Consider the following 144,179-nt stretch of genomic DNA (forward strand, 5'->3'; position numbering starts at 1 on the left):
CTTCCGGTCTTCCAAGACCCGACAGGACAAAAAGACGTGTTGCAGGCACGAAACATATTACCAATATAAACACATTGCTTTTAAAATCGTTCTGTGTGACACGAAAAAAAGGGGGAAATCGTGTTGGTGAACACGAATCAATAGATTAAATGTCGTGACTAAAACACAAAACGCCGTGAGACTGGGTTGGCATATGTGTGTATTTTTTTTAAAAGACACAAATGATGAAAATAACTAGACAGCAATCAGTAATCTCTGCAGCACTTTTATTACAGATCATTTAGGGATATGATGACGGTCATATAATCTGCCGTTTGAACATTTGAAGAACAGTGAAATATTTGATGTTGATTCCATACGTCACAGTGTTTTTTGATTAATTACAGGAAAAACAAAGCAGAAAAAGTACGATTTTTTGGCATTTTTCATCAGCATTGTTATTAGCAACGGTAGAGCTTGTTGATCCTCACGATGTCCCCGCGGGACAGGCCCCTCCTCTGGCCGATCTGGACGTTGGGGTTTGGGATGGGGGTCATGGAGTCCTTTCCCCACTGGATGGAAAAGGCTGTTCTTCCATAGTGCATGATGGAGCTGTAGTCGTAGGGGGTGTTCAGGTTGTCGGTGTCGTGCCTTTCGAAGTTGTAGGCCATCTGCGGGTTGATGTTCTGCCAGTTGATCCTGACGTATGAGTCGCGGTCGCTCCTGGTCTGTTCGTGATGGAAGCCCAGAGCGTGGTTGATCTCGTGCTGGACGGTGCCGTGGTGGACACAGCCCTGCCTGTTCAGAGAGAGCACCTGTCTGCCTCCTGTTCTGCCCATAGAGGAGTAACATCCTCCCTTGTTCTCAATGCTGATGTAGTCGTACTGGTTCTGACGGGGGACGAAGCGGAGGCAGGTCTTGCTGTGGAAGGTATTCATAGCGTTGGTGATCGTCTGTCTCTCCGAGCTGGTGAATTGACTGCTCGTGGTGAAGGGGACCGTCACTAAGCCTCTGGAGCCTTTCTTCCACAGGCAGCTCTGGGACCAGCACTTCATGGCGTTTCTGGTTTTGGGAGCCAGCAGGTCTCCTTCCAGCAGGATCTCATCTGTGGCGTTGTTGGAGGTAAAATCCTGGTGGTGATGTCGACAGTGTCCTCTTCGTCTACTTCTTCTTCTTCATCTTCTTCGATTCCTTCCTCCTGGAGAGGAAGTGCCTGAGAGAGGCCGAGCAGGAGCAGCAGCAGCAGGCTGGGCAGAGGGAGTCATCTTCAGGGTCGGTCTGGAGGCTGTGGAGCTGCTGTGGAGAGACTCCTTGAAGCTTGATGTTTGACTCAGTTCAGTCCAGGGTCTTTATACTCTCCTCTACAGGTGTGTCTGCAGGAGGATTATGGGTTGGTGTCTACACTGCTAGGCCTGAACAAACCTCTGAAGGGAGGACTCCACAGACAAACCTGCTTTTTAAACATGTTTGTTGTTTCTGGTCATTAGATGGATCGCCTCAGCTTTATGTTGGATTTATTTAAGGAGACACTTTTCATGTTCCTCAGACAATAAGACCTCACATTATAACCTCTTTGCCAAACTAAGCTTAAGAAGGGTAATGTAAGTTAAAACTTGCAAGTGAGATTTTTTTTCTAAACATTTCTATTGATTGAATTATTTCAAATTCGCTTTTTATACTAATAGACATACACTATTTGGACAGGAACAGATCATTTATCCCAAACAAATACAAACAGCATCTGAATATTTGGAGACTGACCTGTCACTGGGTTGACACTTTATAAAATCAAGATAATTCCCTTTTTACATTTGTGGCAGAATTTGATGTCATGTGAGCAAAGGTTAAGAATTATAGTCAAAGGAAGCTCATAAGCTCAAAACGTCAGGTCTTGGCTTATGTTTGCCATCTCTGCAATCGTAGTTTAGCATGCAAGTATGCTAACGTTTTTAAATGAGTAATACACATACAGTACAGCTGAGCGAGGCCAATGGGAATGTCATTAGTTTTCGAGCTCTTTGGGAAAATATCAAAGTATAGGACCAATCAAAGTGTTGGCCTGATGAATGAGCTTTAGGAAAAGTCTGATATCAACGCAAGTGATTAAAATGTATTGTTAGGGGTCATGAATGTGTGCACCAAATTTCATGGCAATACATTCAACTAGCTGTGAAGAAACCATAGATGTCAACCTCATGTCGACCTTAAAGTAAATGTCTAGGTATCAAGTAAGTTGGTAGGAATACCTATCTTGGGCTCAGGAGAACTGTTGCAATATTATGGCAATTAATCCATGTTTAAAATAATTGTTCAGTCTGTCCGAAGCACATGATGAAACGTTATCACGTTTTTGACCCGTTACTAGTTGTTATCAGTTTCGTTGTGTTGCTACAGAAGAGGCAGATTGGGAAGACTGCAGCTACTGCAGGTTGTTAAAATAAAAGTGAAGCTTAACAATCACAGTTTTAAGCACCTGGTCAACATTGTGAATTCAAACAGAATAACGTGTTTAAGGTTTTTGCAGCAAAAAACGACTTGGTTAGGTTAAGGAAAGGATCCTGGCTTGGGTTACATTGGTATGTTTTTTTACGTATTACGTGACTTATAATAAGTCAATGTATTCAGTTATGTCTTCACACATGACACCGACAGCTGTCTCCTGGGTAAAATGTATGTCTTATTTGACCCGTCCATACATCCACCCATTAACCACCCATATACCCCACAGACCCTTTGTCTGCATGGACTTGTGGCTCCTTTCACCACATTATCTTACATAATTTCCTCCTTCGCTACGTCATTATTAGACCACTATAGATCCACATTGTATTTGTATCGGTGGGCAAACATGTGAATAAATGACAAAGGCTTTCTGAACCTACTAGAAGGTAAAGCAGACCCTTTCTAACCCATATCCATGAGGCAGCTGACGTCAGCATACCTACAGGCAGGCTGCTTGCATATTTAACAACACCAGAAGTCCTATAAAAAAACGTAACTGCTGTTCTGGAAGTCGTTCAAGATACCTGAAATTCTCTTTTAACCATCTGGATGAAAAGTTCAAGATTGCAAGTCAAAAGATCACTGGGTTCTTTAATTTTGTTGAAATTGTTTTATGCTGAGCTCTGTGGCCTAAATAATATGGTTATAAATGGGTTGTAAAAATATAATGGTTATACATGAGAGGCAGGACTTGGGGCCGACTAACAGTCAGTGATGTTCATCCTCAATTCATTTGTGTTCAGTTTTGATCAGAAAATGTTTTCAGTGCAAGATAAAGCTTGACATTAATTGCAGAACTGTAACTTTCACCTCACGATCCAATACTGATACAAAAATACAGAAATACACAATTCCTGTATGACTTTACAGTGAACTGAAACTGATAACATGATGTCATGCACCATGTCGGCATTGCATTCATGTGCATGTGCAACCCAGTCTCACGGCATTTCGTGTTATAGTCACGACATTTAATCCATTGATTCGTGTTCACCAACACGATCTTCCCCTTTTTTTCGTGTCACACAGAACGATTTTAAAAGTAATGTATTTATATTGGTAGTGTGTTTCGTGCCTGCAACACGTATTATTGTCCGTTCGGGTCTTGGAAGACCGGAAGCTGTGGGGTTCATAAAAACATCTCCTTACTCAATATCAAGCCACGATTATTGTTTTTATTTTAAATTGTATAATGTCGGACTTTTTTTGTCGTCTGTGAGGAAAATAAATGGGGCTTAGAGCCTCAAAATACTTAAATCTGTATTTTTTTAAATCTTTTTTTCCTTCTAATTTGTTATTCTTTTCTAAATAACACACTGTTATTTACTCAACAATAACACACATTATCCTTGTTTTTATTTATTTGTTTGATTCCATAATCTCGGGCTTTTTTGGCGTCCGTCAGGAACTGAATTTCAAAATAAAAATAACCGGAAACAGACGTAGGCCTATAAGGGACATTTCGAGCATCATCGAGTTTAGGATGGCCGAAGACACTACACTACCCATAATCCCCAGCTATCGTTTAGGACTACAGTCCCCGTGATGAATCTTCAAGCTCTGGGATTGGATGTTGGAGTGGCAGTGCGCCAAGGTTACGCAGAGCGTAAACAGCTCTTTGAATGGAAAGAAACCACGGCAGACTATCCAAAACTGGAATCAAAACGCCCGCCGTCTCTATTGGGAACGTTTTCGTTTTTCCAACAATTACAAGTTGCCAGTATTAAACACATTGGTGTTATCAAATGTAAAACATATAATTAATAAATGGGTGAATGGGTGCGCAGTACAGATCGGGCATGTGGGCAGATCGGGTAGTGACACTGACAATCGCAATTATGCTCGAAATGTCCCTTCTAGGCCTACGTCTGTTTCCGGTTATTTTTATTTTGAAATTAAGTTCCTGACGGACGCCAAAAAAGCCAGAGATTATGGAATTAAACAAAAACATAAAAATAAGGATCATTGTGTGTTATTGTTGAGTAAATAACAGTGTGTTATTAAGAAAAGAATAACAAATTATAAGGAAAACAAGATTAAAAGAAATTCAGATTTCAGTATCCTGAGGCTCAGAGCCCCATTTATTTTCCTCACAGACGACAAAAAAGTCCGACATTATACGATTTAAAATAAAACAATAATCGTGGCTTGATATTGAGTAAGGAGATGTTTTTATGAACCCCACAGCTTCCGGTCTTCCAAGACCCGACAGGACAAAAAGACGTGTTGCAGGCACGAAACATATTACCAATATAAACACATTGCTTTTAAAATCGTTCTGTGTGACACGAAAAAAAAAAGGGGGAAATCGTGTTGGTGAACACGAATCAATAGATTAAATGTCGTGACTAAAACACAAAACGCCGTGAGACTGGGTTGGCATATGTGTGTATTTTTTTTAAAAGACACAAATGATGAAAATAACTAGACAGCAATCAGTAATCTCTGCAGCACTTTTATTACAGATCATTTAGGGATATGATGACGGTCATATAATCTGCCGTTTGAACATTTGAAGAACAGTGAAATATTTGATGTTGATTCCATACGTCACAGTGTTTTTTGATTAATTACAGGAAAAACAAAGCAGAAAAAGTACGATTTTTGGGCATTTTTCATCAGCATTGTTATTAGCAACGGTAGAGCTTGTTGATCCTCACGATGTCCCCGCGGGACAGGCCCCTCCTCTGGCCGATCTGGACGTTGGGGTTTGGGATGGGGGTCATGGAGTCCTTTCCCCACTGGATGGAGAAGGCTGTTCTTCCATAGTGCATGATGGAGCTGTAGTCGTAGGGGGTGTTCAGGTTGTCGGTGTCATGCCTTTCGAAGTTGTAGGCCATCTGCGGGTTGATGTTCTGCCAGTTGATCCTGACGTATGAGTCGCGGTCGCTCCTGGTCTGTTCGTGATGGAAGCCCAGAGCGTGGTTGATCTCGTGCTGGACGGTGCCGTGGTGGACAGCAGCCCTGCCTGTTCAGAGAGAGCACCTGTCTGCCTCCTGTTCTGCCCATAGAGGAGTAACATCCTCCCTTGTTCTCAATGCTGATATAGTCGTACTGGTTCTGACGGGGGACGAAGCGGAGGCAGGTCTTGCTGTGGGAAGGTATTCATAGCGTTGGTGATCGTCTGTCTCTCCGAGCTGGTGAATTGACTGCTCGTGGTGAAGGGGACCGTCACTAAGCCTCTGGAGGCCTTTCTTCCACAGGCAGCTCTGGGACCAGCACTTCATGGCGGTTTCTGGTTTTGGGAGCCAGCAGGTCTCCTTCCAGCAGGATCTCATCTGTGGCGTTGTTGGAGGTAAAAATCCTGGTGGGTGATGTCGACAGTGTCCTCTTCGTCTACTTCTTCTTCTTCATCTTCTTCGATTCCTTCCTCCTGGAGAGGAAGTGCCTGAGAGAGGCCGAGCAGGAGCAGCAGCAGCAGGCTGGCAGAGGGAGTCATCTCAGGGTCGGTCCTGGAGGCTGTGGAGCTGCTGTGGAGAGACTCCTTGAAGCTTGATGTTTGACTCAGTTCAGTCCAGGGTCTTTATACTCTCCTCTACAGGTTGTCTGCAGGAGGATTAATGGGTTGGTGTCTACACTGCTAGGCCTGAACAAACCTCTGAAGGGAGGACTCCACAGACAAACCTGTCTTTTTAAACATGTTTGTTGTTTTCTGGTCATTAGATGGATCGCCCCTCAGTTGGATGTTGGGATTTATTTAAGGAGACACTTTTCATGTTCCTCAGACAATAAGACCTCACATATAACCTCTTTGCCAAACTAAGCTTAAGAAGGGTAATGTAAGTTTAAAACTTGCAAGTGAGATTTTTTTTCTAAACATTTCTATTGATTGAATTATTTCAAATTCGCTTTTATACTAATAGACATACACTATTGGACAGGAAACAGATCATTTATCCCAAACAAATACAAACAGCATCTGAATATTTGGAGACTGACCTGTCACTGGGTTGACACTTTATAAAATCAAGATAATTCCCTTTTTACATTTGTGGCAGAATTGATGTCATGTGAGCAAAGGTTAAGAATTATAGTCAAAGGAAGCTCATAAGCTCAAAAACGTCAGGTCTTGGCTTATGTTTGCCATGTCTGCAATCGTAGTTTAGCATGCAAGTATGCTAACGTTTTTAAATGAGTAATACACATACAGTACAGCTGAGCGAGGCCAATGGGAATGTCATTAGTTTTCGAGCTCTTTGGGAAAATATCAAAGTATAGGACCAATCAAAGTGTTGGCCTGATGAATGAGCTTTAGAAAAGTCTGATTCAACGCAAGTGATTAAAATGTATTGTTAGGGGTCATGAATGGTGCACCAAATTTCATGGCAATACATTCAACTAGCTGTGAAGAAAACCATAGATGTCAACCTCATGTCGACCTTAAAGTAAATGTCTAGGTATCAAGTAAGTTTGGTAGGAATACCTATCTTGGGCTCAGGCAGAACTGTTGCAAATAGTTAGGCAATTAATCCATGTTTAAAATAATTGTTCAGTCTGTCCGAAGCACATGATGAAACGTTATCACGTTTTTGACCCGTACTAGTTGTTATCAGTTTCGTTGTGTTGCTACAGAAGAGGCAGATTGAGGAAGCTGCAGCTACTGCAGGGTTGTTAAAATAAAAGTGAAGCTTAACAATCACAGTTTTAAGCACCTGGTCAACATTGTGAATTCAAACAGAATAACGTGTTTAAGGTTTTTGCAGCAAAAAACGACTTGGTTAGGTTAAGGAAAGGATCCTGGCTTGGGTTACATTGGTATGTTTTTTTTACGTATTACGTGACTTATAATAAGTCAATGTATTCAGTTATGTCTTCACACATGACACCGACAGCTGTCTCCTGGGTAAAATGTATGTCTTATTTGACCCGTCCATACATCCACCCATTAACCACCCATATACCCCACAGACCCTTTGTCTGCATGGACTTGTGGCTCCTTTCACCACATTATTTACATAATTTCCTCCTTCGCCTACGTCATTATTAGACCACTATAGATCCACATTGTATTTGTATCGGTGGGCAAACATGTGAATAAATGACAAAGGCTTTCTGAACCTACTAGAAGGTAAAGCAGACCCTTTCTAACCCATATCCATGAGGCAGCTGACGTTCAGCATACCTACAGGCAGGCTGCTTGCATATTTAACAACACACAGAAGTCCTATAAAAAAACGTAACTGCTGTTCTGGAAGTCGTTCAAGATACCTGAAATTCTCTTTTAACCATTGGATGAAAAGTTCAAGATTGCAAGTCAAAAGAATCACTGGGGTTCTTTAATTTGTTGAAATTGTTTTATGCGAGCTCTGTGGCCTAAATAATATGGTTATAAATGGGTTTGTAAAAATATAAATGGTTATACATGAGAGGCAGGACTTGGGGCCGACTAACAGTCAGTGATGTTCATCCTCAATTCATTTGTGTGTCAGTTTTGATCAGAAAAATGTTTTCAGGCAAGATAAAGCTTGCATTAATTGCAGAACTGTAACTTTCACCTCACGATCCAATACTGATACAAAAATACAGAAATACACAATCTCTGTATGACTTTACAGTGAACTGAAACTGATAACATGATGTCATGCACCATGTCGGCATTGCATTCATGTGCATGTGCAACCCAGTCTCACGGCATTTCGTGTTATAGTCACGACATTTAATCCATTGATTCGTGTTCACCAACACGATCTTCCCCTTTTTTTCGTGTCACACAGAACGATTTTAAAGTAATGTATTTATATTGGTAGTGTGTTTCGTGCCTGCAACACGTATTATTGTCCGTTTCGGGTCTTGGAAGAACGGAAGCTGTGGGGTTCATAAAACATCTCCTTACTCAATATCAAGCCACGATTATTGTTTTTATTTAAATTGTAATAATGTCGGACTTTTTTTGTCGTCTGTGAGGAACATAAATGGGGCTTAGAGCCTCAAAATACTTAAATCTGTATTTTTTTTAAATCTTTTTTCCTTCTAATTTGTTATTGTCTTTTCTAAATAACACACTGTTATTTACTCAACAATAACACACAATTATCCTTGTTTTTATTTATTTGTTTGATTCCATAATCTCGGGCTTTTTTGGCGTCCGTCAGGAACTGAATTTCAAATAAAAATACAGCCGAAACAGACGTAGGCCTATAAGGGAATTTCGAGCATCATCGAGTTTAGGATGGCCGAAGACACTACACTACCCATAATCCCCAAGCTATCGTTTAGGACTACAGTCCCCGTGATGAATCTTCAAGCTCTGGGATTGGATGTTGGAGTGGCAGTGCGCCAAGGTTACGCAGAGCGTCAACAGCTCTTTGAAATGGAAAGAAACCACTGGCAGACTATCCAAAACTGGAATCAAACGCCCGCCGTCTCTATTGGGAACGTTTTTCGTTTTTCCAACAATTACAAGTTGCCAGTATTAAACACATTGGTGTTATCAAATGTAAAACATATAATTAATAAATGGGTGAATGGGTGCGCAGTACAGATCGGGCATGTGGGCAGATCGGGTAGTGACACTGGACAATCGCAATTATGCTCGAAATGTCCCTTCTAGGCCTACGTCTGTTTCCGGTTATTTTTATTTTGAAATTAAGTTCCTGACGGACTGCCAAAAAAGCCAGAGATTATGGAATTAAACAAAAACATAAAATAAGGATCATTGTGTGTTATTGTTGAGTAAATAACAGTGTGTTATTAAGAAAAGAATAACAAATTATAAGGAAAACAAGATTAAAAGAAATTCAGATTTCCAGTATCCTGAGGCTCAGAGCCCCATTTATTTTCCTCACAGACGACAAAAAAAGTCCGGACATTATACGATTTAAAATAAAAACAATAATCGTGGCTTGATATTGAGTAAGGAAGATGTTTTTATGAACCCCACAGCTTCCGGTCTTCCAAGACCCGACAGGACAAAAAGACGTGTTGCAGGCACGGAAACATATTACCAATATAAACACATTGCTTTTTAAAATCGTTCTGTGTGACACGAAAAAAAAAGGGGGAAATCGTGTTGGTGAACACGAATCAATAGATTAAATGTCGTGACTAAAAACACAAAACGCCGTGAGACTGGGTTGGCATATGTGTGTATTTTTTTTAAAAGACACAAATGATGAAAATAACTAGACAGCAATCAGTTAATCTCTGCAGCACTTTTATTACAGATCATTTAGGATATGATGACGGTCATATAATCTGCCGTTGAACATTTGAAGAACAGTGAAATATTTGATGTTGATTCCATACGTCACAGTGTTTTTGATTAATTACAGGAAAAACAAAGCAGAAAAAGTACGATTTTTGGCATTTTTCATCAGCATTGTTATTAGCAACGGTAGAGCTTGTTGACCTCACGATGTCCCCGCGGACAGGCCCCTCCTATGGCCGATCTGGACGTTGGGGTTTGGGATGGGGGTCATGGAGTCCTTTCCCCACTGGATGGAAAAGGCTGTTCTTCCATAGTGCATGATGGAGCTGTAGTCGTAGGGGGTGTTGGTTGTCGGTGTCGGTCGTGCCTTTCGAAGTTGTAGGCCATCTGCGGGTTGATGTTCTGCCAGTTGATCCTGACGTATGAGTCGCGGTCGCTCCTGGTCTGTTCGTGATGGAAGCCAGAGCGTGGTTGATCTCGTGCTGGACGGTGCCGTGGTGGACGACAAGCCCTGCCTGTTCAGAGAGAGCACCTGTCTGCCTCCTGTTCTGCCCATAGAGGAGTAACATCCTCCCTTGTTCTCAATGCTGATGTAGTTGTACTGGTTCTGACGGGGGACGAAGCGGAGGCAGGTCTTGCTGTGGAAGGTATTCATAGCGTTGGTGATCGTCTGTCTCTCCGAGCTGGTGAATTGACTGCTCGTGGTGAAGGGGACCGTCACTAAGCCTCTGGAGCCTTTCTTCCACAGGCAGCTCTGGGACCAGCACTTCATGGCGTTTCTGGTTTTGGGAGCCAGCAGGTCTCCTTCCAGCAGGATCTCATCTGTGGCGTTGTTGGAGGTAAAAATCCTGGTGATGTGGTGATGTCGACAGTGTCCTCTTCGTTACTTCTTCTTCTTCATCTTCTTCGATTCCTTCCTCCTGGAGAGGAAGTGCCTGAGAGAGGCCGAGCAGGAGCAGCAGCAGCAGGCTGGCAGAGGGAGTCATCTTCAGGGTCGGTCTGGAGGCTGTGGAGCTGCTGTGGAGAGACTCCTTGAAGCTTGATGTTTGACTCAGTTCAGTCCAGGGTCTTTATACTCTCCTCTACAGGTGGTCTGCAGGAGGATTATGGGTTGGTGTCTACACTGCTAGGCCTGAAAAACCTCTGAAGGGAGGACTCCACAGAAAACCTGCTTTTTAAACATGTTTGTTGTTTCTGGTCATTAGATGGATCGCCTCAGCTTTATGTTGGATTTATTTAAGGAGACACTTTCATGTTCCTCAGACAATAAGACCTCACATTATAACCTCTTTGCCAAACTAAGCTTAAGAAAGGGTAATGTAAGTTTAAAACTTGCAAGTGAGATTTTTTTCTAAACATTTCTATTGATTGAATTATTTCAAATTCGCTTTTTATACTAATAGACATACACTATTTGGACAGGAACAGATCATTTATGCCAAACAAATACAAACAGCATCTGAATATTTGGAGACTGACCTGTCACTGGGGGTGAGTTGACAATCTTTTACTAAAATCAAGATAATTCCCTTTTTACATTTGTGGCAGAATTTGATGTCATGTGAGCAAAGGTTAAGAATTATAGTCAAAGGAAGCTCATAAGCTCAAAACGTCAGGTCTTGGCTTATGTTTGCCATGTCTGCAATCGTAGTTTAAGCAAGTATGCTACTTTTAAATGAGTAATACACATACAGTACAGCTGAGCGAGGCCAATGGGAATGTCATTAGTTTTCGAGCTCTTTGGGAAAATATCAAAGTATAGGACCAATCAAAGTGTTGGCCTGATGAATGAGCTTTAGGAAAAGTCTGATATCAACGCAAGTGATTAAAATGTATTGTTAGGGGTCATGAATGTGTGCACCAAATTTCATGGCAATACATTCAACTAGCTGTGAAGAAACCATAGATGTCAACCTCATGTCGACCTTAAAGTAAATGTCTAGGTATCAAGTAAGTTGGTAGGAATACCTATCTTGGGCTCAGGAGAACTGTTGCAAATATTATGGCAATTAATCCATGTTTAAAATAATTGTTCAGTCTGTCCGAAGCACATGATGAAACGTTATCACGTTTTTGACCCGTTACTAGTTGTTATCAGTTTCGTTGTGTTGCTACAGAAGAGGCAGATTGGGAAGACTGCAGCTACTGCAGGTTGTTAAAATAAAAGTGAAGAAGCTTAACAATCACAGTTTTAAGCACCTGGTCAACATTGTGAATTCAAACAGAATAACGTGTTTAAGGTTTTTGCAGCAAAAACGACTTGGTTTAGGTTAAGGAAAGGATCCTGGCTTGGGTTACATTGGTATGTTTTTTTACGTATTACGTGACTTATAATAGTCAATGTATTCAGTTATGTCTTCACACATGACACCGACAGCTGTCTCCTGGGTAAAATGTTATGTCTTATTTGACCCGTCCATACATCCACCCATTAACCCACCCATATACCCCACAGACCCTTTGTCTGCATGGACTTGTGGCTCCTTTCACCACATTATCTTACATAATTTCCTCCTTCGCTACGTCATTATTAGACCACTATAGATCCACATTGTATTTGTATCGGTGGGCAAACATGTGAATAAATGACAAAGGCTTTCTGAACCTACTAGAAGGTAAAGCAGACCCTTTCTAACCCATATCCATGAGGCAGCTGACGTCAGCATACCTACAGGCAGGCTGCTTGCATATTTAACAACACCAGAATTCCTATAAAAAAACGTAACTGCTGTTCTGGAAGTCGTTCAAGATACCCTGAAATTCTCTTTTAACCATCTGGATGAAAAGTTCAAGATTGCAAGTCAAAAGATCACTGGGTTCTTTAATTTTGTTGAAATTGTTTTATGCTGAGCTCTGTGGCCTAAATAATATGGTTATAAATGGGTTGTAAAAATATAATGGTTATACATTAGAGGCAGGACTTGGGGCGACTAACAGTCAGTGATGTTCATCCTCAATTCATTTGTGTTCAGTTTTGATCAGAAAATGTTTTCAGTGCAAGATAAAGCTTGACATTAATTGCAGAACTGTAACTTTCACCTCACGATCCAATACCTGATACAAAAATACAGAAATACACAAGTCCTGTATGACTTTACAGTGAACTGAAACTGATAACATGATGTCATGCACCATGTCGGCATTGCATTCATGTGCATGTGCAACCCAGTCTCACGGCATTTCGTGTTATAGTCACGACATTTAATCCATTGATTCGTGTTCACCAACACGATCTTCCCCTTTTTTTCGTGTCACACAGAACGATTTTAAAGTAATGTATTTATATTGGTAGTGTGTTTCGTGCCTGCAACACGTATTATTGTCGTTCGGGTCTTGGAAGACCGGAAGCTGTGGGGTTCATAAAAACATCTCCTTACTCAATATCAAGCCACGATTATTGTTTTTATTTTAAATTGTATAATGTCGGACTTTTTTTGTCGTCTGTGAGGAAAATAAATGGGGCTTAGAGCCTCAAAATACTTAAATCTGTATTTTTTTAAATCTTTTTTTCCTTCTAATTTGTTATTTCTTTCTAAATAACACACTGTTATTTACTCAACAATAACACACAATTATCCTTGTTTTTATTTATTTGTTTGATTCCATAATCTCGGACTTTTTGGCGTCCGTCAGGAACTGAATTTCAAAATAAAAATAACCGGAAACAGACGTAGGCCTATAAGGGACATTTCGAGCATCATCGAGTTTAGGATGGCCGAAGACACTACACTACCCATAATCCCCAGCTATCGTTTAGGACTACAGTCCCCGTGATGAATCTTCAAGCTCTGGGATTGGATGTTGGAGTGGCAGTGCGCCAAGGTTACGCAGAGCGTAAACAGCTCTTTGAAATGGAAAGAAACCACTGGCAGACTATCCAAAACTGGAATCAAACGCCCGCCGTCTCTATTGGGAACGTTTTCGTTTTTCCAACAATTACAAGTTGCCAGTATTAAACACATTGGTGTTATCAAATGTAAAAACATATAATTAATAAATGGGTGAATGGGTGCGCAGTACAGATCGGGCATGTGGGCAGATCGTGGTAGTGACACTGACATACGCAATTATGCTCGAAATGCTCCCTTCTAGGCCTACGTCTGTTTCCGGTTATTTTTATTTTGAAATTAAGTTCCTGACGGACGCCAAAAAAGCAGAGATTATGGAATTAAAACAAAAACATAAAATAAGGATCATTGTGTGTTATTGTTGAGTAAATAACAGTGTGTTATTAAGAAAAGAATAACAAATTATAAGGAAAACCAAGATTAAAAGAAATTCAGATTTCAGTATCCTGAGGCTCAGAGCCCCATTTATTTTCCTCACAGACGACAAAAAAAGTCCGACATTATACGATTTAAAATAAAAACAATAATCGTGGCTTGATATTGAGTAAGGAGATGTTTTATGAACCCCCACAGCTTCCGGTCCTTCCAAGACCCGACAGGACAAAAAAGACGTGTTGCAGGCACGAAACATATTACCAATATAAACACATTGCTTTTAAAATCGGTTCTGTGTGACACGAAAAAAAAAGGGGGAAATCGTTGTGGTGAACACGAATCAATAGATTAAATGTCGTGACTAAAAACACAAAACGCCGTGAGACTGGGTTGGCATATGTGTGTATTTTTTTAAAAGACACAAATGACTGAAAATAACTAGACAGCAATCAGTAATCTCTGCAGCACTTTTATTACAGATCATTTAGGGATATGATGACGGTCATATAATCTGCCGTTTGAACATTTGAAGAACAGTGAAATTATTGCCTGCTTGATTCCATACGTCACAGTGTTTTTTGATTTAATTACAGGAAAAACAAAGCAGAAAAAGTACGATTTTTTGGCATTTTTCATCAGCATTGTTTATAGCAACGGTTAGAGCTTGTTGATCCTCACGATTTTCCCCGCGGGACAGGCCCCTCCTCTTGGCCGATCTGGACGTTGGGTTTGGGATGGGGGTCATGGAGTCCTTTCCCCACTGGATGGAGAAGGCTGTTCTTCCATAGTGCATGATGGAGCTGTAGTCGTAGGGGGTGTTCAGGTTGTCGGTGTCGTGCCTTTTCGAAGTTGTAGGCCATCTGCGGGTTTTGATGTTCTGCCAGTTGATCCTGACGTATTGAGTCGCGGGTCGCTCCTGGTCTGTTCGTGATGGAAGCCCAGAGCGTGGTTGATCTCGTGCTGGACGGTGCCGTGGTGGACGCAGCCCTGCCCTGTTCAGAGAGAGCACCTGTCTGCCTCCTGTTCTGCCCATAGAGGAGTAACATCCTCCCTTGTTCTCAATGCTGATGTAGTCGTACTGGTTCTGACGGGGGACGAAGCGGATGCAGGTCTTGCTGTGGAAGGTATTCATAGCGTTGGTGATCGTCTGTCTCTCCGAGCTGGTGAATTGACTGCTCGTGGTGAAGGGGACCGTCACTAAGCCTCTGGAGCCTTTCTTCCACAGGCAGCTCTGGGACCAGCACTTCATGGCGTTTCTGGTTTTGGGAGCCAGCAGGTCTCCTTCCAGCAGGATCTCATCTGTGGCGTTGTGGAGGTAAAAATCCTGGTGGTGATGTCGACAGTGTCCTCTTCGTCTACTTCTTCTTCTTCATCTTCTTCGATTCCTTCCTCCTGGAGAGGAAGTGCCTGAGAGAGGCCGAGCAGGAGCAGCAGCAGCAGGCTGGCAGAGGGAGTCATCTTCAGGGTCGGTCTGGAGGCTGTGGAGCTGCTGTGGAGAGACTCCTTGAAGCTTGATGTTTGACTCAGTTCAGTCCAGGGTCTTTATACTCTCCTCTACAGGTGTGTCTGCAGGAGGATTATGGGTTGGTGTCTACACTGCTAGGCCTGAACAAACCTCTGAAGGGAGGACTCCACAGACAAACCTGCTTTTTAAACATGTTTGTTGTTTCTGGTCATTAGATGGATCGCCTCAGCTTTATGTTGGATTTATTTAAGGAGACACTTTTCATGTTCCTCAGACAATAAGACCTCACATTATAACCTCTTTGCCAAACTAAGCTTAAGAAGGGTAATGTAAGTTTAAAACTTGCAAGTGAGATTTTTTTTCTAAACATTTCTATTGATTGAATTATTTCAAATTCGCTTTTTATACTAATAGACATACACTATTTGGACAGGAACAGATCATTTATCCCAAACAAATACAAACAGCATCTGAATATTTGGAGACTGATCTGTCACTGGGTTGACACTTTATATACAGTACGGGTCATTACCAAGTGAAATACAAAAACACACAGACATCTTTAACTACTAAAATCAAGATAATTCCCTTTTTACATTTGTGGCAGAATTTGATGTCATGTGAGCAAAGGTTAAGAATTATAGTCAAAGGAAGCTCATAAGCTCAAAACGTCAGGTCTTGGCTTATGTTTGCCATGTCTGCAATCGTAGTTTAGCATGCAAGTATGCTAACGTTTTTAAATGAGTAATACACATACAGTACAGCTGAGCGAGGCCAATGGGAATGTCATTAGTTTTCGAGCTCTTTGGGAAAATATCAAAGTATAGGACCAATCAAAGTGTTGGCCTGATGAATGAGCTTTAGGAAAAGTCTGATATCAACGCAAGTGATTAAAATGTATTGTTAGGGGTCATGAATGTGTGCACCAAATTTCATGGCAATACATTCAACTAGCTGTGAAGAAACCATAGATGTCAACCTCATGTCGACCTTAAAGTAAATGTCTAGGTATCAAGTAAGTTGGTAGGAATACCTATCTTGGGCTCAGGAGAACTGTTGCAAATATTATGGCAATTAATCCATGTTTAAAATAATTGTTCAGTCTGTCCGAAGCACATGATGAAACGTTATCACGTTTTTGACCCGTTACTAGTTGTTATCAGTTTCGTTGTGTTGCTACAGAAGAGGCAGATTGGGAAGACTGCAGCTACTGCAGGTTGTTAAAATAAAAGTGAAGCTTAACAATCACAGTTTTAAGCACCTGGTCAACATTGTGAATTCAAACAGAATAACGTGTTTAAGGTTTTTGCAGCAAAAAACGACTTGGTTAGGTTAAGGAAAGGATCCTGGCTTGGGTTACATTGGTATGTTTTTTTACGTATTACGTGACTTATAATAAGTCAATGTATTCAGTTTATGTCTTCACACATGACACCGACAGCTGTCTCCTGGGTAAAATGTATGTCTTATTTGACCCGTCCATACATCCACCCATTAACCACCCATATACCCCACAGACCCTTTGTCTGCATGGACTTGTGGCTCCTTTCACCACATTATCTTACATAATTTCCTCCTTCGCTACGTCATTATTAGACCACTATAGATCCACATTGTATTTGTATCGGTGGGCAAACATGTGAATAAATGACAAAGGCTTTCTGAACCTACTAGAAGGTAAAGCAGACCCTTTCTAACCCATATCCATGAGGCAGCTGACGTCAGCATACCTACAGGCAGGCTGCTTGCATATTTAACAACACCAGAAGTCCTATAAAAAAACGTAACTGCTGTTCTGGAAGTCGTTCAAGATACCTGAAATTCTCTTTTAACCATCTGGATGAAAAGTTCAAGATTGCAAGTCAAAAGATCACTGGGTTCTTTAATTTTGTTGAAATTGTTTTATGCTGAGCTCTGTGGCCTAAATAATATGGTTATAAATGGGTTGTAAAAATATAATGGTTATACATGAGAGGCAGGACTTGGGGCCGACTAACAGTCAGTGATGTTCATCCTCAATTCATTGTGTTCAGTTTTGATCAGAAAATGTTTTCAGTGCAAGATAAAGCTTGACATTAATTGCAGAACTGTAACTTTCACCTCACGATCCAATACCGATACAAAAATACAGGAAATACACAATTCCTGTATGACTTTACAGTGAACTGAAACTGATAACATGATGTCATGCACCATGTCGGCATTGCATTCATGTGCATGTGCAACCCAGTCTCACGGCATTTCGTGTTATAGTCACGACATTTAATCCATTGATTCGTGTTCACCAACACGATCTTCCCCTTTTTTTCGTGTCACACAGAACGATTTTAAAAGTAATGTATTTATATTGGTAGTGTGTTTCGTGCCTGCAACACGTATTATTGTCCGTTCGGGTCTTGGAAGACCGGAAGCTGTGGGGTTCATAAAAACATCTCCTTACTCAATATCAAGCCACGATTATTGTTTTTATTTTAAATTGTATAATGTCGGACTTTTTTTGTCGTCTGTGAGGAAAATAAATGGGGCTTAGAGCCTCAAAATACTTAAATCTGTATTTTTTTAAATCTTTTTTTCCTTCTAATTTGTTATTCTTTTCTAAATAACACACTGTTATTTACTCAACAATAACACACAATTATCCTTGTTTTTATTTATTTGTTTGATTCCATAATCTCGGGCTTTTTTGGCGTCCGTCAGGAACTGAATTTCAAAATAAAAATAACCGGAAACAGACGTAGGCCTATAAGGGACATTTCGAGCATCATCGAGTTTAGGATGGCCGAAGACACTACACTACCCATAATCCCCAGCTATCGTTTAGGACTACAGTCCCCGTGATGAATCTTCAAGCTCTGGGATTGGATGTTGGAGTGGCAGTGCGCCAAGGTTACGCAGAGCGTAAACAGCTCTTTGAAATGGAAAGAAACCACTGCAGACTATCCAAAACTGGAATCAAACGCCCGCCGTCTCTATTGGGAACGTTTTCGTTTTTCCAACAATTACAAGTTGCCAGTATTAAACACATTGGTGTTATCAAATGTAAAACATATAATTAATAAATGGGTGAATGGGTGCGCAGTACAGATCGGGCATGTGGGCAGATCGGGTAGTGACACTGACAATCGCAATTATGCTCGAAATGTCCCTTCTAGGCCTACGTCTGTTTCCGGTTATTTTTATTTTGAAATTAAGTTCCTGACGAACGCCAAAAAAGTCAGAGATTATGGAATTAAACAAAAACATAAAAATAAGGATCATTGTGTGTTATTGTTGAGTAAATAACAGTGTGTTATTAAGAAAAGAATAACAAATTATAAGGAAAACAAGATTAAAAGAAATTCAGATTTCAGTATCCTGAGGCTCAGAGCCCCATTTATTTTCCTCACAGACGACAAAAAAGTCCGACATTATACGATTTAAAATAAAAACAATAATCGTGGCTTGATATTGAGTAAGGAGATGTTTTTATGAACCCCACAGCTTCCGGTCTTCCAAGACCCGACAGGACAAAAAGACGTGTTGCAGGCACGAAACATATTACCAATATAAACACATTGCTTTTAAAATCGTTCTGTGTGACACGAAAAAAAGGGGGAAATCGTGTTGGTGAACACGAATCAATAGATTAAATGTCGTGACTAAAACACAAAACGCCGTGAGACTGGGTTGGCATATGTGTGTATTTTTTTTAAAAGACACAAATGATGAAAATAACTAGACAGCAATCAGTAATCTCTGCAGCACTTTTATTACAGATCATTTAGGGATATGATGACGGTCATATAATCTGCCGTTTGAACATTTGAAGAACAGTGAAATATTTGATGTTGATTCCATACGTCACAGTGTTTTTTGATTAATTACAGGAAAAACAAAGCAGAAAAAGTACGATTTTTTAGCATTTTTCATCAGCATTGTTATTAGCAATGGTAGAGCTTGTTGATCCTCACGATGTCCCCGCGGGACAGGCCCCTCCTCTGGCCGATCTGGACGTTGGGGTTTGGGATGGGGGTCATGGAGTCCTTTCCCCACTGGATGGAGAAGGCTGTTCTTCCATAGTGCATGATGGAGCTGTAGTCGTAGGGGGTGTTCAGGTTGTCGGTGTCGTGCCTTTCGAAGTTGTAGGCCATCTGCGGGTTGATGTTCTGCCAGTTGATCCTGACGTATGAGTCGCGGTCGCTCCTGGTCTGTTCGTGATGGAAGCCCAGAGCGTGGTTGATCTCGTGCTGGACGGTGCCGTGGTGGACGCAGCCCTGCCTGTTCAGAGAGAGCACCTGTCTGCCTCCTGTTCTGCCCATAGAGGAGTAACATCCTCCCTTGTTCTCAATGCTGATGTAGTCGTACTGGTTCTGACGGGGGACGAAGCGGAGGCAGGTCTTGCTGTGGAAGGTATTCATAGCGTTGGTGATCGTCTGTCTCTCCGAGCTGGTGAATTGACTGCTCGTGGTGAAGGGGACCGTCACTAAGCCTCTGGAGCCTTTCTTCCACAGGCAGCTCTGGGACCAGCACTTCATGGCGTTTCTGGTTTTGGGAGCCAGCAGGTCTCCTTCCAGCAGGATCTCATCTGTGGCGTTGTTGGAGGTAAAAATCCTGGTGGTGATGTCGACAGTGTCCTCTTCGTCTACTTCTTCTTCTTCATCTTCTTCGATTCCTTCCTCCTGGAGAGGAAGTGCCTGAGAGAGGCCGAGCAGGAGCAGCAGCAGCAGGCTGGCAGAGGGAGTCATCTTCAGGGTCGGTCTGGAGGCTGTGGAGCTGCTGTGGAGAGACTCCTTGAAGCTTGATGTTTGACTCAGTTCAGTCCAGGGTCTTTATACTCTCCTCTACAGGTGTGTCTGCAGGAGGATTATGGGTTGGTGTCTACACTGCTAGGCCTGAACAAACCTCTGAAGGGAGGACTCCACAGACAAACCTGCTTTTTAAACATGTTTGTTGTTTCTGGTCATTAGATGGATCGCCTCAGCTTTATGTTGGATTTATTTAAGGAGACACTTTTCATGTTCCTCAGACAATAAGACCTCACATTATAACCTCTTTGCCAAACTAAGCTTAAGAAGGGTAATGTAAGTTTAAAACTTGCAAGTGAGATTTTTTTTCTAAACATTTCTATTGATTGAATTATTTCAAATTCGCTTTTTATACTAATAGACATACACTATTTGGACAGGAACAGATCATTTATCCCAAACAAATACAAACAGCATCTGAATATTTGGAGACTGATCTGTCACTGGGTTGACACTTTATATACAGTAAGGGTCATTACCAAGTGAAATACAAAAACACACAGACATCTTTAACTACTAAAATCAAGATAATTCCCTTTTTACATTTGTGGCAGAATTTGATGTCATGTGAGCAAAGGTTAAGAATTATAGTCAAAGGAAGCTCATAAGCTCAAAACGTCAGGTCTTGGCTTATGTTTGCCATGTCTGCAATCGTAGTTTAGCATGCAAGTATGCTAACGTTTTTAAATGAGTAATACACATACAGTACAGCTGAGCGAGGCCAATGGGAATGTCATTAGTTTTCGAGCTCTTTGGGAAAATATCAAAGTATAGGACCAATCAAAGTGTTGGCCTGATGAATGAGCTTTAGGAAAAGTCTGATATCAACGCAAGTGATTAAAATGTATTGTTAGGGGTCATGAATGTGTGCACCAAATTTCATGGCAATACATTCAACTAGCTGTGAAGAAACCATAGATGTCAACCTCATGTCGACCTTAAAGTAAATGTCTAGGTATCAAGTAAGTTGGTAGGAATACCTATCTTGGGCTCAGGAGAACTGTTGCAAATATTATGGCAATTAATCCATGTTTAAAATAATTGTTCAGTCTGTCCGAAGCACATGATGAAACGTTATCACGTTTTTGACCCGTTACTAGTTGTTATCAGTTTCGTTGTGTTGCTACAGAAGAGGCAGATTGGGAAGACTGCAGCTACTGCAGGTTGTTAAAATAAAAGTGAAGCTTAACAATCACAGTTTTTAAGCACCTGGTCAACATTGTGAATTCAAACAGAATAACGTGTTTAAGGTTTTTGCAGCAAAAAACGACTTGGTTAGGTTAAGGAAAGGATCCTGGCTTGGGTTACATTGGTATGTTTTTTTACGTATTACGTGACTTATAATAAGTCAATGTATTCAGTTATGTCTTCACACATGACACCGACAGCTGTCTCCTGGGTAAAATGTATGTCTTATTTGACCCGTCCATACATCCACCCATTAACCACCCATATACCCCACAGACCCTTTGTCTGCATGGACTTGTGGCTCCTTTCACCACATTATCTTACATAATTTCCTCCTTCGCTACGTCATTATTAGACCACTATAGATCCACATTGTATTTGTATCGGTGGGCAAACATGTGAATAAATGACAAAGGCTTTCTGAACCTACTAGAAGGTAAGCAGACCCTTTCTAACCCATATCCATGAGGCAGCTGACGTCAGCATACCTACAGGCAGGCTGCTTGCATATTTAACAACACCAGAAGTCCTATAAAAAAACGTAACTGCTGTTCTGGAAGTCGTTCAAGATACCTGAAATTCTCTTTTAACCATCTGGATGAAAAGTTCAAGATTGCAAGTCAAAAGATCACTGGGTTCTTTAATTTTGTTGAAATTGTTTTATGCTGAGCTCTGTGGCCTAAATAATATGGTTATAAATGGGTTGTAAAAATATAATGGTTATACATTAGAGGCAGGACTTGGGGCCGACTAACAGTCAGTGATGTTCATCCTCAATTCATTTGTGTTCAGTTTTGATCAGAAAATGTTTTCAGTGCAAGATAAAGCTTGACATTAATTGCAGAACTGTAACTTTCACCTCACGATCCAATACCGATACAAAAATACAGAAATACACAATTCCTGTATGACTTTACAGTGAACTGAAACTGATAACATGATGTCATGCACCATGTCGGCATTGCATTCATGTGCAACCCAGTCTCACGGCATTTCGTGTTATAGTCACGACATTTAATCCATTGATTCGTGTTCACCAACACGATCTTCCCCTTTTTTTCGTGTCACACAGAACGATTTTAAAGGTAATGTATTTATATTGGTAGTGTGTTTCGTGCCTGCAACACGTATTATTGTCCGTTCGGGTCTTGGAAGACCGGAAGCTGTGGGGTTCATAAAAACATCTCCTTACTCAATATCAAGCCACGATTATTGTTTTTATTTTAAATTGTATAATGTCGGAATTTTTTTCTCGTCTGTGAGGAAAATAAATGGGGCTTAGAGCCTCAAAATACTTAAATCTGTATTTTTTTAAATCTTTTTTTCCTTCTAATTTGTTATTCTTTTCTAAATAACACACTGTTATTTACTCAACAATAACACACAATTATCCTTGTTTTTATTTATTTGTTTGATTCCATAATCTCGGGCTTTTTTGGCGTCCATCAGGAACTGAATTTCAAAATAAAAATAACCGGAAACAGACGTAGGCCTATAAGGGACATTTCGAGCATCATCGAGTTTAGGATGGCCGAAGACACTACACTACCCATAATCCCCAGCTATCGTTTAGGACTACAGTCCCCGTGATGAATCTTCAAGCTCTGGGATTGGATGTTGGAGTGGCAGTGCGCCAAGGTTACGCAGAGCGTAAACAGCTCTTTGAAATGGAAAGAAACCACGGCAGACTATCCAAAACTGGAATCAAACGCCCGCCGTCTCTATTGGGAACGTTTTCGTTTTTCCAACAATTACAAGTTGCCAGTACTAAACACATTGGTGTTATCAAATGTAAAACATATAATTAATAAATGGGTGAATGGGTGCGCAGTACAGATCGGGCATGTGGGCAGATCGGGTAGTGACACTGACAATCGCAATTATGCTCGAAATGTCCCTTCTAGGCCTACGTCTGTTTCCGGTTATTTTTATTTTGAAATGAAGTTCCTGACGGACGCCAAAAAAGCCAGAGATTATGGAATTAAACAAAAACATAAAAATAAGGATCATTGTGTGTTATTGTTGAGTAAATAACAGTGTGTTATTAAGAAAAGAATAACAAATTATAAGGAAAACAAAATTAAAAGAAATTCAGATTTCAGTATCCTGAGGCTCAGAGCCCCATTTATTTTCCTCACAGACGACAAAAAAAGTCCGACATTATACGATTTAAAATAAAAACAATAATCGTGGCTTGATATTGAGTAAGGAGATGTTTTTATGAACCCCACAGCTTCCGGTCTTCCAAGACCCGACAGGACAAAAAGACGTGTTGCAGGCACGAAACATATTACCAATATAAACACATTGCTTTTAAAATCGTTCTGTGTGACACGAAAAAAAGGGGGAAATCGTGTTGGTGAACACGAATCAATAGATTAAATGTCGTGACTAAAACACAAAACGCCGTGAGACTGGGTTGGCATATGTGTGTATTTTTTTTAAAAGACACAAATGATGAAAATAACTAGACAGCAATCAGTAATCTCTGCAGCACTTTTATTACAGATCATTTAGGGATATGATGACGGTCATATAATCTGCCGTTTGAACATTTGAAGAACAGTGAAATATTTGATGTTGATTCCATACGTCACAGTGTTTTTTGATTAATTACAGGAAAAACAAAGCAGAAAAAGTACGATTTTTTAGCATTTTTCATCAGCATTGTTATTAGCAATGGTAGAGCTTGTTGATCCTCACGATGTCCCCGCGGGACAGGCCCCTCCTCTTGGCCGATCTGGACGTTGGGGTTTGGGATGGGGGTCATGGAGTCCTTTCCCCACTGGATGGAGAAGGCTGTTCTTCCATAGTGCATGATGGAGCTGTAGTCGTAGGGGGTGTTCAGGTTGTCGGTGTCGTGCCTTTCGAAGTTGTAGGCCATCTGCGGGTTGATGTTCTGCCAGTTGATCCTGACGTATGAGTCGCGGTCGCTCCTGGTCTGTTCGTGATGGAAGCCCAGAGCGTGGTTGATCTCGTGCTGGACGGTGCCGTGGTGGACGCAGCCCTGCCTGTTCAGAGAGAGCACCTGTCTGCCTCCTGTTCTGCCCATAGAGGAGTAACATCCTCCCTTGTTCTCAATGCTGATGTAGTCGTACTGGTTCTGACGGGGGACGAAGCGGAGGCAGGTCTTGCTGTGGAAGGTATTCATAGCGTTGGTGATCGTCTGTCTCTCCGAGCTGGTGAATTGACTGCTCGTGGTGAAGGGGACCGTCACTAAGCCTCTGGAGCCTTTCTTCCACAGGCAGCTCTGGGACCAGCACTTCATGGCGTTTCTGGTTTTGGGAGCCAGCAGGTCTCCTTCCAGCAGGATCTCATCTGTGGCGTTGTTGGAGGTAAAAATCCTGGTGGTGATGTCGACAGTGTCCTCTTCGTCTACTTCTTCTTCTTCATCTTCTTCGATTCCTTCCTCCTGGAGAGGAAGTGCCTGAGAGAGGCCGAGCAGGAGCAGCAGCAGCAGGCTGGCAGAGGGAGTCATCTTCAGGGTCGGTCTGGAGGCTGTGGAGCTGCTGTGGAGAGACTCCTTGAAGCTTGATGTTTGACTCAGTTCAGTCCAGGGTCTTTATACTCTCCTCTACAGGTGTGTCTGCAGGAGGATTATGGGTTGGTGTCTACACTGCTAGGCCTGAACAAACCTCTGAAGGGAGGACTCCACAGACAAACCTGCTTTTTAAACATGTTTGTTGTTTCTGGTCATTAGATGGATCGCCTCAGCTTTATGTTGGATTTATTTAAGGAGACACTTTTCATGTTCCTCAGACAATAAGACCTCACATTATAACCTCTTTGCCAAACTAAGCTTAAGAAGGGTAATGTAAGTTTAAAACTTGCAAGTGAGATTTTTTTTCTAAACATTTCTATTGATTGAATTATTTCAAATTCGCTTTTTATACTAATAGACATACACTATTTGGACAGGAACAGATCATTTATCCCAAACAAATACAAACAGCATCTGAATATTTGGAGACTGATCTGTCACTGGGTTGACACTTTATATACAGTAAGGGTCATTACCAAGTGAAATACAAAAACACACAGACATCTTTAACTACTAAAATCAAGATAATTCCCTTTTTACATTTGTGGCAGAATTTGATGTCATGTGAGCAAAGGTTAAGAATTATAGTCAAAGGAAGCTCATAAGCTCAAAACGTCAGGTCTTGGCTTATGTTTGCCATGTCTGCAATCGTAGTTTAGCATGCAAGTATGCTAACGTTTTTAAATGAGTAATACACATACAGTACAGCTGAGCGAGGCCAATGGGAATGTCATTAGTTTTCGAGCTCTTTGGGAAAATATCAAAGTATAGGACCAATCAAAGTGTTGGCCTGATGAATGAGCTTTAGGAAAAGTCTGATATCAACGCAAGTGATTAAAATGTATTGTTAGGGGTCATGAATGTGTGCACCAAATTTCATGGCAATACATTCAACTAGCTGTGAAGAAACCATAGATGTCAACCTCATGTCGACCTTAAAGTAAATGTCTAGGTATCAAGTAAGTTGGTAGGAATACCTATCTTGGGCTCAGGAGAACTGTTGCAAATATTATGGCAATTAATCCATGTTTAAAATAATTGTTCAGTCTGTCCGAAGCACATGATGAAACGTTATCACGTTTTTGACCCGTTACTAGTTGTTATCAGTTTCGTTGTGTTGCTACAGAAGAGGCAGATTGGGAAGACTGCAGCTACTGCAGGTTGTTAAAATAAAAGTGAAGCTTAACAATCACAGTTTTAAGCACCTGGTCAACATTGTGAATTCAAACAGAATAACGTGTTTAAGGTTTTTGCAGCAAAAAACGACTTGGTTAGGTTAAGGAAAGGATCCTGGCTTGGGTTACATTGGTATGTTTTTTTACGTATTACGTGACTTATAATAAGTCAATGTATTCAGTTATGTCTTCACACATGACACCGACAGCTGTCTCCTGGGTAAAATGTATGTCTTATTTGACCCGTCCATACATCCACCCATTAACCACCCATATACCCCACAGACCCTTTGTCTGCATGGACTTGTGGCTCCTTTCACCACATTATCTTACATAATTTCCTCCTTCGCTACGTCATTATTAGACCACTATAGATCCACATTGTATTTGTATCGGTGGGCAAACATGTGAATAAATGACAAAGGCTTTCTGAACCTACTAGAAGGTAAAGCAGACCCTTTCTAACCCATATCCATGAGGCAGCTGACGTCAGCATACCTACAGGCAGGCTGCTTGCATATTTAACAACACCAGAAGTCCTATAAAAAAACGTAACTGCTGTTCTGGAAGTCGTTCAAGATACCTGAAATTCTCTTTTAACCATCTGGATGAAAAGTTCAAGATTGCAAGTCAAAAGATCACTGGGTTCTTTAATTTTGTTGAAATTGTTTTATGCTGAGCTCTGTGGCCTAAATAATATGGTTATAAATGGGTTGTAAAAATATAATGGTTATACATTAGAGGCAGGACTTGGGGCCGACTAACAGTCAGTGATGTTCATCCTCAATTCATTTGTGTTCAGTTTTGATCAGAAAATGTTTTCAGTGCAAGATAAAGCTTGACATTAATTGCAGAACTGTAACTTTCACCTCACGATCCAATACCGATACAAAAATACAGAAATACACAATTCCTGTATGACTTTACAGTGAACTGAAACTGATAACATGATGTCATGCACCATGTCGGCATTGCATTCATGTGCATGTGCAACCCAGTCTCACGGCATTTCGTGTTATAGTCACGACATTTAATCCATTGATTCGTGTTCACCAACACGATCTTCCCCTTTTTTTCGTGTCACACAGAACGATTTTAAAAGTAATGTATTTATATTGGTAGTGTGTTTCGTGCCTGCAACACGTATTATTGTCCGTTCGGGTCTTGGAAGACCGGAAGCTGTGGGGTTCATAAAAACATCTCCTTACTCAATATCAAGCCACGATTATTGTTTTTATTTTAAATTGTATAATGTCGGACTTTTTTTGTCGTCTGTGAGGAAAATAAATGGGGCTTAGAGCCTCAAAATACTTAAATCTGTATTTTTTTAAATCTTTTTTTCCTTCTAATTTGTTATTCTTTTCCAAATAACACACTTTTATTTACTCAACAATAACACACAATTATCCTTGTTTTTATTTATTTGTTTGATTCCATAATCTCGGGCTTTTTTGGCGTCCGTCAGGAACTGAATTTCAAAATAAAAATAACCGGAAACAGACGTAGGCCTATAAGGGACATTTCGAGCATCATCGAGTTTAGGATGGCCGAAGACACTACACTACCCATAATCCCCAGCTATCGTTTAGGACTACAGTCCCCGTGATGAATCTTCAAGCTCTGGGATTGGATGTTGGAGTGGCAGTGCGCCAAGGTTACGCAGAGCGTAAACAGCTCTTTGAAATGGAAAGAAACCACTGCAGACTATCCAAAACTGGAATCAAACGCCCGCCGTCTCTATTGGGAACGTTTTCGTTTTTCCAACAATTACAAGTTGCCAGTATTAAACACATTGGTGTTATCAAATGTAAAACATATAATTAATAAATGGGTGAATGGGTGCGCAGTACAGATCGGGCATGTGGGCAGATCGGGTAGTGACACTGACAATCGCAATTATGCTCGAAATGTCCCTTCTAGGCCTACGTCTGTTTCCGGTTATTTTTATTTTGAAATTAAGTTCCTGACGAACGCCAAAAAAGTCAGAGATTATGGAATTAAACAAAAACATAAAAATAAGGATCATTGTGTGTTATTGTTGAGTAAATAACAGTGTGTTATTAAGAAAAGAATAACAAATTATAAGGAAAACAAGATTAAAAGAAATTCAGATTTCAGTATCCTGAGGCTCAGAGCCCCATTTATTTTCCTCACAGACGACAAAAAAAGTCCGACATTATACGATTTAAAATAAAAACAATAATCGTGGCTTGATATTGAGTAAGGAGATGTTTTTATGAACCCCACAGCTTCCGGTCTTCCAAGACCCGACAGGACAAAAAGACGTGTTGCAGGCACGAAACATATTACCAATATAAACACATTGCTTTTAAAATCGTTCTGTGTGACACGAAAAAAAGGGGGAAATCGTGTTGGTGAACACGAATCAATAGATTAAATGTCGTGACTAAAACACAAAACGCCGTGAGACTGGGTTGGCATATGTGTGTATTTTTTTTAAAAGACACAAATGATGAAAATAACTAGACAGCAATCAGTAATCTCTGCAGCACTTTTATTACAGATCATTTAGGGATATGATGACGGTCATATAATCTGCCGTTTGAACATTTGAAGAACAGTGAAATATTTGATGTTGATTCCATACGTCACAAGTGTTTTTTGATTAATTACAGGAAAAACAAAGCAGAAAAAGTACGATTTTTTAGCATTTTTCATCAGCATTGTTATTAGCAATGGTAGAGCTTGTTGATCCTCACGATGTCCCCGCGGGACAGGCCCCTCCTCTGGCCGATCTGGACGTTGGGGTTTGGGATGGGGGTCATGGAGTCCTTTCCCCACTGGATGGAGAAGGCTGTTCTTCCATAGTGCATGATGGAGCTGTAGTCGTAGGGGGTGTTCAGGTTGTCGGTGTCGTGCCTTTCGAAGTTGTAGGCCATCTGCGGGTTGATGTTCTGCCAGTTGATCCTGACGTATGAGTCGCGGTCGCTCCTGGTCTGTTCGTGATGGAAGCCCAGAGCGTGGTTGATCTCGTGCTGGACGGTGCCGTGGTGGACGCAGCCCTGCCTGTTCAGAGAGAGCACCTGTCTGCCTCCTGTTCTGCCCATAGAGGAGTAACATCCTCCCTTGTTCTCAATGCTGATGTAGTCGTACTGGTTCTGACGGGGGACGAAGCGGAGGCAGGTCTTGCTGTGGAAGGTATTCATAGCGTTGGTGATCGTCTGTCTCTCCGAGCTGGTGAATTGACTGCTCGTGGTGAAGGGGACCGTCACTAAGCCTCTGGAGCCTTTCTTCCACAGGCAGCTCTGGGACCAGCACTTCATGGCGTTTCTGGTTTTGGGAGCCAGCAGGTCTCCTTCCAGCAGGATCTCATCTGTGGCGTTGTTGGAGGTAAAAATCCTGGTGGTGATGTCGACAGTGTCCTCTTCGTCTACTTCTTCTTCTTCATCTTCTTCGATTCCTTCCTCCTGGAGAGGAAGTGCCTGAGAGAGGCCGAGCAGGAGCAGCAGCAGCAGGCTGGCAGAGGGAGTCATCTTCAGGGTCGGTCTGGAGGCTGTGGAGCTGCTGTGGAGAGACTACTTGAAGCTTGATGTTTGACTCAGTTCAGTCCAGGGTCTTTATACTCTCCTCTACAGGTGTGTCTGCAGGAGGATTATGGGTTGGTGTCTACACTGCTAGGCCTGAACAAACCTCTGAAGGGAGGACTCCACAGACAAACCTGCTTTTTAAACATGTTTGTTGTTTCTGGTCATTAGATGGATCGCCTCAGCTTTATGTTGGATTTATTTAAGGAGACACTTTTCATGTTCCTCAGACAATAAGACCTCACATTATAACCTCTTTGCCAAACTAAGCTTAAGAAGGGTAATGTAAGTTTAAAACTTGCAAGTGAGATTTTTTTTCTAAACATTTCTATTGATTGAATTATTTCAAATTCGCTTTTTATACTAATAGACATACACTATTTGGACAGGAACAGATCATTTATCCCAAACAAATACAAACAGCATCTGAATATTTGGAGACTGATCTGTCACTGGGTTGACACTTTATATACAGTAAGGGTCATTACCAAGTGAAATACAAAAACACACAGACATCTTTAACTACTAAAATCAAGATAATTCCCTTTTTACATTTGTGGCAGAATTTGATGTCATGTGAGCAAAGGTTAAGAATTATAGTCAAAGGAAGCTCATAAGCTCAAAACGTCAGGTCTTGGCTTATGTTTGCCATGTCTGCAATCGTAGTTTAGCATGCAAGTATGCTAACGTTTTTAAATGAGTAATACACATACAGTACAGCTGAGCGAGGCCAATGGGAATGTCATTAGTTTTCGAGCTCTTTGGGAAAATATCAAAGTATAGGACCAATCAAAGTGTTGGCCTGATGAATGAGCTTTAGGAAAAGTCTGATATCAATGTAAGTGATTAAAATGTATTGTTAGGGGTCATGAATGTGTGCACCAAATTTCATGGCAATACATTCAACTAGCTGTGAAGAAACCATAGATGTCAACCTCATGTCGACCTTAAAGTAAATGTCTAGGTATCAAGTAAGTTGGTAGGAATACCTATCTTGGGCTCAGGAGAACTGTTGCAAATATTATGGCAATTAATCCATGTTTAAAATAATTGTTCAGTCTGTCCGAAGCACATGATGAAACGTTATCACGTTTTTGACCCGTTACTAGTTGTTATCAGTTTCGTTGTGTTGCTACAGAAGAGGCAGATTGGGAAGACTGCAGCTACTGCAGGTTGTTAAAATAAAAGTGAAGCTTAACAATCACAGTTTTAAGCACCTGGTCAACATTGTGAATTCAAACAGAATAACGTGTTTAAGGTTTTTGCAGCAAAAAACGACTTGGTTAGGTTAAGGAAAGGATCCTGGCTTGGGTTACATTGGTATGTTTTTTTACGTATTACGTGACTTATAATAAGTCAATGTATTCAGTTATGTCTTCACACATGACACCAACAGCTGTCTCCTGGGTAAAATGTATGTCTTATTTGACCCGTCCATACATCCACCCATTAACCACCCATATACCCCACAGACCCTTTGTCTGCATGGACTTGTGGCTCCTTTCACCACATTATCTTACATAATTTCCTCCTTCGCTACGTCATTATTAGACCACTATAGATCCACATTGTATTTGTATCGGTGGGCAAACATGTGAATAAATGACAAAGGCTTTCTGAACCTACTAGAAGGTAAAGCAGACCCTTTCTAACCCATATCCATGAGGCAGCTGACGTCAGCATACCTACAAGCAGGCTGCTTGCATATTTAACAACACCAGAAGTCCTATAAAAAAACTTAACTGCTGTTCTGGAAGTCGTTCAAAATACCTGAAATTCTCTTTTAACCATCTGGATGAAAAGTTCAAGATTGCAAGTAAAAAGATCACTGGGTTCTTTAATTTTGTTGAAATTGTTTTATGCTGAGCTCTGTGGCCTAAATAATATGGTTATAAATGGGTTGTAAAAATATAATGGTTATACATGAGAGGCAGGACTTGGGGCCGACTAACAGTCAGTGATGTTCATCCTCAATTCATTTGTGTTCAGTTTTGATCAGAAAATGTTTTCAGTGCAAGATAAAGCTTGACATTAATTGCAGAACTGTAACTTTCACCTCACGATCCAATACTGATACAAAAATACAGAAATACGCAATTCCTGTATGACTTTACAGTGAACTGAAACTGATAACATGATGACATTGTGGAAATTGATGTAAGGTATTATGCAGAAGAAGTGATGCAGCATATTTTTGGTATATTCATTTTAATGTCACCCATATATAGGAGGTGTATTGCATCATGTTATCCCTAATATATGTGTGGGTTTATACATTCCTGTGTGTTAATAGTTGAAGGAACAAAAAGTACATTTTTCCTCTTAAATATAGAGAGGTTTTTTATAGATTCCTGAAACAATGTTCCCTTTTCCTTAAAAGTAGATTAGCGCAATAGTCTTTTTCTTTCACTTTTACCCTTTTATCAAAAGGGTGTTTTTAGGCTATTTCTGAGGAGGGAAGATGCAGAAGTACTTGTGAGTTCTGTTTTGAGTGAAAAGATTACCCCTTTGAGTGTTTTTCTTGGTTAAACCATTGATAGGCTTTGCAAATTGCGAGGGACATTTTCCCCAGATATAATGGTTAAATTCTTCTTAAATTAATGATGCGCATCCTGCAGGCTTTGAGAATTGAGTCACACAGTTAAGAGAGACAATGGTCCTTCTGATTCTGAGTAAGCTGACTTCGGGTGGATGGAAGTTCAGAGAGGGCCGGGGGGGGTATGAGGACACTTAAGCTCTGTTGGTTAGCTGGTCCTGAGGAGGTCATGAGATGATGACTGATAAATTCCCAACAAGTATGGCTTTCATAAAGAAAAAACATATGGACTATTGTGTGATAAGCTACATAATAAGAATGTGTTTTTCTTCAAACTGAAACTGTTTGTTTCTCTGCTGGCACGCGCTGATTCACTGTGAGACAGCATCTTTGGTATCTCCCAATGAGATGACCGGAAAAGACGACCAGTTAACCCCACCCCTTCCTGTTTGTGTTGGTATGAAAGCCTGTTAATCCTTTTGTTCGCTCTCTCTTCTCGCGCTGCCCAGACAGAAGGATCACAGCGCGTGAATCAGGGCAGGAGTACTCCTTACGTTACGTATATGATATTATATTGTATGGTAATGTATTATTGTATTGCATTATTACCTTGTATAATTAAAACAGATTATTGTTTAACTGGTATCCTGGTGTCTTCTGATTTCCTCCCTGTTATGATTTTAAGCAGGACTCGCCAAAACGACACGCGGAGACGAGTTGGGTTGTAAAAACCCCGAACTCACAACAAGTGGTGATCCCGACGTGAGCGAGTGGGAGTTCAGAGGGAGTCACATCAGCAGCCAGCGGACGAAGCTGTCCAGGGTGACACCTCGAAATACTTTCTGATAACTAAAAACAGAGCTCTATACAAAATACCAGGTAAGCACGGATACCCGTTACACTCAAAATCTGTGATTTGGATATATTCAAATCTTTAGAGTTGTCAGGAATATTTCTCAGTGTCATAGTCTTCACGCTAAAATAATGCAATGCATATTTTAGCATAGATAGGTAACTAACTAATACAATTAATAAAGCACCGGTTAGGAACCTCGTGGATTTTTCAGAATCCTACGACTGACTCGTTAGCTACACGTGAAGCGATGAGGAGTGTAAGACGAAGGTGAAAGGCCCCGTGGGTTTTCTCAGAAATCAAGACGGCTAGCCCATCGGGGAAGTTCAGTGGTTTCATAAAAGATTCCATCCAGAACAAAACAGGATGGTCAACAGATTCTGTTGACCTGGGTTTCGGCTCCATGAGAATGCCACATCGCTGAAAAGCCGTGTCGAAGCGCGTTCTAAGGTCGCATTATCTGTTGAAATAAACATCGCACCATAAAAAGCTGGATAGACTGTACGGGGAATAGTTTTCTGTGAATAATTACTAATAGATAAGGGAGAAAAGTCAGATAAATATGCAAAGTTTAAGCTGGTTGCTCTCAGAAGCATCTTTCCCCTCAAGTGAGGTGGAACTCATTCCTGGTGAGGTGCCGCCATCAGCTGGACGTATTTTGTAGTATTTCTTACATTATTACATTACATTTGACTGGCGCCTTTATCCGAAGCGACTCACAATAAGTGCGTTACACTAGGAAAATACAATAAAAAAAAAAAACAGGATCATATATAATATATAGGATCATTAAAATATATGGGTTTATAGAGCCAAAACATTTCAAGTGCTACTCAACTGCCTTTCGATAAGCCAGTCCGTTGTTAGTATCATAAGTGCTTCTGTTAGTACTTCTTGGTTAATATAATATATATATATATTAATATATATCATTCGAAGTGGAGGTGTAATACTTCAGTTTTTACACTCAAAATAGTTACACATTTGGATTAAGGGCAGTTAAATAAATACATTAACTACGTTAGGAGTAACGACAAGTATTGTCCATTATATTAATAAATACCACTGAACACATAGCAACCTAGTCAGATAAATAAGATACAATCACCATGGAGGGACAGTTTAAAAAAAAATGATTTACACGTCCCAATTCCCGGAAGTTTTCGAGAGCAATGGGGACAGACTGAGAGATTGATTCTCAGTGGACTCAAACAGGGAGACAAGAAGAAGGCTTGTGCCGACCTTGGGTTCCTCCATAAAAAAATGATAGAAGAAGACAGAGTGGGAGAAGATGACGCTCTAGGAAATTTAAGCTCAGCTCTAAATGTTTATGAACGACAGCTTGTAAAAAAACTTGGTGACCTAAACCAACAAAAGCACGGATTATTAAGCCGGGTGAAACTAAACAAAGAGAAGGAGGAGGTAGATATATATAGATATATACGGAGGCTTTGTCATAATGCAGCACTCGCCATGAATGGAGTAGCTGTTACCCCCTTCACAGCCAAAACTCCCCCAGTCCTGGTCGCGGTCCAAACCCCGACCCAGGGAGAGGAGTTTCAACGCTCTAGTAACCTTAGACCTCTCCTGTTCCCTCATGACAGTATAGGGACGCACGTGCCAGCACAACCACCTACACAGGAAGACATACTTTACTTTATTGCAGAAGGTGTCAGGGTTTATGGGAGTATGAATAAAGAGGAAACCTCTGCCTCAAACAGGGAAGACATGGGGAGGCAAACTCTCAGCAGTGCTGTAAATGACATGTGCACTGTACAAAAGGCTGGCTCAGAAGAGAGGTCTCAGACAGGACCTATAGAGGATCCAGTTCTCCCCTTCAGTTCCCCCCTCATTTACCCGGATTTATTTAATCCACTTAAACAACCTCCCCCTTACTCTCCCCCTGTCCCAGACACACCCCCCATGTCTAATCTACAGATGCCACTAACAAAAGGGTGCTATGGATCAGACCAAGAACAAGCAAGTGATAAGGGGGGCAACTTTACAATCATGGGAAATGTTTCACTGACTCCTTTAAGGAGTAGCTCTATTAAAAGAAGCGAAGGCAGCCCCACAGAGGCAGAATTACTCGCCATTGTAGAACGCCAAGAGGAGAGGGAGAGAGAGGATAGAGTACGATTAGACTATGACAGAAGGCAGTATGAGAAGAGAAGAAAGGAAGAGGGGAGAAGAAGTGATAAGAGAGACGAGGGGAGTGGGGGCAGTCAGGAGAGAGAGAGGGGCTATCACCAGGGGGCGGAAGAATTACTGGAACTTGAAAAGGAACGACAGAGTCAGAAGGGAAATGGAGGTAGAAGACAAGAAGAGGGAGACAGTCAAGACAGAGCAGAGGACAGCTCCTCGGAGGGAGAAAAATCAGGTGACGATCCTTTTAGAAGTAGAGAAGCCCAGACCCGCTATAAACCAAAAAGCAGGGGAGGAGCATCTGGAGATGATAGTGATAAGTTTTACTCTGAAGCAGAACACACAGGGTATAGAGATAGCTATCAGGACACTGCTCAGCAAGGGTGAGCAAAACAGAAACAGGACAACTGCAGAAAAAAAAAAAAGAGGACAAATATTAAGAGCATATCTCTGGAAGGAACAATCACTGAATTGACAGATGTACAGGTTATTGGACTCCCCCGGGGGAGGTTAAGATCCCTTCACACCTCGGACAACCCCACATCTCATGCCTTTTTGGCCCCAGTATTACAGGCTCCTTTAGTGGTTCTCCCCAGCGGGAATATCACTTATCACCCATTCACACTAGGAGACATACATGCACTAGGTTTTTTTTTGGTTTTTTTTGGCTTTTGTTATATTTAATAAAGAAAGTCAATATACAAGTAAAATCTATCCCACATGTAGGAACAGAGTAACTTCATCCTCAGAGGATAGAGAAACACAGCTTACAGTCACACTATGTAGGAGAGAAAAGCCAACTGGTCCCACCCTTACATTCCCTTAGGCATCATCTAAACATCCCCATCATTTAAACACAAAACCCCCTCGTCCGTAACCATTTGCATATCCCCCTTTTACACTTTTTTTTTAACAAATATTTGTATTGGTATTTCGTTTTTTCAGCATAAGACATTGTACAAGTATATATCCCATAAAGGAAAATCAAAAACAAAATAATACAAGAAAGAAAATAAATAAATAATAATAATAAAAAGAAAGACATACACATACATACACAAGTGGACATGTGGTAAACATTGTAATTTAAACATTGCAAGTTACAGGGCCGGTAGACAAGCAGCCATATCACATCCAACCAATATAGAGGACAAGGTCAATTAGGAGGCACATTTATTTCCAGAAACTCCAAGAATTCCCCCCATATTTGATGGAACACTTCAGGCTTTCCCTTTATGGCAAATGTCAATTTTTCTAAGGCTAGACAATGAGAGAGATTTTTTAACCAGTGATTGATCGAGGGGTTTTCTGGGTTTTTCCAAAAGACAGCTATTGTGTGTTTAGCTTGGAGAAGAGAAAAGACTACCAGTCTTTTCTTAGTGATATTAAGTCTGGGAGATAGAGGGAAAACCCCAAGAATACAGAGTTTTGGGCATTCTGGTAATGTGGCGGAAATTATTTTTGATAATGTGCCCAGAACATCTTTCCAAAATGATTTAATATTTGGGCAGTCCCATAAGCAGTGGAACAATGTGCCCTTATCATTATCACACTTTATACATTGATCTGGAATATTTGCATCAAAATGGTGTAGTAGGGATGGAGTTATATAGGTACGCATAATCCATTTGTACTGTAGGAGTCTAAACCTTGTGTTAATAGTTTGAACCTGGGCTTTGTGGCATATCTGCCCCCATTCCTCAATTGTCACCTCTGCATTCAAATCAGTAGACCAAGCAAGTCTTTTATTCTCTGAGGACTCTCCTGATTCAGCTTTGCAAAGGTCATAGATCAAAGACACCTGTCCATGACCAGAGGAGTGATGTACTATAATTGTTTCCAGCTTTGACAGAGGTGGACATAATAGTGAGTGATCTTGTGCCTTAGATATATAACTCCTTAGCTGCAGATACTTAAAGAAATGTGTTGAGGGAATATGATGTTTATTTCTTAGCATCTCAAAGGTCATCAATTTGTTGTCATCATATAGATCACTGATCTTATTGATGCCTCTGTTGGCCCACATTTTAAACCCTGAGTCATATGTTCCTGGTATAAATCTTCTATTACCCCATACAGGAATAAAAGAGGATATCTGTGACTTTAAACCTAAGTGGCTTTGTACTTTGAACCAGACATCAATTGTGTTCCTGACAAAAGGGTTTTTTGTATTCTTTTTAAGCTGTTTTGGAGAGTCAGAGAACAAATACAAATTCAGTGGTAGTGGAGTTGTTGTGTAACGTTCAATTTCAACCCATGGTATTCCGTCCAAGAACCAACACATTGCTGCTCTTATTTGGGCTGCCCAGTAATACCAGGACAGATTGGGTACCTGGAGTCCTCCTCTCTCATAAGGTAGATATAAAAGGGTTAGCCGTAACCTTGGTCTCTGATTGTTCCAGATAACATTTGTAAAGATTGTCTTCATTTTGGGAAAAAATGAAGATGGTGGGTGCAATGGCAGGGATTGAAATAGATACAGAAATTTAGGTAGGACATTCATCTTGATAATATTGATGCGTCCGATTAGGGATAGAGGGAGTGATGTCCACCTGTTAATAGAATCTGTCACAGACGCTATTATGGGGTCATAGTTTGTTGGAACAAGGTATTCTATTTCAGGTGTAATCTGTATTCCTTAATATTTAAAGCCTTCCAGGGAATTTTGGAAATCTGTTTGGAGAGGTGGATTAAGTCTTTCCGATTTTTTAAGTAGAAGAATGTTAGATTTCGAACTATTCACTTTATACCCTGAGAACGTACCAAAATCCTTTATCAGTTTATTGAGCGCTGGCAATGACACTGACACATTTTTTATAAATAGAACGATATCATCAGCGTAAAGGGCCAGGCGATTTTCAATGCCCCCAACTGTTATTCCTGTGATATGAGAATGAGTTCTAACCGCGATAGCCAGGGGCTCAATTGCCAGTACAAATAGTAATGGAGATAGAGGGCCCCCCTGACGTGTACCTCTCGATAGTGCAAATGGTGCAGACACTATGCTATTGGTTAATACTTCTGCATTTGGGGTGCTATACAAAATGTGTATCCACCTACAAAAACCCTCCCCGAACCCAAATCGGGATAATATTTCGAATAGATACGGCCATTCCACCCAGTCAAAAGCCTTTTCAGCATCCAGGGACAGAATGGCCGTATCTGGAGCCCCCCTTTCTGTATGTAAAATATTGATCAACCTCCTAATATTGTGGAAGGCCTGTCTGCCCTTGACAAAGCCATTCTGATCCAGGCCCACCAGTGTAGGCAGGTGATTTTCAAGTCTTAAAGCCAGTGCTTTAGCGATCAATTTTGTATCTGAATTAAGCAATGATATAGGCCTATAAGAGCCACATCTGGAGGGGTCTTTTCCTGGTTTTAGGATAACTGTTATTAATGCACCCTGTAAGGTTGGGGGAAGACAACCCTTTTCGAATATCTCCTCGACCATATTCAGGAGCGGTGGCAGCAGTTTGTTTTTAAAGGCTTTATAGATGTCTATGGGGATCCCATCAGGACCAGCTGCCTTTCCACCCTTCATGTTAGTCATGGCCTCAGACAATTCTAATAGTTGTATTGGTTTATCTAAATTAGCTTTTCGTTCCTCAGACAAACATGGAAAGTGTATCCCGTCCAAAAAAACTGACTGAGTCTTTGGGTCGCCAGGGGGCTCAGACTTGTATAGGTGATTATAAAATGTTTTAAATGATTCATTAATTTCTTTAGGATCTGATGTAATATTTCCAGCATTGTTTTGAATTTTGTTTATCGCTCTTTCACCATGTAATGCCTTAATTCGCCAGGCTAGTAATTTGCCTGCTTTCTCCCCTTGGTCGTAAAATGACTGTTTGAGTCTGTTGATACTTGCCAAGGCTTTATTGGACGATAGTTCATTGTAGTGGGCTCTTTGTAATGTCAATTTGCATTGTAGATCAGGTGTGTCGTTAAGGGCTATGTCCCTTTCTAGTTGTTTTATTTCTTTTTCTAAATCAGACATTTGACGACGGAATTTGTTCGATTTAGAGCTTGTGTAGCTAATTATCTGACCTCTAATGTACGCCTTAAATGCCTCCCACCTGACAGAGGCAGAGGTCTGCGTAGTGTTTACTTGAAAGTACATATCTATGTGAGAATCCAGGAAGCTTACAAAACTTGGGTCATGCAGCCACTTTGTATCAAAACGCCATCTCGGTGGACCCTTAAATGGCTTTACTGCAATGTAGTCCAAGGTTAATGGGGCATGATCCGAGATTACTATGCTGCCGTAGGTAAAATTCTTAATATTTGGCATTAGGCTTTTGGAGATTAAGAAATAATCAATGCGTGAGTAAGTATGGTACGTGGAAGAGTGGCATGAAAATTCCTTCTTGTCAGGGTTTAGGACTCTCCATATGTCACATAGACTCATATCCGTCATGAACTGTGAGATCACCCTCCTTGTCTGTATGTGGGAGGCATCTATGCCTGAAGATCGGTCTACAAGAGGGTTGAGGGTGCAATTAAAATCGCCACCCATTATAATGTTACCTCTAAGTGAAGAGATATTTAGAAAAAGATTATTGTAAAAAAGTTGGTCATCAATATTTGGCCCATAAACATTTATTAAATTAAGTTGTTCACCCAATAAGGTACCTTGTATTATTATATATCTACCCCCCCTGTCCGCATTGATGTCCGTCACTTGAAAAGGGACCGATTTATGAATGAGTATTGCCACTCCCCTTGAGTGTGACGAAAATGACGCAGTTATGACCTGTCCCTGCCATCGTCTTCTCAAACGCAAAATCTCAGTGGATGTTAGGTGGGTCTCTTGCAGGTATACTACCTTGGATTGCAAAATTTTAATTCTAGTCATTACTTGTTTTATTTTAGATAATCCCCCTAGCCCTCTAACATTCCATGATGATATCTTAAAAAGGTTATCAAGTGTCATTAACCCTCCAAATCTCTCCAAAATGATCAAAAGGGACCTCATTGTAAATATTGAAACAGCAACTACTCGTCTACCAAACCACATTGTCACATCAAGGATCACATATAAACAAACATAAAAATACAAAAACACACCATAAGAAAACATGAACCCTCCGTCTCCCCAAACGAGACGTGAAACACTCTCACCAACGGCCTTAACGAAACGCGCCGTCCTCCTCACCTCTTCCATGTAAGAGCTCCTAGGCTATTTAACCGATCCTTTAAGAGGAGCAGCTAAACCAATAACTAACCACTGCAAGAACCCCTCATCTTCGACCAATATATATTCGAGGGATGAAAGAGACCAAGAGCAACAACAAATCCGAAATATTGCAAAAACATTAAGACAAATTAAACATCCATTCAGTATTTTTAACACACCCTAAACATGAAATGTGGTGCATTCAACACTGTTTTAAATCACGACCACAGATCGAGATAACGGAGATAAGCTCAAAAGTTAGTTGGGCGTTACAATGCATGAATGAGCTGTAATAAGCCTGAACAGAGATATGAATGCAGATGAACCTTCAAACGACGTAATGTGGATCGTATCATTTCCAAGTGAAAACTAGTGACCGCTTTTTATCTTAATTCCAGCAGAGCATCATTATTCCGTCCGGAACAAACTAGGGGCATAGCGGAGTGTCAAACCTAGTGAAATTGCAGTGCGTTCTTCATCAGTAACGCCAGGATATATCCATAGGCTTGAAGCGTTGAAGTCGGTACAAAACATAGTTCAAGTTGTACAGTTAGTATCGGAACAACCACAAAAAAAAAAAATGCTCCGCTGGATGATCCAAATTATGTAAACTCACCACATCTAGCCGTTGTCTGTATCCTTTCCATCTCGAAGAAATGACTCAACCTCTTCAGGAGTATTGAACACACGTCTTTTCCCGTTGTGCAGCGTGTACATCCTGGCAGGGAAAATAAGGCCGAATTGTATTCCCCGGGTACGGAGCTGTTGCTTCACTTCGCCATACTTCATACGCCGCTTCGTCACCTCCGCTGAGAAGTCGGGGAAAAACATGATATGGCGAGTCCCGTATATCACCTTTCCTTTGGCTCGTGCCGCCTGCATCACCCTGACTTTATCCCTAAAGTTTAAAAACTTTACGATGAGAGGTCTCGGGGGAGGAGGGGAGTTGGGCTTCGGTCTGCCACCCGGGATTCTGTGAGCTCGCTCGATTACCATCGGTGTTGGGAAGTTTTCGGGACCGAGTACTTCTGGTATCCATTTCTCCAAAAACGATTCCACGTCTCTACCTTTGGCGTTTTCTGGGAGACCAATAACACGTAGATTTGACCTCCTATCGCGATTCTCAAGATCATCTACTTTCTCTGTGAGTGCTGTAATCACTTTCTCCATCCCGTTCACTGTGTTATGAAGCACCGTCACGTTATCCTCTGTCTCACCAATGCGATCCTCGGCCTGTGTTAATCTTCCCGAGTAGGAGCTGAGATCCGTTTTAATTTCCGAGATTGCAGCCAGAATCTCATCATTACGGGTGGTAACGTCTGCTCTTAGGGAGTGGATTGCTTCTAATATTTTTCCGTTAGATTCAGCTTGGGCTGAGCTAGCTATGAGGTTCGCGCTGGCTCCACCGGCATTGGCATTAGCCGTGTCCATCTTTAGCTTTAGCTTAGCTTGCCTGGTTGTTGGTGGAGTCCTTCGTGTTCTGGAACAATTCGGCTTCAGCTTTGGTATTTTTTGGGGCATATCAGATTGCCATTGCTTTATGTCTCAAACTGTGGGTTTTTATGATTATTTAACTGGTCAGTATTAGGTAAAAGGATGGAATTGATCGGAGAGTCGGGGCTCGTCACCTGTTCAGCAGTCCGCCATTACAGGAACCTACATGCACTAGTTGACAAAATGCCGCTACCTACTGAGGGAGGGAGACAGTGGATGAGAAAGTTTGCGGATATGTCAGTAGGACAAACAATCTGCCTTGGAGATTTCAGGAGGATATTAGCACAACAGACTTCCAGCTATGAGGTCGAGAGAGTTGAGGGAAGATCAGGTACAGGAAGAATGAGCGATGACAAGCCTATCTCTTCCAACGACATACACAGCTTGCTTAGCAAGGCAATGAGAGAACATTTCCCACAGACAGGAGGAGGTTAGGGTTCACTGTATTTCACATTCATACCTGGAGAGGCCGCAGCAACCATGTTGCTCAGGTCACGCCAACAATACACAGTAGCTACTGACTATAGTCGAGAAAATAATGACCAACATGTGCAGATGTTCCGTAAAGCGATACTGGCAGCTGTACTGGCCGAGATTAAAGCTCTCATGGAGGACAACCCAGAGGCAGATCACCTAAACACGCAGACATGGGAGCGTCACTTGGCCCATCATTTAGGCAAATTTAACAAAGAACTCACGAAGAATAAAACCGAGGGGGAAGAGTTGAGAGTGCACCTACTCCGTACTCAGCTAGAAATAGCCCGTAAAACAGTTCAAAATGAGAAAAAGAGTGCCAAACAGCTGATTGTTCATCCCGTGGCGCCAGCAGAGCAGGCACCGGGCCGCAAAACCCAAAAGGGGGTTTTCCCAATCAAGGTCCGGCCTATAACCAGCCCCAATATGGCTACAATAACGGTTTTCAGCAACAGAGGGGCGGGTTCAGAGGCAGAGCTAGAGGTAGAGGAGGGTTTGGAACAGCTCCAGGAGAGAACCAATATCAACAGTAGGTGTGCTTCACCTGTGGACAGGCCGACCACTGGTACAGGCGATGCCCACAGGGGCCCCCACCACAGAGAGGGCGGGGACAAGGGGGACAGAGAGGGAATGGACAAGGGTACACAGCAGACATGCAGTATTTCCAGAAACCCCATGAGGCAGCCCCACAAGCCCAACACCAAGACCAGGGTCACGTTGCACCCAATGCGATGGCCGCCCCCTATGGCCAGTTTGTGCAGTACGAACAAGACTATTACCCACCACAATGAGGTCGCCCAGGGAACCCAGAATGTACGGGTCTGGCGGATCCTTACATGGACATGACTGTAAAAAACTCGAAGCTACCATTCCTTGTTGATTCAGGAGCTAGATATTCAACTATCAACTCCCCCGTGTTCAACACGTCCATTTCAAGTAATAAAGTCTCAGTCATAGGGTTTTCGGGAGAAATAGAGCAATTACCGCTCTCTACGCCATTAACCACCAAAATAGCAGGCCAGATATTTTTCCATCAGTACATTCTGGCACCTCAAAGTCCGGCTAACCTCATGGGAAGGGATGTTCTTATCAAAGCTAATGCCTCCATCCTCTGTTCCCCCGATGGACTGATAATATCGTTTCCAGACGGCACTCGCCTCAATTGTTCAATATCCACCATAAAGTCAGGTTCTCAGATGTTGTTGGGCCAATCCACTGAAGCAGATGCAACTCAGTATGCCACTATATACTGGGGGTTGCTCGACCGGCCCCAAGACAACACACCAGGACTATTTTCCATTTTTCAACAATGGAAGCCGTGGATTAACCTCCTCAGGCCTTATGGTTCCCCTCCAGACCCTCCCCATCTGACGCTAAATTATGATAGAAAAGACGACCAAAGTTATGCATATGCATATGACAAAGAGGTGGCTCTGTCCATTTGGGACGTAACCACAACCAATTTATTTGTGGGACAAGCGGGGGTGGCTGCATCTGTTGAACTCACTGATGAACAACTCTATTGGTACCGTATGTCAGCTGAAGCTACACCACACATTTCATTAGCTATCAGGAAGGGCTATGAAGCTAAGGAACTTGGTCCTATGGTCAAAACACTGCTAGAAGTAGAGGATTGGGAACCAACACAGATAGCAGCACTCACATACTCTCCCTCACACAAAGCTTATGCTCTAAAAATGTGCACTCAAGAATGCATCTTCATGGAGAGACACGAAGTGGATAGACATCATGGTAGAGAGAAGACTGACCATTCATTCACTGATGACATGTTGCGTGACCTCCCGCCTGACCTGTGGTCATCTGACTCTCATGACGTAGGTTTCTGCTCAAAGGCTGCACCAATAACATTTGAGGTGAGCAGCTCTATACCTATAAATCTATCACAGTATCCTGTTAAACCACAGGCCAAAGGGGGTATCAGCAAGGCAGTTGAGGGACTAAAGAGAGCGGGGGGGGGTTGGAACCCCCACAAAGCGAGTGGAACACTCCAATACTCCCGGTAGCAAAACCTAGCGGGGAGTACAGAATGGCTCATGATTTGAGGACCATTAATGCTATCACCACTACAGCGCTGGTACCAGTGCCTAACCCATACACAGCTATCTGTAATATCTCACCTGAACATACATGGTTCACTTGTATTGACCTGGCCAAACGCTTTCTTCTGCATACCTCTAGCAGAGAGTATGAGACCTATTTTTTCATTTACAATGGGGGGGAAAAACTACAGTACACAAGACTACCCCAAGGCTTCAGTTTGTCTCCAGGAATATTTAACAAAATACTCAGGGAACAGCTAGATGGCGTTCCATTGCCAGAGGGGGTGGTGTTGATCCAGTATGTAGATGACCTTCTCATTGCTGCACCCTCCGCAGTCTCTTGTCTGGAGGCTACCAGGAAACTACTGGTTCGCCTCCACGCAACAGGGTTCAAGGTCTCCAAGAAAAAGCTACAATGCACCCGTAAAGAGGTGACATTTTTGGGCAGAGTTATCTCTCCAGCAGGTACAGGCATGTCAGCAGCACATCAAGAAAGCATATTACATCACCCCAAACCCAAGACAGTCAAAAACATGCTATCTTTTCTGGGTCTCACAGGCTACAGCAGACACTACATCCCAGAGTATAACCCAAGAACAGCTGAACTCAGAATACTGATCAATGAGAAAGGCATGCGCAATCTCACTGCCACACTGAACTGAACACAAGCTGCAGAAGCTGCGTTCATTTCTCTCAAACAATCCATGTCCCAGGTCACCTCTCTCGCCTCTGCATCCTATGCATTACCATTTTTCCTTGATGTTTCTGAAAGTGAAAACACAGTAAATGGTATTTTGTTTCAGAAAAAGGGGGGATGTAGGTCAATACTGATGTACATTAGTATCACCCTGGACAGAGTGGAGAACAGAGAACCTCCATGCACGAGACATGCAGCAGGTACAGCACGTATCTTAAACAAGATTTCACACATTGTGATGAGACACCCATTGACAGTACTGACAACACATAGCATTGTCTCTTTTGTGAACTCAAGTGCATTCACAATGACTTCCACAAGACAGACCAGGTTAGAAAAAACTCTGACACAAGCACACATCACCTACACACATGAAGGAGTTAACAGCGCAGACACCATTGGCAGCGGAGAACCCCATAGGTGTGAGGAAAGAATCATCCAGGATGTGAAGATAAGAAGTCTCAGCACAGTTGGCAGAAGTGGTGGGAGTCATTGCAGCATTAGAGCTATCAAAAGGAAAAGATGTAAACATCTATACTGACTCAGTATATGTTCATGGTGTCATACATGTGGAAATGCGCCAGTGGATGAGAGCAGGATTCGTAACATCCACTAATACCCCCATCAAACATGAGAAAGAGATCAAAAGGCTTGCAGAAGCAGTAATGTTGCCAAACAAGCTAGCTTTACTCAAGTGTAAAGGTCACAGCACGGCAGACAACTATTTGTCTTGGGGTAACAATGCAGCAGACAAAGCAGCTAAAGCCAAAGCAGGGTATACACCCCAGTTTCAAATGCTGGTCTCAAAATCTGCTGACTTACTGCCTGCAGTAACAGATGATACTCTCAAAGAAGCTCAAGCAGCAGGGTCTCCTCAGGATAAAACAGTATGGTTAGACAGAGGAGATACCAACAAAGATGGGACATGGTACTCCCCAGATGGGAGACCAGTGATACCCCCAGGATGGATAAGATCAATGCTTAAAGAAGCACACGGCCCAACACATTGCGGTAAAACTCAGATGAGCAGACACCTGACTCACTGGTGGCACCCTTACCTACCTGACATGATAGCAAATCACCTAGAAGAATGTGTAATTTGCCTAACCCATAACATCAGAGCCACAGTGAAACCACACCAGGGAAAGTTCCCTTTACCTAAGATGGCAGGAGAAGAAATCATCATTGACTACACTGACATGATTGACAAAGTAAGAGGGTTCAGAACTTCAGGTACTTACTAGTTGTGGTAGATGCATACACAGGTTGGCCAGAAGCTGTGCCATGCAGGAGAGAGGATGCAGACTCAGTGATCAAATTCCTAGTCACACATTACATTCCACTACATGGGTTTCCTAGGAAAGTGAGGTCAGACAATGGCAGCCATTTCAAGAACCATGACCTACGCACAGTAGAACAGTCCTTAGGACTAAGACACAGTTTTGGAGCAGTCTACCATCCACAGTGACAGGGAAAGGTAGAAAGAATGAACCAGAACATCAAACAGAAACTCAGCAAAGCATGTGAGGAGACAGGCATGAACTGGCTGGAGGCCTTGCCTCTAGCCCTCATGTCAATCAGAAGCTCCATTAACAGAGGGACAGGTTTCTCCCCATTCTTGCATACTGTAAAGCAGGGGTATTCAACTAAAATTCAACGTGATCCAGTTAGAGGAAATCTCCCCATGCAAAGGTCCGGAACATCAAAATGTCTAAGTTGCCTTATGAATTAGTGTGATATATATTGAAGTAGCCTGCAGCTTTATCAACGTCTGCATGTAATCAACAACTGACTGCCAATCAAATAAAGAAAGTACAATTCATAAACAACAATATTTATTGTCAATTAACATTGAACTATACAGATATACAGTAAAATACTGTGGATATGTGTAATGTTCCTCTCGGGCTGCATTTAAAAAATAAAATAGAGAAAATAAACAAAATAGGTTTTGAAAATATGTGCTTCTTAAAAGTGCTTAATTTTAGATAAATAAAATAAAGTGTAGCAGCAGCTTGAGTTTTCCTTTTTCTTTGTTAACCATTTCACATCATGACTTAACAGTTTCAGACGATTATAGAACAATATCAGTCTTTACACATCATAACAACTGAACAGTTTTAAAGTTTCTCTTTCTTTCCCTCTTATATTGCAGTCCCTCACTCACTTTTTTTAATTCAGTGCGAGAATTGAGCTCGAGCTTGTCCTGCCAGGAGTTTGTAAATCTGGGCTGAAATGGTGTCAGGGCCATTCTCATACACACATGCAGGTGCTCATTGGTTAGCCTCGGTTAGCTTGCCCTGGAACAATATTTAGTTTTAATTTTGATCCTGGTGGACTGATCATATTGGGCTCTGAGACTGCTTATTTTTTGTGACCTCAGTTCTGACTTGAGAGGGAATGTTTGGTCAAACACTTTGTGTTTTGTCTCATAGTGGCGCTTTGGCACTTTTAATGAGCGCCAAGGTCTCTGAACAAATGAGACACACTGGTTCTGTGCTCCCAGTGGGCAGGATGAACATTAATGAGTCCGTCCACTCAGGGTTAAAAGCTCTGTTCTTCTCGCTGTCCACTTTCCTCTTCTTGGAGAGCGCCATGTGTAATTATTTGTCTCTCCCTGTCTGCCGCTAACACGCCTGTTCACTCTCCTCTCCGTCTTCACTCCCTGTATCGCTAATTATTCTCTTCTCTCACTTTCCTCTCCGCTTCTCTCTGCCGCTCTCTCATCTCTTCTGTGTTTCTCTCCCTGTATCGCTCACTTGTCTCTTTCGCCCCCTGTCGGCAGCGGTTAAAATAGAATCGCCCCATCAAAATTGAAATCCCCTATTAATGTATTGATTATAGGTCCGGGTCCGTATAGGTCGGCGTCTGGGTCCGGATCCGGACCGCGGTCCGCCTGTTGCCGACCCCTGCTGTAAAGGAACAATTTTAAAATCTTAAACAATTGTTTTACCAGACCCTTGCATATGATAATTAAACACGTTTTTAAGAATGTTTTACACGTGCAGTAACGTAGAATTTCTAAAGGCCCTTTTCACTGTGAACATTTTCAGTGTCACAGCAAGAAGAACACAGGAGTAGATAATAAGCTGCTTCAGTTTCAACGCTCCTGGTATTGTGTGTGATGTCTTCCTGCCACAACTTCCTAGGACTCTTGAATAGAACGTTATTAGTAATGTGCTTTGCCTACCATGACTTGAAGGACATGTTCTTTGTTTTTCCAAAGGGAATGGACTGGATAATGCATGTCTAAAGCTTCAAGTCTTGTTTTGTTTTGCAAAGCAGCAAAAGCGCTTAACCTAAAAAAACAAGTAATTTGAGTCTTCCAAATAAACATGTGTGAAACAACACACACAGCACTGACAGTGCTGTTGTGTAACCTGACAATCACTATCTTTTTTATTTTGTCCTCAAGCTTTTTTGAGACATCGTGAAAGTATATTCCATATGGCAGGCTTGTCTTAAAATAGGACCCACTTAGACAACACATAAAGCATCAAATAGCTCCAAACACGTTTACTCTGTTCATAAAGATGTTACATAAGCTTTAAGTAATATGGACAGCCTTAAGCATCACACTCACAAAGACATATGAAGGTGATGGAAACGTTTTACTCTACACATGCACATAGGTTGTGATTCTGAAAAAACATGTCCAGTATACAGATAACTCTGACGGAAAGGTGAAATTGTTCCAGGTCAATTAGCAGTGTAGGTTCCTGGTTCTATCAAAGACTGTATAAGGACATTTCTTTGGGGTCTGAAAAGTGTAGACATTGGGGAATTGCGTTAAACGTGCGTTGTTCTAATATCCAGCAGGGGGCGACTCCACTGTTCTCATTGTCTAGAAGTCTATGAGAAAATTACTCTACTTCTCACTTGATTTATCTCCTCAGTAGAACTTTTTCTAATGAGTTTACAGCCCTAATCACTAGTTTCAAGTCTCCTTTATTACAGCATGATTATGAGTTAAATAGGCGATGAAGCAGGATATGCTTTAGAGCTTGACTAAGTTGCTCCCTCTGCGACCTGTTAATCACGTAGAGGCCCATTAACACCCTATTGCACCAGCTGGGCGTAAGACTGGCCGTAATTCTAAGTCTGACGTAGAACCGAAGGTTATGACTAGTACACCACTAGACTTAAGCCGTGTATGCATTGCACCTGGGTGTAACTTTTATGTCTAGTATGGAGCAGACTTGAATCGGAAAGACAGAGTAGTATCCATTGTAACGTAAAACAGGCAAGAAGGAAAATAACGATGGCAGTGCATCTTGTTTACACTTTTAACAACGAAAGGGCATTAAGACAAGAGAGAGTCGTCCGTGATCGAACAAACCCACTGGACATCTATTCGGACAATGAGCTGATAGAGAGGTTTCGTTTCGGCACACAAGCCCTTTTAGAATGAATCGAGGAGATCTCCCCTCAACTACACCATGGATTAGACAGAAACGCTGTGCTCTCCCCAACCTTGCAGGTGCTGATTGCGCTCAGATGTTACGCTAACGGGCTGCTTTGAATGGAGAAGTTTGAGTGTTAAATTATGTAGACGTGTGTTGCTTGGCAACAATGACTGTTTAGCGTGTATTGACGTGGACGCGTATCTTAAGACTAGGCGCAGCTATGACCGTGACTAGTCAGGCTTGGTGCACTCGGTGTAAATTTGAATCACGAAGTCGGAAGTAGCTAAGCCCGACGTTAGAGTTACTGTAAGACCTACATTTTTACGCCCAGCTGGTGCACTCCACTGGTTCTCAAAACCAATATGGCGATGGCTCTAGAACTCGTGGCTTAAAAACGATAGTCAACAAACCAAAGGGTAAAGTCACGTTGACTCAGTCTGTTCACAGTTGCTGTCACTGTCAACAGGGGCCATTCCTCTATTAGAGGGCTAAACAGGCTCAGTACATTTCAATATCACCCTGCTATTTTCCCGATCTGACGTCACTGTTGTTTTGCGGTAGCAGCTCCTCAGCCCCTTGCGGAAGCGTATAGTGAAAAGGCCATATATGATGGGGTCCAGGCAGGTGTTGAAAAGCCCAAATATGAACAGGATGTGGGTGAGGGAGTGGGAGACTTTTCCCTCCAGGTCGTCGGGGGAAAACCAGTACCACAAACCCAACAGGTAGTACGGAGTCCAGCAGACTATGAAGCTGATCACTATGACAATGCTCATTTTCAGAGTTCTCATTCTAGCTCTGGGGATGTTGTTCTTTGAGCAACGGAGATTTGGCTCATTTGGCGAAACTGGAAGAAATAAAGAGAGTTGAATATTAATTAACATATTTACTAAAATATCTATCAAATATACTATGTTCTGACCAATCAGGATTAGCTTTGAACTTACAGTTCTTTTTTGACATCCGTCTAGAGATCTGGATGAAGATCCTGGTGTAGCAGATAATCATTAGGACCAGCGGCAGCAGGAAGAGGCAGGAGAAGGTGAACATGTTGTAGGCTGTTTCCTGCCAGTGAGTGACAAAGCTCCCCCTAGTGGTGCACTGAGTAAAGTTGGCTGGATACGTGATGGTCACATTATGGAAAATAAAAATCTGAGGAGTTGAAAATGAAAAAGTTATGCATTGCATTCTGCTGGATGCCATGGTCTTGCAGTACTTTCTTTCCCCCCTGTCTGTTTGGCAGAGGTGAGTTAGAAGGATTAAAGCATTATATAATAATGGTGTTCTGGTGGTCTGACAGTATGTTCAAGTAGGTCGTATCAATGACCTCCAAAGACAAGTGTTCCATGTAAATTAGTAATGTGTTTATGTATCATGGAGAAGAAAACAAATGTTTTTCTCTTGTAACATTACAATTTAAAATACACTTAGAAAATCAGAAAAACATATCATAGATCTAACCATCTGAACAGTATTTTGTGTCAAATGGTGAAGATGTTGTTTGGTTTGGACATTCAGCTTACAGCTATACAGAACATCTTGTTGTAGGTAGCAATTCAATGCATATTTAAGACCCTTTTTACAGGATTCTAAAGCAAGTCAGCTTGCCTTGCACACAAATAAAGTACTAGACTTTTGTTGACTAAGGAGATGACTGCCTTATTGGTGTGCTCTACTTTTCTGAAAACTACAAGCAAGCTGCTCTACAGATTTTTCCATACCTGTGGACACGATTGATTGAACCTTAACTACTGGAAGACAAAGAAGTAAGAAAGGTGTAACATCAGTTCCTTTTCTGATAAGTGGTTTTTGTTACAAGAAAAGAGATTCAGAAAGTATATATAAGAAACACCCGACTATCTTTCAGCTAACCGTTGTTTGTATGCAGAATTCATTTATTTGTCAGGTAACAGTCACGTCACTTCCGTAATTTGAACCCATGCCACAAGCTTTTCCTAACCAAGACATTTTGTTACTTACATTGTGACATTGTAATGTTTTTCCTGGGCATCGCACAAAAGATAAGGATTACATTTCGGTTAGATATCAAACAAACCATTGTACACAGATACATTGGTGCTAATCGAAAATCTGTTTTTCAGACATTTTCATCTCCATATAATCCAGTCTTTAGCAGAATTGTACACCAATTAGTTTCTGTTTGAAGATTCGATTGAACTTGGATTACATCGCCACACATCAAATATTGTCACAACACCAGCAACAGTATAATGACAGGCTGCCATATGTCTCACTGTTTATAGTGAAGCAGCTATACTTCCAGGATTAGGGATTCCCATCCTTATGTTACTAAACTATAGAGCCTTTAATCCCTAACACCGAGACCCTTTGGGTGCTTCTAATCAAAGAGTAGGTTTTCTTGAAGCAAAGCCCCTACGAATAGCCACATTTTATGTAAATGCTGAGATAAAAAGGGAATGATGAACCATGTTTAACAATGTATGTCAAATACATGTAAAGCCTCATTCAAAATGCTTCTAGGATGTGTGGTTTGCCCACAGTTTAATATATTTATAAGACTGAGAAAATGCATGCAGATCCAATAATCTGTTGCATATACCCTGCTCTGTATATGGAGAAACACGAGAGCGATAGACCTTTCCTTTAACCCAGCACTTTCTCTATGAGACACTTAATAGTCTCAGTGTTTTACTAGCGGTAAACAGCTGTCTTGTCAAACCAGTGTTACCATGCCTTACCTGGGGGATCGAGAACAAGGCGCTCATAGCCCAAGCCACGGTCAGCATGACCCTGTTCCTTCTCCGGGCCATGCTGATGGCCAGAGGGTTGAGTATAGCCAACTGTCTGTCAAGACTTATCACCACTGTGACAAAGGCGCAGGAGTACATGGCCTGCAGCTTGAGGAACATCAGTAATCTGCACGCCAGGTCGCCGGCCAGCCACTGGACTGTGATGTTCCAAACCGCGTCAACGGGCATCACGATGAAGGTAACCAGAAGATCGGCCGCAGTCAGGTTGATTATCAGCACTCGGACATGGGATTTCCGCTTGTGGCTGTGGGCTGCCCAAAGCACAGCCAAATTGCAGAAAGTGGAAATGGCACACAAGATGAAGGTAACGATCACTCTGACTTTGGCTGCCGTAGAAAATGTGGGCAGCTGCAGCGCGCTGTCCACCGACGTCCGGTTACAGTGAGGAGTCAGCAAGTCACAGCTGGCATTGAGGTCAAACCCTGAGCTGTGCTGATACATGCTGAGTGCAGGTTCACAGCAGGAAGAGGCGTTCATTTTCTGACCCTCACCAAGGAGTCGGCATTTCTTCTCAGCTTACGGCTGTTGGTGGCAAAGGGAGATAAGGCAAAAATATATTCATGAGTTGACGCAAAATATTTATCTCCATTGATTTGCATAAAAAGACTTTAAAACAGTTATGAGACTTATACAGTGGCTGACATAGAGGGAGCATTCTGCGGTGTAGGGCGCTATCTCTCTGCTCACTGGTGTGGAATAATGTGCTATTGAATTTGCAGCAACACAACACCTGACAACCATGTCAATTATCCCATTTCCAACAAAGAATAATCCATCCAACTGTTAGAGTCTTTGAGTTTTGAAAATTACAATACAATAAAATCTTAGTTATGACTTAAAATGTGCATAATGGTGCTTCTTTTTCACCGATGTAAATGTATAATCAACAGTTAGGACTCACAACACATAAATCATAATTAGCCTGTTCGCTTTCTTTTCACCCTGCATGAAATAAGCTGCAAATGTAACTAACAATAAAACAGCATGTCAATATAATACGGATATTACCATCTTGGAATAGATATTCATCATAGGAAATAAGTGATAAGTGTGCATTTATATATGTGTGAATATTCAATGAAAGCACCAATAATCAACCATATAATATAAAATAATAATATATTATTTTAATTTACTCCACATCGCTCGGTTCTAGGAAGTAATCCCTTCTTAGCTTGAAAGGTCTTTCACAAACTTGTGTGAAACAAATAGCTGTTTCACATAACCTTTGAAATATATTATGGATTCTACTGGTATTTCCTTTATGTGCCTCCTCTTTTATGATTTATGTTGTGTTTTTTAATATTTAAATAATTAATACAAAATAATTATTAGACACTGGTAATGGAGATATGACGACCAGAACACCCTTGAGAAAAGATTTTGATTCTTATATCTTCCTGGCTAAATAAAGGAAACATAAATATAGATGAATTATATTATCTTTAAACTAAATGTATCTATTCAATTCAAGAAAAAACACAGTGAAACCTTAAAAAACAGTGACAATAAAGGTTTAATTCACAAAATACAACATTATTTACACTATTGATCTGTGCATCTTGTATCTTATTTTGGAATAACAGAGAAAATGAATTTTTCCTAATACAAATACAATGAATAGCTAGAAAAAACTCACATTTTTGTTGTAGAGTGATGTATTCCCATCAGATGTCAAGTGGCTTCCTCTTTAGAAGTCCCAGATCCTGCTGCAGCTCCCTCTCTGTGCTTTCATTCAGCACTGTATGCACTATACTGAGTACTCTCCAGTGTTGTTCTCAGCTTTATCCCAGCATCCCCTCAGGAGTTTTTTCATCGCCGATTGTATGTATCCCCCTCCCCTGTGCGCGCACATGGCTCCATCACGAGCCGCTCCCCCTCAGCAGGGTCAGTTCAGTGAAGCTGCCGCCAAAGTTACTCATCATAACTATATCCCAGCCGGAGCACAATTAATGAGACACCGCCGCATCAAACCTGCTCATTAACCGCATTAACTATGTGTCGCAAAGCCCCGAATGTTTTTTCTGTAGCCCCGGACAATTCTCCCTCAATAATATAATACATTGACCGTGCTTTACGTGAACTTCATCATAACACAAGAGAGGACGGTAGGACTGTAAATTCCTATGTTCAGTGAATGCAACAGAGGCATGACACCAGACCAATCAGAGAGTTGCATGGAAATAAACGTGTGCTTGTGTCATTCAAGCTCGTCTCTGTGTGTGTGTGTGTGTGTGTGTGTGTGTGTGTGTGTGTGTGTGTGTGTGTGTGTGTGTGTGTGTGTGTGTGTGTGTGTGTGTGTGTGTGCGTGCGTGCGTGCGTGCGTGCGTGCGTGCGTGTGTGTGTGTGTGTGTGTGTGTGTGTGTGTGTGTGTGTGTGTGTGTGTGTGTGTGTGTGTGTGTGTGTGTGTGTGTGTGTGTGTGTGTGTGTGTGTGTGTGTGCGTGCGCAACACGTTCTCACTCCCATCCCGTCACATATTGACGGACGGTCAGGGCCCCTCCCCGTCGCTATATTACGTACAGGGTACCCCTTGCCCGTCAGGCTTCTACGGGCAGGGCGTCCCATAGACCTTCATTGCGGACAGCGGACCCCTTGACCGTCAGGCTTCTACGGGCAGGGCGTCCCATAGATCTTCATAATGCCTATTTTAAGGTTCATTTGGCCATTAAAATGCGTTTTGATCTCATTTTATGCGAGTAATGAGTTTTTATTTCTGATTATTTGTGCAGTACATGTACATGATGTTTAGTTTGCTAGTTATGACGAAGATTACTTCATGAATGTGTACACATTCATGGTTGCTAAGGTGGTTGCTATGGACGCTGCAACAGCTCCCAGACCACGTGATCAACAACAATGGCCGACCTTCGTGTTATTCTCGGTGGAAAATGCCTATTTTAAGGTTCATTTGGCCATTAAAATGCGTTTTGATGTCATTTTATGCGAGTAATGAGTTTTTATTTCTGATTATTTGTGCAGTACATGTACATGATGTTTAGTTTGCTAGTTATGACGAAGATTACTTCATGAATGCTAACGTTTTTTTGGTGGAAATGTGTTTTTTCACAGCAAAGTCACCCTCTGTACTTGGACTTATTGGGAGAATCTAAAGCAGGGGTGGGGAACCTTTTTCCTCTCAAGGGCCATTTCAATTTTTACAATATCCTCAGAGGGCCGTACAAGTTATTGACCTCTGCTTAAAAAAACTAAAATCACAGCCCATTCATTTCATTCTGTGCAAAGAAAAAGCAACCTCTTAATCCAGATATCTCACCATGACTCGCGTATGCATGCACGTGTAGGGTGTGGCGTGCTCCCCTGGGAAGATTTTTTTTTAAATGTTGAAGTTAAAAGCATCAATCTGGTGCACTTTGAGAGCAACATTAGGAGATCTATGGATACATCTCTCAAAACACCCAAACACAACTGTAAGCAGATTTTCTTTTAATTTATGGATATTTGACAAATCACTCCCCTTTCAAACTGTATTCTTCTTTATTAATAACTGTCATATAGTATTGTATACCTGTTTACTTTATTCTCTTATTTTTATAATGATCATTATATAAAGATGTGCCTTTACCTCACTGGTTGTAGAAAAAGCTTCTTGTATTCGTTAGCATAGCTAGCTAACCAGATGCTAATGATAACAACACAGTTATTGACTGTCTGATCAGTATGACAGATGAGCAGATCGCCACTGGGCTTTCAACTAAAGACACAGACACGCAGAAACTGCGGCATGTGTATGGACTTATCGGTACTGCCATTTCTGAAGTGCTGGAGTGGCGTTCTGGTGCTCTCCGTCAGAACTGCACCCCTGTCAGTCGAGACATATACCACGTGATGACACGTTAGGCTCGTGTTGTGTTCAAGGACCCTGACCTTGGCCAGGAAAAACAGGCACTCCTTTAATTTTTTTGCGGTCTAGATTTCTTTCAATTATTTATTTTTTGCGTGTGTTTATAAATTACCTCGAGGGCCGTACCAAATTGTCTCGCGGGCCGTATACGGCCCGGAGGCCGGAGGTTCCCCACCCCTGATCTAAAGGCAAGAACATCCCAAATATTCATTTAGGTCTTTATTTTAGACCTTTAGTGTTCCTCTGTGAGGAAAATGCATGGGGCTCAGAGCCTCGTATTTTTTAAATCTTTTTTTCCTTCTAATTTGTTATTCTTTTCAAAATAACACACTGTTATTTACTCACCAATAACACACAATTATCCTTGCTCTTATTTATTGGTTTAATTCCATAATCTCGGTCTTTTTTGGCGTTCGTCAGGAACTGAATTTCAAAATAAAAATAACCGGAAACAGACGTAGCATTTCGAGCGATTACCCAAGATTCTCAGCTACGCTGATTGGATGTTTTAGCCGCAATGTATGCTGGGATTTGGTGTTTATATTATATGAAATCCGGAAAACATTTTAAAAGAATAAAATAATACTTAATTCCGAGTGCTCTTGCTTTTCTCTTTGAAAGTCATCACATAACGGCATTGTAATACACGGTTCGGCTGCATTAAATATTACAGATCTGCCGTAGTTCTTTATTTATAGCGCCCTGATGAGAAGACCTTTGGAAAAACTGAAGAAATGCCGCCGAAACTGAATACTTGACGTGGATCATAAATATATCAACAATTAAAAAATATATTCAATTTCTCTTCACACAATACGTCTCCTTGCAGTATCAACACTAATTCGGCTGACTTTTACATTTGATATAATTCATAGATAGGTTATATTTACACCATAACGGTGCACAGCTGATATAAAAGGACTTGTAGTTTTTAAAGATATTACTGATTTGAATTGGATTGAATTTTGAATGTAAGAATGTAAATACTGAGTCTGAAATAGTATAGCAATGCTGTAAAATTATGTGAAAGCATGAATAAAACTACAAATCTTCAGATGTTGTACATACAAGTGTCTGTGTGTACCTTGTGTGCACCGCCTAGTGGTTAAAGCACGTTATTGAATTATTGTTTTTATGTGTTATATTTGATTAAAAAAATATTAAGAGTACATATACTTTCATAGGGGGAAAGTAGAAGGTCTGTGATAGAAATATAGAATATAAAAAATCAAGAAGATACTATAAGTGATCTCTTCAATAAAACAGTTTAGTGCAGGATGTACAAAGATATTAATAGGAGGAGGTGCAAAACAGAAAAACGAATTAACCTTTATTTAAACATTAAATAACAGATTAAGGTCTTCTTTTAAATAAGAAAAAAACTTTGGGGTATCTATCTACAGATAAATATTAAGCCTGACAAAGTAATTAACATCTAATATATTGCTTTCCTGCAATGTTAACTATGTTGAAGCACTTATTTTAACTGATATTATACATATGGATTATACTCTTATGTATGTAGATAGAATAGGAAATGTGCAGGATATGACAGTTTAATGGTGGAGGTACACACATATTGATAGATGTCTTGTAATGCACTGTCGACCTGTGACCCAAGTTTTTCATTCATTGCATAACTACACCGTAGTTGTGTATATGATATGTCAATAAACCTTTAAAATCTTGAAATCTTGAAAGGGATGTGCAAAATAGCCATAATATATAGTCTTTAATTAACTATTAGTAGAGAATAACGAGTAATTAATATACTTTATTACTCATTTCCATTAATGTCAATTGCAGATACATGTTTAGTCTTCTCAAGCACCAACTATCAAATATCTCTCCTGATTGTTGGCACTTGACAATCACCTTCCCTGAATTTTACTCAGGTGTAACTAAAGTCTGATTTAAGGGTTGTTTATATTTCACATCATTAATCAGAATCTGCAAAGTAACTCAAATAAATGTAGTGGAGTAAAAATACCAGGTTAACCTCTTAATTGTAGTGGAGTAGAATTACAAAGTATCAATGAGCTGTCACGTGGGTATATATTAATGCTATATATTGATGCTGCGCATTATGGACAGCGATTTTCACCCATTTATTAATTATATGTTTTACATTTGATAACACCAATGTGTTTAATACTGGCAACTTCTAATTGTGGGAAAAACGAAAACGTTCAGTAGAGACGTCCCATAGAACATTTTGCGAAACACAATAGTGTAGTGTGTAGTTCTGGGGGGGCGTTCGATTCCAGTTTTGGATAGTCTGGCGTGGTTTCGTTCCATTTCAAACAGCTGTTTGACGCTCTGCAACCTTGGCGCACTGCCACTCCAACATCCAATCCCAGACCTTGAAGAGTAATCATGGGGACTGTAGTCCTAAACAATAGCTGGGGATTATGGGTAGTGTAGTGTCTTCAGCCATCCTAAACTCAAAAATGTTGACACTCGCAATGATGCTCGAAATGTCCCTTATAGGCCTACGTCTGTTTCCGGTTATTTTTATTTTGAAATTCAGTTCCTGACGAACGCCAAATAAGCCAGAGATTATGGAATTAAACCAATAAATAAAAGCAAGGATAATTGTGTGTTATTGATGAGTAAATTACAGTGTGTTATTTTGAAAAGAATAACAAATTAGAAGGAAAAAAAGATTTTAAAAATACGAGGCTCTGAGCCCCATGTATTTTCCTCACAGACGGCAACACTAAAGGTCTAAAATAAAGACCTAAATGAATATTTGAGATGTTCTTGCCTTTAGATTCTCCCAATAAGTCCAAGTACAGAGGGTGACTTTGCTGTGAAAAAACACATTTCCACCAAAAAAACGTTAGCATTCATGAAGTAATCTTCGTCATAACTAGCAAACTAAACATCATGTACATGTACTGCACAAATAATCAGAAATAAAAACTCATTACTCGCATAAAATGACATCAAAACGCATTTTAATGGCCAAATGAACCTTAAAATAGGCATTTTCCACCGAGAATAACACGAAGGTCGGCCATTGTTGTTGATCACGTGGTCTGGGAGCTGTTGCAGCGTCCATAGCAACCATGAATGTGTACACATTCATGAAGTAATCTTCGTCATAACTAGCAAACTAAACATCATGTACATGTACTGCACAAATAATCAGAAATAAAAACTCATTACTGGCATAAAATGACATCAAAACGCATTTTAGTGGACAAATTAACCTTAAAATAGGCATTGTGAAGGCCCATGGGACGCCCTGCCAGTAGAAGCCTGACGGTCAAGGGGTCCGCTGTCCACAATGAAGGTCTATGGGACGCCCTGCCCGTAGAAGCCTGACGGGCAAGGGGTACCCTGTACGTAATATAGCGACGGGGAGGGGCCCTGACCGTCCGTCAATATGTGACGGGATGGGAGTGAGAGTGTGTGTGTGTGTGTGTGTGTGTGTGTGTGTGTGTGTGTGTGTGTGTGTGTGTGTGTGTGTGTGTGTGTGTGTGTGTGTGTGTGTGTGTGTGTGTGTGTGTGTGTGTGTGTGTGTGTGTGTGTGTGTGTGTGTGTGTGTGTGTGTGGGGCAATAGCGCATTTAGTGTGATCGAGAGAGAGAGATCGGAGGCTAATTTTATGTAACAGCCTGAACAAATACGCATCCAAAACATGTTAACAAAGTTTAAAAAAGAACCGGTGTCTTTTTTTGGTTTTTCGGAAAAACGGAAAACCAAAAAACCGACGTTATTCAGTTTTTAAACCAAAACGGGAAAACAGATCAATCAACGTTTTGGTTTTGTTTGTATGATTTATGGATAATCCAGTGAATGCTGGGAAACCGAGGAGAAGGCGCATTATGGTGGGTGTGTGTGTGTGTGTGTGTGTGTGTGTGTGTGTGTGTGTGTGTGTGTGTGTGTGTGTGTGTGTGTGTGTGTGTGTGTGTGTGTGTGTGTGTGTGTGTGTGTGTGTGTGTGTGTGTGTGTGTGTGTGTGTGTGTGGAGAAGACATTATGATAGTGACGTTCGTTCCGATGCACGTCCGACAGCATTTAGCACTACATCGAGATTAAGATTAAACGAATTTATATTGGGAACACCCGCATATAGGCTACCTATGGAGTTAGCCAGATGTGTGTAAATTACTGTTCATGGTCATTTGAAAACAAATGCCGGTGTCGGACAGCCACAAACACGCAGAGCAGAGCAGAGCAGAGCAGGTCTCTCTCTCTCTCTCTCACACACTCACTCACACACACTCACACACACATCATGCACCTTGGTGACTGGACATCTCCTTCATAAAACTAATAAAAGGGGGAGTAATTGGGCAGTTCGATGTGTGTAGAGGTGTGCGTGGTTAACAGTGCATGCAGTCACTCTTAAGCTGTTCTGATGAAGGTAAACACAGCGAAGGCGGTGCGTAAAAAGGCACAGCTCTCGGCGCGCTGGTGCTGCACTTCTCAGAGGTGGAGTATACGTCCCGCTGCCTCCTGATGCTGCAGCCATTTCATGAAGGAGGTTTTCCTTCTATAAAACAGCTGTGGCAGCAGATACCGTGAGAGTCCCGGACATGAATTCATAGATCAAGGCAGACTAGTTTACTCTCCTGTTTTGCCAATCCGGTACTTAAACAAATAGCTCTACACCCCTGGCCGACATGTTCTTAAAATGAAGTCCGAGTTTGAAATATATCTCAAATAATGTATGCACTGCCATTTCCCCACATAAACATTAACAGTCTGTAATTAAACGGTTGTCTCCTGTGTGCTCTTCTTCCTACTTGGCGCACCGGTAACTTTCTCGTGCATGCGCACAAGAGGCTGAGCCGCCGAATCCCTCGGAACATTATAAAAGCCATTTTCAACGGTTTTCTGGTGAAAGATTAACTAGGCTGGATGAAATAATATGACTGATATAGGTGCAAAAATTAAACACTTTTTGAAAAATTATTATGATAAAAATATTTTTATATATTTATAATTCAGCAAATATTACAATAAACTCACAGCTATTTCGCAGCCCGGCAGTAACACCGGGACCGGGGGTTGGGAACCCTTGAGCTAAAGGACTCTTGAGTGTTTAGATAGTTCACTTTAGTCTTGCATTCACACCTAATAGTCCGCTTCTCTGGTGCGCACCAGCAGTGGCGGAGCTGGGGGGTGGCTGGGAGTGGCCACAGCCACCCCCAGCTGAATCCTGGCCACCCTATTGGCCACCCCAAACACCCTCACCACGGGGGCCCAAACTATTTTAGAACATTAAGAACGTTTTTCAAAGAAAAGGTGGGTGTGGTCTATGAGTGGTGGAAATGTGTCCGTTAGCTGAGCGTAGTCCATTGTAAATAATAATTGTTGTGTTTTTTTTTTACTAAGCTGACATACTGTTAATATCTATACAGGTTTTTAATTGCACTCCTCTTTTAGCTGACATTTAGTCAATGCAGGTACATTTTTAGCAGCTATTCATACTAAATCAGTTGTCCCTCCCCCTGGTGCCAGGACCAACAGATCCACCTCTAGGCTCCGCAGCCCTGTCCCCCCATAAGTGTTATATGTTCACCGCTCAGTGTCAGTAAATATTGTGCAGTTAGTATTGGACTACAAGATAGATGCAAGCCTGTACAGGTAGAGTTATTTAAAGCATCAATGAGTCGGTTGGGTTCTGGAAGTGTGGTTACATCAATTGTGCTTGGTTGGCGTAGCCTGGGCCTGGTGGTGGGGCCCAATGTGATATCTTTTCATGGGGCCCAAAATCCCTGGTGTGTATGGCCAGAGGGCAGGACCTATACATGCATTTACTACCCAATAGCATTGTGAGGCTGAACAAAAGGACGGTTTGACTATGTAAATGTAGTCTTTTAAAAAAAAAAACATTTACTGACTTTTTTTGGATAGCTTCAAGTAATGTTGTAAAATTACAACCGGGGGCCTAACAGGGTTAAGGGCTATTGTTTATTGTTATTTACTTTAAGATGTTTATTCTTAACCTATCATTTAATTAAAAAACTCTTATTTAAATGATGTGTGTGTGTCTCTGTATTCCTGATGATACACTGAGAGAATGAGCTCATAGTGCTGCTGATCACCATAACCTAAACAGTCTGTATATTACATTATACATTTGTATAATTTAAGCTTCGTTGATAATTGGCCTGCAGGAATACGAAAAAAATAGTTAGATATGCTGAACATTATTTGATCTATTCCACCACTTAATCCCAAATAATGTAGAGGTGTGTTGTAGGTGCCTTAAATAACCCATTATTTTATAGTGAGATGTGTTTTTATGGTCATATAATAGTGATTTCAATGCCACCCCAAAATGATCACTGGTTCCATCCTGGCCACCCAACTCAAAATGTCCTGGCTCCGCCACTGTGCACTAGATGACAGTTTGTTACATTGTTTCATTTTTCAGAAGGTTCGGTTTGCGTTCAGACGGGCAAAACTCAAACGTACTATAAACTTTAAACACAAGTCATGTGCACGGAAATGCTGTTCAACAATTGGTGAGAAAAGTGTAAATGGCCTAATTACATACTGTATAACATTGCTTTAATTAAGCCTATTATTTGTCATGTGTCAATTTCATGTTGCAGCTGGAAAAAGTATGGTCAAGTATGTTATGCTTCCAACTGGCTTTCTTGAACTACAATAAAGATATCATGAATTATCAGTAAAGTTATATTTTGTATTAATAATCTTAGTTCGAATGAATTTATCAAACAAAGAAATATTTGATTCAAAAATGTATAAAAACATAACGTTGAAATGCTCAAGTAAAGTTCATGCAATTGTTAATATAATATTTTAGTAAATTGTATTAGTTACTTTACACCGTTACTTGCAAAGTTATGTGGTAATAATTAAAATAATATATAAAATAAACAAATGCCATACAATATGAAGGTTTTAATGTGAATTTTATTTGACTTGGTTTGAGAGCATTGTGTTTTGAAGCCATATTTTGTGTTGTCGCATGAGAAGGCATGCATTATATTGCTGCGTGTTTTTATTTTGTCCACACTTGCATAAATCATTTAATGGGATCAATTCCATAAGAAGCGCATTGTCATTTGATGGACAATTGTCTTGTCCAGAGGTGGCGTGTGAGGCTCAGGTTTGGGAAGGTTAAATCGCTTTTTTTTACCTGACGCTGCCAGCCTCCGGTGTCTATAGAAAAGAGATCAACTCAGTGAAAGCACCGCCTGCTGACCAATCAGAGCTCAGTGTGCGGAGTTTAAATCTATCAAGTCACATTACAGGATAAAGGAAATACAGTTTAAACTGCCATACGCAGAGAAGATGCCGACGTGTCACACTTATCATTCATATCACATCATCAATCACATCATCGATCATATAATATAATATATCATATATGTCCTTATCTGAGTCAGCTTCTCGAGCTGTATCTGGCCGTGCAACACTTACAGTGTCACATACTGTATGCAGAAGTATTATTTTAAGCAACACATTGGGTTGACGAAACACTCAACTCAAATGTAATTAAAGTCAGATCCACTCGTGTCTTAGATGGGGGAGTGATATCATAAACCCGTTGTACGCTTTTAAACACTATAGTTTATTTATTTTTTAACCAGTTGTTCTAGGTGCAACTAGCCTATGTGGCTTGTATCCTGGATTATATGTTTAAGTCATGGATGTTTAAAGTTCATATTTGTCTAATATTAGTTTACTTTTCATTAATGAAGTATGACGCTGCGTTGTCGGTACACTTGTCCCTGTTTGTGATTGGTCAAATGTTTCTAACCCCACCCCTTTCACGTGAACGCGCTCTCAGCTGGTGAGAGAAACCCTGGCTTGATTTACCAGTTGATATTAACCAGCGTCGTCAACCCATTCACTCCATAATCGTCCAGGAGCGACGTTTGGTCAGTGTCCGTGGCGTGCAGTTGTGACGCTCCTAGGCTCCTTCAGCTTCATAAAAGGGACGCAAATAGCTTTCAACTGATTGCAATGTATTCCCATCTGCAGCGGGATTTGACGCTCATGGAAGCACGGCATTCGTTTGTGTCGGCTGCCCTTAAAGGCAATGTGAGCGTCCATTCTCATTGGATAACGGAGAATTGTACACCCAGAAGTAAGTATTCCCCTTACTGTCGATTGATTTTACAGTGATATCTGCACTACTCATCGACTAAAAAACACCAGATTATCCTTGTTAATTACACAACATTGGTTTAAATTGTGTGCAATGCTTTTGTATTTTTCCCCTTCGATTCGGAAAAACAAATATTTTTTCAGAGTAAAGGATGGCAGAAGACACTACACTACCCAGAATCCCCAGCTATCGTTTAGGATTACACCATGTGCTCTGTTTGACAAACCCCGTGATAGTCCTCAAGCTCTGTGATTGGAGAGTGTGCTCCGAGGGTTACGCCGAGCCTCGAACAGCACTTGAAATGGGATGGAACCACGGCAGACTGTCCAAAACTGGATTTGAACGGGTTCACCGCGTCCCCCCCCTCCCCGTCCCCAGAACTACACATGCTGGCTATTGTGTTTCGCAACATGTTCTCCATCTATGGCACGTCTCTACTGGGAGTTGTAGTTTTAAAAGACGTTTTCGTATATCAGGACCCCCGGCAGGAGAGTAGTCGGCGGGGCCTCCAACGGGACAGGACACAGGGTTGGCAGGACCCCTGGCAGGAGAGTAGTCGGCGGGGCCTCCAACGGCACAGGACACAGGGTTGGCAGGACCCCCGGCAGGAGAGTAGTCGGCGGGGCCTCCAACGGCACAGGACATAGGATTGGCAGGACCCCCGGCAGGAGAGTTGTCGGTGGGGCCTCCAACAGCACAGGACATAGGATTGGCAGGATCCCCAGTAGAAGCTCCAACGAGACAGGACAAAGGGTTGGCAGGACCCCCGGCAGGAGAGTAGTCGGCGGGACCCCCAACGGGACAGGACATAGGGTTAGCAGGACCCCCGGCAGGAGAGTAGTCGGCGGGGCCTCCAACGAGACAGGACAAAGGGTTGGCAGGACCCCCAGCGGAACCTCCAACGGTACTTGAGTAGGGACTTGAGTGGGAACTCGAGAGGAAACTTGAGAGATGACTTGAACGGAGACTTGAGAGGGGACTTGAGAGGGGACTTGAAAGGGGACTCGAGAGGGAACTGGAGAGGAGACTTGAGAAGGAACTGGAGAGGAGACTTGAGAGAGTTGGTTCGCCAACAGAACACGGGGGGCCGGAGTCAGCCGGTATGCTGACAGGACTCGGGGAGCTGGCGTCGGCTGGAGAGGCAGCAGGAGACGAGGTGCTGGGGTCGGCCAGTACGCCGACAGGACACGGGGAGCTGGCGTCGGCCGGAGACGAGGAGCTGGAGTCGAAACTATGGCTGCTGGGGCCAGGACTGAGGCTGGAACCATGGCTGCTGAGGCCAGAACTGGGGCCGGAACCATGGCTGCTGGGACCAGAACTGTGGCCGGAACCATGGCTGCTGGGGCCAGAACTGGGGCCGGAACCATGGCTGCTGGGGCCAGAACTGGGGCCGGAACCATGGCTGCTAGGGCCTGTACTGGGGCTGGAACCATGGCTGCTGGGGCCTGTACTGGAGCCGGAACCATGGCTGCTGGGGCTGGAACCATGGCTGCTGGGGCCAGAACTGGGGCCGGAACAATGGCTGTGTGGGCCGGTTCTGTAGCTGGAACCATGGCTTCTGGGGCTCGGGCTGCTAGCCTGGCCTTGCGACGACTCCTCCTCTTAGCAGCCGCCTGAATACTCCGTGGACCTCCATAAGCCAGACGAGTTCCGGAATATGACTCCTGGACAGGAGCAGGAACTGGGGCAGAAGCGCGGGTTGACTTCAGGCGGAACCCACCAAGGTGTATGGTGCCAGGTTGGGAATTGGGAGACAGGGAGCTAGCATGCCTGGAGCTAGCAGGCCGGGAATCACATGTTTCAAGGAAGTCCAAAATCCAGTCAGGTAAGAACTCAACAAAACATAGTTTCTCTGCTGCCAACCTGTGCACCTCTACCAGAGCGGCCCTCTTCTGCCGAACACTGGACGCTCCCTTCCACCAATCGAAGCAGCAAGCCAGATAGAAGGTAAAATGCTGTAATTCTACCTCCCATGGATTATCTGCTGGGTCCATTTGTTGGTCGGTTCGTAATGTTACGGTGTGTGAAGCAGGCAGGACCCAAATGCAGATATAAACTGAAAAACTCCTTTATTTCAAGGCGCAGATAAACAAAGACAAAACAGAACACTCACCGAAGAACTCGTCATGACACAAGACGAACCGACAAAGACAGACAGAAAAACCAGAACTTAAATACACACAAGACTAATCACACAAACAAGACACAGGTGAGGAGGGAGGAGAAAACACAGGGACACCAGGTGAACACAATTGGGTAAATTAGACACACCAGGGAAACTTACGACAGGGAACCACAGACAGATTTAAACAAGACACGACGCAGACAGAAACAGGCAAGACAGGAGGTGAAGACCTTTCAAAATAAAACATGAAACAAAAGACAGAAAAAGACAAGACAGACAGATCGTGACAACAATAAGCATGTTAATGTTAATCTAATACAGCTCCAGCGATCCACTAGCACCCCCGCCCCCGGCGGTGGTTTTGAAATGCTCCCAATTTCTGAGGTCTCAAGGTTGGCAAGTATGGTCCAAGTGCCATGTTAGGGGTACATTACGGAGCTCAGGAGTCAGCCCTTTGAGGCTTTGTTAACATTAATTCTTTTTGCTTTTGTTACTAAGATACTTTTTAGATACACTTTGAAGTGAGCAACACTTTACAACTGGTAGAATATTAAGTAGTTTGTAAGGAATTCGGTTTCTTGGTAGAATATAAAGTACTTTGTATGGAATTGGGTTTCTTTAGGGCTGTTTCAGTGAGACAATGCAGTTTTGATAATTTTAAGTTTCAAGTTTCAAGGCTTTATGTCATATGCCCATTGTCACATTGCCACAATGTAGATATGTCAATGAAAAACATAGGTCACAGGCTCCTCCAACAGTGCAACATATATATATATATATATATAGAGCACATAAAAACAGATAAAATACTGCAATAGAATGTTTTGATATGACAGATTTGTGCGTAATTCTCTCACAAAGGAACTGTAAGATACACTTTATGTATGCAAAAAAGTTAAAACTAGAAAAATCAAATACTTTGTCTGAATAGATGTTATTTAAGAATGTGACTCTTAATGACAGTTTTTAATTAAGTAAGACAATCCAGTTAAACAAGTGTTGTTTTGATGACTTTACTGATCTTTGCTTGCTTCTGCTACCAGGATACTTTTATACACAGTTTGATGTCTGAAAACTTTACAACTGGTAGAATGTCAATCACTTTGTAACAATGTATTTTCTTAAAGAATGTGACTCTAAAAGGCAAGTTTGTGATTTTAACACTTATTTACTGACACTAGGCAGATTTTAGCTTTTCTTCTCTTGCCAAGATACTTTTAGACACACTTTGATGTATGCAAAACCATATAAAACTAGAAAATGAAGTACATTGTCTGAAAAGATTTTCTGAAAGACTGTTCTCTAAAAAGGCAAGTTTGTGATTTTAACACTTTTTTTTTTTTACTGACACTCGGCAGATTTCTGATTTTAACAACTTATTTACTAACACTAGGCACATTTTGGCTTTTTTCTCTTGCCAAGATACTTTTAGACACACCTTTGAGGTATGCAAAAAGTTAAAACTAGAAAAATCAAAATACTTTGTCCGAATGGGGGAAAATACAAAAGCATTCTACACAATTAAAACCAATCAATGTTGTGTAATTAACAAGGATAATCTGGTGTTTTTGAGTTGATGAGTAGTGCAGATATCACTGTAAAATCAATCGACAGTAAAGAGAATACTTACTTCCGGGTGTAAAATCCTCCGTTATCCAATGGGAATGGACGCTCACATTGCCTTTAAATGCCACCGACATGGACGGATGCGGTGATTCCCTGAGCGTCAAATACCGCCGCCGATGGGAATACATTGCAATCAGTTGAAAGCTCTTTGCGTCCGTTTATGAAGCTGAAGGAGACTCGGTGTGTCATAACTGCACGCCATAGGACCCTGACCAAGTGTCGCTCCTGGACGTTGAGGGAGTGAGACTGTGTTGTAAAGAACGGTCCAGTGGTCCCTTTGATAAAGGAGATAATAAAGGAGGCATCGAAGCACTTTTCCTTTGCTATTAGGGAATTTGAACAGCTCTTATCATGGCTGACACCTCCGGGCCTGCTTTACAATAAGGAACACTGGAGATTGGACCATCCTTTATGAAAGGTAAAAAGATAATGGCCTGCAACATTGAAAGGACCACACCATTTGGCTGTCAATAACATCCTCCATTACTGTTAAATGGAAACTATGGATAAATGGACAATAATCTACTTGAACTGATCAGCATTGAACTTTGTCATAGAACACATTCTGTGTCATAAGAAAAGCTCTTTAATTAAAGGCAACATCCGTAGCCTTGTGGGAATGGGGTCAGATTAGCACTGTGGTTGTCTTTTCCTAATTCCTATGTATCAAGGACAAGTGGTCAGGAAGACTTAAGATGCTTTTTTAAGCCTTATTACAGTCACAGATAAAAAATACCTATCATGCTATATTTAAATGATATAGTGTATGACCATACCTATATAAGGTATATTTATACATTTTATTTTTCAAAATACCAAACAGATCATTTTTTAGCCATGCCTCGTTTCGCTCTATTCCAAGCCTGTCTTTGAAAATTCTGAGCAGCAGCTGACCACGCCCCCCTGCAGAAGAGCGGGGCATTAAGGAGTCGTGGTGGAGTCACGCATTCCTGGGAGAGATCAGTTTTGGACTGCGGTCACCTCGAGATGGGTCTCGCTGACAGACCGCAGCAAGGAGGTGTATCGTAGGGGCAGATTCGTATAGGGCGGATCGTATAGGGGCGTTTCCTAACTTTTTTTATCTAATAGCAACTTAAGGGATTCCAGCTGCTTTTAGAAATCCTCGTATAGAAGAAGTCATTCGTTCTAGTGTGATGGGAATTCCGGCTCTTCTTGTGAGGCGGGCTCATTTGGCTCGGCTCACCAAGAGGAGCCGGCTCTTTCGGCTCCCAAAGGGCTCTTCAGTTTACCACATATTATACCTTTTAATTAAATCAAATGTAGCCCTGTTTTGATTAATGAATGATGTATATGTGTACACATATATCACTTAAAAAAAGTAAAAATTACATGTTTAATATAAATTATTTGCTGTGGCCAATTGTTTTCATTGCATTTACAGACCCGTGTAACTCTCTCATCTGTAATCAAAAAGCTCCTCAAAAACACTATAGAAGCAGTTCCTGCCGTTGTTACGTTAGTTCAAACAGTAACAACGGACTACTTTTCTTAGCGGATGCATGTCAATTTAAATCAATACATACAACTATTTTTTAAATCAATAAAATCTTTTTCTAAATCCATAAAATCATTTAAATTATTATTGGGAGTCATGTCGTTACTTTGTTGAGAATGTGGCCATGTGTAATAAGCGGGATAATGTCCACATTGCATATTGCATAATGTGCCTTCATGCCGATCTAGATCCCTCCGCAAAAACAAAACAAAAAAACGGCTCGTTCGCGGGCGAGAGCCGGCTCCCGTCGTTCACTTAAAAGAGCCGGCTCGTTCGGGACCGACACATCACTAATTTAGGAATACATTTACAATCCATCCATCTTCTCCCGCTTATCCGTGGTCGGGTCGCGGGGGTAGCAGTTCCAGCAGAGAGCCCCAAACTTTCTTTTCCCTGGCGACATCAACCAGCTCTGACTGGGGGATCCCAAGGCGCTCCCAGGCCAGCGAAGAGATATAATCCCTCCACCTGGTCCTAGGTCTACCCCTTGGTCTCTTCCCAGCTGGACGTGCCTGGAACACCTCCCTAGGGAGGCGCCCAGGTGGCATCCTAACTAGGTGCCCGAACCACCTCAACTGGCTTCTTTCGACGCGAAGGAGGAGCGGCTCAACTCCGAGTCCCTCCCTGATGACCGAACTTCTCACCTTATCTCTAAGGGAGACACCAGCCACCCGGCGGAGGAAACCCATCTCGGCCGCTTGTATCCGCGATCTCGTTATTTCGGTCATGACCCATCCTTCATGACCATAGGTGAGGGTAGGAACGAAAATGGCCCGGTAGACAGAGAGCTTTGCCTTCCGGCTCAGCTCCCTTTTCGTCGCAACGGTGCGGTAAAGCGACTGCAATACCGCTCCCGCTGCTCCGATTCTCCGGCCCATCTCACGCTCCATTGATCCCTCACTCGAGAACAAGACCCCGAGATACTTGAACTCCTTCACTTGGGGTAAGGACTCATTCCCTACTTGGAGTGGACAGTCCATCGGTTTCCTGCTGAGAACCATGGCCTCAGATTTGGAGGTGCTGATCCTCATCCCAGCCGCTTCACACTCGGTTGCGAACCGATCCAGTGAGTGCTGAAGGTCGCAGACCGATGAAGCCATCAGAACCACATCATCTGCAAAAAGCAGTGGTGCAATCCTTAGTCCACCGAACTGCAGACCCCCCCCCCCCCCCACGACTACGCCTCGAAATCCGATCCATGTATATTACAAACAGGATTGGTGACAAAGCGCAGCCCTGGCGGAGGCCAACCCTCACCGGAAATGGGTCCGACTTACTGCCGAGGACCGGACACAGCTCTCGCTTTGGGAGTACAGAGATTGGATGGCCCTGAGTAGAGACCCCCTCACCCCATACTCCCGCAGCACCTCCCACAGTAACTCCCTGGGAACCCGGTCATACGCCTTCTCCAAGTCTACAAAACACATGTAGACCGGATAAGCGTACTCCCAGGCCCCCTCCAGGATCCTTGCGAGAGTAAAAAGCTGATCCGTCGTTCCACGACCAGGACGGAATCCGCATTGTTCCTCCTCAATCTGAGGTTCGACAATCGGCCTGACCCTCCTTTCGAGTACCTTGGAGTAAACTTTCCCGGGGAGGCTGAGTAGTGTGATGCCTCTGTAATTGGCACACACCCTCTGATCCCCCTTTTTGAAAAGGGGGACCACCACCCCGGTCTGCCACTCCTTCGGTACCGTTTCCGACTTCCACGCAACGTTGATGAGACGTGTCAACCATGACAGTCCCTCAACACCCAGAGCCTTCAGCATTTCCGGGCGGATCTCATCCACCCCCGGGGCTTTGCCACTGTGGAGTTGTTTGACGACCTCAGTGACCTCCCCCCGGGAGATTGGCGTTGATCCCCCGTCATACTCCAGCTCTGCCTCTAACATAGAGGGCGGAGTTGTCGGGTTCAGGAGTTCCTCAAAGTGTTCCTTCCAACGTCCCAACACTCCATCAGTTGAGGTCAACAACGTCCCATCCTTACTGTACACAGCTTGGATGGTTCCCTGCTTCCCCCTCCTGAGGTGTCGGACAGTTTTCCAGAACAACTTTGGTGCCGCCCGAAAGTCCTTCTCCATGTCTTCTCCGAACTTCTCCCACACCCGCTGCTTTGCCTCGGCCACGGATGAGGCTGCTGCCCTTCGGGCCTGTCGGTACCTTGCAACTGCTTCGGGAGTCCCCCGGGATAACAAATCCCTGAAGGCCTCCTTCTTCAGTCGGACGGCTTCCCTGACCACCGGTGTCCACCAGGAGGTTCGAGGGTTACCGCCCCTTGAGGCACCTAAGACCTTGAGACCACAGCTCCCCACCGCGGCTTCGGCAATAGAGGCTTTGAACACCGACCACTCTGGTTCAATGTCCCCAACCTCCACAGGAATGCCCGAAAAGCTCCGCCGGAGGTGTGAGTTGAAGGCCTCCTGAACTTGGGCCTCCTCCAGACGTTCCCAGTTCACCCGAACTACACGTTTGGGCTTACCAGGTCTATCCAGAGGCTTCCCCCGCCACTCGACCCAACTCACCACCAGATGGTGATCAGTTGACAACTCCGCCCCTCTCTTTACCCGAGTGTCCAAAACATACGGCCTCAGGTCCGATGATACGATAACGAAATCGATCATGGACCTTCTGCCTAGGGTGCTCTGGTACCACGTACACTTATGAGCATCCTTATGTTCGAACATGGTGTTTGTTATGGCCAATCCATGACTAGCACAGAAGTCCAGTAACAAACCACCACTCCGGTTCAGATCAGGGGGGCCGTTCCTCCCAATCACGCCCCTCCAAGTGTCTCCATCATTGCCCACATGTGCGTTGAAGTCTCCCAGCAAGACTAAGGAGTCCCCTTCAGGAGCCCCATACAGGACTCTTTCCAGGGTCTCCAAGAAGGCTGAATACTCTGAACTGCTGTTGGGTGCATAAGCACACACAACAGTCAGAGTTTTCCCCCCCATAACCCGCAGGCGTAGGGAGGCGACCCTCTCGTCCACTGGGGTAAACTCCAACAACGAAGCACCTAACCGGGGACTTGTGAGTATCCCCACACCCGCCCGGCGCCTCACACCTTGAGCAACTCCGGAGAAGAATAGAGTCCAACCCCTATCCAGAAGTAAGGTTCCAGAGCCGACGCTGTGCGTAGAGGTGAGCCCAACCAGATCCAACTGGTACCGCTCCACCTCCCGCACAAGCTCCGGCTCCTTCCCCCCCAGAGAGGTGACGTTCCACGTCCCCAAAGCCAGCTTCTGCCGCCCGGGTCTGGTCCGTCGAGACCCTCCGCTTTCACTGCCACCCGTCTGGCAGCGCACCCGACCCCATCGATGTTTCCCGTAGGTGGTGGGCCCCGCGGGACAGAGAAGCGGAGGTGTTGCCCACGTTGCCTTTTCGGGCTGGGCCCGGCCGGGCTCCGTGGCAAGCCCGGCCACCAGACGCTCGCCGACGAGTCCTCCTTCTGGGCCTGGCTCCAGAAGGGGACCCCGGGCTTCCTCCGGGCCGGGTATCCTCACTTCTTGTTTTTCCTTTCATGAGGTCTTTTGAACCAATCTTAGTCTGGCCCCTTGCCTGAGACCAATTTGCCATGGGAGACCCTACCAGGAACACAAGGTTCCAGACAACACAGCCCCCAGGTTCATCAGGGCACACAAACCTCTCTACCACGGTAAGGTGCTGGTTCTTCAGAGAGGAATAATACAATAAAATCCCTTTAGGAAACGCCCCTATAGGATCCGCCCCTATAGGATCCGCCCCTATACGATCCGCCCCTATACGATCCGCCCCTATACGATCCGCCTCCTTGCTTGTCTGCAGCCAGACTCTATTGGTCAACTCAGCCGTCTCTCAAATGTGCTTGGTCAAATGAGAAGTTCTTCATTTTTGAGTGCGCGATTTATAGCGCCTTTACGGTAATCGCTGAGAAGCGGCACTGACGCAAGAGTAAAAGAATGCATGTTTTTTCTGCTTCATGCGATACAAATTATTTTTACCATGGGTTCTTAAAAAAACTAACACTGTTTGACTCAGTACAATAAAATGAAGTACTTTTACTGTCTTTTTTCTGGGTAATACTCTCAAATTCCCCTCCTGAGAACAAAATCATGCAACTTCTGCTATATTTGATGAGATAAAAGGATTTTTAGTGATACATCCTTAATAAAAGTGATACTGTTGGACTCAGTACTTGTTAGACTACTACCACAAGTACAATCAAGTACTTTTACTGTGTACTTTTGAGTAATCCCCTGTCAAACTCCCCTCCAGAGTACAATAATGCATGTTTTCTGCCCTCTTTGATGAGAGATAAAATGATTTTGTGCAATAAGTTCTTAATGTAATTGGTACTGTTGGACTCAGTACTTGTTAGAATACTACCACAAGTACAATCAAGTACTTTTACTGTGTACTTTTGAGTAATCCCCTGTCAAACTCCCCTCCAGAGTACAATAATGCATGTTTTCTGCCCTCTTTGATGAGAGATAAAATGATTTTGTGCAATAAGTTCTTAATGTAATTGGTACTGTTGGATTCAGTACTACTTGGACTACTACCAACAGTACAATCAAGTACTTTTACTGTGTACTTTTTGAGTAATCCTTTGTCAAACTCCACCCCTGAGTACAATAATGCATGTTTTCTGCCATCTTTGATGAGAGATAAAATGATTTTGTGCAATAAGTTCCTAATGTAATTGGTACTGTTGGATTCAGTACTACTTGGACTACTACCAACAGTACAATCAAGTACTTTTACTGTGTACTTTTTGAGTAATCCTTTGTCAAACTCCACCCCTGAGTACAATAATGCATGTTTTCTGCCATCTTTGATGAGAGATAAAATGATTTTGTGCAATAAGTTCTTAATGTAATTGGTACTGTTGGATTCAGTACTACTTGGACTACTACTAAAAGTACAATCAAGTACTTTTACTGTGTACCTTTTGAGTAATCCCCTGCAACCCTGTATCCTAAAAAATTCGTTCCCACAGAACTAAACTGCATTCTCAATTACGTTTAGCTAGAAACGTATTTACTCCCACGTTACGTTCGTTATGAACGTATCTCAAATACGTTTATTTTCTACATATCTTCTAGAAACATGTTTTCTCCCAGGTTACGTTCCTTATGAACGTATCTTAAATACGTTTATTTTCTACATATCTTTGCCATTTATTGTCTTGCTTATAATAATGATAATAGTCATTTATAAATATCATTTTAGAGCACACCTTTGAAATCGACAATCGGGCTCGATATATGGTTAAATTAAAATCAGTAGGCGAGGCTGTAATTTCGCCAGCTGTTACTCTCATGAGCGAGGCAGAACATAATAATTTTAACATGACAAAAAGCTGCTGTGTCGTTTATTGCACCTCAAACATTAAAACAAATCCAGAGTTACGTGTTTCTGTACTTCCTCTAAGAAGAAAGGACAGTAACAGAAGAGCTCTGTGGCTTCAGGCTTGATCGCCGTTCAAATGACAGCGTTGGTTTCCCCAAAAGTGGGCGGGGCTGTAAAGTGAAGTAGATTTACTCTCATCTATTATTCAAAACCATTCTATTTATTCTAACGTATTACATGCCAGTGTTTTATCTTTTTATTTATTTGTTTTTATTTTAAATCGTATAATGTCGGACTTTTTTTGTCGTCTTTGAGGAAAAGAAATGGGGTTTAGAGATTCAAAATACTGAAATCTGTATTTTTTTAAATCTCTTCCTTCTAATTTGTTATTCTTTTCTAAATAACACACTGTTATTTACTCAACAATAACACACAATTATCCTTGTTTTTATTTATTCGTTTAATTCTATAATCTTGGGCATTTTAGCATGCTTTTTAGCCGGGAAACTAAAACCCTTGAAGGAGAGCGCTATGGTTCCCACCGCCAAACCCCCCCCCCCCCCCCCGGATGATTGATGGAGGTCCGGTTTACACCGTCAAGAAGATATTGGCTAGTCGGAAAAGGGGTAGAGGGCGACAGCAACTGGTTGACTGGAAGGGTTATGGTCCTGAGGAGCGGATATGGATTCCTTCCCGCTTCGTCATAGATAAAAGCCTCATTGAGGATTTTGACCGCCTCAACTCAGAGGAGCCTGGGCCGTCAGGAGCCGTCCCTAGAAGGGGGGGTACTGTCATGTCTAGGAAACTAATAGTGAAAGTTTATTCTTTATGTTAGTTTTGTCATGTCCCTTTGCCCTGTGCTTTATGGTTATTCCCTTAATTAATCATCCCTCTCATTTCAGGCCTCCACGCTCCCCGCCCCCTTCTGTCTCCTGCGTCCTTGATTGTTTTCCCCGCCCTGATTGTTTCCACCTGTGTCCCCTTTACCTGTGTATATATTGTGGTAGCGTCCTCCTGTTCATTGTCAGTTCGTTGTCTTACTATGACCCACGTTCCTGATTACCTCACGGACTTCCCACGGATCTACCTCATTGATCACTTGCTAGTTTTCCTCGAAAGAGTATATTTGTTTTCCTTGTTTTGATTACTGTGCTAAATTCCAGTAAAGTCTTTATTTTTGAAAACACTATCTGAGTCGTGCAATTGAGTTCATGCCTCAGAGTCTCTCCTTGACAGTACGAACTGACCATTAAAATGAACTCAGCCGACTCAGACCAGCTAAAGAACGCCATCCGCTCTCAGGGCCAACGTCTTGGGCAACAAGAAGAGCAGATGGCCGCCATACAGCACGGAGTGCAGCACCTATCCAACAGCCACGGGGAACTACAATCATTGGTGACAACCCAGGTGAATCTGCTGGCAGCTGAGGTCCAGCGTGTGCTCACTCACCTGCAGGCTGCTTCTCCTCCCACGACTCCCCCGGTTCCGGCGGCGACCGGTTCCGATCCCAACCGGTCTACTGAGCCGCACAGTACTTCCATGCGTCTGGCTCCACCCGAAAAATACTCCGGAGACTCGGAGGGCTGCCGGACGTTCATTGTGCAGTGTGAGTTACACTATCACCACCAACCGGCTGCTTTTCCCACGGACAATTCCAAAGTGGCTTTCATGATCTCCCATCTCTCCGGCCGAGCAGCAGCGTGGGCTACGGCAGAGTGGTCCCGAGGCTCCCCCATCTGCGGGTCTCTGGAAAACTTCATAGACACTATGAGAAAGATCTTCAATCAAAACACGCCGGGCAGGGAAGCAGCTCGGGCTCTGATTAAGCTGAAACAACATCAGCGGAGTGTGGCTGACTACGCCATCGAGTTCCGGACTATGGCAGCCGATAGCGGCTGGAACTCCGCTGCATTGTTTGACGCTTTTGTCAGCGGTCTCTCGGATTCCCTACAAGACCAGCTGGCGCCTCTCGATCTGCCCGCTGACTTGGACTCTGTCATATCCATGGCAATACGGATAGACAATCGTTTGACGGAGAGGAGAAGGAATAAATCCAAGGATGCGGTTGATCCGCCTCCCCAGAGGAGATGCTCGCCGCTGGATACTACTTGGAGGCCCCGTCACCCCTCACCTGCGTTCCGGACAACAGCGCCCCCTGGCTCCGTGGAGGAGCCAATGCAGTTGGGCCGCGCCAATCTTTCGATGGCAGAACGTCAGCGTCGATTAAAGGAGGGTCTGTGCTTCTACTGCGGGCAGCGCGGACATCCACAAGCGGCTTGTCCGGTAAAAGAGGAGGCTCACCAATAAAGAGGAGTACGTTGGTGAGCCGGATCTCTTCCTCTGACTTTCCTCCTCGCACCCTGACCCGCATCCAGGTAAAAATCAGAGACAATGTGGTTACTCATGGTGCACTCATTGACTCAGGGGCAGACGAAAGTCTGATGGATTGGGGTTTAGTTAAAAGATTGGACATAAAAACTAAACCTCTACCCCAGCCTCTTGAAGCGAGTGCTCTCGATGGGCGGCTGTTGTTTAAAGTGACTCGCCAAACATAGCCTTTAGAAATAAGATGTGATGATAACCATCACGAGACAATGTCATTTCACTTGTTTAATTTAGCCCAACATCCACTCATTTTGGGGTTTCCCTGGTTGAAACTTCATAACCCTCACATTGATTGGCAATCTGGGAGGGTGGAGGGGTGGGGAAAGAATTGCAGAGATCACTGTGTTAAGCAGATAGCGGAGATTGACAGAAGAGGTAACACTGGGAGGGTTAGGCAGGGAACTATCCCAGAAATATATTTTCCTGATGTTCTTTCAGTCCCTTCCTGCTACCACGATTTAAGTGAAGTATTCAGTAAATCCAAGGCTCTGACTCTTCCGCCTCACCGCCCTTATGACTGTGCTATCGACCTGATTGCTGGGTCTACAATTCCTAAGGGTCGACTATATGCTATTTCAGGACCTGAGAAAGAGGCCATGAAGGACTATATTGATGCCTCCCTCAAAACAGGCCTTATTCGCCCTTCCTCATCACCAGCAGGAGCGGGGGGTTTTTTTGTTGGGAAAAAGGATGGGTCTCTTAGGCCCTGTATTGACTACTCACCTCTCAATGACATTACGGTTAAAAACCGGTACCCCCTTCCTCTCATCTCGTCAGCCTTCGAGCAGCTTCAGGGAGCCAAGGTTTTCACCAAGTTAGACCTGCGTAACGCTTATCATTTAGTCAGGATCAGGGAGGGCGATGAATGGAAGACGGGTTTCAACACCCCTTCAGGCCACTATGAATACCGTGTAATGCCATTTGTATTATCAAATGCTCCTGCTGTGTTCCAGGCTATGATCAACGACGTGTTGAGGGAGTTTCTGAACCGTTTCGTTTTTGTATATCTTGACGACATTCTGATCTACTCCCCTGACCTTGACACCCATAAACAACATGTCCGCCAGGTTCTACAAGAGCTGCTCAAGAATAGGTTGTTTGTCAAAGCAGAAAAATGCGAATTCCATGCAGAGACAGTCACTTTCTTGGGCTTCATCATTTCGCCAGGTCAGGTTAGGATGGACCCAGAGAAGGTTAGCGCAGTAGCTTGTTGGCCTACCCCTGACTCTCGTAAGAAAGTGCAGCAGTTTTTAGGCTTTGCAAATTTTTACAGACGTTTTGTGCGGAGGTTCAGTGCTATTGCAGCCCCTCTTCATGTCCTCACGTCCCCTCAAGTGCCTTTTTTGTGGTCTCCTCAGGCTGAGGAGGCTTTTTCTCGGCTTAAAGGAATGTTCACCTCTGCTCCCATACTCACCTTGCCGGACACCACTCGTCAGTTTGTGGTAGAAGCTCCCACCCCTCCAACGAAGGGGTGGGAGCGGTCCTCTCCCAGCGACTACAGAAGGACAACAAACTTCACCCCTGCGCTTTCCTGTCCAGGAAGCTCTCCCCAGCAGAGAGAAATTACGACGTGGGAAACCGTGAGTTGCTGGCCGTGAAGCTGGCACTGGAAGAGTGGAGGCATTGGTTGGAGGGAGCCGAGCATCCTTTCGTGGTTTGGACCGATCACAAAAACTTGGAGTATATAAGAAAGGCCAAAAGACTGAACTCCCGCCAAGCTAGGTGGACCTTGTTTTTCAACCGTTTTGACTTTGTTCTTTCCTTCAGGCCGGGGTCTCAGAATGTCAAGCCTGACGCTCTGTCCCGTCTGTTTGACCCTGTGCCTGCAGTCAAGGAGCCGGAACCCATCATCCAATTAAACCGGGTGGTAGGAGCGCTGACTTGGTCAGTAGAGAAGGAGGTCATACGAGCCAATGCTGGAGCTCCTGCACCAAGGGGTTGCCCGCCTAACCGGCTTTTCGTTCAGGAGGCCGAGCGACCACAGGTGATCCACTGGGCTCACACTTCGCTGCTCACCTGTCACCCTGGAGTCAAGAGAACTATGTTCATCATAAAACAACGTTTCTGGTGGACATCCATGGAGAAGGAGGTGAAGGAGTATGTGGAGGCGTGCCCTGTCTGCGCTCGAAACAAGACCTCTTCCAGGGCGCGAATAGGACTATTACAACCACTCCCTATTCCCAACAGACCCTGGTCAGAGATCTCCATGGACTTCGTCACTGGCCTGCCCCTCTCTAGAGGTAAAACCACAGTTCTTACAGTAGTGGACCGTTTTTCGAAAATGACACATTTCATTGCTCTGCCCAAGATGCCCTCAGCGAAGGAAACGGCTGAGGTCATGATGCATAATGTGTTTCGGCTTCATGGTTTCCCAAAGGATATTGTCTCCGACCGGGGCCCCCAGTTTGTGTCACGCTTCTGGAAGGAGTTCTGCTGCCTCATCGGTGCCACGGTCAGTCTCTCGTCAGGATACCATCCGGAGTCTAACGGCCAGACAGAGCGCCTCAATCAAGAACTGGAGACCTGTTTGCGCTGCTTGGTGTCCCAGAATCCATCCTCCTGGAGCGAGCACCTCACCTGGGTTGAGTATGCGCACAACATCCTCCCTACTTCTGCCACGGGCCTGTCCCCATTTCACTGTGTTTATGGCTACCAGCCGCCACTGTTCCCAGCCACGGAGAGGGAGGTCACGGTCCCGTCTGCCCACGCGCTGGTCAGGCGTTGTCGGCGCGTGTGGGCTGCGGCTAGGAAGATCCTCTGCAGGAATTCACAACTGGTGAAAAGAGCAGCAGACCAAAAACGCCGACCAGCTCCTGTATACCAGCCAGGCCAAAATGTCTGGCTTTCTACACGAGACCTTCCCCTCCACGTACTCTCCCCTAAATTGGCTCCCCGGTTTGTGGGTCCTTTTCCCATCACCAAGGTCATCAACCCGGTTTCAGTGAGACTACGGCTTCCCAGGTCCATGAAGGTACATCCCACCTTCCATGTAGGGAAACTAAAACCCTTGAAGGAGAGCGCTATGGTTCCCACCGCCAAACCCCCCCCGCCCCCCCGGATGATTGATGGAGGTCCGGTTTACACCGTCAAGAAGATATTGGCTAGTCGGAAAAGGGGTAGAGGGCGACAGCTACTGGTTGACTGGAAGGGTTATGGTCCTGAGGAGCGGATATGGATTCCTTCCCGCTTCGTCATAGATAAAAGCCTCATTGAGGATTTTGACCGCCTCAACTCAGAGGAGCCTGGGCCGTCAGGAGCCGTCCCTAGAAGGGGGGGTACTGTCATGTCTAGGAAACTAATAGTGAAAGTTTATTCTTTATGTTAGTTTTGTCATGTCCCTTTGCCCTGTGCTTTATGGTTATTCCCTTAATTAATCATCCCTCTCATTTCAGGCCTCCACGCTCCCCGCCCCCTTCTGTCTCCTGCGTCCTTGATTGTTTTCCCCGCCCTGATTGTTTCCACCTGTGTCCCCTTTACCTGTGTATATATTGTGGTAGCTTCCTCCTGTTCATTGTCAGTTCGTTGTCTTACTATGACCCACGTTCCTGATTACCTCACGGACTTCCCACGGAGCTACCTCATTGATCACTTGCTAGTTTTCCTCGAAAGAGTATATTTGTTTTCCTTGTTTTGATTACTGTGCTAAATTCCAGTAAAGTCTTTATTTTTGAAAACACTATCTGAGTCGTGCAATTGAGTTCATGCCTCAGAGTCTCTCCTTGACAGTAAATAAAGTCACCAGAAACAGACGGGACATTTCAAGATTTAGGATGGCCGAAGACACTACACTACCCATAATCCCCAGCTATTGTTTGGGACTACAGTCCCGTTGACAAACCCCGTGATGTTGCGCCAAGGTTACGCCGAGCGTCAAGCTCTTTGAAATGGAACGAAACCACGGCAGACTATTCAAAACTGGACTCGAACGCCCCCCCCCCAGGACTACATATGCTGGCTATTGTGTTTCGCAACATGTTCTCTATGGCACGTCTCTACTGGGAATTGTAGTTTTAAAAGACGTTTTTCCCAAATTTAGAAGTTGACAGTATTAAACTGTGTACAGCCCTGGAGGTTTAGACGATAGGAAACACATTGGTGTGGACACATTTAAAACATGTAATTACTAAATGGGTGAAAATCGCTTGTATCCATAATGGGCAGCATTAATATATACCCACACGACAGCTCATTGTTACTTTGTTATTCTACTCCACTACAATTCAGAGGTTAACCTGGTATTTTTACTCCACTACATTTAGTTTAGTTACTTTGCAGATTCTGATTAATGATGTGGAATATAAACAACCCTTAAAGCAGACTTTAGTTACACCTGAATACAATTCAGGGAAGGTGATTGTCAAGTGCCAACAATCAGGAGAGATATTTGATAGTTGGTGCTTGAGAAGACTAAACATTTATCTGCAGATCTTTATAAAGTATATTCATTACTCGTTATTCTCTACTAATAGTTAATTAAAAACTGTATAATGGCTATTTTGCATATCCCTTTCAAGATTTCAAGGTTTTCTAAGGTGTATTGATCTTATACACAACTTGGGTCGCAGGTTCCTCAACAGACATCTATCAATATGTGTGTACTGTATACCTCCACCATTAAACTGTCATATTCTGCACATTTCTTATTCTATCTACATACATAAGAGTATAATTAATGTGTATAATATCATTTAAAATAAATGTTTCAACATAGTTAACATTGCAGGAAAGCAATATTTTAGACGTTAAGTACTTTGTCAGGCTTAATATTCATCTGTAGATAGATACCCCCAGAGCTTTTTTCTTGTTTAAAAGAAGACCTTAACCTAAAGTATTCTTTAATGTGTTAATGAAGGTTAATTCGTTTTTCTGTTTTGCACATCCTCCTATTAATATCTGTGTACATCCGGCACTAAACTGTTTTATTGTAGAGATCACTTAGTATCTTCTTGACTTTTTATATTCTATATTTCTATCATTGACCTTCTACTTTCCCCCTATGAAAGTATGTACTCTTAATATTGTTTTAATCAAATAAGATTATTCAACAAAAATAATTCAATAACATGCTTTAACCACTAGGCGGTGCACACAAGGTACACACAGCATACTAATAATAACTTTGTATTATTAGTGTAGACACTTATGTATAACATCTGAAGATGTGTAGTTTTATTCATGTTTTTAAATAATTTTACAGGATATTGCTACACTATTTCTCTTGTTTTACTTCTACACATTAATATCTGATTTGTAAAACATCACAGACAGAAAGGCATAGGCTATCCGTCATTTAATGGTAAGCTATTGAAATTGTGATTCCATAGATGTGTCTCCCATCACCCAAATCCCCTGACTATTCTCTCAACTCAGTATTTAGATTCTTATATTCAAAGAAAATCAGTAATATCTTTAAAAACTACAAGTCCTTTTCTATCAGCTGTGCACCGTTATGGTGTAAATATAACCTATATACCAATTGGATCAAATATAAAAGTCAGCCGAATTACTATTGATACTGCAAGGAGACGTATTTTGTGAAAAGAAATTGAAGATGTTGTTTAATTGTTGATATATTTATGATCCACGTCAAGTATTCAGTTTTGGCAGCAGTTCTCCTGTTTGTCTCTCTCTATAAATAAAGAATTACGGCAGATATGTAATATTTAATGCGGCCGAACCGTGTATTACAATGCCGTTATGTGATAACTTCTAAAGAGAAAAGCAAGCACACTCTGAATTAGGTATTGTTTTATTTTTCGTTGTCGGATATCATATCTCCATATCATATCAACACCATATCCCAGCGTGCATTGCGGCTAAAACATCCAATCAACAAGCTTCAAGCTGAGGATCTTGGGTAATCAGTTTAGTGGGTTTGTGGTGTGTATCGCTCAAAATGTCCCGTCTGTTTCCGGTGACTTTATTTACGGCTAAAAAGCCCAAGATTATAGAATTAAATGAATAAATAAAAACAAGGATAATTGTGTGTTATTGTTGAGTAAATAACAGTGTGTTATTTAGAAAAGAATAATAAATTAGAAGGAAAAGATTTTAAAAAATACAGATTTCAGTATTTTGAGGCTCTGAGCCCCATTTCTTTTCCTCACAGACGGAAAAAAAAGTCCGACATTATACAATTTAAAATAAAAACAAATAAATAAAAGATAAAACACTGGCATGTAATTTACGTTAGAATAAATAGAATGGTTTTGAATAATAGATGAGAGTAAATCTACTTCACTTTACAGCCCCGCCCACTTTTGGGGAAACCAGCGCTGTCATTTGAACGGCGATCAAGCCTGAAGCCACAGAGATCTTCTGTTATTGTCCTTTCTTCTTAGAGGAAGTACAGAAACACGTAACTCTGGATTTGTTTTAATGTTTGAGGTGCAATAAACGACACCGCAGCTTTTTGGCATGTTAAAACTATTATGTTCTGCCTCGCTCATGAGAGTAACAGTTGGCGAAATTACAGCCTCGCCTACTGATTTTAATTTAACCATATATCGAGCCCGATTGTCGATTTCAAAGGTGTGCTCTAAAATGATATTTATAAATAACTATTATCATTATTATAAGCAAGACAATAAATGGCAAAGATATGTAGAAAATAAATGTATTTAAGATACATTCATAACTAACGTAACGTGGAAGAAAATATGCTTCGAGAAGATATGTAGAAAATAAACGTATTTGAGATACGTTCATAACAAACGTAACGTGGGAGAAAATACGTTTCTTGCTAAACGTAATTGAGAATGCAGTTTAGTTCTGTGGGAACGTAATTTTTAGGAGACAGGGTTGTCCCCTGTCAAACTCCCCTCCAGAGTACAATAATGCATGTTTTCTGCCATCTTTGATTTGAGATAAAATGATTTTGTGCAATAAGTTCTTAATGAAATTGATACTGTTGGCTTCAGTACTACTTGGACTAGTAGCACAAGTACAATCAAGTACTTTTACTGTGTACCTTTTGAGTAATCCTTTGTCAAACTCCACCCCTGAATACAATAATGCATGTTTTCTGCCATCGTTGATGAGAGATAAAAGGATTTTGTGCAATAAGTTCTTAATGTAATTGGTACTGTTGGATTCAGTACTACTTGGACTACTACTAAAAGTACAATCAAGTACTTTTACTGTTTACTTTTTGAGTAATCCCCTGTCAAACTCCCCTCCAGAGTACAATAATGCATGTTTTCTGCCATCTTTGATTTGAGATAAAATGATTTTGTGCAATAAGTTCTTAATGTAATTGGTACTTGTGTGTGTGTGGTCGTGTCTATGTGTTTTCCTCTCTCTCCCTCTGATTGTCCCCAGGTGCAGCCTTTCCCCAGGGGCTCCTAATTGACAATCAGGGCTTCCATATAGGACCGGAGGAGGACGGCAGTGAGGCCCTTCTTTCTCTCCTTCTCGTCTGGCTGCATGTGTGCAGCCAACCCAGTCTCACGGCATTTCGTGTTCACCAACACGATTTTTAATCTATTGATTCGTGTTCCCCATCACGATTTGCCCCTTTTTTTCATGTTGTACAGCACGATTTTAAAAGCAATGTATTTCTACTGGTAACGTGTTTCGTGCCTGCAGGCTGCAGCACGTCTTTTTCTCCGGTCAGGTCATGGAAGACCGGAAACTGTGTGGTTCATAAAAACATGTTCTTACTCAATATCAAGCCAAAATTATTGCTTTTATTTTAAATCGTATAATTTCGGACTTTTGTTGCCGTCTGTGAGGAAAATAAATGGGGCTCAGAGCCTCAGGATACTGAAATCTGTGTTTTTAAATATTTCTTTCCTTCTAATTTGTTATTCTTTTCAAAATAACACACTGTTATTTACTCACCAATAACACACAATTATCCTTGCTTTTATTTATTGGTTTAATTCCATAATCTCGGGCTTTTTTGGTGTCCGTCAGGAACTGAATTTCAAAATAAAAATAACCGGAAACAGACGTAGGCCTATAAGGGACATTTCGAACATCATTGCGATTGTCAACATTTCTGAGTTTAGGATGGCCGAAGACACTACACTACCCATAATCCCCAGCTATCGTTTAGGACTACAGTTCCCGTAAGGTTAGGCAGAGCGTCAAACAGCTGTGTGAAATGGAACGAAACCACGCCAGATTATCCAAAACTGGAATCGAACACCCCCCCCAGAACTACACATGCTGGCTATTGTGTTTCGCAAAATGTTCTATGGGACGTCTCTACTGAACGTTTTCGTTTTTCCCACAATTAGAAGTTGCCATTATTAAACACATTGGTGTTATCAAATGTAAAACATATAATTAATAAATGGGTGAAAATCGCTTGTATCCATAATGGACAGCATTAATATATACCCACACGACAGCTCATTGTTACTTTGTAATTCTACTCCACTACAATTCAGAGGTTAACCTGGTATTTTTACTTCACTACATTTAGTTTAGTTACTTTGCAGATTCTGATTAATGATGTGGAATATAAACAACCCTTAAAGCAGACTTTTGTTACACCTGAATAAAATTCAGGGAAGGTGATTGTCAAGTGCCAACAATCAGGAGAGATATTTGATAGTTGGTGCTTGAGAAGACTAAACATTTATCTGCAGATCTTTATAAAGTATATTCATTACTCGTTATTCTCTACTAATAGTTAATTAAAAACTGTATAATGGCTATTTTGCACATCCCTTTCAAGATTTTCTAAGGTGTATTGATCTTATACACAACTTGGGTCGCAGGTTCCTCAACAACGCATAACAAGACATCTATCAATATGTGTGTACTGTATACCTCCACCATTAAACTGTCATATTCTGCACATTTCTTATACTATCTACTAGGGGTGTAACCAGTGGTGTAGTGGGCGTTGGACGCGGGGGTACGCCGTACCCCCACTTATTTGGAGCATGATCTTTTTTGTAATAGTCTAATAAATATAAAATCATTGCCAGTCTTATCAGTTGCAAGTGTGTATTTGTTGTAATAATGACAAAAACATAATACATATCACAGTAATTATAATAAAAAATAAAAACGATTTCCTTAAAGAATTATGATTAGTCATCAGGCTCGTGACCCCGCGGCGAGCTGGGGTTGTGTCAGTGACACACCCACGGCCAGCTTACCGCCCGCCGATTTTGCGGCAGCTCTTTCCCTCAAGAACGCTAACGAAAAAGCTCTATAATGGCAGGCAAACATTTTTTACTTGACTTCCTTTCTAAAAAGAATATAATTCACAAGAAGAAAGAGGCTAGCAGCACCGAAGCTACAAGTGAAGCTGCTACTAGTACTACAGTACATCATCAGAAGAGCCGCCTAAAGACGTGGATAATGCTAGCTAACGTGCACGTTAGCTGCGCTAGCAACGTTCCCCTGGCTAGCTCAAGCTCACCTTTCCCAGAGGTATGGACGGAGGAGATGTGGCGGAGGAAACAATAGACATACCCGTGGATAGACTGCAAAGCTGGGAAACTGGGCTGCAAAGTTTGTTCATCCATATCTGATGTATCAGTCTTCAAAACGCAAGGTGTGTGTGTGTGTGTGTGTGTGTGTGTGTGTGTGTGTGTGTGTGTGTGTGTGTGTGTGTGTGTGTGTGTGTGTGTGTGTGTGTGTGTGTGTGTGTGTGTGTGTGTGTGTGTGTGTGTGTGTGTGTGTGTGTGTGTGTGTGTGTGTGTGTGTGTGTGTGTGTGTGTGTGTGTGTGTGTGAAAAAAGCAGCGCTGTCTGCTTATTTGCAATGTAGGCTAGGCCTAATCAGAATAATTTCCCGTCCAGATTCAATGTTTGCATTAGTAGGCTATATATATTTTTCGTTTTGTTTATTTAATAAGTTAATTTCAGGACAACTTTGGGAATTTTGTTTGTTTGTTATGAGTTTTAAATAGATTTTGAAAGTGGATATAGAGAGAGAGAAAAGCAGCGCTGTCTGCTTAGTTGCAATACTGTAGTTTATGCAATTTAGGCCTATACATTGTTTATGTAACGTATGTGCCAGTGTGTCCATGGTTTTGAGTCTGTGTGTCTGTTGAGCACAGCGCCGTCTGCTTTTTGCAGTACAGTAAGTAAAGTAGGACTAAGCATACCGGTAGTTTCTGTGGACCTGTCTGCCCGTTTTGTGAGTGCACTGCGCGCGTGCGCACTTGTTTGGGATGACCTAATTTAAAATAGCGTCCCCCCAGTAAAAAAATCCCCACTACACCACTGGGTGTAACGGTACACGTGTGTACCGAAGTGTACCGAACGAATATAACGTTAAACGTAAAAAATTGAGAACGTGAACAACTTCTTGGAAGTAATCTCAGGTGCTGCGTCGCAGCATTCAGAGTAATTTGCTCCCATTGTGTTCAACGCGTCATAGAGCAAACAAGTCATTTCATTGGACGAGCTGGTCAGAGGGATGCGTTCAAATGTAGTCAGTAATTTGAGGAACTGTCGAAATGGCGAACGCAGATAAAGTTGAGCTCGAAAATCCTCCAGCATCATTGAAGTCTCCGGTTTGGGAACATTTTGGTTTCGCAGTTACGTACAAGGATGACGGACAAAGACAGGTGGACCGAACCAAAGCTGTTTGTCGGCATTGTTCAACTACAATTGGTTACGCGGCTGGCAATACATCAAGCTTGCACACTCATTTGAAAAGGCATCACCTGAACGTGAATATCACCGGTACCAAAAGACTGAAGTGCAAACCCAACTCCCGCTAGCATTTAAGCCTCCGCCACTCACAAAAACATCAGACCGAGCCAAAGCTATTACAAACGGCAAATATGCTTATGTTGCCATGTTAGCAAAGCGCTACCTGGCTGTATCTGCTACCTCTGTCCCTAGCGAGAGGGTGTTCTCCACAGCAGGAGACGTTGCTAGTGCCAGCAGATCTGCCCTTTCGGCAAGCAATGTGGACAAGTACATTTTTCTTTAAAAAAACATGAAAATACAATGACAAGCAAGTCCTAATGTCAAACTGGCTGCTTAGGTAGTACAGTTCAAATACAGATGATTTCAGTTAATCGAAAAGCTGCACCTTAATGTTTATTTTATTATATTTTATATTTATTTGAGTGAATATTCACAGTTTAATAATAATTAAAAACCCAAAACTAATAGTTTATGTTTTGTGAGTAGGCCTACTAGTACAGTAAAGTTCAAATACAGATTATTTCAGTTAATCGAAATGCTGCATGTTTGTTTTATTATATTTTGTATTTATTTGAGTGAATACATTATTCACAGTTTAATAATAATTAAAAAAAAATATGTTATGTTTTGTGATAATTTTCTGCTGTACCGAAAACGTACCGAACCGAACCGTGACCTAAAAACCGAGGTACGTACCGAACCGAAATGTTTGTGAACCGTTACACCCCTACTATCTACATACATAAGAGTATAATTAATGTGTATAATATCAGTTAAAATAAGTGCTTTAACATAGTTAACATTGCAGGAAAGCAATATTTTAGACGTTAAGTACTTTGTCAGGCTTAATATTCATCTGTAGATAGATACCCCCAAAGCTTTGTTCTTGTTTAAAAGAAGACCTTAACCTAAAGTATTCTTTAATGTGTTAATAAAGGTTAATTCGTTTTTCTGTTTTGCACATCCTCCTATTAATATCTGTGTACATCCGGCACTAAACTGTTTTATTGTAGAGATCACTTAGTATCTTCTTGACTTTTTATATTCTATATTTCTATACCTTCTACTTTCCCCCTATGAAAGTATGTACTCTTAATATTGTTTTAATCAAATAAGATTATTCAACAAAAATAATTCAATAACATGCTTTAACCACTAGGCGGTGCACACAAGGTACACACAGCATACTAATAATAACTTTGTATTATTAGTGTAGACACTTATGTATAACATCTGAAGATGTGTAGTTTTATTCATGTTTTTACATAATTTTACAGGATATTGCTATACTATTTCTCTTGTTTTACTTCTACACATTAATATCTGATTTGTAAAACATCACAGAAAGAAAGGCATAGGCTATCCGTCATTTAATGGTAAGCTATTAAAATTGTGATTCCATAGATGTGTCTCCCATCACCCAAATCCCCTGACTATTCTCTCAACTCAGTATTTAGATTCAGTAATATCTTTAAAAACTACAAGTCCTTTTCTATCAGCTGTGCACCGTTATGGTGTAAATATAACCATTACCAATATAAAAGTCAGCCGAATTACTATTGATACTGCAAGGAGACGTATTTTGTGAAAAGAAATTTAAGATGTGGTATATTGTTGATATATTTATGATCCACGTCAAGTATTCAGTTTTGGCAGCAGTTCTGCTGTTCTCTCTCTATAAATAAAGAACTACGGCAGATGTGTAATATTTAATGCAGCCGAACCGTGTATTACAATGCCGTTATGTGATGACTTCCAAAGAGAAAAGCAAGCACACTCTGAATTAGGTATTATTTTATTTTTCGTTGTCGGATACCATATCCCAGCGTGCATTGCGGCTAAAACATCCAATCAACAAGCTTCAAGCTGAGGATCTTGGGTAATCAGTTTGGTGGGTTTGTGGCAGTGGCGAGCCGTCAGAGCCCTCTAGGCCCTAAGATATTCTAAAAAATAATATTTGAAAACATTAAAAAAACATTATTTTTTTAAATATTATTTTTTATATTTTGTTGTTGTTACATTTTTCATTAATTTTACCAAAATAACTTGATTTAATTGTATTTAAAATAATATTTCCAAAGAAATAAATCCTTCGAATCTGCCTGTTCAGTTTCTGTTGGAATGTGAAGGGTTAAATGCAGTCTCTGCGAGTTACTGTGAAGACGGGAGAGCTTGGTCCCTCTCTACATTCACAGAGGGCCAGCTATAGAGAGGCGAAGTCCCTCCCTTTCCGGGAGCCTCCATGGGACCCCGGAAGCGTAAAATTATACATTGAAGTCAATGGAGAGAGAAAGGTTATCTTTTGATCCCGTTTGAATTGTGCCACGAATGACACATATGATGTTTGTCAATTTAAAAGAATATTTTGCAAGTCAAAAAAATAAAAATGTGTCGTAAAACTGTGAAGTTACACTTTTTTTTGTGTGAAACCGCTGAGTGAACTACAGGTCTCTGGTCTCGCACAATACGCGTCACCATCACAAAGATGGTCATTTCACCTGTTTCTTTCAGAATGAGAATAAAAGTATAAAACAAGGTGAACATCACTACAAGTCTGGACACGTTGAGAGCTGTACATACACGAAAGGGGAGTTAGTCGGTTCTGTAAGAGCAGCGGGACCGGCTTTACAAGATGTTGGTGAGTAATATGAGTACAATGTGTAACGTTAATGTCAGCTAGCTAACATTAGCTAACAAGGTACACTAACGTGTTTTGTTTCAGGAACTAGTTTTCTCCTTAAGAACTTCGTGGTCTCTGTGTATGCTGTGGATAACATTAGTGTTCACAAGAACAAGGTACACTCCCGTGTTTTGTTTTAGTTGCTCTTCAGATTGAAGCGGCCAGTTTTATATCGACTATACTGTATGTGTGATCTCCTTTTACATCTCGTTGTGTCATTTGAGTTTATTTGCTGTGTGTAGATTCAAGGATTTTGGTGACATGAACATGACCATCACGGAGGCAGCCCAGTTACCATCCTTCTGTCTCCGTGAGGAGGGTGGGTCATATATTCTCAAGGAGAATCACCCACACTGGCACCTGGTCCAAGGGCAGCTGCACATCACAGACCGGAGTCTCTGCTACTTTGTTGTGTGGACCAGAAGGAGGCGATCATCATCCTCATCCCCAAAGACCCTGCATGGCATGGAAATCTCCTCCTCCTGGAACAATTCTACACCCAGCATATGCTCCCTGTGTTGGCCAGTAGAGAGGAGGACATTTAAATAAACATACTCTTAACACCCTGGGACTCTGCGTTGTGTTTCGTATGTGTGATGGGTGTTATGCAGAGGGGAGGAAAACAGGACACAGCAGATTGGGATTGTGGTGGAGACGCTGAGCAGTTATTTAATTGTTGCATGTAATTATTATTATACTGCGTGCTTCTTAGTTATTCCATCTTTTGCTGTAACATGGATCTGTATGTAACTCTACATTTACTTGTTATCTACCACACTTCCTTCTACATCATACACCATCATTATACATGATGGTGTATATAGGATATATATATTTGTAATGTATACATATCTGTAAATTGTATAATTTTATTTAAACGTCTTTTTGATCTCTCTGTCTATAAACACAAACTGAGTAAGATTGACAATAAAGTTGACTTTGAAAAATATATATATTCTTTATGAAAATAGTTGACTGTTGGCGAAATGAATCCAAATTAAATGTTGGACTGAACTACAACTACGCCTTTAAATCTCTACGGACTGTTTTTCAGTGGGATGGCAAGTTCCTATCTTTAAACATTTATTAGTTTTTTCTCAGAACAGATTTGATTTTCTGAAGTTAATTTAACTTTGGCGACCATGTAAGGTCATTATTAAAAGGTACAATCAATTTGTTTAGGGTTGACTAAAATAATGAAAAACATTTCATTTGGATAATTTACTGACAGAATAAGAAACTCAATAATGCTCTACTCACCTGTTCCCTTTTTATAAAGTGAAACAGTTGAAACGATAGATTTTAGTAAACTTAAAAACAACCTTCTCCAAAAGCTATCAAGGAATATACCGAATACTTATTTTAGAACTTTATTACATATTATTTGTATATAGTTTGAATTATCCATAATTGACAGAAGCTTGTGTTTACACTGACCTGTTACTCGTATATTAATGTCTTTGTAACTTCAGTAAACCACTACCTCACTCAGTTCTTTCATTCATCACGGTTCAGTAAACTAAGTGACACATGAACCAGTTTAATAATTATGATAACGTAGGATTGCAACTCTTTGAAACTGTAGGTGGCTCTTAAAAGAGCCGGTGTGCTGGTCTCAGGTCAGTCTAAGCCCTCTCTCCGCGGATGCGGCGTGCCAGCTGGATGTCCTTGGGCATGATGGTGACCCTCTTTGCTTGGTTCATCTTACTGGGGGGCAGCTACATGGATGTCGGTGCAGTCCACAGTCGTTGTGCAGTTGAAGGCAGAATGCATTTATTATTGACTCCGAATGAAGCACAACTTCATGTCATACAATACATTGACTTTATTTGTAATTGTGTAAAAAAATAAAGCATTGATTAGCAAGCAGGACCTGCAGGAACAGAGCACGGTGATGGATGGAGCTGAGAAGAGAGAAGAATAAAGAAAACAGTTCAACTTTATTATCGGATATTAAAAATTCAATTTCAAAACAAGTTGCCGCTCCTACAGTTTTCTAGTGTGTAAAGATGATTTCACTTGACCTATGCAAAATATCACACTCAATACATGTGTGTCTCTGGGGGGTGCATTGTGCCTTTGATGTATATAAATAATATACCATAACCAAATACTATTACGTACAGTGGAAATCAGGTTGCCAGAGCAGGTCAGTGTGCATGTTCCTCAGGGTCTCAGCAGTTACAGGTGAGGGAAAGGAAATAAAAGAAAAAAAGGTCAGTAACAACACTTTAAAGTAACAACACTTTGAATAATTATCTCTTCTAATAATTTTCTCTCAGTAATCACTCAACTACTGTTTTTCCAACAAACAGATTGACTCACCCTTACTGTCATCACAATGAAACACGTCCAGAAGAATCTGTCATGCAAAGCTCCCTGCCTGCCTTCGACTCTCCCTGACTGCTTCCATAGCACCCGGTGGATGGCGCAGTAGGCTACTCTTCAAATGTTTCACGAAATACTTACCATCATGACTACTCTTACGGAGCGTCCACACTACAGCTTCAAAAAAAGCTTGGAGCTGGGCGTGTCTGGAGCTTGGGGATTTTATTCAAGCAACACGACCAACAACCAATCACATGAATCTCCCGCCCCCGACATACAAAGCAAAAAACCCTGGGGATTTTATGGGAGCAATATATATATAAACTCCCCAAACAGGCGAAAACCTACCAGTTTCACCCACTGTCTCTGCCACCTCCCTCCATGCCTGGTTCCTCCAGTTTGTATCCCGGTAGGTGAAGAGGGTCTGGTCATACAAAACCGGGTGATTTGCTACGGCGATAGTTAGTTTCTCCTCCAACTTTTTTTGAAATATAGAAATGAACGGCGGGATATCTCTCCCAGCTTAGACGCGGTTTGATTGGCTACGGCTTGAGCTGTAAGATTTTCAGAAACGGGATTTGATTGGCTGGCGCTGGCTACTCCAGCGTCTCCGGCGTCAGAAGTTGAACATTGTTCAACTTCCGACGCCGGAGACGGCGGAGACGGACCGCTCTGCTACCCACAATTCAGTTCGGCGAAAAAGCGAGGCAACGTGACGTCACCCCATTGAAAGTGAATGGGCAGATTGGAGTTTTCGACGCTGTCGACGCTGTAGTGTGGACGGGCCGTTACTCTTACTTCATGTAACAAAATAATAACTTCATGGTAAGGCTACTAAAAATGACAAGGCTAAGTAATATAATGCTAACTAACGTGCTAGCTACTCGTCGCTACTAGCTAGGTAGCTAACTTGACTATATATGTTCCATGCACAACATGTATATTACCTGATATGTCTGATCCAGCGACTCCTGGTCCTTTCATCAGATGGGAATCGATAGAACGAGCAAGTGGTATGATCACTTATGTGATTACAACCTGGTACAAAGCACACAGGCATCTTGTAAAAGTGAATTTATTTTTAGCAATCTCTTATTTATTGGAGGGAATAAATCAGTTATGAGATCTTCTTCTTCTTCTTCGCTTTGATTACGAGTCGCAACCACTTGGAGCATTATCGCCTGTGACATCACTTACGCGACCCAGAATGGGATTTGGGATTTGTAGTCTTTGTAGTCGCGTATTTTTTATAGTCTTATATTTCAACAGTTTTACGACAAAATGTTACTTTTTTGACATGGAACTTATTGTTTAAGATTGACAAACATCATATATGTAGTTCGTGGCACAATTCAAACGGGATCAAAAGATACGTTTTCTCTCTCCATTGAATTCACTGTAAATGTTTCGCTTCCGGGGTCCCATGGGCCGGAAGTAGATGGGCGTGACTTCGCCTCTCTATAGTAACTCAACGAGAGAGTAATGTAAAATGACAGTACAATTGACCAATCATATCTTCCCTCTAAATGGGCAGGCTTTATTTTCGCGGACTTTATGACAGGTTCCGCCCGCTGTGAGGTCGATGCAAGGGGTGCAGTGACGCATCCTAAAACCCGGAAGTAAGCTTCGCTCGGATTCCCTCGACAGAAAGCAATGGAATTTCTCCATAGGATTTTGGAAAATAGCTCGAAATAAGGTCTGTGGAAAACGAACCTGTTAGATAAATGCACGTTTTGTTCAGCCGGATAATATCCACATGTCTATCCTACTTTTTTTTATTCATAAATCTAATCGATAGATTTATGATCGATAGATTTATGATTAGCATAAGTTCGTTCATGATGGCTGGCACATGTCAGTGATAGTGATGACATCGTTGCGAAATTATTAACTGAGTCATTTTCAAGATTGAGTTACAATGATAAACTGGAGTGGCAAAGGATCAGCTGAATGACCCGCAAGTGCTTCATCCAAAAGGACAGGAGGATGGACTTTGTGTTTCAGTGATTTGATCATCAAAGGTAGGCCAAGTCATTTTCAATGCGGGCCGCCGTGCCGACTTAATTCATTTGTAATTGCTACTTGGCTGTGGGTGCCCTGTCATGATAGGTGTTTTTATAAATGGTGTTGTTTTGTGTGGTAGAGGGTCGCTGTCATTGATGCGTTTTGCACCCCGGACCACTGTTTTGATATTCCGCTGAAGTATACGTTGAGACGTAATATCTCTTCTTTTTTTTCGAGGGAAGGGGGGTCAGAGGGCCTAGGTATAAAAGTCACGGCTCGCCACTGGTTTGTGGTGTGTATCGCTCAAAATGTCCCGTCTGTTTCCGGTGACTTTATTTACGGATAAAAAGCCCAAGATTATAGAATTAAATGAATAAATAAAAACAAGGATAATTGTGTGTTATTGTTGAGTAAATAACAGTGTGTTATTTAGAAAAGAATAATAAATTAGAAGGAAAAGATTTTAAAAAAATACAGATTTCAGTATTTTGAGGCTCTGAGCCCCATTTCTTTTCCTCACAGACGGAAAAAAAGTCCGACATTATACAATTTAAAATAAAAACAAATAAATAAAAGATAAAACACTGGCATGTAATTTACGTTAGAATAAATAGAATGGTTTTGAATAATAGATGAGAGTAAAATCTACTTCACTTTACAGCCCCGCCCACTTTTGGGGAAACCAACGCTGTCATTTGAACAGCGATCAAGCCTGAAGCCACAGAGCTCTTCTGTTACTGTCCTTTCTTCTTAAAGGAAGTACAGAAACACGTAACTCTGGATTTGTTTTAATGTTTGAGGTGCAATAAACGACACAGTAGCTTTTTGGCATGATCAAACTATTATTTTCTGCCTCGCTCATGAGAGTAACAGCTGGCGAAATTACAGCCTCGCCTACTGATTTTAATTAAACCATATATCGAGCCCGATTCTCGATTTCAAATGTGTGCTCTAAAATGATATTTATAAATGACTATTATCATTATTATAAGCAAGACAATAAATGGCAAAGATATGTAGAAAATAAACGTATTTAAGATACGTTCATAACTAACGTAACGTGGAAGAAAATATGCTTCTAGAAGATATGTAGAAAATAAACGTATTTGAGATACGTTCATAACGAACGTAACGTGGGAGAAAATACGTTTCTAGAAGATATGTAGAAAATAAACGTATTTGAGATATGTTCATAACGAACGTAATGTGGGAGAAAATACATTTCTAGAAGATATGTAGAAAATAAACGTATTTGAGATACGTTCATAACAAACGTAACGTGGGAGAAAATACGTTTCTAGCTAAACGTAATTGAGAATGCAGTTTAGTTCTGTGGGAACGTAATTTTTAGGAGACAGGGTTGACTACCGTCAGCGCCACTTCTCGGTGATTACCGTAAATACGCTATTAATCGCACACTCAAAAATGAAGCGCTGCTTATTTGACCAAGCAAATGCGAGAAACGGCTGAGTTGACCGCAGTAGGTTGGGCGAGAGTCACGTTACCATGCTTGCTGTGATTACGAGTGTGGAATAAACATGTCATCTCAGAGCAATGCATGTGTTCAAGCATATTATCAATTTGATCCAGAAACTGACCCTGAAGCAGCGGAGGTTTTGGTGGAGGTGCAAAAATCTCGGTTGCAGCAGGACGTTTCTGAATGGTTAGCTGACAAGCTGTTGTCCCTATTTATTTTACTCTGTTTGTTACGATGCTTGCTACTTATTCCGTTGATATTTTGGCTAATTAGCAAGAATGCAATGTGTACAGTTTGTAATGCAAAAACAGCGATACATATACAGTATATATTTATAAAGGGAGACATTCATATTTTCAGCATATATACAATGGCCTCATTGCATTTATTAATAGTTTACAGTCCTTTTCTTCCAACATCGTGCAACAACCGTTGGAAAGTTCAATAACTTAGGGTGATAAAAAGTATAACTCCAACAACACCTCAGTTGGCAGCAATGTGTGTAGTTTCATGTGTTTTTAAAAGCTCAGTTATTGACTTCTTTGTGCAAATTGCGCCACGATGCCTTCTGAACCGGAGAATGTGTGCTGCATGGAGATACCACAGGTAACATTTTTGATAGCTTAACTAAGTTGTCTGTTTAGAGAATACATTGTTCACATGTCATTCAATATATGTTTATCACACTAGGTGGCAAGACGGATGCAGGAACTTGAGGACTCTGTAACCTGTATGGTGGACCATACTGGATTGGAGCCTGTGTGCCTAAATATGTTCTCCCTGCAGAATGCGTTGAATATTTACAGAGCTGAACATGGTGGACTACAGTTGAGGCAAATAGAGCAGTGAGTGGTTTTTTTGTTTTGACTGAAATTGTAAAACGAATGCCAATATTGTTCATGGAAATAAATACTGTACTTGTATGTACAGATGTTTGAACGGAATAATAAAGAAATGTGTGCGTAGCATAACTGATAGTTGGAATAGTTGGAATGCTGTGTCCCACTAAATTACTATATCAGATACTATTTGGCAGGCAGCAATTACATTTGTACTCATCTTCAATGTGTATTAGACGTGGGTTGCTACAATTTAAGGTTTTGCATAGGTTATACCTATCTGCTTGTAAGCTGGCCAAATGTTACCCAGGTTTAGACCCAACCTGCATCAGGTGCTGTCAGGACCTGGCCAGCCTAAGTCACATGTTTTGGCTCTGTTCAAAGTTGCCCCCTCTGGACTGGTATATTTAAAACCTTTTCGTACTTACTTGCCAGACGTCTGATACTCCTTAATTGGAAGAAGGCTGCACCACCGTCTCACAAGCGCTGGGTAGAGGAAGTAATGTCCCACCTTAAACTTGAACAGCTAAAGCACACTACCCAGGGCTCTATCACAAAGTACTATAAAGTCTGGCAACCATTTCTGTCCTATTTTGAGACCGAGTTCTCTGGCATTAACCCAGCGGTTCTCAAACTTTTTCTGTCATTCCCCACTTTGAACAGGTGGGCCTTTTCCAGCCCCACCTGTTCATCATCGCTCCAATAAAATGGTAGGCCAAGGTTAAAATTGTCAAATGTTTCGTTCTGTAACAGGGGTCTCCAACCTTTTTTAGGATGAGAGCTACTTTCAAATAATAAAACAAGTCAGAGGCTACTTTTACTTTTACTTTTACTTTTTTTTTTTGCAGTGTATTATATTTAGCACATTTGAACATTATTATATGCTTACCTTTAACCTTTGTGTGCTGTTTGGGTCTGTGGGACCCGTTTTCAATGTTTACTAAAAGAAAATGTATGCAATTTAATTATTTTAACCTGCTTTATTTGGGGGTGGACCTCACATCCTAGGGGGGTCCGGGGGCATGCACCCTCAGGAAGAGTTTTTTTTAATGTTGAAGTGAAATGCCTCAATATGGTGCACTTTGAGCACAACATGAATTTATGGATACAGCTCTCAACACTCATATGAAAGGGAGCTGTATACTTTTCAATAATCCAATCATCTTTAGAATAATAATCACAACCAATAACAAATAATTTAAACTTGTTTATTCTTATGTTACCTAGTTAGCATTTTTTATTTATGCATATTTGACTAATCATTTCCCTTTTAAACTTTTTTTTACTGTCCTATAGTACACATTGGAATGATTTCTTACACCTAGGCTATATTAAATAGATACAGGTGTGCTCTCTCGCTCTGTCTCGCTCGCTCACAGAGGCTGTGTGCTCCTCCGTGGCGATGACGGCTTGCGTTAAAAAAATTATAATAAACATAGGCCTATTTGTAAAGTGGGGGGGGGACACAAACGGGATTTCGAAAAGTGTCACGGTTAAACTCCTTATGGAGTGGTGAGGTGCCGCTCCACATTGCTGTGTGTGTGTGTGTGTGTGTGTGTGTGTGTGTGTGTGTGTGTGTGTGTGTGTGTGTGTGTGTGTGTGTGTGTGTGTGTGTGTGTGTGTGTGTGTGTGTGTGTGTGTGTGTGTGTGTGTGTGTGTGTGTGTGTGTGTGTGTGTGTGTGTGTGTGTGTGTGTGTGTGTGTGTGTGTGTGTGTGTGTGTGTGTGTGTGTGTGTGTGTGTGTGTGTGTGTGTGTGTGCTATTTTTATTATATGTACAGCACTTTGGCTCGACCAAAAATCGTTTAGAAATGTGCTATATAAATAAAACTTGATTTGATTTGATGTGTGTATGAGAGATTTTTACATATGTCTGTAAATGATTTTAGTTTCAGTTGTGTGTGTGTGAGCAGGCTCGGATTGGCCATCGGGAGATCTGGGACTTTTCCCGGTGGGCCGCTGCCTTTGGTGGGCCGCTGGCTCTGACATAGGTGGGCCGTGGACTGTCACAGCGCCGCTGCGCCGGTACCGCACCTGCCGCCGCAAACACCGGCCGTTGAAAGGCTCCGGCGGCTCCGGCGGATCCAACGCTGTGAAAGTCCACCGCCGTTGCGAGTCTCCGGCTGTAACAGTCCACTAACGCCCACGAGGACCCAGGTTCGATTCCAGCTTGAGGTCCAAAAAATGTATTAAAAATAAAAACCTCCCGTTCATCGCTTCCATTCGTGACCCACCTATCACATCTCGGCGCCCCCCACATTTTGAGAAACGCTGCATTAACCCAACATAAAAGATTCAATATTCAAGGGTTTATTGTCGTAACATATAAACCACTACAGTGTAACTATGTAATGTTTGAAAAACTTTTTCGGAGGTTCCTCAACAGTGCAATTTACAAGATTAAGATTAAAAAACAATTATAAAAAAACAACAATAACATTTAAAATAGTGCAAGCTCAGGTGTTAAATAGTCTTATTGTCTGTCAGATAAAACTGTCCCTGAGTCTGGTGGTTTTTGTCCTGATGCTGCGGTACCGCCTGCCAGACGGCAGCAGACAGAACAGTTTGTGGCTGGGGTGAGGGGGGTCTTTTGTAATCCTGAGGGCGTTCTTCCTGAGCCGCTGGGAGTAAAGATACTCCATGGATGGCAGCTCCGTCCTGGTGATGTGCTGTGCTGTGAAGTGGAACCTACTAAAAAAATAGTGTCCACCTGGCCTGGCGAGAGTTGAGGCGTTTAGCTTTTCTGACGTATTCCTGATTTGTATGGTCTATCCAGACTAAGAAAGGCTGCTCTGCCCCCTCTAACCAGTGTCTCCATTCCTCGAGGGCCGGTTTAACTGCTAATAGTTCTTTTATTTCCCACATCTGTTGTCAACTTACGTGACAGGTAGGCACACTGGTGCATCTTGTTGTATTCACCGGATCTTTGAGACAACACCCCTCCAATCCCTTCATTGGAAGCATCGAACTCGACCACAAACTGGCGCTGGGGATCCGGAATGGTGAGTATGGGAGCTGTGGTGAACCTTTCCCTGAGTGGCTGGAAGGCAACGTCAGCCTGGGGAGTCCATTTGAAGGGAACCTTAGGAGAAGTGAGAACATGGAGGAGCAGCAACAGAACTGAAGTTTCTAATAAACTTCCTGTAGAAGTTTGCAAACCCCAGAAACTGCTGAACCTTTTTCCTGGAGTCTGGTGTTGGCCAATTGGAAACGGCACTGACTTTGGCAGGATCCATTTGTATCTGGTTAGGTGATATTATGTATCCTAAGAAAGACACCGTTTCTGCATGGAACTCACATTTTTCTGCCTTGACATACAATTGATTCTCAAGCAGTTTCTGCAGAACCTGACGGACATGGTTAACATGGGACTTAGTGTCTGGTGAGAAAATCAAAATGTCATCAACGTACACAAACACAGAAACATTCAAAAACTCCCGCAAAACCTCATTCACAAAACCCTGATACACAAAAGGCATTACAAGATACTCATAGTGGCCACTCTGAGTGTTGAATCCTGTCTTCTACTCATCCCCTTTCCTTATTCTAAAGTGCTATGCATTTCTTAAATCCAACTTGGTGAATATCTTAGCAGTCTGAAGTAGTTCGAAAGCAGAGGACATGAGTGGCAGAGGATAGCGGTGCTTTACCGTAATGTCATTAAGAGGACTGTAGTCTACGCAAGGTCTCAGAGACCCGTCTTTCTTTCGTAGCAAAGAAAAACCCCGCCCCGGCTGGTGAAGATGAAGGACGGATAATCCCTGATTTGAGTGAAGAAGATATGTAGTCGTGGCTGCTCTCTCTTGAGGTCTTGAGATAGAATACAGTCTTCCTTTGGGAATAGGAGCTCCCGGTAAGACAGGGCCCAGGGGTCGGCAAAACAAATTCTGAGCCACTAGATGGCGGGCCGGAACATAATCAAAGGCTTATTTAAAGGGGACCTATCATGCAAAATGCACTTTTGTACGTCTTTTATACATGAATATGTGTCCCCGGTGTGTCAGGGAACTCACCAAGTGTCAGAAAACACAACCCTCTCTATTTTCCTCCATACCCAAATCTCTAAAAACGGGGCTGCAACGGAGCAGATTTTAATTGTTCTGACGTCAGAAAAGGGGTGCTCCGCCTATATTGGCGACTCTCCACCTATCAGGGGAATGGGGGGTCAACATGTCCGTTTAAGGTTTAAATCTTCCGGACAAAATTAGAAAAGTGCCGGTTAAAGGTCTTCTTTGTTATTTATTAAGCTTTAAAACAAATGAATCACGACTATATAATCATATAAGAATAAAACACCGAGGACAGAGCCTCTCTTTTCCTCCCCCTCTTCTGAGAGCCCAGCAGCTGATCTCCCTCTCCTGCAGGGGGGCGTGGTCAGCTGCAGCTCATTTGCATTAAAGCTACGTCACAGAATCAGCCCTTGCAAAAACAGGGCTGGAAAAGAGCAAATAGAGCATGGTAGCTTTGTTCGTTATTCTCGCGTCCAGGAGAGAAGCTTTAAAAATAAGGAGACCAATGGAGTCTCTGAGAAGGTTCAAATGGACATATGCACATATCTCTATGGTAATATGGATCGAATAACACTTAGAAAACCAAAGACAGACATTTAGAAGAATGAAACCCCCCCCCCCCCCCCACCTGCCTGCTGGTCTGCTCTACACGGCTGGGAGCAATCTCCAATCAACCACACCTGAGTAGTAGTAATGATGCTGTTTCAATCAAATTAGTATGCATAAAAAGTGACAGGTGGACACGCCCCCAATTATGCAAATAAGCTAAGTCCGTCTCCCATTGGCCAATGAGCTAAGTCCCGCCTCCCATGTCACGCCTCCCATTCTTTGATGTCAGATTGGCGTGAAAGGCCCCCCCGGCGTAATTCTTTGATCTATCAATTAAGATAGTTAAGGTATTTGACCCCTGACCCTGAGAGTGGAGTAATTTCCTGTGATCAGATTAGCATGAAAGGCCCCCCGGCGTAATTCTTTGATGTATCAATTAAGATAGTTAAGGTATTTGACCCCTGACCCTGAGAGTGGAGTAATTATCCTGCAATCCGATTAGCGTGAAAGCCCCCTGGCGTAGTTCTTTGTTGTATTTGACCCCTGACCCTGAGAGTGGAGTAATTATCCTGTAATCAGATATGTTTAAAATCCCCCAGGCACCCCCTTTGTTGTATAGGTATTTTGATGTGTTGATTAAGATAGTTAAGGTATTTTACCCTTGCCCCGAGAGTGGAGTAATTAGATTAGATTAGCCCCAGGCAGTCCCTTTGTTGTCTAGTTATTTGGTGTATTGAATAAGATAGTCTCTTTGACCCCTGCCCCTCAGAGCCCTTTGTTGTATAGGTCTTTTGTTGTATTGATTAAGATAGTTAAGGTATTTTACCCCTGCCCCTGAGAGTGGAGTAATTAGACTGCAATCAGATATGTTTAAAATCCCCCAGGCACCCCCTTTGTTGTATAGGTCTTTTGATGTATTGATTAAAATAGTTAAGGTATTTGACCCTTGCCCCGAGAGTGGAGTAATTAGATTAGATTAGCCCCAGGCAGTCCCTTTGTTGTCTAGTTATTTGGTGTATTGAATAAGATAGTCTCTTTGACCCCTGCCCCTCAGAGCCCTTTGTTGTATAGGTCTTTTGATGTATTGATTAAGATAGTTAAGGTATTTGACCCCTGCCCCTGAGAGTGGAGTAATTAGACTTCAATCAGATATGTTTAAAATCCCCCAGGCACCCCCTTTGTTGTATAGGTCTTTTTATGTATTGATTAAGATAGTTAAGGTATTTGACCCTTGCCCCGAGAGTGGAGTAATTAGATTAGATTAGCCCCAGGCAGTCCCTTTGTTGTATAGGTCTTTTGATGTATTGAATAAGATAGTCTCTTCGACCCCTGCCCCTCAGAGCCCTTTGTTGTCTAATCTAATTAGCCTTTGATGCCTGCCCTTTGATGTGATGCGTAATTTCACACTGATGAAAGCCTCTGTATAAATGAGCCTCCTGAGGTTATGGCCAGTGTATAGAGATATGCTCAAAACTCAATTTAAAAAAGACAGACAATTCAGCTTACCAAGTCAACCGTCTGAAGCGCCAGTCAAGAAACGAATGCAGCATCGGGGGTTCAGAGTACAGCCTCTTTCTGGTCATGTGTGTTGGAGGAGGGGCTCTGTAAGGAAGTCTGAAGGAAGGGGGATATTCCCCCCCCCTCCGTTTGTGTACTTTCAAATTATAGCTCACTCGAGATGGTTTCTCCAAAATGACAGGTTTTGCATACATAAAAAGTGTATCTTACAGTTCCTTTAGTTGTAGGATTGTGAACTAATGTATAATTACTTTTATTAACTATAGGTTTGTATCCATTAAAGTGTATCTTACAGTTCCTTTGTGAGTGAATTACACATAAATCTGCAGAGTGTCACTAAAAAAGTTTTACGTAGTGACTGACATTCTGTATGGGAGTTCACACCCGAGCTGCTGCAGGGGAGTTGAGTATGTTTTGGCTCTCGGGGGATGGTGGGTTAAGAGACAGATTCTTAACTAAATCTTTACACATAAATCTGCCGAATGTCTGTAAAAAAAAGTCTTTAAATCAAAAGACTTGCCTTTTTAGAGTCAGAAGCCTAACGAAATCTCATCAAACAGAGTACTTTATGTTAGTGGTCCTCTTTTATACACAAAAGTGTATCTTTTAAGTAACTTTCTCAGAGAATTTAAGCATAAATCTGGCAAATGTTCAAAACAGCCTTGTTTTTCACTGAAATAGCCTCAAAATCACAAACTGACATTAAGAGTCAGGGGGTTAACGAAATATACTAAAACAAAGTACTTCATTATCTACTTTGTTCAGCTTTTATACACAAAAGTGCAGGGAAGGTAGGCAGATTTAGAACACTATCTGTGCGATGAGAAGGAAGAGGGATGGGGGAGGAAAATTCAGAGGATGAAGAAGCAGAAAACAGCCATTATTCTTCACTCTTTTGTAAAACGGACAGTTTCAAGAAAGATGAAACCGTGTTTATGCAGACATGCAAAATATCTGAAGCCCTATAAAAAAAGTTACAAGTATATTGTGTGAAAATATCTCAGAAAGTCGTAATATTGTTTATTAGTGATACCTGAGGATATTCTCTTTTTTATTTGTAGCGACTGTGAACTAATGTGTAATTACTTTTTTACTAACTATAAGAAAAGTCTCTCTGAAGAGGGGAAATAATAAAACAATTTTAAAAACATGATCTTTGTCTTTTTATAATTACTTTACACCACTATAAGGAAACCCAATATTAAGTTTGTGTGAGGTTGTACTAGGGATAATATTAGAATGTTGCTGTACCCATAAAGAATGTGTGTTTCTGCTCCATTTCACTCCATGAAGCCTCCAGCTTGTACAGGGGCTCCGCCTCCACTCAATATAACATGTCGAAAATAAATACGCTCAAACTAAATAACAGGCCAGTCATTTCCAATCACCAAGGCACTTTTCAAAAAAGAAAAATGGCCAAGAGAAGCATAGATATGGGTTTAATCAGCGAGACGCCTGTGACAACGTACAGCCATCAGTCCATAGCGCCAATTAAGAAACGAATGCAATATCTGTGCCGGATTCAGACGCCTCCAGCCGAAGAACTTCATGAAGAATGGACTCTGAAAAATGGCGATGTTTGGGGTTATGTATTCAACTATATGGCGAATGAACTGCATTTCTACAATCTGAAGAATGGAGAAACGTATGGACCCCGCAGTGTTAAAGCGACACTGACCTCAACAGATTGGGCTGTGTTAACTCTGGTGTCTTCCAGAGATCTCCACGCAACCACTGTAGTGCATCAAGAAACCATAGTGGAACCAGCGGTGTACAAGATATTTGCAAAGAAAAGCAAAGAAACACAGACAGCATGCGAGATCAAAGAAGAGATTTCACCGCCGCCCCTGAATGTGGAGGAAGAAAGAGTTATTTCCCCGCTGCCAGAAGTGAGAAGAGTCCTGACAAGCACCGTCTGGGAAACTAAAAGCGGACCATCGGGGCGATGGTATTACCGTGCAAGCCATTTGGAAACGCTGGGGAAGGACCCCTCCGATGATTTTGTTTTGGAGAATTTTAGCTCTACATGTGGAGTTTTTCAGACATCTGTACGGGTGCCACTGACTGCTTGGCTGAAAATGATTGATGGAAAAGCTACAAAGCTTAAAGAACTTTTTAAACAGAGTCAGACATCGATGGACATTATACTGGTGAAAAAGAATCTCACCTTTACAGAGGACTCTGCCTCCCACTCAACATAACAAGTCACACCCTCCTCACCAGATCATTTTAAACTAAGGACCCCTCAAAGAAAAACATTGTGTATTCTACCTATGTAAAAAGAATGTCGGGGTTGTCTCTGTATCAAGATGATGTGTTTAAAAATGAATTTTGTGAAAAATACCAACTGTGAGAGAGACGTCATAAAGACACTCATTTTAACCACAGTGTTTGTTCTCTACAAATGTTTTAAGATTGTTACAAAATGTAAAAAATAAAAGGTATGGAGACAAAATTAATTCAGGTGACTCGCTTTATTAGGAAAACAAACATATAATACAAATGGGTTAGGGGTTAAATGTAATCATCGTGGACTTAATAGTCTAACAAAATACTTTTATCTGAATACATTTGTTCTTTTTAAGAGCACTTTTTGAAATTATTTATTAATTATTTCAGTGGAACAATCCAGTTTTTGTTAACATCAACGCTTTCTTCTCTTTTTCTTGTGTTACTAAGATACTTTTAGACACACTTTGGTGTATGCAACACTTGTTCAGATAAACAAGGTTTTTTCTTTTCTGATAAACTTACATATTTTAGTTATTTTATGTTACCAAGATACTTTTAGATACACCTTGATGTACGCAGCACTTAACAAAGGGTATAATATGAAGTACTTGGTAAGGAAGGGGTTTTTCTTTAAGGGGTGCAAAACTTTAGAACAGGGTAAAATATTCATTAATTTGTATTGAATTGAGTTTTCTTTTTTTTGATTTTCAACATACTATATGACTTTTCCATATTTCTGACATACTATACTTTTTTGACTTTTTTCTGTAGAATCTTGACAAAACTATTACTTGTTCTTAAATGATGACCTATTGCTGGAGATGAGATGAAAAAGCTACAACGTTTAAAGAACTTTTTTCTAAAAACTCTCAATTCTATAATTGACTCCCCCATTCAACGCAATGAGCCCCACCCTCCACTCAGCAAATCATCTAAAACGAAGGACCTCGCTAAGACGACCGTTGTAAACTAGCCATGGAACAGAGAAAAGCCAAGACTCCCCCCGCGAGTTGCAGCCAGGAACAGACTCCTGGACTACCATCAACACCACCATGTGGGAAACCCGAATCTTGTAGTACTACTGCTGCTGATGCTACTCCTCGGGTCAAGAACTCTCGGTTTAGGGACACAGTGAAATCGGAGTTGTTTTATATTCTGGAGATGGTGATGTATCGGTACAGAAAAGAAATCTGCAAAGAATGCCGACGCAGTAACCCTGACCAGAGGCAACGCGATTGTCGGAATGACATGCCCGATTTCTTCTTCAGAAACAATTACAAAGCGTTAATGAAAAGACTTTGGCTCGCCGACTTCGTTGCAGTGATTGACCAGAGTCTTATTGAAAAAGGCATTCGCGAGGATAAACTAAGGATAGGACGCGCTTCGGAAGCTTTTCTGCACAAGCTTGTAAAATGCAGATGCCTCAAGGAGAGACTTGAAATATCCATACAGAGTTGGATGGAGAAGAAGAAGACTAACAACCTGCAGTCGGATGGAGAAGAAGCCAGGGACTTGTTCAATGCAGTGACTTTTTTCTTTTAAGTAAAATAAAAATGGGAAACTACTATGCAAAACGCTCTGTATATATTGATCAGAATGTAGTCATTACCCTTTTAATAAGTGTGGTGATGGGGACGATTGAAAACAGAACGAGTAGTGACCCCTGTGTAAAAAGAATGGCTGAAGTTTGTAAACTGGAAGACATTTTGGATATAGTTTGTTCTGGCAGTACTATTCCGGGTCATTGGGAAACGATTGTAAACGAAACATTTAAAGTGGTCCTGGAATCTTCATTTTCCGAAACATTCTGTAGAATTATCTCAGAAATGAAACAAACATCAAAAGTGTATCATGTGCTCTCATTGTATGCTCTGTTTGTAGATGTAATGCATTTTTGAGTCGAAAACAGCATACACGTGAATATTTTGACTGAAGTGAAAAAACTCCATCACGATATCTCCAGTAATATGGGGAATTCTAAGCTGGAGACTGTCCTGGGGATGCTACAATCAGTATAACTATTGATTTTTGTGTGTGAAAAATAAAAAAAGTGTTTTCTTACATCTAAAAACTGTTGTCATCATTATAGCAAGGGGAGCGTGTCTGATACATGTGTATTACAGTCCTTCTTGTTGTGTTTTTCAGTGTTTTCTGTGTGTCTGTACACACAAAGCACACTTCATTATGTACTTTTCAGCTTTTTTAAAAAGAAAAGTGTATCTTTCGGTAACTTTCTCAGAGAATTTAAGCATAAATCTGTCAAATGTTCAAAACAGCCTTGTTTCACTGAAATACCCTCAAAAGGACAAACTGCCATTAAGAGTCAGAATCAGTCAGTCAGAATTAAGAGTCAGAATCAGACTTGGTATTTCTCAGATCCATGGCTAGTTTTCAACGGTCGTCCTTAGTTTTATATGATTTTCTAAGTGGGTGGGACATATTGCGTTGAGTGGGAGGCCTCATCTGTAGAAAGTACTCTGTTTGAGGAGATTTCGTTAGGATTCTGACTCTTAATGGCAGTTTGTCCTTTTGAGGGTATTTCAGTGAAACAAGGCTGTTTTGAACATTTGACAGATTTATGCTTAAATTCTCTGAGAAAGTTACGGAGCGTCCACACTACAGCTCCAAAAATAGCTTGGAGCTGGGCGTGTCTGGAGCTTGGGGATTTTATTCAAGCAACACGGCCAACAACCAATCACATGAATCTCCCGCCCCCGACATACAAAGCAAAAAACCCTGGGGATTTTATGGGAGCAATATATATATAAACTCCCCAAACAGGCGAAAACCTACCAGTTTCCCCCACTGTCTCTGCCACCTCCCTCCATGCCTGGTTCCTCCGGTTTGTATCCCGGTAGGTGAAGAGGGTCTGGTCATACAAAACCGGGTGATTCGCTACGGCGATAGTTAGTTTCTCCTCCGACTTTTTTTGAAATATAGAAATGAACGGCGGGATATCTCTCCCAGCTTAGACGCGGTTTGATTGGCTACAGCTTCAGCTGTCAGATTTTGGGAAACGGGATTTGATTGGCTGGCGCTGGCTACTCCGGCGTCCAGGCGACCAGAAGTTGAACAATGTTCAACTTCTGGTCGCCTGGGACGCCTGAGACACCTCGCTCTGCTACCCACAATTCAGTTCGGCGAAAAAGCGCGCCTACGTGACGTCACCCCATTGAAAGTGAATGGGCAGCTTGGAGCTTTCGACGCTGTCGACGCTGTAGTGTAGACCGGCCGTTACCGAAAGATACACTTTTCTTTTTAAAAAAGCTGAAAAGTAGATAATGAAGTGTGCTTTGTGTGTACAGACACACAGAAAACACTGAAAAACACAACAAGAAGGACTGTAATACACATGTATCAGACACGCTCCCCTTGCTATAATGATGACAACAGTTTTTAGATGTAAAAAAACACTTTTTTTATTTTTCACACACAAAAATCAATAGTTATACTGATTGTAGCATCCCCAGGACAGTCTCCAGCTTAGAATTCCCCATATTACTGGAGATATCGTGATGGAGTTTTTTCACTTCAGTCAAAATATTCACGTGTATGCTGTTTTCGACACAAAGATGCATTACATCTACAGACAGAGCATACAATGAGAGCACATGATGAGACACTTTTGATGTTTGAGATAATTTTACAGAATGTTTCAAAAAATGAAGATTCCAGGACCACTTTAAATGTTTCGTTTACAATCGTTTCCCAATGACCCGGAATAGTACTGCCAGAACGAACTATATCCAAAATGTCTTCCAGTTTACAAACTTCAGCCATTCTTTTTACACAGGGGTCACTACTCGTTCTGTTTTCAATCGTCCCCATCACCACACTTATTAAAAGGGTAATGACTACATTCTGATCATTATATACAGAACGTTTTGCATAGTAGTTTCCCATTTTTATTTTACTTAAAAGAAAAAAGTCACTGCATTGAACAAGTCCCTGGCTTCTTCTCCATCCGACTGCTGTTTGTTAGTCTTCTTCTTCTCCATCCAACTCTGTATGGATATTTCAAGTCTCTCCTTGAGGCATCTGCATTTTACAAGCTTGTGCAGAAAAGCTTGTGCAGAAAAGCTTGTGCAGAAAAGCTTCCGAAGCGCGTCCTATCCTCAGTTTATCCTCGCGAATGACTTTTTCAATAAGACTCTGGTCAATCACTGCAACGAAGTCGGCGAGCCAAAGTCTTTTCATTAACGCTTTGTAATTGTTCTGAAGAAGAAATCGGGCATGTCATTCCGACAATCGTGTTGCCTCTGGTCGGTGTTACTGCGTCGGCATTCTTTGCAGATTTCTTTTCTGTACCGATACATCACCATCTCCAGAATATAAAACAACTCCGATTTCACTGTGTCCCTAAACCGAGAGTTGTTGACCCGAGGAGTAGCATCAGCAGCAGTAGTACTACAAGATTCGGGTTTCCCACATGGTGGTGTTGATGGTAGTCCAGGAGTCTGTTCCTGGCTGCAACTCGCGGGGGGAGTCTTGGCTTTTCACTGCTCCATGGCTAGTTTACAACGGTAGTCTTAGCGAGGTCCTTCGTTTTAGATGATTTGCTGAGTGGAGGGTGGGGCTCATTGCGTTGAATGGGGGAGTCAATTATAGAATTGAGAGTTTTTAGAAAAAAAGTTCTTTAAGCGTTGTAGCTTTTTCATCTCATCTCCAGCAATAGGTCATCATTTAAGAACAAGTAATAGTTTTGTCAAGATTCTACAGAAAAAAGTCAAAAAAGTATAGTATGTCAGAAATATGTAAAAGTCATATAGTATGTTGAAAATCAAAAAAAAAGAAAACTCAATTCAATACAAATTAATGAATATTTTACCAGGTTCTAAAGTTTTGCACCCCTTAAAGAAAAACCCCTTCCTTACCAAGTACTTCATATTATACCCTTTGTTAAGTGCTGCGTACATCAAGGTGTATCTCAAAGTATCTTGGTAACATAAAATAACTAAAATATGTAAGTTTATCAGAAAAGAAAAAACCTTGTTTATCTGAACAAGTGTTGCATACACCAAAGTGTGTCTAAAAGTATCTTAGTAACACAAGAAAAAGAGAAGAAAGCGTTGATGTTAACAAAAACTGGATTGTTCCACTGAAATAATTAATAAATAATTTCAAAAAGTGCTCTTAAAAAGAACAAATGTATTCAGATAAAAGTATTTTGTTAGACTATTAAGTCCACGATGATTACATTTAACCCCTAACCCATTTGTATTATATGTTTGTTTTCCTAATAAAGCCAGAGTCACCTGAATTAATTTTGTCTCCATACCTTTTATTTTAATTTTTTACATTTTGTAACAATCTTAAAACATTTGTAGAGAACAAACACTGTGGTTAAAATGAGTGTCTTTATGACGTCTCTCACACAGTTGGTATTTTTCACAAAATTCATTTTTAAACACATCATCTTGATACAGAGACAACCCCGACATTCTTTTTACATAGGTAGAATACACAATGTTTTTCTTTGAGGGGTCCTCAGTTTAAAATGATCTGGTGAGGAGGGTGTGACTTGTTATGTTGAGTGGGAGGCAGAGTCCTCTGTAAAGGTGAGATTCTTTTTCACCAGTATAATGTCCATCGATGTCTGACTCTGTTTAAAAAGTTCTTTAAGCTTTGTAGATTTTCTATCAATCATTTTCAGCCAAGCAGTCAGTGGCACCCGTACAGATGTCTGAAAAACTCCACATGTAGAGTTAAAATTCTCCAAAACAAAATCATCAGAGGGGTCCTTCCCCAGCATTTCCAAATGGCTTGCACGGTAATACCATCGCCCCGATGGTCCGCTTTTAGTTTCCCAGACGGTGCTTGTCAGGACTCTTCTCACTTCTGGCAGCGGGGAAATAACTCTTTCTTCCTCCACATTGAGGGGCAGCGGTGAAATCTCTTCTTTGATCTCGCATGCTGTCTGTGTTTCTTTGCTTTTCTTTGCAAATATCTTGTACACCGCTGGTTCCACTATGGTTTCTTGATGCACTACAGTGGTTGCGTGGAGATCTCTGGAAGACACCAGAGTTAACACAGCCCAATCTGTTGAGGTCAGTGTCGCTTTAACACTGCGGGGTCCATACATTTCTCCATTCTTCAGATTGTAGAAATGCAGTTCATTCGCCATATAGTTGAATACATAACCCCAAACATCGCCATTTTTCAGAGTCCATTCTTCATGAAGTTCTTCGGCTGGAGGCGTCTGAATCCGGCACAGATATTGCATTCGTTTCTTAATTGGCACTCCGGACTGATGGCTGTACGTTGTCACAGGCGTATCGCTGATTAAACCCATATCTATGCTTCTCTTGGCCATTTTTCTTTTTTGAAAAGTGCCTTGGTGATTGGAAATGACTGGCCTGTTATTTAGTTTGAGCGTATTTATTTTCGTCTATTTCCATCCCCTTACTTTTAAATGATCTGGTGAGGAGGGCGGGACATGTTATATTGAGTGGAGGCGGAGCCCCTGTACAAGCTGGAGGCTTCATGGAGTGAAATGGAGCAGAAACACACATTCTTTATGGGTACAGCAAAATTCTAATATTATCCCTAGTACAACCTCACACAAACTTAATATTGGGTTTCCTTATAGTGGTGTAAAGTAATTATAAAAAGACAAAGATCATGTTTTTAAAATTGTTTTATTATTTCCCCTCTTCAGAGAGACTTTTCTTATAGTTAGTAAAAAAGTAATTACACATTAGTTCACAGTCGCTACAAATAAAAAAGAGAATATCCTCAGGTATCACTAATAAACAATATTACGACTTTCTGAGATATTTTCACACAATATACTTGTAACTTTTTTTATAGGGCTTCAGATATTTTGCATGTCTGCATAAACACAGTTTCATCTTTCTTGAAACTGTCCGTTTTAGAAAAGAGTGAAGAATAATGGCTGTTTTCTGCTTCTTCATCCTCTGAATTTTCCTCCCCGTCCCTCTTCCTTCTCATCGCACAGATAGTGTTCTAAATCTGCCTACCTTCCCTGCACTTTTGTGTATAAAAGCTGAAAAAAGTAGATAATGAAGTACTTTGTTTTAGTAGATTTCCTTAACCCCCTGACTCTTAATGTCAGTTTGTGATCTTGAGGCTATTTCAGTGAAAAACAAGGCTGTTTTGAACATTTGCCAGATTTATGCTTAAATTCTCTGAGAAAGTTACTGAAAAGATACACTTTTGTGTATAAAAGAGGACCACTAACATAAAGTACTCTGTTTGATGAGATTTCGTTAGGCTTCTGACTCTAAAAAGGCAAGTCTTTTGATTTAAAGACTTTTTTTAACAGACATTCGGCAGATCTATGTGTAAAGATTTAGTTAAGAATCTGTCTCTTAACCCACCATCCCCCGAGAGCCAAAACATACTCAACCCCCCTGCAGCAGCTCGGGTGTGAACTCCCATACAGAATGTCAGTCACTGCGTAAAACATTTTTAGTGACACTCTGCAGATTTGTGTGTAATTCACTCACAAAGGAACTGTAAGATACACTTTAATGGATACAAACCTATAGTTAATAAAAGTAATTATACATTAGTTCACAATCCTACAACTAAAGGAACTGTAAGATACACTTTTTATGTATGCAAAACCTGTCATTTTGGAGAAACCATCTCGAGTGAGCTATAATTTGAAAGTACACGAACGGAGGGGGGGGGAATATATCCCCCTTCCTTCAGCCTTCCTTCAGCCTTCCTTACAGAGCCCCTCCTCCAACACACATGACCAGAAAGAGGCTGTACTCTGAACCCCCGATGCTGCATTCGTTTCTTGACTGGCGCTTCAGACGGTTGACTTGGTAAGCTGAATTGTCTGTCTTTTTTAAATTTAGTTTTTAGCATATCTCTATACACCGGCCATAGCCTCATGAGGTTCATTTATACAGAGGCTTTCATCAGTGTGAAATTACACATCACATCAAAGGGCAGGCATCAAAGGCTAATTAGATTAGACAACAAAGGGCTCTGAGGGGCAGGTGTCAAAGAGACTATCTTATTCAATACATCAAAAGACCTATACAACAAAGGGACTGCCTGGGGCTAATCTAATCTAATTACTCCACTCTCGGGGCAAGGGTCAAATACCTTAACTCAGTGTTGTAGTCAAGTCACCAATTCACTAGTCCAAGTCACCCTCGAGTCACCACTCTTCGAGTCCGAGTCCAAGTTCGAGTCACCAAGGGAGAGTCGTAGTCGAGTACGAGTCCAAGTCCGAGTCACCCAAGGAGTGTCCAAGTCGAGTCCGAGTCCGAGTCGTCATTACCTGTGTTCGAGTCCGAGTCCAATTCCGAGTCACTTAAGAAGAGTCCAAGTCAAGTCCGAGTCACAAGTCTTCATGTATTAATCTTCGTGGATATATGTTTTGAAATGTAGCTGCTCCTCTACATTGCTGTTATCCTGTCTATTGAACTGCTGTGAAGCGAGTTTTGCTACAATTCTTGTAATAGGTGCTATACAAATATATAGCTTATTTCTAATATTAATATTATTATTATATATAAATAAACTATATTTAAAATATAAATAAACTATATTTAAAAATTTATTTTGATAGTAATAAGATTGGGACTCTTATTTTGAAGGAACTTTTACGGGTTAAATCAGTTTACCGATAAAGATTTAGCCCCAGAAAGCACATGGCTACTTAGCATGCAAAATGATGTCATTATGCATGTTAAGTAGCCATGTGCTTTCGTGTTATCGGCTGAATCTTTATTTATTGATTAGATCACGTTACTCTGATGATAGTGTTCAAGACAGCTTATATGTCTGAACTCGATCCTTAGAGTAATGTGTTACGGAGCCTTCTCTTCTATATTGTTTCCACATAACGAGCATTTTGCGCTGCTCTTTTCAAATGTGGAAGCAGAATGTGTGAAAGCATACAGCACGATGCGGGGTGTGTCTGTAGACATCTCTAGACTGGAACAGCGGGGCCCAGTACGTGAACTCGCCATACAGGATAGAGGACATCAGACTCCAGAGAAAATGTGCTCGAGTCCGAGTCCAAGTCGGAGCGTCAATGTACGAGTCGAGTCCGAGTCATCGTGGGGGGGGAATTCAGGAGTCCGAGTCCGAGTCCAAGTCATCCTGTGCGAGAATTCACGAGTCCAAGTCCGAGTCGCGTCAATCAGTGCGCGAGTCCGAGTCAAGTCACGAGTCACGAAAATCGGCACTCAAGTCCGACTTGAGTCCGAGTCCAGGACTCGAGTACTCCATCTCTGCCTTAACTATCTTAATCAATACATCAAAAGACCTATACAACAAAGGGGGTGCCTGGGGCTAATCTAATTGCAGTCTAATTACTCCACTCTCGGGGGCAAGGGTCAAATACCTTAACTATCTTAATCAATACATCAAAAGACCTATACAACAAAGGGGGTGCCTGGGGCTAATCTAATTGCAGTCTAATTACTCCACTCTCAGGGTCAGGGGTCAAATACCTTAACTATCTTAATCAATACAACAAAGAACTACGCCAGGGGCCTTTCAGGCTAATCTGATTGCAGGATAATTACTCCACTCTCAGGGTCAGGGGTCAAATACCTTAACTATCTTAATCAATACAACAAAGAATCACGCCAGGGGGCCTTTCACGCCAATCTGATTGCAGGGTAATTACTCCACTCTCAGGGTCAGGGGTCAAATACCTTAACTATCTTAATCAATACAACAAAGAATTACGCCGGGGGGGCTTTCACGCCAATCTGACATCAAAGAATGGGAGGCGGGACATGGGAGGCGGGACTTAGCTCATTGGCCAATGGGAGACGGACTTAGCTCATTTGCATAATTGGGGGCGTGTCCACCTGTCACTTTTTATGCATACTAATGTAATTGAAACAGCATCATTACTACTACTCACCTGCAACCTGCTCATCAGCCACACTATGAAAACCTGCAGCCTGCACTCATTCCCTGCCGGATTGTTGCTGTGAACGGTTTGTTGCGTGCCGCTCTACCTTTTTACCAGCATATTCTTTGACAACTTTGCCTGCTTTTGCCTCACACTCATTTTTGTGTCTCTCCCAGGAGGAATCCAAGGCCTTCCACACTCCCATGACCAGCCAGGCCTCTCTACCCTGGAACAACTGTTTCCCACTGCCGCCATAACCAACCTCCACTCCCAGCTCCCCTTTTCTAATAAACAAATGTTACTTTCACCAGCTGATTCCGAGTCATCCTTTTACATGTGTTAATAGTCAAATTCCAATAGTTAAGTAAACTATCATAATCATCCTAATGACCACAGTGGTCAGTCCACTTACAGGAATTTTGAGTTGAACAATTACAGGAATATTATGTCTTTATGTTCTAATAATGTAAACATATTTTAGTAAATTGTTACCACAGAACATTTGCATACTTTTTTTTAACATAAACCATGTTATCCTTCTCTAAAATAATAACATTCTGCCAACATAAAAAATCTAACTTGCAGCTGAAAATGTTTTAAGAACAGTAGGGCATAATGTTCTAACAATGTTAGCAAAAACATTTTAAGAATGTTATCTTACCTTTCAGAAGAACGTTCTGGGAACCAAACCAAAAAGTTCCCGCTGAAAACCTTCCTAGAACAATGACTGTAACATTCTCAGAATGTTTTTAGAACCAAACATTTCTAGCTGGGTCACCTCTTCAATCTGGCTTTTAATGTGTGATTGTTTTTGTATTATTTGACTTGAACTATATATATATATATTTATTTATTTGTTGTTCTTTTCTTTTAAGTGTAACTGTAAAGCGTCTTTGAGCACCTGTAAAAGCGCTAACAAAATAAGTCTATTATTATTTATCTAATATATCATTGTTACGTTCCCACTTGGCTAGGGTACAAACGGGAAACGACACGACCAGATTGGATTTGGTATATTTGTTACCGGTGGTTTTATTGTTACTGAAACCAAGTAAAATGATGGACACACAGATTGGCCCCACAACGGGTCAATCTGTCACTATAACACAACACAAAGGGTCTCCAAAAGAGAGTTGCCCCGCTATACAAAGAAAATAAAATCTCACTTCTAAAGTGGAAACAAACAATAAACAAAACGGGACTGTGGAAACACACACAGCTGGTGCGGGTCTACAGGTGCTAATCACCTGGCTCTACGCAATATCCACTCACAGGAATGCTGGTCTACAGGTGCTAATCAACCTGGCTCTAAGCAGTATACACACACAAAACCCTACGCTAACACAGAACCCGACGACACACTGCTACTCAGTGTGCTCGCCCAGAACCCTACTAAAGACACTGCTACTCAGTGGAGCTAATACTAAATACACACGGCTAAATACTCTCAGAATTCGCAGAAGGAAGGCTTTGTCACAAGGAGAGGGTTGAGGCATCTGTCACACAATACAGAGCCTCCAGAGTGTTGTCCGTGCTCAGCCTTTATACTCCTCCCCCGGATGACGTGGCAGAAGCGAGCAGGGGTTGGATGACGTCTGGCCAATGACAGCAGGGGAACTGCACAGCTCATTTACATACACAACCATACTTGAAGACACAAGGTAGCAGCGGCTGTAACAATCATATTCGAATACCTTGCATATAGTCTCTTATTGCACTATTTCAAACTATTTTTGTATTTACTTGCACTATATTTTTCTCTGTTTTATTGTGTTGCACTGTTGGATGAGCCTGTGACCTAAGATTTTCATCGTCATACTACACTGTAGCTATGTTCGTATGACAAAATAAAAACCTTGAACCTTGAACGTGATGCGAAATACTACAACAGTAGTAAAATAGGGCTTTCCACTGTGCACTAACCCTACCTCTGTACAACACGACTGATGTTCTCAAACACATTCAGTGTCAGGTTTGGGGAAAATAGGATCCAAGTGCAGTTTAAGAAGGCCGGAGAGCCAGTACTGGAGCCGAAACAAGGCTGCTGGGGCCGAAACTGGAGCCGGAAACCTGGTTGCTGGGGCCCGGAACAGGAGCTGGAGCCGGAAACATGGCTGCTGGGGCCGGAACCATGGCTGCTGGGGCACCGGCTGAAATCCTGGCCTTGCGTCTCCTAGAGACCTTTTGGAGGCTCCGTGGACCTCCTAAGGCAAGGCGGGATCCTAAGAAGGGATTTGAGGCTTGAGGCTGGCACTCAGGGCTGCTAGTAAAAAGTCTTAGCTTCTCAGGCAACAAGCTCCTAAGCCAGGGCTTGCGGTCAACCTCCCTGCATGCCTCGTTAAGGGCAGCCTCTTTGGCCTCTCTGGATGAAGCCCTCCTCCAGTCATTGAAAATACATTGCAGATTGTATTTAAGCTCATAAAGCTCTTGTCTAAATAAAAAAACTGCTGGGTCCATACTGGTCTGTTCATACTGTCAGGTTTGGGGGGAAATAGGACCCAAGTGCAGTTTAAGAAGGACAAAAAAGGTAAGGTAACCAAAAGCGAGCGTAATTTATAAAAAGCCGAAGGCATGAAAAAACAAGAAACTAATTAACAGAAACAAAACCGGGGAGCACGACAGACGGGAACAGGCAGGAGACATGGACAAGCATAGACGACAGGTAGCAGGGACATGAAATGACGACGAACAGACATGGAGCACAGGGGGAAGACAAGACTAAATAGACAGAAGGGTAATCACAGGACAAGACACAGCTGGGCAGGGGAGGCAGAAACACAAGGGCAACAGGTGAACACAATGAGGCACAATCAGACACACCAAGGAAACTAACGACAGGAAGGCAAACACAGGAGAGGTTTCTCAATGCTCTAATTTCCCCTCCTCGACTCCTATCTTCGATACTTAGTCCCGCCCACAGGAGATGCGAGCGGAGGACTGAGGAGGGGAACCGAGGTGAGAGGAGGGGAAGCAGCAAGCGGTTAGAGAAATGAGAACTCCTCTCCTCTGAGCGGTCATTTTAAAGAGACGTCCATCAATGATGACAGGAGGCACAGCAGCCCTCTGTCTGATGGACAGATGTGTTCATGACGACTTATATATTTACCTTTAATTAATTGACAGTGCGGTATAATGAGACAATAACAGGCTACAGATGCGGACATATATACACACATATATTTATATAAATATATACAATTTCAGAATCAAACAAGTATGAGAGCACTCTCATAATAACGTGACACAATCAGAGACTGGATATATCCCCTCCCCTCTCTCTGGTCGCTGAAATGGGGAATTCAAATTACAGGCCAAAAGTTGTATTACAAGTATTAAAAGTAAGCATAGGACACCAAACCAACTGAGACCCGTCTGTCCGCCGCATCTACACACTGTACCACACACACATCTACACACTGTACCACACACACACCTACACACTGTACCACACACACCTACACACTGTACCACACACACCTACAGCTCCTAAACTTTGCATAATCGGGCTACAGCCATTGTGTATTTTATTATGTGAAGCACTAAATGGTCTTCGAAAAATATCGACTCTTTGTTTGTAGATATCTACTAAACTACAGAATACAAATACAGAGAAATACAGTAGGCCTGTTATACTGAGTGATATATATTTTACACACTGCTCTGCTTTCTGCACAGACCTCACAGCTGTTCTCACTGTAAACATTGCGTCGCCGTTCAAGCAGTAACTAAAATAATATCCAGGGGATGCATGCAGAGCTGTCATTGGCTGAGATAAGTCCGGCCGTGCGTCACGCCTCCACCGTTCCCGGAAATGCGTCCACGGAGGAGCCGTGGAGGAACCATCAGTGTATCCTCGGTTAGAGCTCCTCCAGAGATTCTCCTCGATGCTCGATCCTCGGTCCTCGGTCCTCGATGTGCATTTAGAGAAATTAGATGTCCTTCAACATGGCGCGCTGAAATTTATTTCCGGGTCACTACCGGAGGACCGAGGAGTCGAGGAGTCGAGGAGTCGAGGAGTCGAGGAGTCGAGGAGGGGAAATTAGAGTATTGAGAAACCTCTAGGGAGTAGGATCAGACAAGACACAAGGGCCCTTTCTCATTTCATCAAATCCCCCTCCTCGACTCCTCAACTCCTCGGTCCTCCGGTAGTGACCCGGAAATGAATTTTAGCGCGCCATGTTGAAGGACATCTCATTTCTCTAAATGTACTTCGAGGACCGAGGATCGAGCGTCGAGGAGGCTCTCTGGAGGAACTATAACCGAGGATACACTGATGGGTCCTCCACGGTCCCCCACGGCTCCTTCGTGGATGCATTTCCGGGAACAGAGATGTTTCAAAGAGTCGTGACGCAGGGCCGGACTTATCTCAGCCAATGACAGCTCTGCATGCATCCCCTGGATATTATTTTATTAACTGCTCTCATCGCAACGCGATGTTTACAGAGAGAACAGCTGTGAGGTCCATACAGAAAGCAGAGCAGTGTGTAAAATATATATCACTCAGTATAACAGGCCTACATTACTCTCTGTATTTGCTGTAGTTATATCTACAAACAAAGAGTCGATATTTTCTAAAACCATTTAGTGCTTCACATAATAAAATACACAACGGCTGTAGCCTGATTATATGCTTTAGGAGCTGTAGTTTGTTGAAGTCGAGTGGTTTTAAAACCCACCTCGGCTCCGCGTGTTCGTTTGGTGAGCATCTTGTAAAATCATAAAGGAAGGAATTCAAAGCACCATATCCAGGGTTAAACAATAATCTGTTTTAATGATAAACGGTAATAATACAAATACACTTCTCAAAGGGGTAGGCCCACCCCCTGCTCTGGTCCAAATGCCGGGAGAACCTCATCGTCTTGACGGCAGGAGGAAAGAGAACGAACCAAAGACAGAACAGGCTTACATGCCAAAAACAAAACAGGAGGAGCTGAGTCAGGTTATCTCATTGGGAGATGTAAAAAGATGGCATCTCTTAGCGAATCAGCGCGCGCCAGCCGAGATGATCCGGAAACCGTCCCTTAGTTTGAAGCAAAACAACCACATCTGGTGTTCGCTGTCTCATTCTGTTGCTTTCACACACACACATTCATCCGACTTCCCTCTCTGCTCCCCATCCCCCATCTAGTCTCCTGTCCTGCACAACTGCACCCCACAATGTTGTAGCAATTTTTACCCACACATGAAAGAATAAAACAGAAAGAAATTAATAAACCACAAACACAGGTATTGTCTGAGCAGAATTCACATATAGCTGCTCAAATAGACACACACTCCTTAGCATTAACAGAAGTTAATTGTTCTTGTCGCTTTAAGGGGTTCTGAACTTCCTTTCACCTCGAAGTCAGTGTTTACTGGAATGAATGCATTCATTGACAATTCAGACCGACTATTGTCTTGTTAACTGTGTGACTTAATTCTCAAGGCCTGCAGGCTGTGCATTATTAACTTAAGAAAAATGTAACCATTATATCTGAGGAAAATCCCCCTCCCTCAATATCTGGAAATTGCAACAAGACTTTCTGCCTTTCAAACGTAACACTTCTTATATATCAGGTGATAAAATCTTCAATTACCACATTTCCCCCTTTTTATCTCATTCTCAAGAGATAAACTTACACAAGGCATTTTGAAACATATCTACTGTCATTCTACTGTGTCCGTCTCCCAACATTGTATAAATCTATCAGAAACTGAGACCCAAAGTACTTGAAATCTTTGGGAACAGAACACCACTTTACATGGCAGTGAAGGAACCATGAGAGGGCAACCTGAGTGCTAGAAAGCAGTCTCCTTGTGTGGTGAATCATCAGCCCCCCCCCCTCAGAGGAATACGCCAACAAGGGCAGCTGATACGGAGGGGGAGATGCAGCTTTCCCTTCACGGGAGAAACTGATCAGAGAGAAGTAGACTCCTCTGCTGCCTCGACAAGTCCCCCAGTCCGCTGACAGCCGCTTCCGAGTAGTCTGCTGTAGGGCTGTCTTCAGAATCCTGCTCCTCCAGTCCACTGATGGCTGCTTCCGAGTAGTCCTCCTCTGCGAGGGCCACGTCCGTCCTGATGTCGTCCCTGGTCCTAGCAGGTGGTTTCCCCGCCGCACACTGGCACCAGCTGTCCCCCTTTCCTCCTCTGCGAACGAGAGATCCGCTGGGTCACTCGGTCGGGGCCGGAGAGCCAGGGGTTGAGCCACTTTGGCCTGATGACCTTCAGCCAGACGAACTCCGCTGTGTCGGCCTCCTGGGTCCCCCTTTTGGCGCCAGCAACCTGTGTGGAGAAATCTGATACAAATCCCTCAAGCCTGTGCTCAGGGCTACTGGGCCCTCAGCTGTTTGACCCACCACTGCGTATGAATACAGAATTCCAACAAACTGTCATCAAATGTCTTTCTATTATGAATTTAGATGAAATGTATATCCCCATAATGACCTAAACAATAAAGTCTATGGCTTTTACTTCTTTACCAGGCTAGTTACATGATGTTGTCTAAATTAAATTCTGTCTCATTACATTACTATGTTTTAGCTTTAACTGTAATATGTTCTTTCTACATTTCAAACCTCAGTTACTTTAATTTGTTTCATCATCACAGGTCAACTTCTTCAGTATTCCATTCTGGAATTACATCTCTCACAGTAGCCCCTTGGCCACTGATTCTGCATCTGTGTTACCTGTTATAACTCAATCAATATTAGAAACATGTCAACATCCATCAAATAGTATCTTATCCCCAGATATGGAGCAGGTCAATTCTAAAACTGTCAATCAATTGTCAGATTGAACATCCGAGTTGGGGCAGCAGGTTCCTTTCAGTCCCTAAATGAAAAATGTAGATTGTGAAGTTTACACTCCCCCTTTTTACACATGAACTCATGTGTAACCAAAATCCTGTATGGGAAGAAATCCTTCAGGTAATAATGGCTTATAAGAAAATACCAAACATTTTTCCCAAATGTACATCCATCATTTCCACAGTAAACACTTCAGTGAAATGAAGTGTTTCTCTCCATCTTTTAGTCCTAAAAGAAACATAATCTTCATGTTTTAGTTTGAGTTTCACATTCTGCAAACTCCTGTGGGAGTGCCCAAGTGCGGTTTTCCAATTCTGTGGAATTTTAGGAAACCTCTCATTTCCCACAGAGCCCCAGAATAATGTGTTAGTCCAAAAGCATGCTTGATTAGTCATTGTTTTAAATCATGCTGTTGCACTGATCACATGCATACATACACTCACATTCACACACACACTGGCAGGTTGTAAATATCCAATCTTTATTTCAGACTCAAGGTCCATATCACAAAAAGACAAAACACTCATCAATAAATAAGATAAAAAGCTAAACACAAAACAGATAAAAACAAACAGATAAAAACATAAAATCAGTCCAATCACAGCGAGCAAACACATGCTCACCATCTGTAGAGGCTGTTGCGCCAATGTCTCCAAATCATGGAAGAGAACCGGGTAGAACTCTTCAGAGGGTTAATTAAAATCGAGATAACATTATTGTCCGAGTCTTCCAGGCGACACATGAATCTGTACATTAACTTTCTTAAAAGTGCTTGACAAGTAGGTACCCCCAAGTTAACAAACAGCTGGCTGGCACTGTGCCATCTCGGTACCCTCAGCAGCAACCGTAAAGCATTGTTGTATGCAACTTTTAATTTTTGCATGCTTCTAGCCTTGTAGTTACTCCACAGGTGAGCCGTGTACAATGGTGTACAGAAAGCTTTAGAAAGTGATACCTTGACATCTACAGAGCACTTGTAAAACTTCCGCATTAATATGTTTGCCTGGGCATACAGTTTGCAGCGTTGTCTATGGATGTCTTTGTCATCTGTGAGATCATCAGAAATATAATGACCAAGGTACTTGATCTCACTGCACACAAGAAGAATGTTGCTACTGAGAATAAAATTAGGAAATACAGCCTTTTTATCCTCTTTACTTCTCACAATCATGATGCTACTCTTCTTGGCGTTATACTTAATATTAAAATCAATGCCATACTGGGAACAAGTCCTCAGAAGCTGTTGTAAGCCAGCACTGCATGGGGAGAAGATGATTAAATCATCTGCGTAAATAAGGTGGTTGACAACAGTAGCTCCGATGACACAGCCAGTTTTACACAAGTTCAGTTTCCTCGACAGATCATCCATGTGCAGATTAAACAACAAAGGAGATAAAATCCCACCTTGCTTGACCCCATTACCAACATGAAAATGTTCAGACACAGTATTGCCCCACTTCACCTGCATAGTCTGATGTGCATACCAAAAGGCTAAGATCCTTATTATGTACTTGGGTACCCCTCTCTGGCACATTTTGTCAAATAATTTGTAATGATTCAGTCGATCAAATGCCTTGGAAGCATCAATAAAACACAGAAACATGGTGAAATTATGGCTTCTATATTTTGCTATAATGTCTTTTAAAGCAAAAATACACATATCTGTGCCGTGTTTTCTTTTAAAACCGAACTGGTTGTCAGCTGTGGTAATATACCTTTCCAGCCTATCCAACATAATTTTCTCCAACACTTTGGAGAGAATGCTAGCTAAAGCAATGGGTCTGTAATTATCAATTCCATTAATCTTCCCAGCTTTATCCTTGATGACTGGCACAAGTAGCACAGATAACATGGAATCTGGTAAGACACCATGATTAAGGAAACCAGTAAGACACAGAGCAAGAAGAGGAGCAAGCTTAAGACTGGCATGTTTTAAGTGTTCAGCTGAGATGAGATCCGGGCCACAAGCTTTGTTATTTTCTAGTTTCATTATAGTGTTGTAGACTTCCTCTGATCTAACTGTAACGTTTTCAGTGGAGTCAACCTTTTCAACCAAGTTAAAGTCAAGTTTGGTCAGGTTCACCCCAGAGTCAGTCATTGACAGTGCCTTCTCAAGTTACACTGTCGGTCAGGGTCAAAGGTCAGTTGGTCTCAGTCTTTTTGGCCATGTGTCGTGCTCTGCAGAGACTTTGATATTTCAGCATAGGCCAGTATCCTTTGTCTACAAAAATCTGTCATATATGGAGCGCCATCATTTATTAATTCACGATTACAACTATAATGTTCAAGATATCTCTAACTTTTCATCGGAACAGCTGTTTCCCACATTCCCTGAAAAGTGTTAGCCAAAAAATGTCACTTCCTTATTGTACTACTACTGCAGTTTATTAACACCTAATCTATATTAAAATGTCTAATAGATCTATTTCAGAAACTTGTGCATATAATTATTATCTTGAGTCAAACCATTACTAGGACCTGTGTAGCTCTGCATTTCATTTATCTTCAATTCTGGTCTACCCAAAAAACAATGTTAAACTCTTTAGCAGTGTGTGGAACCCCGGGTGTCCGAACATGCAACAACCACTCCCTACTTTATCAAGGATTTCATATGGTAATACCTATGGCACAATGGTGAAATCAATACTTTATAGATTGGAATTATATTTGGCTTGGCACCAGCTCTCCCTTTAACCTTATCCATACAAATAAAGATTTGTCCTATCGAGTGGTTCCTAAAATTATCCTTTTAATGGTGATCAATATTGTAACAAATTAGATCAGTACTTTATTCACAGGTGAATAAAAATCTCTTGAAGAATAATTTGTTAACATGATGAAAAGATTGAAGCATATGGTTCTACTCTGTCATGTCTCCCCCTTTATCCCTCAGTGTGTTTTAGGATGATTTTCTCACTTCACTTTAATAGTTTCCTCTTTACTGCTATTTTTAATTTACCAATTGATTAATTCATGGTTAATACATATTCTTATCTTCACTCATTTATCAGGTCAATTCAAGTTCTTTAAATGTGCGCTTATAATAAGTGTGTTTATGTGTAAACTGACTCATTCCCGTTGATTCCCTTCCCCTCTCCTCTGGTTTATCTCAAGCCGCGACCCCAGCCACCTCACATTCTGCTCGACCATCTCCTCTGATTCTGACTCCTCCCCCTTTATCCATCAGCTGTTGAATCCATTCGCTGTAGTCTTTGAGGCAGCCATCTGCCCAGCTACATCTGCAGCCCCCATCATGCCGCGGTTTTTGTACTGCTTTGCATTTCATCTCCTCCTTTACAGTCTCTCTGCTGCTTTATGGAGGGCGGATTCTGCTCACATGTCCCACACTTTGCTCTTGTGCCAAATCTCGTGGCTCAGCTTGGAACTTCATGCCCTGCCTGAGGGACTGATGAGAGTAGATCTCTGCCTGTCAGCAAGCTGTTTGGTTCTGGATGCCACAGGTGGAGATAGTTCTGGCTGCAGTTCTTATTGTTGCTGTTGGTTCAGCTCTGGTTCTCTGTCCGTTCGATGGAGAAGGAGGAGTCTCCTGGTTGGGATAGGCCTTTGTTTTCTCCGGTGGATCGGGGTCTTAGCCGTCTGACATGCAGAGAGAGAGAGTCCAGGTCTCGGGAAGCATTACCTATAAAAATTCTAGCACACTGAGGTTAAATAAATCCAACCCTTTCCACTCTGTCTCTTTCTAATCATACTATTTGTCTTAGTAGTTAACTGCCATCTAAACAACACAATTAATGTCTACTAATGATATTACAAAAACTCCCTCTAATAATCGTTTCATCCATTGTGACATATTTACCCAAACTAAGTCTTTCAGGAATTTGAACACCTACATGTTTCCAGCATCGCATATTTCACACACTATGAAAGAACCTCTCTGTATTTAACCATAGTAAACCTGCAGAGCACACTAATCAGATCACATTAATGTAATTTGACCCAAGTGTAGGCCTATGTCGTTCCTAAAAATGTTAGCAAACACCAAACTCCATCTACAACATTTATAGATAAATTGATTTAGCAAAATGAAATCTTATGTAATTCAAAATGTGACAAAAGAACAATGATTTGTCTTACACAAGATTGTGGTCAAACAGAATGACTCTTGACCTCATGGGGTCCAATCAATTGGATGCTGATCATCCTTAACATGTGGCCTGAAGAACAAAAAGACCTCTTACTCATTAACACAATGGACTCTCAGAGATGAGAGCTAGCCATGAGGTGGCTGACTTTAAAATGAACTGTGACAAATAAACCACATACGTGTGGGTACATTATAGTTTAGAAATATAACTCAAAACAACACTACATTAAAATAATAACAATTCAAATTAGCTTTGGTGAAAAGGATGAAAAACAAAACAACTTAATCTACTCTCATTGTTTGTGTACATCTTTACTCCAACTATTTCACCATCTAGTACCAACTGGCTGGCTAACTAGCTTAGCAGTATAGCACTAACCTCATGTGACTGGGGGAAGGGGAGGGGAACACTCAAACATGTACAGATAAAAACCACACTGCTTGGAGACTGAGTTCAATACAAATTAAACCATACGACTTGTAGTCTGGCTTCAATAAAAATGTAACCAGACAAGGCCAGTTCATAACACTTAGAGCTGAACTTCACTGTTGTATGATCAATACAACTCCTAAATAACATTACAATATATATTTCTAACAGTGAGTTTGTTATCTAATGTTTAACAAATTCTCCTCTTTCTATGTCCAATCTAGGTGAAATAATCCACTATTATATTTAATTTGAATCGAACCTTAACCTCAATGTACTTCATATACTCAGTAAAACCTCTTTTTACTTTCCCTCAACGTTACTGTATGTAATTAAGTTCCTCTGAAATCTAATTAAGTACAATTCTCAGTTAATGACAAATACCACGAAATTCACAATGCAATGCAATAGTAACAATCAGTTCTCAAAGCTTCTCATAAAAACCACAATGTGACGTAACTGTATCCCTCAAAAACTATGCTAAAAACAACAAATTATAGTTTCTTATTTATTTAAATATCTACCACCTCAAATCACACATTGATCTATTAATTTTCAATGTTATTCACTTCAACTTCAGATCACTCCTTGTTCTTCAGACATTCAAGAAGAGAGCAAACAGGAGAGAGAAAAAAAAGGGAGGGGGGGAATACTCTCACAGACAGCCCGGCTGGAGCTGTCAGGCATTTCAGGAGAAGGGGGGCTTTCTTGAAACCAGAATGACTTCGTATTTTTTTTATCTGACTAAGGCTTTTCTATGTTCAATAATATATTCTCTTTATTCACAAGCACATAAATATATCCTCCACGCTGTCTGTTCAGCTTTTAAGATGCGATATTTCTTTCAACAGAATGGGCGTTAAACCCAACAGAACAAGACAGTGAGAAATCCGTTCATTTCAATGGCTTTTGCAGTTGGCGTTTCTCCTCTTGGATTTTTTACATATAATACAACTGCAGCTCCTATGAGACTGGAAAGCATTATTCAGATTGGTCACGGATGGAGACTCGATACAACCATTTGACCCCCCCAGGAAGTACAGCCTGTGAGAACTCAATATCTCCACTAAGCTAGAGATGCTATGCCCTTCCAGCCGTCAGAGACTCAATACCTGACGCTGAAAATACTTCGCTGCTTCACTTGTAGCTAACGAGTTTAGCCGTATGATTCTGAAAAATCTACGAAGCTTTTAACCGTTGCTTTATTTATTTTATAACTTACCTACCTATGCTAAAATATGTATTGCATTATACCGTCAATACTAGGACACTGGGAAATATCTTTGACAACTTCTAAAATTTAGTTTAGTACAGCCAATCACAGATTTTTTATATAAAACAGGCACCTGTTTTACCTCTTTCGTTGTCAGGGCCCTGTTGTCAAGATATTCTTGGTGCGGACACCTGGACCCAATGCGGTCGCTGTTGCTCCTTCCTTCGAAACCCCACTCCCAAACGTCGGATGTCGCCACTTGTTGGAATAGAGTGGTTTTAAAACCCACCTCGGCTCCGCGTGTTCGTTTGGTGAGCATCTTGTAAAATCATAAAGGAAGGAATTCAAAGCACCAAGAGAGGGTTTTAAAGGGTTAAACAATAATCTGTTTTAATGATAAACGGTAATAATACATTACACTTCTCAAAGGGGTAGGCCCACCCCCTGCTCTGGTCCAAATGCCGGGAGAATCTCATCGTCTTGACGGCAGGAGGAAAGAGAACGAACCAAAGACAGAACAGGCTTACTTGCCAAAAACAAAACAGGAGGAGCTGAGTCAGGTTATCTCATTGGGAGATGTAAAAAGATGACGTCTCTTAGCGAATCAGCGCGTGCCAGCCGAGATGATCCGGAAACCGTCCCTTAGTTTGAAGCAAAACAACCACATCTGTCTCATTCTGTTGCTTTCACACACACACATTCTTCTGACTTCCCTCTCTGCTCCCCATCCCCCATCTAGTCTCCTGTCCTGCACAACTGCACTGCACAATGTTGTAGCAATTTTTACCCACACATGAAAGAATAAAACAGAAAGAAATCAATAAACCACAAACACAGGTATTGTCTGAGCAGAATTCACATATAGCTGCTCAAATAGACACACACTCCTTAGCATTAACAGAAGTTAATTGTTCTTGTCGCTTTAAGGGCTTCTGTGAACTTCCTTTCACCTCGAAGTCAGCGTTTACTGGAATGAATGCATTCATTGACAATTCAGACCGACTATTGTCTTGTTAACTGTGTGACTCAATTCTCAAGGCCTGCAGGCTGTGCATTATTAACTTAAGAAGAATTTAACCATTATATCTGAGGAAAATCCCCCTTTGGCTTCCCCCGCTATTTGCACAGACTATTTATAATTAACAGGGAAACTCAAGGGGCCTCCCTCAATATCTGGAAATTGCAACAAGACTTTCTGCCATTCAAACGTAACACTTCTTATATATCAGGTGATACAATCTTCAATTACCACAAGGTGTGTGTGGTACAGTGTGTAGGTGTGTGTGTTGTACAGTGCGTAGATGCAGCGGACAGACAGGTTTCAGTTGGTTTGGTGTCCTCTGCTTACTTTTAATACTTGTAAATAAAACTTTTGGTCCGTAATTTATTTCCCTCATTGTAGCGACCAGAGAGGGGAGGGGGGGGGGGGGGGGATATATCTAGTCTCTGATATTGTTACGTTATTATGAGAGTGCTCTGTTTGATTCTGAAATGGTATATATTTATATATATATATAATATATATATATGTGTGTCCGCATCTGTAGCCTGTTATTGTCTCATAATACCGCACTGTCAATGAATTAAAAGTAAATATATAAGTCGTCATGAACACATCTGTCCATCAGACAGAGGGCTGCTGTGCCTCCTGTCATCATTAATGGACGTCTCTTTAAAATGACCGCTCAGAGGAGAGGAGTTCTCATTTCTCTAACCGCCTGCTGCTTCCCCTCCTCTTTCCTCGGCTCCCCTCCGCGACTCCTCCGTTCGCATCTCCTGTGGGCGGGACTAAGTCTCGAAGATAGGAGTCGAGGAGGGGAGTCGAGGAGGGGAGTTAGAGAAATGAGAAAGGGCCAAGGAGGAAAACATTTCAAAACAAAAAGGTGGAAAATGAAAACATAAATCCAAAACCATGACATTCAGAAGGCAAGGGATTCCACAAATTGACTCTTGACAAGGCACACCTGTTACTTGAAAACCATTCCAGCTGATGACCTCATGACGCTGATGAGAGAAGCCAAGAGTGTGCAAAGCTGTCATCAAGGCAAAAGGGGGCTACTCTAAAGAATCTAAAATAAAAATCATATTCTGGATTTTTTTGATATATATGTATAAAAAAATCCAGAATGTGATTTTTATTTTAGATTCTATATATATTAGATAAGTAATTTCTAAGTAGCAGCCGGATGAATGTATGGATGTTGTCACAGGAACATTTATAAAAAAGAATAGCCTCCTGAAATGATTTTCAGAATGTTGCTTTGAAAATGTTCTTCTTTTGTTATCATTTAACATTGAGGGAACGTTTTATAAAGAACATCTTTAATGAGTTACCCAAAAACGTCCAAAACACATCCTCAGAATGTTGCAGGCAAAACGTTCCACCTTTGTTAACATATCACATTAAAGGAACATTTTATAAACAACTTTCTATCATCTCAGGCCTCAATAACATCCTGAAAACATTTTCTGAATGTTGCAGTTAAAACGTCATGTCTTAGTTAACCTCAAACCATGTAGGAACATTATTTGAAATAATAAACATCCTCAAAAGGTTCTATGAACATCACATTCAAACGTTTCTTTAAAACATTATTAGAACCTGTACTGTAGGTAATGTTAGCCAAAGTTGTGAGAACGGTCCCTGCTAGCTGGGGAGCTACAGTGTAGTTGTTAGCAATGAACATCTTAGTTAATGGGGCCCGCCAAGAGTGTTAAATATAATACACCAGATTAAACAAAGACATGTAAAGTAGGATATGTGTAAATCTACAGTTATAGGATGTAAAAAACATGCATCATCATTATGCTGTAAGACTAACAAACATATTTCAAAGTTTGAAGCCTCTGGTTTTCACAATAACAGACTTTATAGAGTTAAAGTTGACGCACGTTTGGCAAAGGCTACTCTTTCGAACAATTTCTAACTCTTAGGTGAAGTGAATACTGCCATTATCCCCTTTTCGTCCCATCGAGCCTCCGCGGCCAGAGTCTGGAATCCAATTGAACAATCTGCCACAGTCCGGGTTCCCTGATGAAGACTGAGCAGACTGTTAGCAGCTGGACCAGGATATTAGGATGGTCAGAAAAAGCAGATATTTGTCCAGAAAAACTTTTAAAAGGTAATGTCTCATAGTCTACTGATGAACTCAATGCCCCAGCCCATACCGATCAGCCAATACCTTTCTGCATTCGAACAAAGAAACACGACATAATACTGTCGCATGTTACTGTAGGACAGCTGTCAGGACAGGTACACTGCAGATCTTCACGCCTGAAAGCATTTCAAGCCTCTGATGGACAGCAAGCTAAACACATCAGTAGTAGTCCTTCTTCAAAATAACCCCCGGGTGACTTTTAATTTACCAAAACATTGTTGTGCTCAACTGTCTGTCATCCAGGGTGAAGTGAGTACTGTAACCTCTAATGGCAGAATCAGAGCACATCAGCATAACATATGTGTGTTTGTCTCTCTTTGGTTCCACCACATAGTTCTGACAAACTCTCGAAATGGATGTATTGGATAGTATGATTATCAAAGAAGGAAGAGAATGCTTTATTGTAACATCAATAATATCATTCTGCATGCCTCACATGCCATAAGATTGTAATCAATGTAGTTGATAGGTGCCGTATGACCACTCAGGGGATGACCTTGACATGATCGTTGGTTTGTTGTCCATCATCATGAGTCAAGGATCATTTTTATAAAACCTGTAGGAAGAAAAAGCAGACGCTTCCGTTTGAGTAGTTGCATAGACATTGCTTTCTGTATTCCTTCTCTTTCAATAGTTAATTGCGGAATTCCCACCACACCAGTGCATGAAAAATATGATGATATGATATGAGGTTAAATTGTTAACATAGGTTCAGGAGCATGGCCACGCCTAAAACTCCGCCTCGAACCACGGCCACCATATTTATATCCGGCAAAACTTCCGGCCACTGCTTGTCTCCATCCTTTCAAGGACTGACAGCCAGACCGTGACTCACGCCGCGCGTTGTCACGGTTCAAACAAGCTACACGCTACCACGAGAACATTCAACTTACCATGGATCCCGAACTGCTGATCAACTCACCAGAGTCAGACGAAGATCTCTTCGACATCGGCTACCCGCCATCCACGTTTCAGCAGTTGGATCTAAGCCAAGCATCCGAACGGAGCCGCGTGCTCTCGGCAATCAGTGTTCCACACACCAGCCGCCACAGCTCCCACTCAAGCTCCCCCAACGAGACACCTCCAACTCCAGACAGGTCCCAGGCTTCGTCTACTCCGCCAGCGAGGGCAAACAACCGGGGCCACAACAGGCACAGCCAGCTCCAATCTCCCCACCACCGGCAGCCTGCCTCATTAGCAGCCCCCAGCCACTCGCAGCGGCGAACGCGACACGCCTCTCGGACGGAGCCGCGCTCCGAAACGGAGCCCGAACTACGGAGCCCGAACTACGGAGGTGGACAGTCACTCAACTCCAACGTTTCCTGAGAGAAAACGGAATCCACTTTCGCCGAAACGACAACAAGGCTAGACTGTTCAATCTCTACAAAGCCTACAGCAGCACAACGGCAAGAGCAACGACACACACAGCTCTTCCTGCTCCAGAGCCAACCACCGTGCGGCGCGCGCGCACCACGGGTCGCGACGTCACAGGCCGCCGTCCTCCTCCACGGACACAGTCCGACTCACCAGCACCCCCTGGTGGGGGCCAGGTCGTATTGCCCTCTGTAGGCTTCACAAAAATCCCCTTGCACATACATCCCTTCATCCCTCCATCCCTTCTTCTTCTTCGTTCCTACCTTCAGCAATCCACAGCAACCCAGCTTCCGCTTACCTTCCTCCTCTAGCAGCTAACCCCGTAGCAACAGCGCCTCACCCAGTGAGCAGACGCCCCGGTCTCCCTCTCTCTGACCCTCGCAGTGAGCAGACGCTCGGGTCTCTCTCTCTCCGAACGTTGCAGTGAGCAGACGCTCCGGTCTCTCTCTCTCTGACCCTCACAGTGAGTAGACGTTCCGGTCTCTCTCTCTCCGACCCTCGCAGTGAGCAGACGTTCCGGTCTCTCCCTCTCTGACCCTCGCAGTGAACAGACGCTCCGGTCTCTCTCTCTCCGACCCTCGCAGTGAGCAGACGTTCCGGTCTCTCCCTCTCTGACCCTCGCAGTGAACAGACGCTCCTGTCTCTCTCTCTCCGACCCTCGCAGTGAGCAGACGTTCCGGTCTCTCCCTCTCTGACCCTCGCAGTGAACAGACGCTCCGGTCTCTCTCTCTCTCTGACCCTCGCAGTGAACAGACGTTCCGGTCTCTCCCTCTCTGACCCTCGCAGTGAGCAGACGTTCCGGTCTCTCTCTCTCTGACCCTCGCAGTGAACAGACGTTCCAGTCTCTCCCTCTCTGACCCTCGCAGTGAACAGACGTTCCTGTCTCTCTCTCTCGACCCTCGCAGTGAGCAGATGCTCCGGTCTCTCTCTCTCTGACCCTCGCAGCGAGCAAACGCTCCGGTCTCTCCCTCTCTGACCCTCGCAGTGAGCAAACGTTCCGGTCTCTCTCTCTCTGACCCTCGCAGTGAGCAGACGTTCCGGTCTCCCTCTCTCTGACCCTCGCAGTGAGCAAACGCTCCGGTCTCTCGCTCTGACCCTCGCAGTGAGTAGACGTTCCTGTCTCTCTCTCTCTGACCCTCGTAGCGAGCAGACGATCCGGTCTCTCTCGCTCTGACCCTCGCAGTGAGTAGACGTTCCTGTCTCTCTCTCTCTGACCCTCGCCGTGAGCAGACGCTCCGGTCTCTCTCTCTCTGACCCTCGCAGTGAGCAGATGCTCCGGTCTCTCTCACTCCGACCCTCGCAGTGAGCAGATGCTCCGGTCTCTCTCTCGCTGACCCTCACAGTGAGTAGACGTTCCGGTCTCTCTCTCTCCGACCCTCGCAGTGAGCAGACGTTCCGGTCTCTCCCTCTCTGACCCTCGCAGTGAACAGACGCTCCGGTCTCTCTCTCTCCGACCCTCGCAGTGAGCAGACGTTCCGGTCTCTCCCTCTCTGCCCCTCGCAGTGAACAGACGCTCCTGTCTCTCTCTCTCCGACCCTCGCAGTGAGCAGACATTCCGGTCTCTCCCTCTCTGACCCTCGCAGTGAACAGACGCTCCGGTCTCTCTCTCTCTCTGACCCTCGCAGTGAACAGACGTTCCGGTCTCTCCCTCTCTGACCCTCGCAGTGAGCAGACGTTCCGGTCTCTCTCTCTCTGACCCTCGCAGTGAACAGACGTTCCGGTCTCTCCCTCTCTGACCCTCGCAGTGAACAGACGTTCCTGTCTCTCTCTCTCGACCCTCGCAGTGAGCAGATGCTCCGGTCTCTCTCTCTCTGACCCTCGCAGCGAGCAAACGCTCCGGTCTCTCCCTCTCTGACCCTCGCAGTGAGCAAACGTTCCAGTCTCTCTCTCTCTGACCCTCACAGTGAGCAGACGTTCCGGTCTCCCTCTCTCTGACCCTCGCAGTGAGCAAACGCTCCGGTCTCTCGCTCTGACCCTCGCAGTGAGTAGACGTTCCTGTCTCTCTCTCTCTGACCCTCGTAGCGAGCAGACGATCCGGTCTCTCTCGCTCTGACCCTCGCAGTGAGTAGACGTTCCTGTCTCTCTCTCTCTGACCCTCGCCGTGAGCAGACGCTCCGGTCTCTCTCTCTCTGACCCTCGCAGTGAGCAGATGCTCCGGTCTCTCTCACTCCGACCCTCGCCGTGAGCAGACGCTCCGGTCTCTCTCTCAGAAAAATAAATAAAAATAAAAATAACACAAATAATAAAATAAACTTCGCTAGCCAAGCCGCCGGCCGCTTCAGATGACCATTACATGTATGTATGATCTGTACGTGCAGTGTATTTGTAAAGCGCTTTGAGAGTCATTGATAAAGCACCATAATAAATATAAGGATTATGATTATTATTTATTATCAACCCGCTCAACCAGGGAACATACCGGGGTGCTCCAGACTCCGAGCGTTACTGCCGCATGTTCGCAGCACGTGCATCCCTCCCTTGCCAATTATGCGGAGCCCCCTGCCCACCCTGCCTTAGCATGCTTAGTCAGCTCTCCACCTTCTCAAACACCTCACTCACTTTCCTCTCCATCACGCAACGCCTCAGACTTTAACCGTCTATCACCCGCAGGGAGGCAGGACGGTGTGCAACAATTTCAATGACCTAGGCTGCTCTTTTTCTAGCTGCCGCCTCATGCACATCTGCTCTTTCTGTGGCGGCGCTCATGCCAGGAGCACCTGCCCCCACAACCCAACTACATCAGCAGATTGACTAGCACGGCAACTCAGCACACCCGTCAAGATAAGCAACTTAGCTACCGCCTCAGCGAATCATCCAGATAGTCCGTTTACTTTCTCACCAATGGCTTTACCCATGGTTTCCACCCAGGCTTAGCAATACTGCCTGACACATCTCACATCTGCCACAACCTTCAGTCCGCTTTAACAGAACCTCACACCTTTGACACCTTACTGGCCAAAGAAGTCAAAGAAGGATTCATGATAGGCCATTCAATAGTCCCCAAACAACCACAGACTCCCCCACGTGCTCCATCTTCTCGACTTCTTTCTCACAGTCACTCCACCATCATCACCCCCCTGCCACAGGCTGAGCACACTCATACAAATATTTTGCAGACCTTGGCATTCCTCTGTCTGAGGAGAAAACCTCAGGGCCTACAACCTCCATTGAGTTTCTAGGCATCACCCTGGACTCAATGTCTTTCCGGGCTTCTCTATCCTCAGAGAAAGTACAGCGCATCACTTTCCTCTCGTCAAACTACTTACAGGCAGACAGATACACGAAACGGCAGCCGTTAGCCTTCCACGGCAAACGACTCTCATATTCACACTCCGGAATAAAACGGATCAGCTGGGAATTTCTTTCCCCATCCACATCTTCCGCCTGAACTCGTATCCCAGCCATATGAGCCACTAACCAAATACTTCAGCGCAAGATACGATGCATACGCAACGCCTCAACACCCACTCTTTCTCACCGAAACAGGGAAAACGGCAACACGTTTCTGGTTCCAGAAACACTTCCACAACGTGTTGCTCACTTTGGGGATATGCTCAGAATATTATTCGAGCCATTCCTCTCGCATTGGCGCAGCGTCCACAGCAGCTAGACCGGGCATCTCTTATCCAACCATCTAGGCCCTCGGCCGCTCGTCATCCCAAGCGTATCACGCTTACATCCACAACAATCTTAATGATCTCAGACACGGACACGCTTAAGTCAGCTGCTTTAATCCGACTCGTTTGGGGGCCCGTAATCAGCCCACGCAGATCATGCCGGAGACGGAACCCCCACTCTGAGTCTCCCACTGCACGGACCACAGCTCGTCCTCCCAGATCATCTCTTCACCGCCTCATATCATTCACATGTTACTTCAATAAACTTACAAACATCACATTGTTGTGGCGTGGTTCCTGCTAGTGAAATGAGGTTAAATTGTTAACATAGGTTCAGGAGCATGGCCACGCCTAAAACTCCGCCTCGAACCACGGCCACCCCTATTTATATCCGGCAAAACTTCCGGCCACTGCTTGTCTCCATCTTTTCAACCCACCCTCCTTCTCTCTTCTACCGATACAGTTCCCCTTCCGACTCACACCGAGCGATACATACATCCATCCCTTCTTCCCTCCCTCAACATCCATACAGCCCCTCATCCCTCCATCCCTCATCCCTTCATCCCTTCAACCCAACATCCCTCACCCCTACATCCCTCATCCCAACATCCCTCATCCCTACATCCCTTCATCCCAACATCCCTCATCCCTACATCCCTTCATCCCAACATCCCTCATCCCAACGTCCCTCATCCCTACGTCCCTCATCCCTACATCCCTCATCCCTACGTCCCTCGTCCCTCATCCCTACATCCCTCATCCCTACATCCCTCATACCTACATCCCTACATCCCTCATACCTACATCCCTACATCCCTTCATCCCAACATCCCTACATCCCTTCATCCCTACATCCCTCCCTCCCTACATCCCTCCATCCCTCATCCCTACATCCCTCCATCTCTTCACCCCCTCATATCATTCACATGTTACTTCAATAAACTTACAAACATCACATTGTTGTGGCGTGGTTCCTGCTAGTGAATTTGCCTGTAATGTCTCAGCCTGTTACAAGACAGGAAAAGCCTCAGTAAACAATTATAATCTCATAACTTTGCATTTATAAAAAGCTGCTAATCTTATGTGCAGTGCTTGTGTAGTGCAACAGACTGAACATACCTTTACTCTAGAGACGGTTTTAGGGAACATCGATGCGTTCAGTTGTCATACATCTAAATTTCCCTTAACGTTAATGAGCTCACTGACTGATGCACATACTGAATAAAAAGATGATTGACAAAAAAAAAGCACTTTCAAGCACAATACCAGTGAATGTGTCAGAAGGATAACAATACCAGGCTTTCCAGAACGCCGTGATTTGTTCACACCAGAACATGGAGAAAACACAAATGCAACTCTTTGTTCTGCTTTAAACCGATTACCTATAATTTTTCATCAAAAAAGCAGCCTTTTGTCTGCCCACGTGTGAGGAGAATACGCAGAGGGAAAGCATCCCTGGCCAACTGTTTTGAAAAACCACTTAACAACATATACCGCAACTACCGTATACGGATTGCTTGACGTTCCCACCCAGAGCAGCAGGAACAATAATGTGACCTTCAAAGACTCTCTCAGACAATCTGACAGAATACAATAGCTGCAATTTTACATGTGTTTGTATTCTCCCGTAGCGTGAGCCATGTGTCCTCTTCCCTCTATATATCAGTATAACACGTGCTACTATTACAGTATGTAAATTCATTCCTTTCAGTAATGGATCAAAATACATTTGGCCGTTTAACCTTATCTAAATGATATACTGACCAGAGCATCACATTCGCAACCTTATAACAACAGTAAAGGTTAACTAACCCTTTGCTATTTTTTTCAAAAGGCTGAACTGAACTAGCCATTTTTTTTAACCTTCATTCCAATTACCAGTCAGGTATGAAAGATAATTGACTAAAGTACTTTCCATATTGTGGCTTTTTGCTGCTGGCAAGAGCAGGTACAGAGTAAGTAGCAGGGGGGGTATCCGTCAAATTGACTGAGCATGAGAGGATGTGATGAAGGCACAGACTGCAGTCTCAAGTGGAAGTTAATCCATAATGATGATGAATCTACACACCACAGCCACATGAGAAAAGGGAACAATCAGGTTTTATATAAATTACTTCTTAGTATTACCAGATTATTTATATTCATAACCTGAAAGTACCCTCAAAATGTGTATGTATTAAACATGTATGAATTACGATATCCTACTCTAGGCCAATCAGAAATTAGATGCATTGTCACTTTGAGTTTAGTCAACATTGGACCTGTAGTTTCACTCTGTACAAATGCTTCACATCATGACCTTAACTCAAGTATTGCATGAGGTCTCATTCTAATGTGTGAGGAAATTCAGAACAGCTACTGCCTTTAATTTGTCTTTATTCTTGATTTTTGTAATCCATTAAAAGCAGCATGCAGAGACAGTAGCGGCTTCCCACTGAACATCCCATATTGTTCTCTGACAGAAAAGACTTATCTCAAAATGCCAGAGCACAGCGTCAAGATGAGTCACTTTCCATGTTTCACCAAAGGGATCAATAAAGTCAATGGTGAGAAATTACTTTGGAGTTCTTGACTTACTTTCAACAGCGTGTGAGGGCAAAGGCAATTTTCTCTGTCATCATGCTCACATTATTTTGAAGCAGAGACTAGTGGTTCTCAAGTGTACATAACGGATTACAATTTGTGATTTAAGACCATTTTATTTGAACAGAAAAGCGACACTCATTTCTTGCTGTGCCATGTTTTATAAAGCCAAACCGACCAATCAGATATTAGTTTAACATATTATCGATGTGGCATGTTTATGTTATCAACAGAGAATCATGAGGACAAAATAAAATGCGTTTTTTTTGTTTTAAATTTGGTGTGAAGGGAGGATACTTGACATTGGTAGGGCAGACTAAGAGTTGCCCCCGCAATTATATTGCAATGCCAAAGCACAGCGCCAAGATAAGATACTTTCTATGTTTCACCAAATGGATTTATCTGGTCAAACGAGAGAAATCGCGTTTGAGGTTCTTGACTCAATACACCACCTTAGGAACTTACTGTCTTTGTATCTGGCAGGACCCTTGTTATCCATGATCTGAAATTAGCTACATTTTCAAACAGTCCATTTTCAGACAGTAAAGAAAAAGCCATTTTGTTTCCCTTAAATATATATTCTCCTTATAAAAGCGCTATGCGTGTTAACTACTTTGTGTATTCTTGATTTGTTAATTTACAGTATCTGTTCCATCTGGTTTGCTGCTGATCTTTGCTTGGTTGTAAAAAATAGAGTTAATCTTCATGATGTTGTAATATAATCTATAATCTATGAAAGTATACTAATTACAAAAGGCACTTTCACATAAATATCAAAACAAACGCTAATCAGTAAAGAGAATACTTTCATTTAGTTATTTCAAGTTTGCTCTGCAGTAGTTGGAACGGTATCTTCTTTTAGTCAGCACAAAATAATTAAAACATCAGTCTTGAAAAGACTGAGAAATTCTGCAGATTCTGAAGATGACAAGGATCCAATTATGAGCCAGTTGAGGGGAAATGCTGGACTGAAATAATTATGATGTGGCTCTTTCTAGATTCTCAGTGGTCAGTTTGTATTTGTGTAATGTCGGTTAAATCCGCTCAAGTGCAATTCGATTTTTGGCTTCTTAGAACACTTGGCTGTGTGCCTTTATGAAAGCACAGTCCAATAGCAAGAATAGCAGATATATTTTTGTCATTGGGGGGTGGGGGCATACTTGCCAACCTTGAGACCTCAGAAATCGGGAGCATTTCAAAACCACCGCCGGAGCTGTTAGATTAACATTAACATGCTTATTGTAGTTGTAAGTGCACCGTCTTGCGGCCTGTCGCACCATCCTTGATGATATGATTTGATATGTGTGGGCTGGACCTGTATTTTACAGGAAAGGAGTGAGCAGAGGTTCGAGTTGTCGATTCTTGTTCTGTTTTCTGTGACTATCTGCCTCACCCTCTTTAGACTTTCAGTTGCGCGCGCTGCTAAAGAGACACGCTACCATGGAAACCAAACAATGGTGTAGCTGTATTAAAGTCCGAATGGAAACAGTCGTGAGTAAATCTGATTTTGTCAGAAATCGGGAGAAATTCGGGAGAAATATGACCCCGGGAGGAAACCGGGAGAGGGCTATGAAATCGGGAATCTCCCGCGAAAATCGGGAGGGTTGGCAAGTATCGGTGGGGGAGGGTTGATTCTAAAAACCTACACAGCAATATCTCAGTCAGTTTTAACCATAGACTGTATATAGAAGCTTCCTAATGACGTTACGGGATTTCGCGTCAGACATCTTGGAGTACCACTCTACTGGCGGGAGCGTTCAAAAATGGCGAAAATGAAAGGTTACTACGAATCACTAAACCCGGAGGATAAGACCGTTTACAGAAAAAATGTGTGTCGTTTGTTTCGGTGGACCCCAACACATCCTCACTCCCAGGTCAGCCTATGTTGACGTTATGTCAAGTCCCCTGTGTCGGCTTTTTCCAACGCAAGGAGGGGGGCCTTAGAGTCCATTTCCAACGCAAGGGGGGGGGGCCCTTAGCGTCCATTTTAAACTTTCCGGGATGTCCATATGCTTCTATGGACGCTCATGGAAGCACGGCATTCGTTTGTGTCGACTGCCCTTAAAGGCAATGTGAGCGTCCATTCTCATTGGATAACGGAGAATTGTACACCCGGAAGTAAGTATTCCCCTTACTGTCGATTGATTTTACAGTGATATCTGCACTACTCATCGACTAAAAAACACCAGATTATCCTTGTTACTTACACAACATTGATTGGTTTAAATTGTGTGCAATGCTTTTGTATTTTTCCCCTTCGATTCGGAGAAACAAATATTTTTTCAGAGTAAAGGATGGCAGAAGACACTACACTACCCAGAATCCCCAGCTATCGTTTGGACTACACCATGTGCTCTGTTTGACGTCATGTGATCTTCAAATTTCTCCCTGCAGGAAAAAAAAACATGGCCGAACTTCGTTTTATTCTCGGTGTAAAATGCCTATTTTAAAGTTAGTTTGGCCATTAAAATGCGTTTTGATGTCATTTGATGCGAGAAATATGAGTTGTTATTTCAGATTATGTGTGCAGTGGATGTACATGATCTTTAGTTTGCTAGTTATTACGAAGATTACTTCAGGAAATTGCGTCCATAACGTTTTCATTGTTACCAAGGTGGTTGCTAGGGACGCTGCTATCGATATTATTGCTGTTATGTTGTGTAACAGTTTAATGGTGTTATCTTTATTGCTACCCCCTTCCCCGTCAATGTATAGTGTGTTGGTCCACAGCGCAAACATATTAGTTTAAAAAATCCGCATCTAAAAAAAATCCGCATCCAAATATAGCCTACGTTATTTCCCCTGTGCAATTCCAGTCTCACATCTCAGAGCACATCGTCATTAACAAATACCGGAAACAGACCGAAAACATTTAAAAAAAAAAAATACTTTATTCCGAGTGTGCTTGCTTTTCTCTTTGAAAGTCATCACATAACGGCATTGTAAAACGCGGTTCGGCTGCATTAAATATTACATATCTGCCGTAGTTCTGTATTTATAGAGCCCTGATGAGAAGACTTCTAGACAAACATGAGGAACTGAAAACGTGACGTGGATCATAAATATATCAGCCATTAAACAACATCTTACATTTCTTTTCACACAATACGTCTCCTTGCAGTATCAACACTAATTTGGTTGACTTTTATATTTGATCCAATTGGTAGATAGGCTGCATTTACACCATAAAGGTGCACAGCTGATTTAACCTAGTGGTTAAAGCATGTTATTGAATTTCATTATTTTTATTTTTAGATATTAATAGGATCCCTATAAAGTATATTCATTACTCGTTATTCTCTACTAATAGTTAATTAAAGACTGTATATAATGACTATTTTGCACATCCCTTTCAAGATTTCAAGATTTTCTGTTAGGGCCTATAGAATGTTGGACCCCAAACAAAAGACTGGAGAGAGATGGTCAATAAACAAAAAGCTTTATTCAAGCAGAGAACAAAAAATACGACAGTGGAGTCAGGAAGTTGGCTGGCAAAAATCCAAACAATAATCCAAACAACGAGGAGAGCAGCGAGACACACCGGAGAGTCGAAAACACAGAGGAATTATCTGGCAGGGAAGTGGCATGAGGACCGGGCTTTTATATCTACAGGTAAAGAGGTGAGTGGAAACAGGTGTGCCTCGTCTGCTACTGGGAGGAGCCAACCAACTCCCTGTCACACACCAGCCCTGCAGAGGAAAACAGAGAAGAGAGGGGTGAGACAGGAAATAGCACACAACAAAAATACAACTGAACAGAATCATAACAGTACCCCCCCCCCCCTCAACGGACGCCTCCTGGCGTCCTACCAGGCCTGTCCGGGTACCTCACATAAAAGTCCCTAAGGAGAGCAGGGTCCAAAATCAGGGAGCGGGAGACCCATTGACGCTCCTCTAGTCCGTACCCCTCCCAATCCACCAAGTACTGGAACCCCCGGCCTCGCCTTCGTATATCCAACAACCGCTGGACGGTGAAAGCAGGATGATTGTCAATACTCCGGGGGGGAGGAGGGGGCTCGGCCGGAGGGCTCAGAGGACTGGAGGAAACTGGTTTGAGAAGTGAGACATGAAATGATGGGTGGACATTCAAGGCAGCAGGCAGCTTGAGCCTAACCACAGCGGGGTTAATAATCCGTTCAATGACAAACGGGCCAATGTACCTGGGTGCCAGTTTGCGGGAGTCAGTCTGGAGTGGCAGATCACGGGAGGAGAGCCAGACCTTCTGACCGGGCTGGTAGTCCGGGGCTGGAGTGCGATGGCGGTCTGCAAGCCTCTGGTTGCGAGCAGCAGTGCGAACGAGAGCTGCCCGAGCTTCATGCCAGACTCTGCGGGCCCGCCGAAGATGCCCCTGTACTGAGGGGACTGCCACATCCCTCTCCTGGGCGGGGAAGAGAGGGGGTTGGAACCCAACAGAAGCCATAAATGGAGACATTCCTGTGGCGGAGCAAACCAGGGAGTTGTGGGCATATTCAACCCAAGGCAGGTGGGAGGCCCAGGAGACTGGATGGTGAGAAGAGACACAGCGAAGGGCTGCCTCCAGGTCCTGATTCGCACGCTCAGTCTGGCCGTTGGTCTGCGGGTGGTAACCTGATGACAGACTGGCCGACGCACCCAATGCCTGGCAAAAGGCTTTCCAGACTCGAGAGGCAAATTGCGGACCCCTGTCAGAAACAATGTCCAGAGGAATGCCATGCAATCTAAAAACATGCTGGGTGATTAGTGTAGCAGTCTCCAGAGCAGAAGGTAACTTAGGTAGGGGAACGAAGTGTACGGCCTTGGAAAAGCGGTCAACAATCGTCAGGATAACTGTATTTCCTTCCGATGGGGGAAGACCCGTCACGAAGTCCATGGCGATGTGAGACCAAGGCCGATGAGGAATGGGAAGAGGGCGGAGAAGACCAGCAGGGGCGCGGTGGGATGCCTTACTGCGGGCGCAGATGGAGCAGGCGGCGACATACTTCTTGGCGTCAGAGGACATGGAGGACCACCAGAAGCGTTGTTGGATGAGGCCTAGAGTCCGAAGTGCTCCTGGATGGCAAGCTATCTTAGAATCATGTCCCAACTGGAGCACTGAAGATCTGGCGTGCGGTGGAACGAACAGCCGACCCGGTGGACAACCCTCAGGAGCTGGATGGTCCTCGTGCCTCCAGGACCACCCTCTCAACCTCCCACCTGGCTACTCCCACCACACAGGAGGATGGAAGAATGGTTCCTGCGGATGGCTCCTCAACCGGAGGAGCGAACTGACGTGACAGGGCATCTGCCTTGATGTTCCGTGAGCCTGGCCGATAGGTGAGGGTGAAGCTGAACCGGCCCAGAAAAAGTGCCCATCGAGCCTGGCGAGAGTTGAGCCTGCGAGCAGAACGGAGATAAGCTAAGTTTCTGTGGTCCGTCCATACCACAAACGGATGAGTTGTGCCTTCAAGCCAGTGCCTCCATTCCTGCAGGGCTAAGACTACTGCCAGAAGCTCTCGATTTCCCACATCATAGTTTCTTTCTGCCGGGGAGAGCCGGCGGGAAAAGAAGGCGCAGGGATGCAACTTCTGGTCGGAGGCTGAGCGCTGGGAGAGGACTGCCCCTACACCAGTGTCGGAGGCATCCACTTCGACCACGAAAGGGGCTGAAGAATCAGGGTGATATAACACAGGAGCAGAGGAAAACAAACACTTCAACATAGC

General features: G+C 42.4%; 4 protein-coding genes and 4 pseudogenes across 4 annotated transcripts; all 8 read right to left on the reverse strand.

The window, feature by feature from the left end:
• Window positions 1-440: 440 nt before the first annotated feature.
• LOC117441973 (high choriolytic enzyme 1-like) lies at window positions 441-3,431 on the reverse strand (annotated as a pseudogene).
• A 1,680-nt stretch (window positions 3,432-5,111) lies between these two features.
• LOC117465902 (high choriolytic enzyme 1-like) lies at window positions 5,112-5,920 on the reverse strand. Its single transcript, XM_034108999.1, is given in 6 exon segments — window positions 5,112-5,438; window positions 5,440-5,577; window positions 5,579-5,668; window positions 5,670-5,711; window positions 5,713-5,790; window positions 5,792-5,920. Coding segments are annotated over 6 exon segments (804 nt in total).
• Window positions 5,921-9,805: 3,885 nt separating this feature from the next.
• LOC117465912 (high choriolytic enzyme 1-like) lies at window positions 9,806-10,614 on the reverse strand (annotated as a pseudogene).
• Window positions 10,615-14,508: 3,894 nt separating this feature from the next.
• Window positions 14,509-15,309, reverse strand: LOC117465920 (high choriolytic enzyme 1-like; annotated as a pseudogene).
• Window positions 15,310-19,236: 3,927 nt separating this feature from the next.
• On the reverse strand, window positions 19,237-20,040 carry LOC117463980 (high choriolytic enzyme 1-like). Its single transcript, XM_034106515.2, has one exon. The coding sequence runs from the start codon at window positions 20,038-20,040 to the stop codon at window positions 19,237-19,239; it is 804 nt and encodes a 267-aa protein (XP_033962406.1).
• A 3,921-nt stretch (window positions 20,041-23,961) lies between these two features.
• LOC117464068 (high choriolytic enzyme 1-like) lies at window positions 23,962-24,766 on the reverse strand (annotated as a pseudogene).
• Window positions 24,767-28,694: 3,928 nt separating this feature from the next.
• On the reverse strand, window positions 28,695-29,498 carry LOC117464014 (high choriolytic enzyme 1-like). Its single transcript, XM_034106548.1, has one exon. It carries the CDS (start codon window positions 29,496-29,498, stop codon window positions 28,695-28,697), a length of 804 nt encoding a protein of 267 aa, XP_033962439.1.
• Window positions 29,499-49,878: 20,380 nt separating this feature from the next.
• Window positions 49,879-53,912, reverse strand: LOC117441983 (gonadotropin-releasing hormone II receptor-like). Its single transcript, XM_034077983.1, has 4 exons — window positions 53,819-53,912; window positions 52,108-52,701; window positions 50,335-50,539; window positions 49,879-50,234 (listed from the first exon to the last, which is right to left on the reverse strand). The coding sequence occupies exons 2-4, from the start codon at window positions 52,654-52,656 to the stop codon at window positions 49,879-49,881; spliced, it is 1,110 nt and encodes a 369-aa protein (XP_033933874.1). The 5' UTR covers window positions 52,657-52,701; window positions 53,819-53,912.
• Window positions 53,913-144,179: the final 90,267 nt, after the last annotated feature.

The sequence above is a fragment of the Pseudochaenichthys georgianus genome, chromosome 3 (genome assembly GCF_902827115.2).
Source record: "Pseudochaenichthys georgianus chromosome 3, fPseGeo1.2, whole genome shotgun sequence".
In the NCBI taxonomy this organism is placed as follows: domain Eukaryota; kingdom Metazoa; phylum Chordata; class Actinopteri; order Perciformes; family Channichthyidae; genus Pseudochaenichthys; species Pseudochaenichthys georgianus.

Coding starts and splice junctions, on each gene's coding strand:
- LOC117463980 (XM_034106515.2), bottom strand. CDS start 20,040: ATGACTCCCTCTGCCAGCCTGCTGCTGCTGCTCCTGCTCGGCCTCTCT.
- LOC117464014 (XM_034106548.1), bottom strand. CDS start 29,498: ATGACTCCCTCTGCCAGCCTGCTGCTGCTGCTCCTGCTCGGCCTCTCT.
- LOC117441983 (XM_034077983.1), bottom strand. CDS start 52,656: ATGAACGCCTCTTCCTGCTGTGAACCTGCACTCAGCATGTATCAGCAC. Junction 50,540..52,107: donor CCTTGTTCTCGATCCCCCAG/GTAAGGCATGGT, acceptor TCAACTCCTCAG/ATTTTTATTTTCCATAATGT. Junction 50,235..50,334: donor ACGGATGTCAAAAAAGAACT/GTAAGTTCAAAG, acceptor TATTTCTTCCAG/TTTCGCCAAATGAGCCAAAT.